Source organism: Leopardus geoffroyi, chromosome C1, assembly GCF_018350155.1.
Source record: "Leopardus geoffroyi isolate Oge1 chromosome C1, O.geoffroyi_Oge1_pat1.0, whole genome shotgun sequence".
Lineage (NCBI taxonomy): Eukaryota > Metazoa > Chordata > Mammalia > Carnivora > Felidae > Leopardus > Leopardus geoffroyi.
The window spans coordinates 80,222,501-80,350,352 of record NC_059328.1 but is presented as its reverse complement, the minus strand read 5'-3'; the positions used below and the strand labels follow the sequence as shown (position 1 = coordinate 80,350,352).

The following is a 127,852-nucleotide window of genomic DNA, read 5'->3' as shown; positions in this document are numbered from 1 at the left end:
ACATCCAGATGGCTAACAGACACATGAAAAGATGCTCAACGTCACTCATCATCAGGGAAATACAAATCAAAACCACACTGAGATACCACCTCACGCCAGTCCAAGTGACTAAAATGAACAAATCAGGAAACTATAGATGCTGGTGAGGATGTGGAGAAACAGGAACCCTCTTGCACTGTTGGTGGGAATGCAAACTGGTGCAGCCACTCTGGAAAACAGTGTGGAGGTTCCTCAAAAAATTAAAAACAGAACTACCCTATGACCCAGAGATAGCACTGCTAGGAATTTACCCAAGGGATACAGGAGTGCTGATGCATAGGGGTACGTGTACCCCAATGTTTATAGCAGCACTCTCAACAATAGCCAAATTTTGGAAAGAGCCTAAACGTCCATCAACTGACTAATGGATAAAAAAGATATGATTTATATACACAATGGAATACTACTTGGCAATGAGAAAGAATGAAATCTGGCCATTTGCAGCAATGTGGATGGAACTGGAGGGTATTATGCTGAGTGAAATAAGCCAGGCAGAGAAAGACAGATACCCTATGTTTTCACTCATATGTAGATCTTGAGAAACTTAACAGAAGACCGTGGGGGAAGAGAAGGGGGAAAAAAAGTTATAGAGAGGGAGGGAGGCAAACCTTAAGAGACTGTTGGATGCTGAGAACAAACTGAGGGTTGGTGGGGGTGGGGGAGAGGGGAAAGTGGGTGATGGGCATTGAGGAGGTCAGTTGGGATGAGCAGCGGGTATTGTATGGAAACTAATTTGAATAAATTATATTTTTAAAAAAGTTCAATTTGGACTCCATGGCCATGCACAGTTTCCCATGGCTGACCATCTTCAGAACCTCCCAAGATTATAGTCCTAGGGAGAGAATACAGTAAGGAGTCTGGAATAGTAAAGAGCATGTGGTAAGCACTAAAATAATGTATATTGAATGAATAAATATTGAATAAATCCAGTAATGCCCAGTAACCGGCCCACAGAGTCTTCAATGGTAGTGACTGAATAAATAAGTGATTAAATGGTAGAGTTATAAATAAATAAATAAATAAATAAATAAATAAATAAAACTCATTCATTCCCATCTCAGTCCTGATCACACATAAAACTCCTTTCCAGAGATTTCTTTTTCACAGGCTTTCTACAATTTTCTTTTTAAACTTCAGATTTTATTCTGAATTTTCCCTCTCCTATACAACCAGTCTCATTTTAGGACAAGTTACTTTCTTTCTCCTCAACAAAAATGAATTTCCATTCCTCATACCTTTCTTACCAAAAACACATATCTTACTTTCCTTGCATACAGAGTTATTTCCCATATTATTTCCAGTAGTCTTAGTTACAATTATTAGAATTCTAAATGCTTAGAGACTTTAATTTCTAGTAAAAACTAGTAAAGCAATTGTGAGCTGTTACACCAGAACCATTTAGGTCAGCAAATTTCTGGATATATTTCATCATTTCTAAAAACATTACTTTTCACAATACCATTTTTCATAAAGCATAAAATATGATTACTAACAGACCCAAGTTATTGTTAGTTTCTCTGTAATAGGACAAAAGTGAATAAGCTTATTTTTAGTGATCGTTTCCATATTTTATCCAACTTATATATCCAGTGAGTTCAACCCAGTTTATCATCTAATCCAGCAAAGATTTAAAGTTTTAGGTTACCACAGATTTTGGAAGCCACTCACAAGTTTACCTACAGGCCTTTTTATCTATTCAACCTACTTGTTATTAACAATTTCGCAGACAAAAATCAACCATCACTTTAAGCCATTTTTATTGACAAGGTGCTACAGATGCACCATAAATCCAGATAGAATAAAAGTTGATTACTGTAATAAGTTTGATGTTGATAACTCCAAAAGATATGCTGATGCTCAACAAACTTGGATTTTAATTTACAAGAGATTATCACAGATCATGTGAACTTGAAAAGCATTTGCATTAGTTTATATTTTGGAGTTCTAGAGTGCCCAATTTTTTTAAGTTTATTTGTTTATTTTTGAGAGAGAAGAACAATCAGGCGAGAGGGAGAGAATCCCAAGCAGGCTCCTCGCTGCCAGCACAGAGCCCAACACAAGGCTCGATCTCACAAACCGTGAGATCATGACCTGAACCAAAATAGACAGCAGGTCACTTAAACGACTGAGCCACCTAGGCACCCCAACAATGCCCAGTTCTTTCAAGCACTTGCCTTTAAATCAAATGGAGTTCTTTTACAAATTACTTTTAACAACCATCCGGAGGTCAAACATAGCACACTTAGACACAAAAACCTTATTAAGATTTGTACTTATCCTTGATGACAAGTAAGTCTATGGAAGCTGAGGGCCAGGTTTGAACAGTGGTGCTTTAGTAATTTGGGCCCTGTTTCATAGGTCAAAAGCTCCAGAAATCTTTTGGTCTCTTTTTCCCGAGACTCTTTTTATATTTTTACTGGAAAGGCTATCGTCCTGGGTGATCCGCAGAGAGAAGGCAGCCCCAGTATCAAGGAAAAAGCCAACTGGCTCTTCTACTAGGGGCACAGGTGCTCCTCGTGGGAGATGAGGATCTGATTTTCTATGAGGGGCACCTGGAATGATTTGGTTTTGCCCATCCCCTCTCCTTCCCCGGGGCAGTATGGGCAATCCCATTCCCAGCGCTCCTCATGCTTACAATACGCACACTGACTGTAACCCTATCTTGTCTTTGGTATCTTGGTCCCACGATTGGGACTAGGGACACTCACCCATGGGGCCTTCCTTTCTTCCCCTGAGTTACCTCATGCAGACTGGAGCCACTGCCACAACGGCAGTCTGTCTTCATTTTCTTGTCTTCTTCTTCACCCTCTGTCACATATCAGTTATTGAATACCCTAAAAGCTGTCTCTGTCCACTGAGTGGAGTTAGTGTTGGGACCTATGGCCAATTTTTGAAGTTTTCTGCAGATATCTGGAGCACTTTGAGATATGCAATAGGTATTAAGGGGCGCCTGGGTGGTTCGGTCGGTTAAGCGGCCAACTTCAGCTCAGGTCACGGTCTCATGGTCCTTGAGTTCAAGCCACAAGACGGGCTCTGGACTGACAGCTTGGAGCCTGAAGCCTGCTTAGGATTCTGTCTCCCTCTCTTTGTCCCTCCCCTGCTCGCACTCTGTCTCTCTCTCAAAAATAAACATTTAGGGGTGCCTGGGTGGCTCAGTCGGTTAAGTGTCTGACTTCAGCTCAGGTCATGATCTCACAGTTTGTGGGTTCAAGCCCCGTGTCGGACTCTGTGCTGACACCTCAGAGCCTAGAGCCTGCTTCAGATTCTGTCTCTCTCTCTAACCCCTCCTCCACTCACACTCTCTGTGTGTCTCTCTCTCAAAAATAAACATTAATTTAAAAAAAAATTTAAAAATTAAAAAAATATATTTAAAAAAAGGAAGAAACGGGTATTAAGGACCACTTGACTACTTTGGGCCTCAGGGTCCCAATTTGTATGCATTTTTACACAATCTCACAGCCTCTCTGGGAAGACTGATGGGTTTTTAAACAACACAACAATGTCAGGTATCTGAGACAAATAGACCAACCAGGTATCCAGGCCCTAAATGAGCCCTCAATAGATTGTTCCCGCTTTGCTGGGCCGGTGCTTCCTAGTCTCTAAACAGCCGGCTGCTGCAATCCCTCAAGCCAGGGATGATTAGGCTGGATTTAAAGGAGCATTCAATCCCCCAGCTTGACTTGAACAAAGTAGGCTTGACTAACGGGATTTTTTTTTTTTTTTTTTTTTTGCCGATTACCCACATTTTGTGAGACAACTCGAAGAGTAACTCTTCTAGCTGTGCTGTGGGATCAGCACCACTTACCTCCGTGGAAGGATCTTCTGAACAGAAGGCTCAGTGTAGCTGCTGGGTCTCCCAATGGGGCAGTGAGGCCGCTCCAGCAACACAGGTTGAGACAGTTAGGGACTATGGAACAGGCTCCAAGTGAAAAACCTTATGCACCTGGAGCTGTTATTGTTAAACTGCTTCTGTTACAGAGCAGGAGACTGTGACCACGACGTGGCCCCATATACAAGTCTGGCTTAACACAGAAGACTCTCGCTCCCAAAAGTGCCAACCTGAATTGCCTGCCAATATCGACCGGTAGGGACACGGCCCTTCCAACCAATCAGGATGAGGTGGCTTTTTTTTCTCTTATTAGCGGATTGGATTGGAGCGGGAACTTTATGTAAGCGTAGCCTCCCTCTATATAAGGTACCTCCCTTCAGCTAGACCTGTAACACCTGTTAAAACCTTGCAGGTGGCTTTGACTTTTGGGTCCAGCCTCGTCTCTATGCTGTAGGGTAACACAGGCACCAACAAGGGAGAGTCCCCCCAAGGAACCCTCGCTTGGCCCCAATAGCCTGGGCAGCTGCTGTTACCCACTGCTCTGCCCGTGGGAAACCAGGGAACTGAAATATAGAACCTCAGAAGGACGAGAGTGTCATCTGGGCCACCAAATCTGTTACGGGACCAAAGTTGGTCCTCTTCTTGGTGACCTATAGACAGACTGCACCAGATGGGAGCTGCCTCACAAGGTCCTCATGTGCACAAACAATGAGATCACAGGGTGTAATTTCCAAAGCAGTGACTCCCTGAACAAGAGAAGACAGGCTCCTGTTAGTAGGGCTTGGGATGAACATTCAGGGGATTTTACCATTATAATGAGGCTGAAGCATTTTTTGATTCATCTGCTAAGGTGTCTTCTTCAGATTTTTCTTTTTTCTGTTCCAGCATTTAAGTTAGTTTTCAAAAAGTATGACTGAGGCAAAAGCTTCTAGGAGTTTGAGTTCAGGAGGTCAGTCCTGAGTTCAGGGCCAGTGACAAAATGGGCAATAGGAAGTGTTTTAAAATTGATAAATCTCTGGGGCGCCTGGGTGGCGCAGTCGGTTAAGCGTCCGACTTCAGCCAGGTCACGATCTCACGGTCCGTGAGTTCGAGCCCCGCGTAGGGCTCTGGGCTGGTGGCTCAGAGCCTGGAGCCTGTTTCCGATTCTGTGTCTCCCTCTCTCTCTGCCCCTCCCCCGTTCATGCTCTGTCTCTCTCTATCCCAAAAATAAATAAACGTTGAAAAAAAAAAAAAATTGATAAATCTAGAAGTAGCCGTAGAGCATATTATTTTAAAAATAAGAATTACCACAAAACAATTAAAAATGGTTGCCTCTAGGGGTGAGGAGGGGACTGTTTTTCAGTATTTTTTGGTAGATTTTTTCCAAGTGACATGCATGTTTATAGGTCAGAACATTTCAATGACTTGCAAAGGAAAAATGACTGGTGTAGGTAAAAATGTAAACAGTTTCCTACAACTAACAATGCTCAAGTCCATCTGACAGAAGACAATTCACTCCGCCCTCAGGCAAACTACACTTTTAAACACCGATTTTAAAAGTGTGAAAATTACATAAAGAAATGATACAACCTATAGTATCACTACAGTTTTAAGTCAAATGCTAATCATTAGGAGAGGAGGAAAAAGGTGAAGGTGGCAAAATATGCCGCTCCAAGACATGCTTACTTCAGCATAACGACAGTTGCAATCTAAAGACACAGAAAAAAAAACAGGTACAAGAAGGGCACTTTGACTCTGCCCTTTTTCTTTCTGAAAACAAGCTAATACTTGTCCTCCCCATTCTGAAGATGTCCTCCCTCAACCAGAAGGAAAGTACCATCCTCATTCAAGGGCAGGATGTTGAGACTGAGAGAATTCTATACAAAACCTTTTTTCTTGGCTTCCTCACATAACTTATCTGCTTTTCCACAGCTGCCTCTCTTTGTTCAACCCAGTATCAAAGCCTTTAGGTTATGCCATGTCTTTGGGTCATCTCCTTATGAGGGCTTCTGTGCCACCGTAAACTTGTATTAAATAAATGTTTCTTTCCTGTTCATCCGTCTTGTGTCAACTTAATTCTCAGGCCCAGCCAAAAACCCAAAGAAGGGGAAGGTAACATTTTTCCTGCCCTGCAGAGGCAAACCCCAGATACATGTTTATTCCATTAATGCATAGCAAACAACCTTAGTTGTTTACATCCCTATTTTCTGTTGTATGAAAACTAGAAGCTTGGTGTTAGAACAGAGTGATACACTTGGTACGCAATAGTATGTTGCTCCTGGATAAAACTTATCCTTTGGCTTATTTTTCAGATTAAACTGCTATTTCCCAGTGCAGCCTATAGTCGATGTTACGAGGAACTATGATGAAAAAGATGTTCCCTGTTCAATCATGTTTTAGGAATGTTTCGTTTCTTTATTGTAGATCTTCTCAGAACCATCATTACGTTAATGTAATGGTGATTCTCCAGGAGAAGGATATTCCTCCATGCCTCAAATGGTGAGGCGCTTTAAAATGTTTGTTAAATTTTAAAAGGAAGACAAAATTAAAAAAAAAAAACAAAATGGTTTTTTGATGGTAAACATCCATTACAGAAGGGATTAGGAGGCGGCTATTAGTAGGTTTAGGGTAATCTTGAAATCTGAAAATCTAAAATTTCCTCCGTAACTTAAAATCTTTCCCAGGACTGATATCTTTTAAGGTCTCCTGGTTATTTGGCAGCATTTGTGAGGTACACTAAAGTTTGTAGTTTAACTTTTTTTTTTTTAAGTAATCTCTACATCCAATGTGGGGTTCAAACTCATGACCCCGAGGATCAAGAGTCACATGCTCTACTAACTGAGCCAGCCAGGTGCCCTGATACACTGAAGGTGTTATGGTGGTTTTTCTAAAAGAGAAATTCATTCTGTTAAAATCAAATTTAACAAAACTTTTTTAAAAGAGACATTGGGTGCTAAAAGAGATTTCTGAATGTCAATTTATTTTTGTGTTTTTCAAGTCAAGATTATATGAACTATGTATGAACTACCCAGTTTTTAGATAGCAGAATAAAAAGAACAAGCAAAGGTTGTACAGGATATCTGATTCTTTTTAATCTGAACAGAAAATAAGTAAGTATACAAGTTTGCCAAAGAGAGTGGTAAAAACTGAAAGTTATGTATTATGGAATCAGTACATCAAGTTTTACTTTGGTAGCCGGTGATTCTCATAGTTAATTCTGCAAAAAACCAAAATCGGTTATACAGAAATAAGAATATAAAACGCCCCTTTCTAAACCCTAGTTTGATAAAACTGATTTCATATCTAGCTTATTGATAATATTCATTTTCAGTTTTCCCTGTGCAAATAATACAAGTCATTAATGTGGTTTGGTGAGCTGAAATCAATTTCTCTTAGGATAGTTCAACATAATAACCCAAATATAAAAAAGCTATTCAAGATTCACAGAGATAAACCAGTGCCTAAGAAACATAATTCACCCATGTGCATAATCATTTATAACATATTTCTCCAACATAAAATCACGGTCAAAGACAGTGATAACATTGCATACTCAGTGCATTACTTCCTGTAGTGCATTCCTATGGCTCATCCGGAGTTTAATGCCGTGTAACCACCATACTTCTAATGAATGGGTTTCTACCATACACAAATCCATCCGATTCTTTTTAAAAATCTAACACTCTTAAAGACCTTGAGCTTGATATATAAGGACTTTGTGTTTTAATATCCCAAACATTGGGAAGATCAGGTGTGAAACATAGTAACCACCCCTTGTAAGCAAGACTGCACATAAATTTTTGTTATATCACCACAAAGAACCCTCAAAACGACTCAATACTGCAGATTGAGAGGGGCACATTTATGATTTAGCCAAAGAAAATTCAAATGGCTTTCCTGGAGTCAAATGTACCCCAAGACACATATACAAGGAATGAGTGTAGTGGTGGCAGCTAAAGAAATCTGCCACCGTGTAATAAATGCTATTATGCATTGATGTTGTACATTTTGATAATACACTGATTTGTTTCCCACTATCATGGAGCACAAGAAAATGAAACTCAAAACTATCTTGTTAGAACAGGATAAATGATGACCCCAGTTTTTAATAGGGTTCTTCACTGAAGGAAAAGATAGAGCCATCAAAGTCAAATTAGCTGACTTCAAATGGTTTACATCCCAGGATGAATCAGGTTACACTGATTTAAGCCCAATTTAATTTAGGCAGGTTTTTAACCACAAGAATAAGGACATTCTTAGTACATATTAATAATTAAACCAACATATACACAATTAGCAATCTCCTATATAATATTAATTGTAACAACTTGTTCTCAATCATTTCATAGCTAATTTGTTGCTTTGTTTAAAAACAAACAAGCTCAACTTTATTTTACAATGTACTGTATATTTCTAAGTGTGTTCTGTAATGAATTCATTGAAGCAGTACAGCTCTCTGGATTCTAAGAGCCAAACTCAACTGTATCTTCTGTTATCTGTTTGAATTCATAATTGCCTCTCCCATCCATATGCAGGTAGTACTGTAGGAAAGAAGCAGGGGAGAAAAATCAATGACTAAGAGAATTTCCTTTTTGTCAGCAATTTATGTAGAGGTTATTATGCAAGAGTACGATTGGGAATTACTTTAAGCTTTACTAAAACCGTCAAAAGTTTTATACACAGAAAGGTTATAAGACTAAATGAAAACGTCTTATCTTTTTTTAAAAATAGCAACAATATAATTCTGCTTGGAGTGGATATAGTACTTTCCTTTATGAGAACTAAAATACCAGAATTCCTTATTATCTTGAAGGAACCAAATGTATAAGCCTCCTACAAATCAGAATGCTTCTGTAACTCCACAAAAACAAGGATCTGATCTTGGTTGTGTAAAAACACACTGATCAACAGGGCAGTCTTGAATACTTCCTTTATCTGGTTTCCTGGATCAGTGTGGGACCTCTAACTTAAGGCTTTTGTTAGTTCTTGGTCTTAGCAGAGGAGGAAAAGAGCTATACAGAGTTCCTATATACCCTATTCACTGAAGACACTTAGGACGGCAGTTACAAAGGCTTCTGTTTTATTTAGTGGCTTTTTATTTACAGAAAGGACTTGTTTTTCCGTCTTCTATGTTGTTATTTCTTAGCTATTGTGGCCTCTGACATCGTAACGTGTCACCCCTCCTTCACATAATCACTTCTTGATGTTTTGCTTGTGTGCACCACCAGAAAAAGAGGGGAAATCAAGCCCAAGTCCTCTCACAGCTCTCTGGCTGTAATGTTTATGAACCCCTGAGAAAACACAAAGGCCTGGACATTTTTTAAACTGCTTTGTTATTCACTTTCTCACTTCATTCATGAAAAAATGGTCAAATTATGTCATAAGATCATAAAAGGAATCTTTAAAAGTCAAGCAGCTATACAGAATTCCATTATTTTTCACAAAACACTTTCATAGAGGCTATCTCTCTGATCCTCATGGTAATCTAGGAGACAGGAAGGCAAGGATAAGAAACTTTATTAATGAAGGAAGCAACTGATGCCAGAAACAGTGGTGCTTAAACCCAGGTTTTCTGACTTTAAATCCCATGCTCTTCATTTGATCATTTGTACACGATCACATAAACCATAAGGTTCTTGGGGGTAAAGACAGTACTCTGTATCCCTCAAGGACATTTATGTAGCCCAGTACTTGGTGAAAACGCTGCTCCATGAGGTATGTATTTTAAGGCACAAGATACCCTATACCATTGTTCTAATTTTTCTCAAACCCGTTCTTCTACCTAAAATGTATCATTTAGGAAGAAAAAGAAGGAAGAAAGAGAAAAAGAAAGTAGGGAGGGAGGGAAAATGAATCAACAGGGTTTAGTTTGGGGTGTGATCACCTTACATCAAGAGCTGAAAAGAACTGCCACACCGAGAATGGCTCTGCTTAAGCACCAGAATAAATAGGGTATTGTACCAGTGCAAACCTCACGCAATCTCTGTGTAAATTATAGCGACTACTTAATGATTCTATTTTGTTACAGTGCAATGGTAAACATAGCCGACATTATTCAGTTTCCCCTTTATAGCCATGATCTCACTAAAAATTTCCCTAAACCTTCTGCCATCTAATCCTCGAGACTCTTTCCCCTCCTGCCAATACTGGGTAGTGAGAAAAACTTTACTTAGCAATAGCTGTGATAAGGGTGTGTAAATTTTAGTCAGTTATTATACAACAGTCATTTATAAAAACAGAGAACCACAAGTGGTTTTCTAGTATCTCTCAAATACAACGAAGGCTTGTTTATATGTATTAGAACTTTTAAAACTGACAACTACAATAATATTTAAGAAAAACCGATTTTATTTTATATACCTGAAATAGAATCACCTTTTGTACTTCAAGGTATGTATTTAAAAGGGAACATACACCAAGAAATCTAAAAGCATATAACCACCTGAATGCACATATTTAAATAAGATAAAATTCCCCTATACCATTCAATGTTAAGAAATACAAACCTCATGGTGTTTCCAAAGAGACTTTCTATGTGACACAGTAAAGAGAGTGATGCCGACCTAATAGAAAGAAAATGATTTAGGCTTACATCAATAACAGAGAATCACAAATTAAAGTAGTATATATTTTTAAGCTATTAAAATGACTGTCTTCAGAAGCTATAGTTAAAAATCAATGTGAAAGAGAAAAAATTACAATGGACGCCAATGTTCAAGGTAACGCAAAGTACTGACCATTGACCACATAACAAAAACAAACAAGTATCAATAAAGTCTTTAAAAATAAAAAAACAACAGGTACTAGCATTAAGTATACTATTTTGTATGGAGCAGAAAATATACATCCCAACACATTTCCTATTTTACTGCGAAAAATATATGAAAAGGGTACAAGAACAGTTAAAATAGCAAAAGGTCAAAATCAGGAAAATTAAATCTATATAATAGAGTGTTGTCTACAGTACATCTGTTTTTCAAATACAGGATCATAATCCTTTATTGGAACCCCTGTTTTGGAATAGGTCTTGGAATTCAGATTTTGGAAAAGTAGTAGTATCATCACCGGAGGGTTCTGGGAAAGAATTCTGTAATTAAACACATGAATGTTTCTGTGGAAGCATGTAAGAACACTGACATTGAGACGTCTAAGAGTTTAAATATCTTTTGTTAGTTCAGGCAAGGTTTGGTTACCCAGTTGAGCTTGCTGCAAAATAATGAAAAATCTTGTGGTTTTAAAAGGTTATTGGTTTTCATTTTTTTATTTTGTTTTTAATTTTTTTTGAGAGAGAAGGAGCAAGAGAGCAGAGCAAGCGTGAGCATGAGTGGGGGAGAGGTAGAAGGGGAGGGAGAGAGGGAGGGAAGGAGAGAGGGAGAGGAGAGAGGGAGGGAAGGAGAGAGGGAGGGAAGGAGAGAGGGAGAGAGAGAGAGAGAACAAGAGCAAGAGAGAGAGAATATCTTAAGCAGGCTCCACATCCAGCTCAGAGACCAACATGGGAGTGGGGCGGGGGGAGGCTCAATCCCCCCACCCTGGGATCATGACCTGAGCTAAAATCAAGAGTCAGATGCTTAACCAACTGAGCCACCCAGGCGCCCCAAAAAGCTTATTGGTTTTTAAACTGTATATAAAGATTTAGACTGTAATAAAGATTAAAAACAAAACACTAATCAATATAACTACAGATGCTTTGGATCAGTAGTTCTCAACTGGGGACGGGAGGATTTTTATCCCTTAGAGGACACTTGGCAATGTCGTGGAGACATTCTTGATTGTCACAACTGAGAGAGCTACTGGCATCTAATGAATGGAGGTCAGAGATGCTGCCAAATATCCTATAACGCAAAGGAGAGCCCCCCACAACTAAGGATTATCCAGGCCAAAATGTCAGAAGAGTGGTGACTGAGAAACTCTGCTCTAGATCATGGTTTCCTAAAATGGATCTCTCAAGGCTGACAGAGATAAATGCCAGAATATCCAGAAAATTCCATCATGAGTTCTAATTTTATTTTCATTTTGATAATTTTTTAAAAATTAGCCTAAGTACATTCCGGATCATTTCAACATGAGATTTAAGTGCCCAAGTCTGGATTTATACTTCTGCTGGTACCAAGTGATTACTTAAAGTGACAGCACTTAAAACTTTTAATGTGCCATGACTTTGGGTGTCGTGTGGAAAGGTTCTCAAATTGGTCAGAAACTGCATGACAAAATAAGTTACTAATAAAATACATTTCAGTGGTACAACATTTATTTAATCTTGGAGAGCTCACTTCAGAAATTATTTATTCTTATGATTCCACAATAATTGGATCAGATCTCAACTTAATGAAAGCATTCTTTTCGTTAGAATTGCTGAAGATACATAAACAAAATTCAAAATATAAGATCTGGACCTCAGACTGTATCTTTCCATAATTAAATCCTAAACCAGTGGTTTGGTTTCAGCAAAACAGTATTTAGAGGTCTCTTTAATGTTACCAAATTGAAACTCTGTTTTGTCTGTACTTAATTTGTGAATTTACTAGTTTTGTGGCTGTAAATCAGCTCTAAGTTCAAGGGGCTCATACTTGATTTCATACTTATACATATTCAATTGCTGTTATAGTAGTATAAGTTAAATTATCAACTGGGAGTCCCATAAGAATTTTTTTCTTTTAAATGGAATCTATGCTTTATAGGAGAATCACATCTTATGTGGGGACTTACAGCCTACAACTAGATGTAAGGGGAAGTCGCATGGTCAAAACTACCAGCCTCTAAATCACTGATCAAATGGACTATACCTATAAATACCTCCAATACCTATAAATCTGAAAGTTTATATGAACAAATACATAGAGAAATTATAAATGACTGAAACGGATTCAAGAATAGAAAACAAACCATTACAGAAATAAAATCAGTAATGAAAATCTTCCTACAAAGATGAATGTAGCACATGCATTCCTTTGTCATCATGCCAATGCTTCTCAAACCTTAATGTGCATTTGAGAATTTTGTTAAAATGTGGACTCTGACTTGGTAGGGCCAGAGAGTCTGCATCCTAACAAGTTCCCGGGAGATGCTGCTGCTGCTAGTACCAACACTGATGGGTAGGAATTCACACTGTAAATATGCGATATGACCTTTTATATGTACTATAAACCCCCAAAGAACAGCTACAACTTGTTAAAAGACTCCTGTACTTCGTTTACTTACACAATGCTGCGAATGGTTAGGATATACTGCTAGTAACCACTCAATAGTTACTTAAAGAAAAGGCTACCAAAAGAAACTTTGGTAAGAAAGTTGGAAGTAAGTTTAAATATACTATTTGTTTCAAATCTAAGATACGGCTAAAGAATTATATACAGAAATCATTTACAATTCTTTTTCTTTTATTCATATCTACTAATTATCATTTGAAATCTTGATTACAGTGGATACATCCTTCTTTGATAGTAATTTCGTTACTTAATAACTTGAAATCTTCTCTTTGGACAGATATTTCGCTGGACACAGAGTACACAGAGAAGAATGACACAAACCCTAAAACTGAGAACCTAAAGTGCTTACCTTTCGACAATGACTGTAAATGTAGCCTTCCACATCCACACTCACAGCACTTGTGCATTCATCCAAAATGGCAAACTGGGGTTTATGATAAAATAACCTTGCCATCTGAAGCACAGAAAGAAATATTTTGTGTAATCACAACATGCAAAAACTAGTAAGCTCAACTAGATTTACACTTAGTCTTGTAAAAGAAGTACAAAAATTATTTTAACTCAAAAAATGTTTTCCCAAAACAGAAACAATATCAAAAAACCTGTTTTTACTGTCTTCCCAAACAAAGGGGAAAATGTAACACATGGGAAATACTGTTAAGAGTTCATCAAAACATTTAAGATGTGATGTGAAATGAAGTTGAGTTTTAAACCATCAGAGAAAGTTCTCTAAACAAGATTAGAGGGTATATATTGTAACCAAATCTTGGAATTCAGACTCTAGATGGCTCAAGTGCAAATATGTGTTTACTTCTAAATATTCTGTTACCTTAGTCATGGCAATTGATATTAAGCTGCCAATTACTATTTCCACCAATTATTTTTGAGTGCCCCCGTTTTATATCCCTGAGGTCAGTACTGGGTGTGCTCATTTTTTAAAGGCTCCGCAAATTTTTTAAGTAAAAATTAACATCAAGATCATTACAGCTTCCATTTCTTTGATTGGCAAAAATGCTGAACATTTGCTCATTTATTTTCCATACGTATTTTATTTTCTGGGAATTATTTACCCTGATCCTTTGTCTAACAGATATTCCAACTGGTCATCAGCCCCCAACAACGATCGCCATGTTGCAAGACCAATGGACACTTTTCCATCCTTACCCAATTTATCTTCTCTGCTACATGCAACTCAGATGACCACTTCCTCCTTCTTGAGAAAGTAACAGTGAAACCATAGTCTTAACGTTTCTTCTCACTTCTTAGGCTGCTTCCTCAGTTTCTTTTCCAGCATTTTCTTTTCTGCTGGACCACTAAATGTTGGGGTTCCTCAGGGCCAATTCCTAAGTCCTCTCCTCTTTTTCCTACATTGTCTGAGTGATCTCATTGAATCTCATTATCTCAAGTATTATTTACATTTGTAAACTCTCAATATGTATCTCTTGCCCATCCTTCTCTTCTAATTACGAGACTGATATATAAATATTCCTCTTTGATATTTCTACTTAGTTATCTGATTTTCCCCTTAAAATCCATTCATGTACTCCACCCCCATCTTAAACATTTCAGCAAATCACACTATCAAACAGCTGCTCAACCTAGAAGGCCATGAGTCCTCCTTGATCTTTCCCTTCTTCTCCTTCCTTCCACATTCCACATTGACTTATCCCTCCATCTTCTTTGAAGTCATGGTAACAAGAATTTAAATTTGCTCTACTGACTTGCAGTTATTTCTATAGTCATCTACTAAATTGACTCCAGAAACCCCAATCACTTCAAATTCTCACTCCTACCACCCAATTTCCATTTTGAGTGTGGCTGACATCTCTTTTCTTTTGTTTATGACTCATTCTTCACTCTATCAATTAATCTTATGCTATAGTACTAGCCAGACAAATCACTATTAAGTTCATATAGAATGGGTATGTTTTGGGAAAAATAATATGCAGTATCAGGGAATAGGAGGCAACAGAAAAGGGAGAATAGAATCTAAAGATAATGAGTAAGCAATTCAGCAATAAGCCATTTCTTTTACTGTTTTTCCTTAGCCACAGTTCTAATTTCCACAAGGTTAACACACTGGAAAAAAAATTCCTCTGGATCTGCGCAAACTATGGTATGCATGTTAGAAAATGACTCTTTAAAAGTTATCCCTCTTAACAGATACTCAAGGTATCACTCTTAATATGCAGTGTCCTGTAGTCAAGTTTGATCAGGAATAAATTTAGACAATCACAAAATTAAAACAGTTCCTTGCAAACCCTTCTTCATATTAGGAAAATGTAAGAAATCTAAATAATTTTGGGTAGCAGATACTGAGCCCTGAAACCAGGACACACATAATGGTAGAGGGAAGGGCAGGAACAGAATAAAGTGGGAACAAAGTTAGAGTGGATGATTTCTACTACCTTCTGATATTTCAGAAAGAACAGCTTCAGTGAGAGGTCAACAGGAAAAAGATATAAGACATCTTGGGCTACCATATAACCCAGGATCAATGTGATGGAAAGTTTCCCCAACTTTAATTAATCCCCAATGAATTAATAGTAATATAATTAGAAAATTTATGGATTTTTCAGACTTCTAAATGTACATGCAAGTTATATATTTTCAAGCATTTCTATTATCATTTAAACTAATCCATTCAACAATACTTGCTAAATAAAAGATTAAGATAAAACTATGCGCCTTGATTAATCAAAATATTGGACTGTAAGAGTGACCCTAAGCAATCAGTTGCCCTGTCATGCAATGTAGTCCAAGAATAACTTACCGCCATTCTTTGTTTCTCTCCACCACTGAGGACATCCATCCAATCCTGAACACTGTCCCAGCCTCCTTCACGTTCAAGGATATGACCCAACTGGACATTATCTAAGTATTCCTTTAGTACCTTTCAGCAAAATGATTAAAGATTAAATCACACTTAATGTAAACCAACATTCTCTAGCTTGCTTTATTTTTTAAACTAGAATTGCTGTAATTCTACTGCCAATATTACTTAAAGGGGCACATTTCACAAAAGAATGTGACACAAAGATAGCCCTAAATCCTTTACTTCCTATCTATGCTAACTTTGACATATGTGGTAGCTTAAAGAGAATAACACTATTGCATATAATTAAAAGATAAGGGCAATGAAAAAAAAAAAGTAATAGTTTAAAGACAAGGTTAAATTCACCAAACCATATTTAAGCAAAGTAGTTAACATCTTACCTCAACTTGGAAAGTTATAATTAATGACAAGGTTTTAGAAGGCTTTTCAGGCTAGGATAAACTACCTGGCAGTTAAAATGCTTTAACTGATTAAGATAAAGAATCTGATATGGGGGATTTCCAGTAGGTCTAGTCCATAAGCATTTCCTTACTAGGTCAGATATCCCCTTCCTTTTCTGATCTTCTCTTCCATCGGGATATATCACTTGGTCTCGAAGTGTTCCAAGGGTCATATAAGGTCTCTGATAGTGGCAGAGCAAAAATCATTATAAGTGAATTCTTTAAAAATAAATGAAAAGATCTTTAAATCAAAGATTACAAAATAAACAAGGTCTTACCTGAGGAACATAGAATAACTTTCCTCTCTCAGGTTTAGTTAGACGTCCTCCAAAAAGAGGCCATAACTATAAAAGGAAAAGGAAGGGGGAGAGGAGCAATTATAAATTTCACCATGTAGTAGATTGTATGGCAAAACAAGACTACAATATCTTGAGGCCAATTTGTACTTACTTCGCCAAGAACACGGAAAAGTGAGCTCTTCCCACAGCCATTTGGACCACAAATTAAAACATTGGCCCCAGATCGAACCTGAAAATCAGTCCATGAATTAATAGGGAATATATACTCAGTGAACATTTCTTTTGAGTCAATTTGTTCTTTGCTAACGATAAGCTTTCTAGTTTGTCTATAAATGTGATAATAGGCAGAAGCAGTGGAGGGTTTGGTTGACCTTTCATTTTTGTTTACTGTCAATATTTACTCACTTTTTTTCATTTAAAAGTCAATGACTGCAGCTTATAAATTTTGAGAATTCTTGAAAACAAGTATGTGTGTATATGTTTAAAAAAAAAGCAATCATACTATGTATGTTCTATATGTTATTATTTAATAATATATCACAAATTCTAAGTCAGTATACTCAGATTCCTCCCATTCTATTTTTTAAATGCCTACAGTGTATTCCATTCTAAGAATGCACCCTGATTTATTTAACTACCTCCTTTTTGTTAGGTCTTTTGCATTTTGCTTTGCTCTTTTAGATAATACTGCAATGAACTGGAATCAGTGAGTGAATTTATGCATTGGTGAGAAATGTTTCTATACAGATCAGATTCTTAGAAGTATATACGCATTATTAATATTTACAAGTGCCACCAAATCGCTCTGCAATGATGTAAAGTTAAATGAAAAAAAAGTAATCAAGAGTGGTTAAGTTCTGAGCTTATGGTCTCATATAAGTGTTAATCAACCCTGTGAAGAATCAGAAACCTGGGTTAGAATTTCAGCTCACATTACAGAGCAATGTATCACAGCAGGAAAGGAGACAACAAAGGTATGAGTTACTCTAGCTGTGGAACCTGCCTTTGACAAATTTTTTTAACTGTTGAGGCCTTATGTTCTTATTACTTAATTGAATGAATACTTATAGAATGCTCAGTGTCAGGTTCTGCTTTAGGTAATGGAGCTATACTAATGAATAAAAAACAAAACAAACAAAACCTGCCCGTACCAGTTTACATTCTAGTGGGAGAGACATGAGATAAAGAATACACACAATAAATGAATAAACTAAATAGTATCTTAGAAAATAAGTGCTATGGAAAAAAATATATACCAAGGTAAGGAAATTTGGAAGCGGTTAGGGGAGGTTACGTTTTTAAGGTGGCCAGACCAGGACTCATTGGAAATGACAACTGGGCAACTTTCAAAGGAGTAAATTAGGAGTTTATCTAGAGGAAGACTACTCTAGCCTAACCCTACCCACAAAAAGCTGGTTCAAAGGCACTGAAGCAGGAATGTACGTATCCTTGTCAAAAAACAGAAAAGAGGTTGAGAAAACTGAGAGGGAGGAAGGAGTAGTAGGAAAAGAGCTGAGAGAAGTAACAGGTTGGTGGAAAGCAGTGCAGGCAAATCCTACAGGGCACTGGGAGCCACTGAAAGGACTGCCTTTTACTCTGATGAAACACAGAGCCGTCAGCATTAGCCACAACAGCCAAAGGTGGCAGCAACCCAGAAGGATGAAGGGATAAACAAAATGTAGACTATACGTACAATGGAATAGGATTCAGCCTTGAAAAGGAAGGACATTCTGACATGTGCTACAACATGGATGAAACTTCAAGAAATAAGCTAGACACAAAAGGACAACTGCTGTATGATTCCACTTATACTAGGTCCCTAGAATAGTCATATCCGTAAAGTAGAATAGTAGTTACCAGGGGTTGGGGAGAGTGGGAAATGAGGAATTATTGTTTAATGGGTCCAGAGTTTCTGTTGGTTACGATAAAAATTTGTGGAGATGGTTAGTGGTGATGGCTGCACAACACTGTAAATGAACTTAATGGCATTGAACTGTTTACAAAAAAATGGTTAAAAGAGTCAATTTTACGTTATGTGCATTTTGCCACAATAAAAAAATTTAATGGTAGAAAGGGATAAATTGTACGTTATGTATATTTTACCACAGTAACAAAAGAATGAGCTTCTTTTTAAAAATGGTTGAGAGGGGCGCCTGGGTGGCGCAGTCGGTTAAGCGTCCGACTTCAGCCAGGTCACGATCTCGCGGTCCGGGAGTTCGAGCCCCACGTCAGGCTCTGGGCTGATGGCTCAGAGCCTGGAGCCTGTTTCCGATTCTGTGTCTCCCTCTCTCTCTGCCCCTCCCCCGTTCATGCTCTGTCTCTCTCTGTCCCAAAAATAAATAAAAACGTTGAAAAAAAAAAAAAATTAAAAATGGTTGAGAATGACTAGCCTACCACATAACTGATCTACAATAAAAGACCACATCTTATGTACTTCAGTGTTAGAGAATGAACTATACTGAATGATTTTTCCAGAAAAATGAACTATCCCATTTTCCGAGAAATTATTTTTAAAGAATCTTTTTGATGGACTTCCTAAGGAATTACCTATTACCTTTTCCTGTGAAACTGAATATAGTGAATATTTCTGATTATATATAATAATTTTACTTTACTATAATGGTGATTCCTTAGGAGCTCCTAAAGTTCAGGGCTGTTAATTAAATGGTTCCCCACTACTACGCTTTGAGTCATATCAATCATGTAGACCTTATTCTGTTCCTAACTGTTCATTGTGGTTTTCACTGATATCCAATATTTCTCCACTCTATTTGGTGCAATATGCCAGGAAATCCAAAAACCAAATTTATAATGACATGTAAAAATAATAATTAGACTTACAGACATCTGTAAGCACTCTCTTATGCCCAAATGTCTTGGATTCAGCCATAACTTTACCCCCATGGCTTTTGGTAATGGTGGGCAAACTTCCGATTATGACTCAGTCATGATAAGCCAGCGATAATTTTTCCATGGTAAAGATTTATAAAAATGTCCCCCCACCCCAGCTTAAATGAAGACTAAAACACAAGGGTAACTTTCACTTATGGCCTTTTATAGTTCGAAGTTCTTAATAACACTATAATTACTGAGGTTCCAGCATCAGTTTAAGGGGTCAACAAGTGCTCTGTACCACTATATTTTACCAATAAAATATTCCCCCAGATATAAGACTTCATCAAAAACAGTTATACACATAAATATGATTTAAGTAAAAAAGAGAATATACAAAAGTATGCTGCTTATGAAGATTCACAGGCTTCTTCAAACATTATAAATGTGCCTTACTAAAAAAGTAAAAATCTGAGTAACTTACAAAGTACTATTTTAATGCCTACATTATAATCCACAAGTCTTTAATCTCTGAGGGTCTCTTCAGTCTACATCTGAATGGATAAATACATCTGTGGTGGGGGAGTTTATAAAGGAATGAGGGATAAAATCTCCTATCCTAAAGAGATATATATTATCTTGTCATTAGGTGACCCAAAAGACAAAATAATCATAAAGCATTAAACATTTATTTTTTTGGTGGCCAAGTCTGTTTTATTATGCCTCTTTTCAGGAGAAAGGAATCCTTATTTTCAAGTAAGCCAAATGGGTAGAAAATAACTAAAGGTTACAAAGAAGTAAAGGATGTTTGTTAAATAAAGGAAGGCTACATTAAGGAAAATGACAGAAATAAAGGAGAAAAAGCCAAGTCTAACTTAAAACACCTAACTCAGAGAGAGAGAGAAGAGGAATATATTACACTAGGCCCAAAGAGCACAAGTCAAAGAAACAGTTTCCATTGGAAGAGAAAACAAAATAAGAATCAACAGGAGAGATCACAGGTCCTACGAAACATGGTCACAAAGTAAAACACAAGCAGGGGCATAACTAGGGACTCAAAAGACTTTCCAAGGGAAACCAAAATAAGAGCAAAAAGTAATGGTCTTTCTGAGACTATAAAAGTGAAGCTATAGGGACTAGCCAGAAGTTTATTAAATCCAAACATAGGGACTTTAAAAAGAAGGGCTTCAGGACTAAAAGGAGAGTGACACCTTTAGCATGATACCCATGTGACAAAGTAGGTAATACCTCAGACAATAATCGGGATCTTTTCTATTCCGTGTATCTGTACGTATAGATCCCAAATCCATTCTCACTATGCTTAATCAAGTATACATCTGTAATGTTGGTATAATCTATTTCTGCATCAAGACAAAGTGAGGGAAAGTAGGAGAAAGGGCCAAGAGGATTCTTCACTGGAGAAATCCCATGGCCCTCCTTCACCCTGGTGTAACAAAAATGGGGTTCTGAGCTCTTCTTTATCCCTGAAATCAAGCCAGGTAGGTGGCTACCTACTATGCCAAGGGAGCACACCACAATGACTGGCACACCAAGAATTAAATGAGACACTTCTGGGATACTTGGGAGTCATTCATTATCTACCAATTATATTTACACTTTCCCTATGTATTCTTGTGTTTCCTGGCTTGAAAATAAATATGGTAATATATAATACTCATTGTCAAATAAGTTCAAAGTACTTTGCATAGCTAACATTTTTCATTTTTATAGTTCCTTAAAAAGAAAGTGGGGATGTACTTAAAAAATATACATTACTAAGAGGAACAAAATCGAAGACTTGCTGAAGATTATAACAATTGCAAAACAAATCCAGTAATGATACTTATTTTATCAACTATCAGATATTTCTTTTTTATTATTATTTTAATGTTTATTTATTTTTGAGAGGGAGAGAGAGAGAAAGTGAGGGGCAGGGAGGGACAGAGAGAGGGAGACACAGAATCTGAAGCAGGTTCCAGGCTCTGAGCTGACAGCTCAGAGCCCAACGCAGGGCTTGAACTCACGAACCATGAGATCATGACCTGAGCCACAGTCAGACACTTAACCGACTGAGCCACCCAGGGGCCCCAACTATCAGACATTTCTAAAGTGAAAGTAGTTGAAAAGACGTTCCACATAAGACAAATTATAGAAGGCCACTCATGTAGGCATGTGGAGAAGAATTCTAGAGCTGTGCTGTCCAATATGGTAGCCACTAGGTCAGTCACGTGTAGCTATTTAAGATCTAACTTATTAAAATTAAATTTTAAGTGTGGCTACTATATTGGACAAAGCAAACATGGCACATTTCCATCACTGCAGACGGTTCAATGGGACAGTGTTGTTCTAGAGAAATGATATCTAGACCTCGGGAGACAGCCTCCATGATAGGAATTTGTTACTAATCAACAAGATTTTCAGATCTGAACTATTCATAAAGTCGTAACGGATATATAACCTAATAGTTATAGTTCCTCAGGTCTGGGAATGTCTTATAAATCACAAAACTACGCATCTTTGCTTCTTCTTTTTAATGGCATCTGCTATATTCCCATTTGATTAACAGACCACACTGACTCAGCAGCACTATTCACTTGGCATGAGATGTTACTGCAGTGCTACTGTGCTGCTCTTCCATGTTTCCAGTTATAACAAATTCTGTATTTTGTTTGTATAGATATAGACCCTCCTGCACGGTCAAAACAATACCAAACCATAGTTTTTTTTAACTTAGAATAAAATTATATTGCATGTTTAAATATTCATTCCTCACCAGAGATTACAAGTAACTATACCTTCTATCGCTTTCTTGAGACAGACTTCATTTGCAAAAGATATTTTCATAGTAATATAGGAAACTTTAAAGTTCTGACAATTAAGAAAAATAGATTTCTAAGTGTTTCAAAGACTTACTTTTTAAAACAATTTTGCGGATTCAGAGACTAAGACAAGCCTTACAGTTATTTTAAATATTCATTGGGGCGCCTGGGTGGCGCAGTCGGTTAAGCGTCCGACTTCAGCCAGGTCACGATCTCGCGGTCCGGGAGTTCGAGCCCCGCGTCAGGCTCTGGGCAGATGGCTCAGAGCCTGGAGCCTGTTTCCGATTCTGTGTCTCCCTCTCTCTCTGCCCCTCCCCCGTTCATGCTCTGTCTCTCTCTGTCCCAAAAATAAATAAACGTTGAAAAAAAAAAAAAAAAAATTTAAAAAAAAAAAAAAAAAAAATAAAAAAAAAAAAAAAAATAAATATTCAGAAAACAGTTTTCCATTTCACATTCTGAATCTGATCTAAGCTTTTATACAATCATTTAAAAACTTACTTCAAAATTAAGGTCTCGAATCAAGATATCTCCATTTGGCGTTGCTAAAGGAACATGATCAAATCTACAGAGGAAATTGATAAAAAAAATTAAAATTTTACATTAAATACTAAGCAAATGCAGCTGAAAGAGCAAGGCTATTATGCAGTTAGCAAATGTTTATGGTGCTAAAGAACTTTTCAATACATACTTTATAATGTTATCAGCATTGAAGATCTCTCCAGCACCAGGTATCAAGGGAATGACTTGTGTTCCTTCTTCAATACCTTAAGTGGAAAATAAGTATTAAAGCACCACATTATGTCAGCCAAAATTTAAACTACATGGCTTAGTGCATTCATATTTACCCCTTTCCTGTTGTGAGACCATGGTGCGTTCATATTTGCCTTGATTTAAATCCTTTAGTACTTGCATTAATTCTGTAATCCGAGCAGTAAAACTAAAAAAAAAACACACACAAAAAAGTCCTAATGAAAACTCCAAAGGCCATCATATCTCTATTATTTTTGTTATTTATTTGAGATGTAACGACATATGACATTGTGTAACTTCAAAACTTATTCAAACTGAACTCAAGTTTCCAAAATTATAATTTAGTTTAAATGAAATAACCTAAAAGAAGAAGTCTTATCATCAGAAAGTATGAGTGCTAATAGTGTATGCATGCTTTATTATGTTTCAGTAGGACAACAGGAACAGGATAAGGGAAGAGGTTTCATAGGATCCCCACCTCAACACATAGTTACTTCTTTTAACAGGTGAGACAAGAAAGTTGTATGCCACTAGAATTTTAAGGAAGTTTCTAGTAGATACTAGACTAGTAGACTAAGGACTAGTACTAGTGCATTCCTTAGACATAGGAAGCATGAACTGAGTTCCTGCTAGAATGAGCTACAATGCCAAGTATATAGTTAGCTTCTCCGTCTGAGGAAGGCATTTATTACAAGTATGCCAAAATGCCTGCTACCTTCCTATAAACATGGACAAATACGGAAGATTCCTCTCTTTCCTACTTCAAAAGGGAGAAAAAATGAAGTGTTAATATTAGCTGGAAATCACTGTGGCAATAGAGAGAAATCAAAGCTAACGCCAAGACATTGAGGAAATAAAAATAACATGATGGTCAAAGAGAAAGCAATCTGCATCAAAGAATCAAAAGAGTGAAAATCAAGCAGAAACCTTCCAAAGGAACAGAAGCATCCCATCTACCATGAACCATAAAGACATGAGAAAAGTTATTAATAAGCAGGAAGAGTGTCCGCATTCTCAAGAGAAACAGACTCCTCATAGCAGTAGACAATCTCCTCTATCTTGCAATGAAGCCCTAAACTGCCATAGAAGATAAGGAAGAATAAAGAAGAAACATGCGGATGGGTCACAGGTCTGGGAAGGATCCGATGTGATCCAATTTCTTCAGAAGTACTTTTTACATGATGGTGTTTTTTACACCATACCAAGCCCTTTATATTAGAGCTTAAAATACTGAAATATTTAATTCCATTTTATGGTCTAAGAACAATTTCACCTAACAGTATGACCATATTTACAACTGCAGCCACAGACACCACGAAGTGACTTTTTACTTTTTACCCATTAAAATCAACTTCATCTGTGTTTATCCTTTGCTAGGTTGCCAGTAACAAGACCTATAGGGAAAAAAAGTACAGAGGAGGACAAAAAAGTTCAAATGCGAAAATTCTCTTCATTAACTTAATTTTCTGTAAATTAAGAAAAGATTGCCATGACTTAACATTTTCCAACTTATCGAATACTAGTGTCCGTAGAGCAGACAGCTTGAGAACCACTAACCTGGTTGAAGGCTCAAAACAGCTGTCTTAAGCAAACATGAAAAGTTTACTATCAGAGAAAAATCTTCTTTAAAGGTCCTAAATCAGCTTCCAGGAGTAGTAAAACGGGACTTCGTTGCCCCTTATCTAAACCTCAACTGGGCACAATCATTAAGTATTACACAGTTTTAAAACTTCTCTGCAACTGTTTGTTCATCATTACTAATCTTACTTACCCGGCCAATCTCGTCATCTCACGGCCAGCCAAAACTATCCGACCCAGAGCTTGAGACATTCGCAAAAGCATTCTTCCACTTTGGTAGTAATCCTTAAAAAGAAATAAATATTGGTTTTCACTTATGTTTCTAAGACTAAAAAGCAGCTTTTATTTGTTTTTATATTGAAATTTTCCATTTATTATGACAACGGTTACTAATACTTTACCTCTAGAAGTTCTGAATGTGTACTCTTGACATGTCGAGGATGAGACAAATCTAGGAAAGGACGACTGACAACCAGGTAACCGACAACAGTGGCAAGATCTGACACAAAACAGTTAGGATTGAAACATTAATAACACTTCACTTTTTCCACAAATCTCATTCCACTATCCATTTTAAAGCATACTTACATTTGGCAATTATGCTATCAATGAAGCCCATAGAAAACCGAAACAAAATGAAATTATGTAGGTGCTCCACCTGGCAGAAGCAAAAACAAAAATATATATATTTTGTACGTATATAAAAATATGAATCTACCCTAAAAATAAAAAAATTATAAGATTTATTCCATGAATATTTAGAGTGCCTACGATCTCTGATTACACTGTACATCACAATTTCTTGAGCACAGTGCTGATCACAGAGTAGATGCCACACAAATACTCTATGAAACCATTTTTATGCAAACAGAATGGAAATCACATATAAATGATAATGTGGTATTATTTGCACATAATATTGTATTCAGAATATGGTCAGATACATATATGCTGAAAATGATCAATAACTAAAACAACAACAACAAAACAGAAGGATGAGCTAATTTAGGTAAAACACTAGCTGCTTAGATTGGCACTCAGTGCTTTGCTTTAGTTGGAGACATCTGGTCTATGCTTTCTCTAAGAATCATATTACACTCTATCTGAACCAAGTGCTAATGTAATCAATGCTGCACAGCCCTAGTCTGTAGCTTTAATCTCAGTTAAATGCAGTACCTTAAAATAACAAATCTAAAAATGTTTTGTATTCTGCCTTTTTATCAGATTATTCAAGGCCCTCCATGATCTGGCACTGGGCTCTATCCTAAATTTAATCTAAGCTGCTTCTCCTCTCTGAGTTCCAGAAATACTGGTTCCTCAAACATGTTCCTGTCTTAAGGCTTTCCTTCTGTTGTTCTCTTGGCCAGGAATACCACCTTCCTTGATATTTCTATTCTGTGACTAACTTACTCACTCCATGCATGTCAGGGTGGCTTACTACCTCTTGTGAAAGTACCATGACTGGAACATTTATTCACCAAGTGCCATGTGTTATATGCTATGCTCAATGCTGGAGATACAACAGTGAATAAAACAGACAAGGTCCCTGAGCTCATGGAGTTTACATCCTCATGAAAGAGACAAACTAGAAAACAAATAAGATAAATATAAATTGCAATATATGCTTTTAAAGAAACAGATCGTTAAATCAGGAAGGCCATTTCACATAGACTAACCAGAGAAGGCAAGGGCACAATAAGCTGTTAACTTTGGGGCTAAAATCTAAGGATAAGAATAAGCAAGCCATGTAAAGAGTGAGCTGGTGAACAGCAGCAGTTCCCTGGAAAATTACCCTAAATGCATTTTATCAGTAAGCACTATCAAAGTTCAGTCACGTTAAATATAAGTAAGGCAAAAATCCAATTTCTGAAATAAGGAATTTAAAAGGAGTTTCCTTAACCTTTTTAAATCACTTCAAATATACACTTAATTTCACAAACTTCCACTTAAATGTAAGCTCCTCACAGGCAGGATTTTGTATGTCACGTCCACAATATTACCAGCACCTGGAACAAGCATGGGCACCTAGATGGCACTCAGTATCTTTTAAATGAATGAATAAAATTCCTTGAATTCAAATTTTCCAAATGGCAAGAAAAGAACTGATGTATGTACAGTTTTCACAAGAAACAATGTTTGGAACCCTAAATCAAGTGTCAACCAACTATATGGCCCAAAGTACAAATGCAGCCTGCCACGTATTTTTGTAAATAAAGTATTACTGGAACACAGTCACACCCACTCATTTACATAGAGTGTAGAGTTACTTTTGAAGGGCAGAGCTGAATAGGTACAACACAGACCATACAGTCTAAGAAGCCTAAGCTACAGATCTACTATCTTGTCTTTTACAGAAACAGTTTGCCGACCCCTATTCTAACTAAATAATAATCATCATCATAATATCTTCAAGAATGCTACAGAAACCAAAGAATTTATCTCTAAATAAGACACCTGTGCATCTCTAAAAATACACTGACAATTATTTTAATAAATAAATAATGTTTGTAATGGGAGGCTTAATACACTAATAGGATAGTTTTTATTCTTATATTTTTTATGAAAACACAGCATAAAAATACTTCATAGCTGTTTAAAAATGAATAGCTTAAGGATTAAAGATATATACCTATAGATACAGATAATCACGGGCCAAAAATAATCTTTCCATAAATACACGAGCCTCAAGCATGTTATCTTACCAGTTTTCGGAAGACTGAGTGGATTGTCTGCTTTTCTCTCTTATTTCCATTGTAAAAGGCAATTTCTTCACTATTAAAGAAAATAATTTAGTAATTAATTTTAATATTATCTATGCCTGAAAAACAACTGAAATAGAGTATTTGATGACTGAATATTTTATTGATATGGACATTTAGGGGGTGCCTGGGTGGCTCAGCAGGTTAAGCATATGACTTCGGCTCAGGTCATGATCTCCTCACGATTTGTGGGTTCGAGACCCGCGTTGGGCTCTATGCTGATGGCTCAGAGCCTGGAGCCTGCTTCAGATTCTGTAGCTCCCTCTCTCTACCCCTTCCCCACTCATGCTCTGTCTCTGTCTCTCAAATATAAATAAACATTAAAAAAAAACTTCAGTGGACACTTAAGACTATAGGCTTAATGAGTGTGTCTTGCCACAGTTCTATGCTGGAGATCCTGCTCCAAGCTCAGCTGACCAGAGAGCACAGGAACACACACCTAACCGGATCACAGACTGAACTGCAGCCATATGTTGCATATGCCACCTGTAGCCTGGTTGGAAAAGATGTGCCGGGTGAATCCTCAGAAATTTAATTAATTTCTTTAATAAAAAATAAGAAGGAAGCTGCTATGATATATAGGAAAGCAGGGCTGGGACAGCCATTATAGATGACAAATGGAGTACAGACCCTACACACAGGAGGGAGAGGATAAATAACAGGTAGAAGAAGCTACTGAGCGATGCCATGACATGCAGCCTTTGAAAGACTGAAAAGCAAACCAACTCCAAATGATTTCACAGTGCCAGTTTCCAGGAGGCCCAGCTGAACAGTCATTCTTATTCTGGGAACCCCACCATTTCCTCACAACAACTCTCCTTTTCTTGAGCTGGACTGAATGGGTCCATAAGGGCCACAAGAATCTTGACTAGAAGAAGAAGGGCATTCTTACGGATGAAGAAAGGTTCAGTGCAGTTAAGGAAATCTGTTGTCATACAGCTAGCAAGTCAAGCAGATAAGACTGTAAACCATACCTGACCCTCAAGTCTAGTCTTCCCATACATCAGTATGATGTAAACATTCCCAGAAAAGTAGCTCTTACAGCAGAGAAAAGTAAAGATTTACACAGGAGCCTAGAGGGCAGAGTTGAAAAGCCTTCAATAAGCACCCAATATTTCCTTAAAGTCTCTTTTTCCCTTAAAAATTTATGTGAATTGCATATTCTACTCCAAAATGTACCTGCATTTTTCCCATTATAAAAACAAGGTAGCTCTTGCCTCAGCCCCTTCAAGTAAAATTAACTTCGTATAAAAATGAATCACGTTTGACCTGTGTTTCACCATTTCCTTGACACAATCATATAGAGCCCCAGGGTATCAGAGTTCCAGTTTAAAAACAATTCTATACCTATAATTCGTTTCTCGCTTCCTTCTACCTCCTCTGCACATTTAAGCCTATGGAGGAAGATAAAGTGAACATTCCACCGAGTCATTTTAGCCCCAGTCTAAAACCTGAAAGGGCAAAAACATCCTAGAATACTATGGCTGGGCATCTACCATTAATTCTCTTCCACATCCTTCTTCCTAAGAGAACTCCAATTTTCTTAGTTATCTATCTACAAGGAATGAGTTCCATTTGGTCTCAGGCAATCACTTTACTGTGACTGCTTCAGACATGGGTAAGTGATAATTCTGGTCAATGAGAGGTGAAACAAAGTCAGCCATGGGACTTCCGGGAAAGTTTTCCTGCTCTCGTGAAGAGATGGCCTGTTCTGATTTCTGGACTTTTTACAGGGGAGGAGTGCTGGTGACATCTGGAACTGCTTCGCCATCTTGTAATCACAAGAAAACTTAGGCTGAGGAAAAGAGGAACATACAAAGGAGGGCTGAGCCAAGAGAACATAAAAGAAGAGCCAGAGCCCTGATCATGCTGTGCCTGGAACAGGCATCTTATGAGTTCTTATGTCAAGTAGTAAATGTCCTTATTGTTACAGCCACCTGAATCAGGGTTTTCTGTTTCTTGTAAAAGAAAGCATTCTAGCTGATACCATCTTCCATTCACTTGGTAAATCACCTCTGTACTCAACCAATCATCTATTCCTCAGCCTCCCTACAGCACAAAATTCTATTTAACATTGGTACCATTTTAGCAATGCAAGGAAATAAAGGAAGAGGGAATTATTAAAAGAGTAATATTTTTAAAATATTTTTTAAGTTTATTTATTTATTTTGAGAGAGAGAGAGAGAGAGAGAGACAGAGAGAGAGAGAGAGAAAGCAGAGGAGGGGCAGAGAAAGAGAGGGACAAAGAGAGAATCCCAAGCAGGCTCCACACTGTCAGCACAGAGCCTGACCAGGGCTCAAGCCCACGAACCGTGAGATCATAACCTGAACTGAAGTCGAGTCAGACGCTTAACCAACTGAGCCACCCAGGTGCCCCTAAAAAAAGTATTCTGAATAAGTCTGTAAATGCTTATGGGGTACTAAATAAAGATCAGGATTCTCAAAATGAGGTAAGGTTGACAGATTAATACATACATACGTTAATACATGAGAAAATTTACTGAGTACAAACTACATATCAAAACCTGTGCTGGAAGCTTTGTATGTATTTCATATTTAATCCTCACAACAGCCCTATATTATCTATCATAAACAAGAAAAGTGAAGCTATAACTAACTTGCCGAAAGTTGTATAATATATAACTGGTAAATGGAGGAGGCAGATTTTGAAACTAGTCAGGCTGGCTCCAAAGCCTAATACTTTTTCTTCCTATTTTGGAAACTATCTGGAAAATAGGAAAATAGGAAAATAGAGACAGATGCAGGAAGACTGAATTACTAAGAATTCCAAACAGTCTCAAAAGTATTTGTGGATAAGCTGAGATAGAATTTTCCTTGAAGAAGTATTGTAAGTAAATCAGAATTTGAATTATATTTTGAGCATGTTTAAAGTGAAATGAACAGAAAATTAGTCAATAAAAGATATGAAGAGGTGAACCAAGGATACTACACAGTTAAGAAAAAGAGTTAGAAATGTGGAAGATTACTCTTGTATAAAACTGATTATCTTTCATAATGTATATTTTCAAAAGAGGGAAATTCACAAACACAATTTTAGTAACACTGTCTACCACACTTTTTGGAGTTAACTTATATGACATCAATATTCATAAAAACACATTTTTAATACTGCTAAATTCCTTCACTTTTTAATGATTATTATTATTTTTTTTTTTTTTAACATTTATTTATTTTTGGGACAGAGAGAGAGCATGAACGGGGGAGGGGCAGAGAGAGAGGGAAACACAGAATCGGAAACAGACTCCAGGCTCCGAGCCATCAGCCCAGAGCCCGACGCGGGGCTCGAACTCACGGACCGCGAGATCATGACCTGGCTGAAGTCGGACGCTTAACCGACTGCGCCACCCAGGCGCCCCTTAATGATTATTACTATTTTTTAATGTTTGTTTATTTTTGAGAGAGAGAGCGGGGGCAGAGGAAGGGCAGAAAGAGAGGGGGAGAGAGATCTAAAGCAGCCTCTGTGCTGACAGCACAGAGCCTGATGTGGGACTCGAACTCACGAACCACGAGATCATGACCTGAGCCAAAGTCGGACGCTTAACTGACTGGGTCACCCAGGTGCCCCACAGCTAAATTCCTTTAATACATTGCTCCTTACCTGTTGGTGATGAGCCGGGAATTAACGTATCTATACTCTCCCTCATACTTTTGCTCAGTTATTGTCATCTTACCAACGGGTCTTCTAAGTCGTGTTAGGAATAGCCCGGAAACAATCAAGTAGGCCATCATACTTGCTGGGCCCTATTATTATTGGAAGAGAGAATATACAAAGTTTAAGGATATCATAATACATTCACCGGATGCAACATGTACAATTTCTATAATTAGCTCCAGTGGCTTTGAGAAAAACTGCTCTTTTGGTTAATTTTTTCCCCTTAACTCTTTTTTGAGAAAGGACACACTGGGCATTTCATCCTTTTAACTACTCATCAACCCTTTTAACTACTCATCAACTCTTCCTCCAACACTGTACGCTCTCCTGAATTTGTTCACCCAAAAATTCCTAATTGCAGTCTACACTCTTCCTATAGCATCTAAAACTCTTCTGATGAAACTCTTCCTGATATTCCCTTAAGATTCCACAGAAAGTCTCAGACCTCTTTTTTTTGCCTTCTCCTGGAATGTTAATATTCCCTGAGGTTTCTTCCTTAGATCTCTTCTCCCAAATTTTTATCTCTACCCCCATCACTCTTAAGAATCCAAGACAATATCTCCAAGTAAGTACCATACACTTAACACCTCACTACTCTGTAGGGCCTCAAGCAAAGTCCCCCAAGCCAGCTCTAATTGCCCTTCCCTCTACATCTTGCCTGCAGCTGCCACAGCTTGTAACTTGGTGAGTCACCACATCACCCACTGACCAACCCAAGGGAGAAGCTTTAAGCTCACCTCTCCAAGTTCATCACAGGTACTCCCTCACTCCCACCTATATCGTATGTTCCGCCATGCTGAAAAAACAACTTCCTGAACACACCATTCAATGAAGTTGTTCTTATGCCTGGCAAACCTGACATATCTAATGGATGCCTACTCATCCTCCTCAGAGCAGCTCAAATATCACCTCCAATTCTTCCGGACACTAAAGATTTTATTCAAACTTCTGTTACTGAACTTAGCACTCGACCTTACAATAATCTGAATATCTATTCTTTTATTAGATTGTAAACCTTCTTCAGCAGGAACTGTGTCTTATTCATCTTTTTATCCTTACCACCTAACACAAGATGTGTGGACTATAATGTGTATTCAATATTTTTTTAATTAAATATGATTGATTCAATGCAGTTCAACAATTACTGCAAGAATGGGCAAAGGAAAGAACTAAAACATAGTTTCTACCTTTGAGAATCAGAACTGGATAACAGGGATACATGGAAAGATTATTTAAGTATAAAAATGTACTAAGTACCATAAAAATATTGGAGCACACAGATGAGAGGCATTAGGCCTATTCACTTGCTTATAGTAAAAACAAACTAGAAGAATGATTAAACTTGGATCACATGGTAGCAAAAAGTTAGTAAGGTAGATAAGAGAATTCAAATAAAAAACTACTTTCCCAGTATTCTGGAAAAAAAGCTAAATCCACTATAGAAATCATATATCCTCAACTACAAAATGTGTACACATACACATGCACATATATATACAATGGCCACATTATTACATGGTTGTGTGATAAATATGTAACAATAATGTATTAAATGCCTAAAGTAATACTTCAATGAGAATACTCAGAGAAAATCTAAAGGTCATTCTTACCAACACGAGTATCAGAAAGACAGGGTAATAAGGCTCATGAGATAGTCAACCATTTACATTTTTATAAAATTATATATGGGGGCGCCTGGGTGGCGCAGTCGGTTAAGCGTCCGACTTCAGCCAGGTCACGATCTCGCGGTCTGTGAGTTCGAGCCCCGCGTCGGGCTCTGGGCTGATGGCTCAGAGCCTGGAGCCTGTTTCCGATTCTGTGTCTCCCTCTCTCTCTGCTCCTCCCCCATTCATGCTCTGTCTCTCTCTGTCCCCCAAAAAAATAAACGTTGAAAAAAAAAAAAATTTAAAAAAAAAAAAATAAAATTATATATGATGTAATAAACAGCTATAGCCACTCTAAAGGTATTTCTGACATTTTAACATTCAAGTTTCATATTAAAATGGCTGCCTCCAAATCTCTTCTTATTTAGCCATTACTTTACAACAGTAAGTACATGTATGTCATTGTTAAAGCACTTCCGGTTATAAATGCCACAGAAACTTTCCAAGTATCTGCCTTAAGGAAAATTAAAACACCAAATTAGAATACTTTCTAAGTCTCTAGTACAGTATGAGTTTATAAACTAGACTTTATTAGGTACATGTCATAAAAGCACATTCTTTGAGATATATAAAAACTCCTACAAACACTCCAGCTATTTACAACACCATATTAGAGCAATTTAAAAGAGATTAAACTCACCTGAGCTCCTATTGCACTTGTTAACTTGAAGATATACAAAACTATGTCTAAAAATGGCTGTAACATAAATATTAGAAGGTAAGGAATTAAAAAGAACTGGAATGCCTAGATATATAGCTAACACAACAAATATAAAATACTATTCAACATTTAACACATACTTGTCAACACGCAGAGTTCCCACTATATATAATGTACTATAACAGTATATAGATCAACAAATACATAAAAGAAACAGTTCTTAAAAACTTAAAATAGAGACAACACGACCAATGTCTACTGACCATCAAGTGGGAAAAACATGTATCACCTTCCAACAACTAAGGAAGCTCTACTGTGATCATTAACCATTAGTAACTCAGTAGTTTCTCAATGTAGTGTAAAGACACTGAATACAAGGACCTAAGATGGAACCCCAAATCTAGTACCACCTTTTCTGGTTTCTATATATCTGCACCTATAAAACAAAAGGCTCTTTCTACTTGTAATATTGTTTAATTCTATTACTTTATCAAAACATCCATGTGTTGCAATAATTGAATGAACCTATAATTTTCTGATAGTTTAAAAAAAGAAAATAAAGAAACTTACCTTACTAAGATTTGAATACAGATCAACTACACTGTTACAAAACTTTTCTACATCTTGTGTAAGCAGCTGGTCTGGATTGGCTATTCTGTTGTCCAGATTTCCCATTTTATAATATGTGAAAGCTCTATAATAGCAGTAAAAAAATGACATTAAAACAAACAATCACATTTTAGCACATAGTGTAAATTCATAGAAACAGAAAAGTCCGGAGCTGGAAGAGTCCCTAAAGATTGTCCTAACTGATTTTAGAAACAAGGAAGAACATCCAGAGAAGGATGACTTGTCGATTAACGGAAAGGCCCGTAGGAGAGTCTAAATTACTGAGGGCTTTCCCTGTATGCTTCTGGGTCCAAGAGCAATTCCCTTGAAAAACATATTCAATACAAAGGAAAAACCTCTATATCTCAATATCAGAAGCATTTCTATTCAATTTAAGCATTTTTAATACAAAAATAGGTTATCACTTACTGGAGATACTCCTCATAGAGGTATTTAGTTAGTCTTATGCGGAAGCACAGTTTGAGCTCATTTAACCCAAACTTCAAGAAGTTGTTAACCAGAGAGATCTGAAACAAACAGATATTACTGGTTTCACTACATTTCTACTTATAAAATTACAATTTATTTCTCTTCCATTGGGTATGTCCCTAAATCCTATGATTTTTATTACCAACAGTCCAAACTGATGTACTTCAGTTCTGTTTTACTTAGAGTTTACAAAGATACAAAGACAATATGCTAAACCAAATGCAATTGGCTATACTATCGTGACATATTATTAAAACCTAACTTGACACTCAATTTTAGAATGTTAGTATCATCAATTATGAGAAGCACCTTGCTACTTTTTTTGTAAACAAACAAAAAGCCTAATCTGTCACCTTTGTATCCAATGTAAAGGAGTCCTAACATTTGCGTTTATATTTTGTTTCCTACTACAAGCACTGACAACCCTAGACAATGAAATTCTATTTTCATTTGCATTTGTTAAAAAAAAAAGTACTCTAAGTTTCACACCAACTAATACCATTTCCAGAGTATTTCTAGAGTCATCTTTATTTCTCTTTTCCATCATTATATTAAAATTAATAAATTAATTCTTCCACATTCCAAACTCATTTACATGAACATTTTCTCAAGAAAACACTGGCCGCCTACTGAATCTCAATCTTTTACTGATATCTATACTACTTATCTCAATTTTTTAAAGGTCTAAAAGCCATGTATGTATATTCCTCAAGCTTTATTAAATCTCTGACATATTTTCTGATTAACTGGATTTTACAATCAAGTTTTTTTCACTGATATATTTATATTAAAATTCTTATAGTGACAATAAAGAACCAAGCTAAGAAAATCACTTATGATTTAAACCAAACACTGACCTTTATTTTTAATAAATAGATAATAAATTCCCATTTTAAACAAACAAACAAATAAATAAATAAATAAATAAATCCAATTTAACTTAAACTACATCAGTGGTTCAAGTTACTATAAATGGCTTAAAGCAATGGTTCTCAACCAGGGTGATTTTGCCACCGTGCCTACCCCCACCCCAGCCTCCATGGAACATATGGCAATGTCCTAGAGACATACTTGGTCATCAAAACTGGGGGAGGGGCACTACTACCATCAAGTGCAATGCTACTAAACATCAGAGACACCCTGGCCTAAAGGTTAAAAAAAAAAAAAAAAAATACACATCAATCCAATTTATTTTTCTATCTAGGATAAAGGTTTACGTTGAAAGATTCTGCTGTAAGTTACAAAACTAAACTCGGAATAGGAACTTAGTACCATAAATCTTTAAAGTTAAGAAGTACAAACAAATCTTTGAAGATTTTAGTAAGATACAAATTTGTCCGTATGTAAAGATTTTTAAAGAATTACACTTACGAGAGGCATGGCAGCGATGAAGTTGAATAAGTATCTCTTGAAATCTTTCCTGCTACGACCAATGATACCACTGCAAACCACCACATGCAATGCATTAGTTGCAAAAGAAGCAATATTTCACACTAAAAACCCTGTAAAGCTCTAAAATTACTCTTGGCAATTTTTATTGACTCAAAAGAATCAATAAGAAAAAAAGGTGCTGAAAAACATTTTCTTGCAAAAACATGTTTCTAACTTTTGAAATTTAATCATTTTACATAGGCTGCCTGCAAATCCCTCTATAAATGGCAAAATCAAATACGAATAATTTCCTTAGTTCTTTCCTTAGTAAAAATGGCAATTTAAAAAAAGGCTTAAACTGCCACAAAAGGAGCTTAGATGGCACAACAATTAACTTTATAGAGTCAGGAATGGGTTATTATGGATGAAATTAGCTAGTATTTCTTTGTTTTTAAATATTTTAATACCATGATTCTCATTTGTATGAACTAACTGCAGAGACGACTAATGACAGATCAGCAAACTCACTGCAAAAGGTCAAGAGTAAATATTTTAAGCTTTCGTGGGCAGGAAGGTCTCTGTTCCAACTACTCAATTCTGCAGTTGCAGAAGCAAAAACAGCCAAGAATGAGACTGGCTGTGTCCTAATAAAATTTTCCAAAGCAGATGGCAGTGGGATTTGTCTTGTGGAGGCTTGTTTGCTGACCCCAGGACTAAATGATAAATCAGAAAGTAGATTAGTGGGGTTCCTCAGAGCCTCAGGATGGTTTTGCAGAGGCTTCAGAGGTGTTAACACACTTAAACTAAACCAACTCTTCTTTTATGTTCATTTGTTTTACATATTTATCTGTTCTAAAAATATCCATTAAGAACTTATTCAAAGTAAGGGTTCCACTACTTTTTTGAAAACTATCATATAAGTAAAGGATCTGTGAGTACCTTATGTCTGTGATCTACTAAAATGATAGAACTTCTTTGGTCACACACTCTTTTCTCAAATAGCATTTATTAATATTCAAATATAAGTAAAATATATTTTGAAAAACAATGCACTAAATGATTTAACCTAGCTCCACGGGGACCTGGGTGGCTCAGTCGGTTAAGCATCTGACTCTTGATTTTGGCTTAGGTCATGATCTCAGTTTGTGGAATCAAGCCCAGAGTTGGGTTCCATGCTGACAGCACAGGGTCTGCTTGGGATTCTCTCTCTCTCTGCCCCTCCTCTGCTCTTTCAAAATAACTGAAAAAACAAAACAAAACAAAACCTAGCTCCACACCACACAAAAATGATATGGTAATAATTTTATTTTTATGAGGGAATAGGTGAATAATGCCATGTAATGTTAACTGGTCTTTTAGAGCAAAAAAGTTGTATGGTCAAATAAATTTGGAAAATCTGGGCTAAACAAAGCTAGCAAATGTCTTTACAAAAGGTCTTCTCAAAGGTCTTACAGTATGACGTGTTGCACTGAAACTCTTTTGAGACAGTTCTATAACGTGTAGCATCTCCTCTGTCATACATAGGACATACTTAGGGAAATGCTCCTTTAGACTGATAAAAAATTAATAGCCCAAATTTGATAGAAGTGCTAAACAATTTGTTTTTTAATTTTATGTTGAACTAGAAAAAGCTAAAATAGAATCATATAAAAATGTTTGTAGAAACAAGAAAATTAAAGGGGCGTCTGGGTGGCTTAGTCAGCTAAGCGTCCGACTTCAGCTCAGGTCATGATCTGACCGTTCGTGAGTTCGAGCCCTGCGTGGGGCTCCGTGCTGACAGCTCTGAGCCTGGAGCCTGTTTTGTGTCTCCCTCTCTCTCTGCTCCTCCCCCACTCATGCTCTGTCTCTCTCTCTCTCAAAAATAAACATTAAAAAAATTTTTTTAAAAGCATATTAAAAACAAGAAGCAATTAAGACAGTACAAAAAGTTTAGAGGTTTAAATTAAAATGACTTGAACCAAACTTTACATAAAACCAAAGTGCTTTAGCTTTAGCCCAAGCTGTGAAACACACAAGATTATAAAACTTGGTAAAGCACATGCTATCATTCAGCAATGGTTTACCATTGGAGTAGCAGCTATAAATTTAAACAATGGTTTCTTGAATAAAGCCTTATTTCTGCTTATTATTCCGCTGCAAAGGAAAAATAATAATAAAGAATAATTTTACAGTTTATTTACCTCATTATTACTTCCAAAACATTTAAGCCTTTTATAAATGATGATTTGGTGATTTTAAAATGCTGCCTGTAGCCTGGGTGAAAATAAAATATATCTTTATGATTCCACTATAGCAGCAACAAGGTATGAAGGATTCTCCTTCAAATCATGGAATTACCAGTCTCTACCTTGAAGAAGGAGTCTGTCCTGTTAAAATGTGCCCATACTCCAAAGCTATTAGCCACTGCTAACAAATAAACAGGTAAGGGATATTAAAATGTACATTACGGACCATCATCCATCATGAGTCTTTTTGAGACTTTTTTTTTTTTTTTTTTGGAGAAATACATGAATCTAAACCTCCGTGGCAGAGGCAAAAAGGAAAAGACAGATAAACCAATTTACAATGTGGCATTAGTACCGAGTTAGAGGAATGTGTTATTTTTCAAATAAAACTTTCATATTATGAATTCACATTTAAAGATGTTAAATTTAACCAAAGATCAAAGATCTCATACATAGAAGCTCAAAAATATTTATCAAGGAGAAAATTAACAATTAACTTTAAAATGACCATTTCACAATTGATGAATATGGGTTAAGAGTGTAAGGAAGCTCCTTGCACTGTTCTTGCAACTCTTCTGTACGTTTAAATAGTATCAAAATAATATGTTATTTAGAAACCCTTAAGTAGTTTTGTTTTTCATTTTTTTTCTACATCTCAAAACTACATTTTAAAACTGAGTACCCAACAAATTGATTACTCTATCTAACAGAATTATAACCTGGCTTATGCCAGATAATAATCTTCCTCCTGTCTATCATCACCAAATAATGTACCACCTACTCTTGGCAATGCATTTTCTCCAGGGCATTAAGTCTGTGAGAAAACTGATATCAGTGTCTATTCAGTTAAAGTTGGAAATCCATAGTTTATAAGAGTAAATATTATTTTAGATTACAAAACGTGAAATCACAAAATGTAAATAAAAGGGGAAAAAAGTTTACGAAATAAACTACTTTTCCTATACTATACCAAGGTTGTGCAAGGTTATTTATAGATAATATATAACTTTCTACACAGATAGCTAATAAGTTCATAGTGTATATAACCTGCACATTTTTTGCTGTTAAGTATTTAACAATGCTGTAATTGGTGAGACTGTATTTTTATTAATAGATATGGCATTTAGATAATAAAGTCATCAAAGGAAAAACTATAAATTCTACAATCATGTAAAAGGGTATAAATGTCTTCTCTACGTTATACAAAAGACTCAAATTACTTAGGCACACAGCCCATATAAACAGAACTTAGCAATAAAATTGATCCTCCAAAGCTGATATGCTAGCAGCAATGAATAAACACTTATGTTTAATGACAAACTTCTTAGAATTTTTTAGTGAATTCCTCACTAGAGTACACCCACAAAAATGACCAGACTGTCTGTAAAACACTATTCAGGAAGACCAGACCGTCAATAAGCCCTCAACTTGGCATCCTTCAGCCCTCACTTTTAAATGTGAATAGAGAGGCAAGACTGACAGAGTTGCTAACATAAACAACAAAGATGAGAACAAAGGGCCAAGAAGGAAACAGAAACAATGCAGGGAGACAGGGAGAGAGTGAGAGTGACAGTGAGAGAGAAAAGACAGAGAGAGAGAGAGAAAGAGAAAGAAAAGGAAGGAAAGAAAGGAAGAAGGGAGGAAAGAAAAAAGGAAAGAAAGTCACACACTTGAAAGAATGACTGCTCTAAAAATGAACATCCATACAAAAAGATAACTCTTGGAAATAAAATTATGACAAATACAGATTCACTGGATGATACAGTAAAATGAAATTTCCTTGAAAATGTCAGAGATGAAAACAGTAGAGAAATTATAAGAATCAGATGATCAGTCTAGGGTTCCAACACTCAAGTAATAAGGATTCCAGAAAAAAGGGAGAGAAAAAAATTTTTCAAAAGCACAAGAAAATATCTCAGAATGCAGAATGAGTTCCTCAAATTGAAAAAAGCTCACCTATGGGGTGCGTGGGTGGCTCAGTCAATTAAGCATCTGGCTCTTGGTTTCAGCTCAGGTCATGATCTCACAGTTTGTGAGTTCGAACCCTGCATCAGGCTCTGTGCTGACAGCGCTTGGGACCTGCTTGGAATTCTCCCTCTCTCTCTGCCCCTTGCCTGCTCGCTCTGTCTCTTTCAAAAATAAATAAATACATTTTAAAGAAAGAAAGAAAAGAACCCACCTAGTGGGACACCTGGGTGGCTCAGTCACTTAAGCATCTGACTAGATCTCAGCTCAGGTCTTGATCTCAGGGTTGTGAGTTCAAGCCCCACCGTTAGACTCTGCGCTGGGCATGAAGCCTACCTGGGGAGGGGAGGGGAGAAAAAGGCCCACCTAGTGCGCAGAACAATGAAAAAAAAAAATTCACAGCAATATTCAGTAAAATTTCCAAATACCAGCAATACGTGAACAATAAAAAAATGATAATAAAAGCTTCCATAGGGACTTAAAATAGATGTACTGCCAAGGAAGGGCAATCTGCACAAGAATGGGCCTCCACACCCAACATGGCAGCTAGACCAGCAGTGTTTAACCATGGCTGCAAATTAGAATCACTGGGATGTTTCAAAAAGTAATGACTAATTGAATCAGAATATGTAGGGGTGAGCCCAGATATTATTCCTTCTCAAAATTCCCCAGATGATTCAAATCATCCTGCAACCAAGGTTGAGAACTGCCAAGCTCTACAGAAGACAACAAACAGGTGATGTTTTCAAAATTCTAACAAAAAATGAATTCCAAGTTGGAATGCATTAATAGCTAAATTATCAGTCAAGTTTAAGAGGAGAAGAAAGACTATCAGATCTACAAGGAAGGCCTCAAAAATTTACTTCCCTGGTATCCTTTCTCAGAAAAAGACTGCACCTGCCAAAATGAGAAAGCAAACTAAGGAAGAGGGAGACAAAGGATTCAGAAAACAGGTTATTTAATGCAAAAGAGAAAGATAAAGGAAATTCCCAAGATCATGATAAAAGCAAATTCAAAAAGGACTGCTATTTAGTGAGCCTAAAGTGCAATCAATACTGAGTAGAGCAGGAAGACAAGAAATTGACAAGAGGTATGAGGTGCAGTGGAAATAGAGATAAAAATCAAATCCTGGTGTGCAGGACCATATTACAACACTGTGAAGATTTTACAGTTTGTCAGAAGTCTGAGCCGAATTAGTAAGAAGTAGGCAAAGAACTAAGGCAAACAAACAAAAACTTGTGATTTTTAAATGCCAGGGAAAACAAAAAGTTGTACATAAAAGAAACTACCAAAGTGCAGCATGTAGCTCAGCGGTAAACAGTCAAAATCACGTAAACAATAAATTCTGACTTAACAGTAAATGAGGTAGAACATGAGAGGGTGAGCACGGGTAGGAGTATAAAAGAGCAAATTCTCATCTTCCAAAGTAGGAAATAAATGCATGTTCTCTAACACTGAAAAATCTAGGACAGTAACGTAAGTTACACTGAAACGCAGAGACAGAGATGAAATGGTAAAAACAAAAGAAACGAACTGACTCTGGGAGCGACAGTTAAAGTGGAAGAATGGGGCACAGGACTGGTGTCTTTATGACTAAGTCCAGTTCATGTACTCCTTTTTAAGCTGTTCACGTACTACTCTGATTAAAAGAAAAAGACAGGGGACTGACCACAGGTTTCAGGGAGACCTGTGTCAACTACAAGAGCCCACACAATTACGCCTGTTCTAAGACGTGTAGTTGGGGCTTTAGTCCTTTGCAAATGACTTTCTGTATTCTCCTAGAGAGATGAGTCAGAGCAAGGGCACAAAGCATTCTTTCTCATCCTATAAATCCTGAGAAGCAAATCGAGAAAGACAAAAAAAAAAAAAAAAAAAAAAAAAAAAAAATCAACCCTTATTTCAAAATTTGGGAACATTAAAAAATTTTAAGTACTGTCATTCAAAATGAACGAATTAATTTAGATTAAGTACTTTAAGAAATTCTCTGATAAAATATTGCACACTAGGAAATAGAATTCCAAGAAAAACATTTTACTCTGATGTTCAAATTGGTATCATAAGGAGTAAAATCTTTAAGATAAATGTTAATATCCCAGCTGTTACTGTTTTTAAATTCAAAACGATCAAATGTAGTGATAATATGCAGAAAGACTATATTGAAAAAAACATAATAAAGCACTAACTTCAAAAATTGAAGAAAATGTCTAAGAATTGTTTTCTTCTTTCCAGTAAACATTCTCAATGTGATTCCCTGAAATGCTCTGATCTTTTCCTCCAAATTATCTGATTAATTTCAAATATCCAAGTTGGTGACTTTTTTAAACCCCTATTACAGCATTTAATACACTGCCTTTTAATTTGTTTATTTGTCCCGAGCCCTGTATAAACTGTCAGCTCTGCAGGGCTTGGTACAGGGTCTCTCCTGCTCACCAATATATCCCTATCACAGAGTAGCATGGTGCCTGGCACATGGGAAACACTCATTTAAGTAAATGAACAAATACATCACCTGAGTTAAATATTTATATGTAATTTAGAATCTATTTCTTGCTTAAGATAATGTTATATAGGAGACAAATTAGTATTTTATACATATAGGAGGAAGGTGAATAGAAAAGTACCTTTCAATGAGTGTCCCATTTTGAATCATCCAAACATCACAGTATGTTCGAGACACCAGCATAACAGCAATAAGTATCAAGTAACCTGTCTAAAATAAACCAGGCACAGTAAATTAAATAAATGCATTTTTAAAGGTTAAAAGAAACATTACTTTGGTGAAGATTTTTGATTTCTAAATTCAAATCTTTATTCTAGCTTTAATACAGTAGCTGACATTTTACCTACAGGTAATTTTTAAATATAATTTTAAAAGAATTTAAAAATACAAATGAAAAAAGCCTTATAAATCATTTAATCTGTCATCCAGAATTCAAAAGTGAATCCCAGGCAGGTCAAACGACTTCCCTTCATACAATTAGCCAATAACAGAAGGTAGCAGTAGAACTTAAATTACCTGAGGCACAGTGTATTATGATTGTCCTGTACTGTGAATATACAAGTGTAATAAAGAAAAAGGACAGTAACTGTTAATGTACAGTTAATTAACTAACAAATATTAAAGGCTAAAAGTTTGCCTAATGGAATAAATTTGGTTCAATTTGTTAGAAAAATCTCTAATACTGCCCCTGCCCTCAATTTAGTTATTTACACATAAAATAAGAAATAAAATAAGATTTACATATAAAATAAGAAATAAAAAATAAGAAAACAGAGCATAAGAGACAAGTATATTTCCATCGCTTCATGTGATAAGTGGCAGGACAGGAAGGCCTGGGGTGGCAAAAGAGGGTTATGACATTAGGAACAAATCAAACAGACCAAGGAAAACAAAGGAGAGAATGAGGATTATGAGTAAAGAAAGATGAAGGATTTAATGGGAAACAGAAAATAGATTAAAACCGTATGAATAATGGTATTGCATATCCAGCAGAATTTACCAGTATTAAGCTACTGTAAGCCTCTAAGTAGAACAAAATGTGAAAAAGTGTCATTTAGGGGACATTACTTAAACAATCCTGTGGAAAACAGATCACCGAGGGGAAAAGATGAGAGACTGAGTGAGGAGTCAACTCTCTCTGCGAGATGAGAGCCTACCCTCCAACCTCCAACACACACACCATTCAAAGCTGACCCCACTTAAATCTTCTAAACTGGAAGAATAATGACAGTAACATAGAAGCTCAAGTCAGGGAAGAGGACATGTGGCAGCAGGGACATTTGTCGGATAATGTATTTAAAGTCAAAGATATGGAGTTGAGTGGCAACTGCAACTATTATTTATGTAAATTTTACAAAACAAATAGTTTTTTAAAAAGGTGAAGGTACTCAAAATACAGCACTTTACGTGAAGACGAGGCAGGGAGTCATAAACACAGAATAACGAAACCACAAGAAAAGACAATGTCAAAGAAAGTCTGTGTAACTGAGCAGTGAAAGCTGCTACCCCAACATCTGCCAAAAAGCAAAGATACCATCTTCCTACGCTCTCCACCATCTGAAAGTTAGGTATGCAACTGGCAACAGAAGAATCTCTTCATTTCAATAAACACTATGGGCAGATGTCACTTTAACTGTAATGCTAACCTTCAATTCAGATCTTAAACACAATTTCAATCCTAAATTAATCACTGACATATAAAGGAAACACTAGACAAAGATAGTTTCTTTTTTCCTTCATTTTATGCTCTTGGCTTAATTTTTCCCTGAAATAAGTACCAACCTGACTTGGCTCACTTTAGCAAAATCTGGCAAACTTTGATTACTGACACTCCTGAAGCACCTTTCTACAAAGAAGTCCTTAGAATCACTACTATTCCCATAGTTAATGGGTCTGTGAACATGTCATAAACTAAAGATCTGCACTGATTTAGGCAGTCCTTTACCTCATGATATAGATCAACTTCCATATATTCATATGCAGTATTATCATTTCTCTATTTCCTAAATCAGTTAGTCTCTCTATCCCTACTTCCAATCTCCTGTGATTTCTATGGGAGTTTACTTCACTTTGGTGAACTGGGGTTAAACTTGGATTTTTATATTTCTCAAAGATAGTGTGTAAAATGACTCTGCAACATGGCTAGGCCTAGACAAAGCTGCGAGGTTGGCCAATTTAGGCCCTTCTTATCTTCCTTACTAATTCCCGGAGACCCATCCAATGTCTCACATTCATTTTACGCTCAGCAAACCCTTGCTAAAAGGTCAAATAAGTACTGAACTGCTAACTCATAAGAGGGGAATATACAAATCTTTCCAGAGAAGTTTGTATTTTAAATAAGAATTCTTCAGTCAGGTGGTTGGAGAATGAGAAAACTTCACAAGAAGATACTGAGCATTAAGCTACTTTTTATCAATATCTGTTTTTGCTGGGGTAGAGGGCAGGATGTCATAGACATGAGGTCATGAAAGCACAAGAGCACAGAGCCTGACTACAAAATAGCAAAGAATATTCTAAGCAGATGATACTGAAAGACAGGTCAAAGTCAGGTTGTGAGTTACCCTACAAAACATTTAAAAATAAAGAAAGGAGCAGATTTAAAAAGTGTCAGGGTGATCTCATTTTTATTAAAATATGTACTATACACCAAAATAACAACAGAAGTTCTGAGAGGCTAATAGGTACCAAGAAGAAAAAAATCTACCTGCATTTTCCAATTTTTCTTCAAGGAACATGTATTATCTCTATCTTATTTGGGGGAAAAATGCTACTAAATTATTTTTTACAGTTGCATAACGGTGGAATCCACAAGCCACCGTGCCAAAGTGAAGTAGAAAGCGAGCAAGTCCAGTGTGACGAAGGAATGTGCATTCTCTTTGGGGATTACAGTGCACTGGGAACTTCCTATCTTTTTCTTGCTATTCACAGATTATAAGGCTAATGGTTTTTAAAATGTGAACAATGGAAAACACGTTTCAAGAAAATAAATTTGGCAGAGAAGATAAAAAGGGGAGCTTCTTTGAAGTGAAACTAACTAAAGAACACTACAATATCCAGGTTAAGAAGATTCAGAATGAAAAATGATCCAATCCCAGTGACTGAAAAGATGAATTATGGGAAAGAGAGTGAAAGGTAATGATATTTCTAGTGGTACAGACGGTGACTAAAGATGGAGAACACAGCATTATCTTATTTTTTAATCATTAAAAATACTCCTCAAATAATGATAAAGGTAATACTGATTAAAAAGGCAAAGGAAAAGATAATAAAAATTTATTCCTAGAACCAGCTCACTTCCTGAAACTACTGGGAGAATTCATATATCATTTTGGGCATCTCAAAAACATACTTAATCAAATACAAAAGCATAACCCTCAAACATATTCCATCCATAAATCAATGTGACTTGTTAATATCTCAATGATATAAAAATGTTTGTCTTTCTAAATGTAATCTTGTTTTTATTAACAGAATTTAGCTATAAGAAAACAATACAGGGGCACTTGGGTGGCTCAGTTGGTTAAGCATCTGACTCAACTTCAGCACAGCTCATGGTCTCACGGTCATGGGATTAAGCCCCGTACCAGGCTCCTCCAAGATTGTTTAGGATATTCTTTCTCTTTCTCTTTCTCTTTCTCTTTCTCTCTCTCTCTCTCTCTCTCTCTCTCTCTCTCTCTCTCTCTCCCCCCTCCCCTCTCCCTGCCCCTCCCCAGCTCAAGTGCACACGCACCCTCTCTTTCTCCCTCAAATTAATTAAAAATACAACAACACCATTTAAGGTAGCTGCAGTGAAGTACTCTATCTAGCATGTCACACAAAATATAATGAATATTTCATAAACAAGAGAAAACTATTTAAAAACAGGCACCAAACAACAAGAGTACTTACATGACAGGAGATGATTTAAAAAAAATTAAAATTTAGTAGTAGTCTTCATTACCTACACAGAAAACATCTGACCTGTAGAATAACAAAAGCTATTGGTCTGATCTCATGTAACCTCAAAAGTTAAACAATATAATTTCATAAGACTTACCTCTTTACAAAATGTTCTAGGGACCATGATTTTCAGAATCCGTGTGAGTCTTAAAAGAAACACCTTGTCCACCACAGCTCGCTCTTTTTTCCCCTCTTTCTACATTAAAACAAAAAAAGTTAAGATATTTATAACAAATAAGATTAAAGAACCACATTTCATCGAAGTCAGTAATAACAATTATCAAAATGGATATTGCATTCAGAGAGTGCAAACTTGCACTGCTCTTCAAACATGCTTTCAAGAAAATAAAATGTTATCAGAAACTGAATAAAGAAGTGAGAAGTTCTGGGCCACGGGAATATCCGGGAGAACACTGCAAGCAGAAGAAACAGCAAGTGTAAAATGCCAAGGTGAAAGCTCATTTAGTTGCTTGAGGAACAACGAAATGGCAATCTGGCTGGAACTAGAAGCAAAGGATAGAAGCAGAAGATGAGATCAGAGAGACAGCTAAGAAATGGTCAAGTACTTACTATTATCCACTTCCTGATTAACAGTACAATGTTTTTAAAATCCTGAACAGGAATTTTCCTGGTATTAATTACCGGGAACTTTTAGTTTCCTATATTTATCATTTAGCATTTCCAACATGCAATCTACCAACTCACTCTCTCTTCCTCATAAACTCTAAGACAAGGTACCTTTACTCCTACAGCTCACATTCTAACAGGAGAAATACAGATAAAAATAAACCAATAAATTGTTACAGGTACACTAGGCAGGACCAGAAGAAAAAGACGGATTCAGGTAGGATGAAAGCAAGAGCTGTTTGGGGAGGTGACATTTAAGCTGCGACATAAAGTGAAGCCATGTGATAACTTTGGGACAGGAGGGTAGTCAAGCACAGGGAACACCAAACACAAAAACCCAGCGTTGAGAATTAAAATTAGTGCGTACACCAAAGAGCAAGAGTGTAGAAATGCTAAAGCAAAGAGAATAAAAATGAGAAAAGCTGAAGAGGTTGACATGGCCTGCAAAAGACCCCTGAGGCCACAGTAAGGACTTAGAGTTTATTGCCAGTGTAGTGGGAAACCACTGAAGAAACTTAAGAGCAGTGATTAATCTTACCATCCTCAGACATTTCTTCTTTTAAGTGTTCACAAGGATAAAGAAAATGTAAGATGAACTGGGTATGGTAGAGGCTATTTACTTTATTACCCCTGGACTGTTTGGAAGAATATACAGGAGAAACTTCCTGCAGTAGGCAACACACACCAGAAGGATCCCATCCCCTCCCTAGACCCTTCCCCACTTCCCATAATCAAAGTTACTTATTTGTTAACTACTAGGCTCTTGATAAACAATACCCATGGAATAGTAAATTCTATAGTTAAACTTTAGTGTAAATATGTTTCATCTAAGCTGATGAACCTGAAATGAATAGTTTGTATACTGAATTAGAATAATAATAATCTTCCATCTGTATGTCAGACACTGTGCTAAGTGCCTTATATTTATATAATCTTAACAGGCACTGACTGCATTACAGAACTGTAAACCAAGAAAGGAAGTCTGAAGGCGCTGTATTTGTACAGTTACATCAGGAAGACTAAGATGGGTAACAATCAGCCTACCATGTTACTGCTAGAACAGAGCTTAGGTCTTTCAAACCTTATGAAGGTTGCAAAACTCGTTCTACTGAATTAGAGGCCCAGTCTACTTCATTCACACATGCATGCATTCATTCAATAAATACTCACTCAGTCCCAGGCACTGTTCTGAATGATGTGGATACATCAGTAAGTAAAATAGACCAAACGTGCTACTTACAGTCTATTTGTTTTTTTTAATATATTTTTTAATGTTTTTATTTATTTTTGAGAGAGAGCGAGCGGGAATGGGTTAGGGGCGGGAGACTGAGAGAGAATCTGAAGCAGGCTCTGCACGGACAGCAGCAAGCCCAACGTGGGACTCAAATTCATGAACCGTGAGATCATGACCTGAGCCAAAGTGGGATGCTTAACCAACTGAGCCACTCAGGCGCCCCCAGTCTATTTACTTTAGCTAGCTTATTCTTCTCAAGCTAAACCCTACAACTTAACTGAAATCTCCCCTTTTACTTCCCCCAACTGACAAAATATAGGAAGAAAAAAATAAAGACAAGGCAATAGATATCAACTGCCTTTAAAAAAAAAAGTTAAAACTTATACTGTCACTGCCTCCCTACCACATCTCACTGCACATGTAGTCAATACCTTGAATAAACAGAGTAGTAATAAATTAAATGGCCATCTTCTGACTTAAACAGAGGATTACCTATTTCTAGTTGCTTTCAAAAAACGATCTAGGGAAAACAATGAGGACAGTTTTAGAGAAGTTATAAGAAAGTCACATTGAAGCACTTTAAAATCTTAACAGCTACTTGGTATATAATTCTTCCTCCTCTTTTATTACTGCTCCTATTGTCACCACTCCTAACCCATAAGCTTTCTGAAAGCCTGACTTGATTTGCATTTCATTTCAAGCCATGAAGGAACTGCATATATACTTCCTAAAGTCATCACCGCATGTTTTGCAAAGAAACCCCTGGACTAGAAGGCTGGCTCAGAAAGGCTGAAGACATACCAAAATGCTCTACCAGTCTTGACACGTAATAAAACTCATACCTGAAACCAATCTAAAGGAGAGCATCTACAGAGACAGTACATTTCATAAACACTACTAGCCCATCCTATGAATTCACTTCAATTTCACAATTGAATTTCCCCACCTGGAACTTCCCACTATTTCTTTAAAAATACAAAAAAACACTTTGATGTTACAAATTTAAAACTTAAATTATAGAAAAAGCAAACCATTAGATAAAGACCATTTAAATAATGAAAGAAAAATGCAACCAGAAAATAATGTACCTAACACTCAGGAGGCAACTAGGTCAAAGGGCAAAAAGAAGTTCCAACTGATGTGCCAATCAACTTAGAAAGGTGAGATGAACTAGAATGAACTAAAATAGATGTTTGAAACAGCAAATAAAATAAAGGTCATATGGCGCTGACAAGAGTGTAAGCATTCCGGTATATTGTTGGGAAAGTGCAAATTGATACGACTATCATGTAATACCTATAATAGCAACTAACAAAATGTAAAACGTACACGGGCTGTAAAATGTAAAATAATTCAGCATATTTACTTTTAGGAACTTATCCTATTGGTGTTCCTGCACATATGCTTAAACATATAAATGAAAAACATCTGCACACCGTATATTATCATAAAATCAAAACCTAAATATGCATCAATGATATAGTATATAAATTATAGAAAATTTATGCAATGAAAATTCTACACACCTGTAAAAAAGGAAGCAGCTCCTATTTATACAACAAAATACTACAGAGCAGTTACATTAACTAGATCTTCAGCTATCAACACAGACATTAACATTGAAACTAAAAAACATTAAGCTGAAAAAAAGTAGAATGATACATCCATGATTCAATTTATAGAATTTTTAATATGCAAAATAGTTCTACTTACACTAACGTTTATGAAGATACACATACATACAAACACCCCATCAGTATAAAACATGCATGGGAATGCTAAATTCCCCATTTGAATTTATGGTTCCCCATAAACACAGTACTGTTTACCTTTATATATTTTGAGTTTTATGTCATGTATACTGCCATCAAAATTAAATAAGTATTTTTAAATCAACTCAACTCTGTCTTTATACTACTGTGTAACTCTATTAAATCTTCTTCTTAAATCCCATGTCTTGTGAAAATTGTACCATCCCACCAAACATTATAAAAAAATTTCAATGAAAAAAACATTCCCTTTTTAACTGCTTTCCCTTCTAAGTAACACATTAACTACAGAAAAATTAAAAAGTCTGAAGAGCAAAAATAAGGAGCCTATACCTATCATTTAGAGACATCAACTACCAGGCAAATATCCCACCAGATTTCATTTCAGCATATATGTGTATATGTGTATATGTGTATATGTGTACACATGTGTATATGTGTATATGTGTATTCAGTGTATATGTGCTCACTTCCTATAAATTTTACAAATGTGGTATAAGTGTGCATACTGTATTATATCCCTTTGTCAACTATTTAATCTAACATAAAGTTATCTTGCTCACACTATACAATGAGCAAATAAGTATATGCTAAAAAAAGTTATACAAAAATAGAAATTAAAGAATCAGTGAATGAATTTAGCTGTACTGACAAGTTTTAATGATGTCCTAGAACTTGATATGATACGATGCAGATGGTAGATATAACTAAGATAATTAAGGTTTGATTACTCAGATGTAATTTAGATATGAGATTATGAAGATAGAAATATGCCAGACATTGAGATAAACAAACCTTGTCCCATTCTTCACAGTCAGAGAAAAAGATCACAGAAACCAAAGAACAGCAATTTTGACAACAATCTCTGGAAAATTCAGAGAATAGACATTATATGGAAGATCTGGGTACATTAAGAGACACTAATTACTAGAAGCCAGCATGAGTTTACTAGGAATAAGTCATGTCTAACTCTTCCCATTTTCTTCTTTGTTAAGAACATTTTACTAGTATATTAACTGACATGTATAATGTAAGCTCCACAAGGGTAAGGACTTACATTCATATCTGCTGTACACCCAGAGACAAGACCAATAACTAGGCATATATGAAGGGATCAATCAATATTTGTTGAGAGATCGACTTTATAAATGAATCAATAAACTTATCAAGAATTGATGTTCTTAAAAAATTACTGTGGCCCTTAATAAAGAAATATGAACCTGATTTTGCTATAGTTGGATATGGTCATAGCCAAATAAACCATAACCGAAAACAAGCAAACAAATAAAGATTAAGAGATGCTGGAGTAACCTCCTTGGTCCTAATTACATAGTCAATAATATCAGCAATTCTGAAGGACAAAGAGAAGGCCAATTTAAATTACTGAAAATGGGGCACCTGGGTGGTCCAGGTCATGATCTCATGAGTCATGGGTTTGAGCCCCACATCAGGCTCTGTGCTGACAGCTCAGAGCCTGGGGCCTGCTTTGGATTCTGTGTCTCCCTGTCTCTCTGCCCCTCCCCCACTTGAGCTCTCTGTATCTCTCTCAAAAATAAACAAGCATGAAAAAAAAATTTTAGGGCGCCTGGGTGGCTCAGTCAGTGAAGTATCTGACTTCGGCTCAGGTCATGATCTCACAGTTTATGAGTTTGAGTCCCACGTCAGGCTCTTTGCTGACAGCTTAGCGCCTAGAGCCTGCTTCAGATTCTGTGTCTCCCTCTCTCTCTGCCCCTCCCCCACTCATGCTCTGTCTCTCTCTCTCAAAAATAAATAAATAAATAAGTAACTAAAATTTTAATTATGGAGAATGCCTTCTACTGGACTTATTGGACGTCAGAATTACATTCAAAATTACACTAACAGTACAGACATACTATAGTATAGACTAATAGCACATATCCAATAAGCTGCCATGTATAGAAATAAATATTTATTTAAAATAAATCAACTAAGTTACCATATGATCCAGCAATTCCACTCCTAGGTATTTACTCAAAAGAAATGAAAACACAGGTTCACACAAAAATTTGCACATGAATGTTCATAGCAGCATTATTCCTTATAACCTAAAAATGAAAACAACCTAAATTTCCCTCAACTGATAAATGGATAAATAAAATATGGTAAATCTATGCAACAGAATATTATCTGGCAATAAAAAGGAATGAAATACTGATACATGCAACAACACAAATGAACCTTGAAAATGTCATGCTAAATAAAAGAAGCAGTCATAACATACCACATATTATATGATTCTTTTTACATAAAATTTCTGAAATAGGCAAATCACAGAAATAGAAAATAGATTAGTGATTACTGGGGTCTAAAAGAAGAGGTTAATGAGGAGTGATTGTTAATGGGTATGGAATTTCTTTTTGGGGAGATGACAATTTCCTAAAATTAGTCCACACAACTCTGCGAATATACTGAACTGTATCCTTGAATGGATAAATCTTGTAGTCTATAAATTACATCTCAATAAAGCTGTTATTAAAGAAGAAATTCAACTGATGAATACAGATGTAGGGAATCTGCCAACAGAGTTGTTCAACAAAAAGTAACTGAAGGAAGGACGCCTGGGTGGCTCAATCAGTTAAGTGTCCAACTTGGGCTCAGGTCATGATCTTGCAGTTCATGAGTTTGAGCCCTGCATTGGGCTCTGTGCTGACAGCTCAAAGCCTGAAACCTGTTTCAGACTGTGTTTCCTTCTCTCTCTCTGCTCCTCCCCCGCTCGCACTCTGTCTCTCTCTCAAAAATAAACAAACATTAAAATAATTTTTTTAAAGGATAAATGAAGGTTACAATCTACCAAAAACTCAATTCAATGTAAACAGCAGTTAGGAGCAAAGACATAAATGTAATTCTAGGCTGAATTTCAGCAATATGGCTTTCATATTAAGAGAGGTAATAATGCTGATATATTCCATGCTAGTCAAGTGTTCTAGACTAAGAATAATGTCTAGAGAAACTAATCAGTGTAGGTCCAGAAGAATGTATATGGAATTGAAAAAGATTGGAAACCATGACAGATAGATAGAAGATAGATAAACTATCTTCAAACAATATGAAAGTCTATTAGAGAAAACAGAGCAGGCTTGTCCTGTATGGCTACAAAAGACAAAATAGAATCAATCACCAAGAGGGTAGAGGGGAAGATTAATCTCATTATGGGCTGGAACTAATACAGTAATGGCTGCCTCCTAGGTGTTACTACTCCTCATCATATGAACAGATTCAAGTAAATACTGGAAGTCACCTATCAAGGAATCCTATTTCAAAAAGAATTCCTATAATAAACAGTGGATTGAATAATAAGTTCCCTTCTAATTCTAATATCATATTATTTTATCCTAATTCAAATTTATGTAACAAAATAAATGAAATACATGAAATTCCAAAGAGTAGGTTATTTAAAATTTTACCTCATTGTTCTGTAATGGTGGTTTTCCATTTTTCTTACTGCAGAGGAAAAAAGAAAAGAGAAAGAGCTTTATTTGCAAACTGTTCCCATCATAAAAATTATTTTAAGACATCAGAAGAATATACCAAATTCTCCAAGTGAGTTCCTTCTCTTTCATATCACACAAAGATAGAACATATTAAATATAATACTCCAGCTGCCCCTTACTAAGTATTATTTAGAGAAAATGCTCAATATGTTAACTACTACTATATCAAGCATTAGATTATTAATTTTTAATACACATACACTCATTTTCCCATGGAGAGGCAGAGTCTATTTCTCCATCTTTGAATCAAGGTTTGGCCATGCAAACTGCTTCCACCAATGGGGTATTAGCAAATTAACACAAGCGAGGGCTTGCAAACTATTTGTGCACTGGGCTCTCTTGCTGCTAGGAATCTTCTCCCAGCCACGTGAGCAATCCCAGGTTAGTGGCCTAAAGGAGGAAGGACCATGTGCCATTCCATATTACAAATAGAAAACTGACTTGGTACATAAGTGGCATGGTTCATGCTACTCAAAAGCGATTAATCTGGTAATTACATCTAGGTCTGACCACTAATTTAGGTTACCTCCCTTAACAACATAATAATCAGGCTTAGGTTCTTTTTGTAACACACTATCATAGAACCCTATAATTCTGTACAACACTGATCACATTTTAAATCTCATTTGATGGATAATTCCTCCCTATAAATCAGTTCCATGAGATCAGGAGCTACTGCAGGTTGGTCGCTCCAAAGTAGACATGAGGTGCTGTTTGGGGTACAAAATGTTTACTGGGGATCAATACCTATGAAAGGAAAGCAGGGAAAGCAAGTCTGGACAAAACTCAAACTGTGATGCAGGCCCAATAAAATTTCAACCAAGCAGGCAGGAAACCCTGTAGCAAGTACTGTCCATAAGAGTGCTCTGTGAAAGGTTGAAAAGACCAGGTCTTTTTACCTTTTCCTTGTTCAGTCTACAAATGCATGCTGGTCCAGAAAGGTCAATCACTTGGGGAAGGTGACTCTGTAACAAAGGCAGACTCTAAGATGCAGGTAGAAGGGGTCACTTGGTTATCCAACTCCTTATAGCTGGACAGTAAGCCCTTATTTGAGGGGAATGTGGGTAGCATACCTCCGTGTCTACAGGGGGCATATATTGTTCAATCCTCTATGTTCAACACTTAGTGGGGCTCCAACAATCTAAAATGAACACTTTCAGTTATAAGATACCAGATCACTGAACAAGGCTAGCAAGCCAAACTTAACTACAGTTTAGTAAATGCTCTTATTGTAAGAGTGCTTGGGTTTACTATTTTTTCTATTTTCAATTGTATTACAGGATTGCTTTTCTGTTTTAAATTTTTTATGAGATTGTAAAACTGTTTTAGAAAATGCCTTTATATGTATGTTCAGGCAGGTGCAATTAATTATGAGCTCTCTTTTACAGGCTTTCTAAATTCCACTTTTTAAAACAATTCTTTAAGGGGTGTCTGGGTGGCTCAGTCAGTTGAGCATCCCACACTTGATTTCGACTCAGGTCACGATCTCAGTTGTGTGAGTTCTAGCCTGGCATCAGGCGCTGACAGCATGAAGCCTGCTTGAGATTCTCCCCCTTTCTCTGCCCCTCCCCCACTCGCACTCTCTGTCTCCAAATAAATAAACTTAAAAAAAAAGAATTAATGTTTTCCATGAAAGTTCTCAATATTGAAGACACTAGCTACATAAATATATGTAGATCATTTAGGATAAATTAGAATTTTATGATAAATTTTATGATAAATTAGAATTTATTAGAATTAGTATGCCAGAATCCTAATTATCGAGTTACATGTTTTCACTTGAAATGTCATGCTACAGCCTGGAGAGAAGTTAATTTACTTCCAAAACATGATCTACTTACCAGTAGACAGATTCAATTCTAACAAATATTCAGTATTTACCTTTTCTTGATTTTTATCTTATGAAACTAAAAAAGGCTCTACGACAGTCATGTCTTCTACTCTTGTGTATTCTTTGGCTACCAAAAAGATCAACTAACCAGCTAAATGCATTAAAATAAAGGTCAACGTGTTCAAAATATATTGCTGATTTTTACACTAATGGTAAGGTATCTGTAATAACTACAACAGTCATTAGTCAATAGTTGTCTTGTTACATCTCAGAGTACAACAAAATTCATTTAAAGATAATGTTACATAATTTTTTTATAAAAATAGCTATATTTTCCCAAACAAAAAAGTTAGTTAGGAAAGTGGCACTGTCTTATATTTCGGAAAATCTTATTCATGTCTGACTTAATAGAAGAAAACTGGGTTCTCATATCAGAGTCATTCTTACTATTGTGATACAGTTGTCAAATGGGAGTACTTCATAATTTTCATAACTATAATGTTACAGTGCAGTATGAAATCAATGAACCTCTTTGTACCCTATATAATAAAATCCATTGGTCTATAGTACATTACTTTTAGTGGGTATTTTATTCATGCAAAATTTTGTAATATGCATTTGAGTTTTGGAAAATACTGATTCACTGAGTTGTGTAGCAGACCTTCCAAATGTAATATATTTTATTATGCAATATTTAAAAAATTATATTTGTTAATACTGCCACCAATCTCATCAGAAAAGTTTTGTTGTTTTTTTTTTTTTTAATTTTAGAGACAGAGGGTAAGTGCAAGTGGCAGAGGGGCAGAGGCAGAGAGAGAGAGAGAGAGAGAGAGAAAGAGAGAGAGAGAAAATCTTAACCAGGCTCCATGCTCAGCACAGAGCCAGACACAGGGGCTCAATCCCTTGACCCTGGGATCATGACCTAAGCCAAAATCAAGAGTCAGATGCTCACATGACTGAGCCACCCAGGCACCCTTGGCATCTGACTCTTCATTTTGGCTCAGGTCATGATCCCAGGGTTGCAGGATCAAGTGCAGCATCCAGCTCCACCTATGGCCAATTGATTTAAGACAAAGGTGCTAAGATAATTGAATGGGGAAAGAATAATCATTTTTTATGTAAATTTTTTAATGTTTATTTATTTTTGAGAGAAAAAGAAAGAGAGATAGAACACAAGCAGAGGAGGGAAAAAGAGGGAGACAAAGGCTCCAGGTTCTGAACTGTCAGCACAGAGCCCAACACAGGACTCAAACTCACAAACCACCAGATCATGACCTGAGCCAAAGTCAGACGCTTAACCAACTGAGCCACCCAGGTGCCCCAAGAACAATCTTTTTAACAAATGTACCAGATCAACTGGACAGCCATATGTAAAATAAATTAATCCTACCACTTATTGCACACCATATACAAAAAAGAATTGGAAGTGGAACACAGACCTAAATGTAAGAGCTAAAACTATGAAACTTCTAGAAGAAAACAGAAAAAAAACCTTAGTAACCCTGAGTTAAAACAAAGACTTCTTAAATAGGACACACAAAATACAAGCTGTACCAGAAAAAAAAAAAAAAAATCAATAACTTGGATTTCATCAAAATTTTAAATGTTCATTCTTCAAAAGATAAAGAAAACATTTATAAAGCATATTTCCAGAAGCACCTGGATGGCTCAGTTAACCATGCAACTCTTGATTTCGGCTCATGTGGTGATCTCAGGCTACTAGTGCAGAGCCTGCTTGGGATTCTCTCTCTGCTCCTCCCCACCTCATGTGCTCTCTCTCAGAATAAATAAACTTAAAAACAAAACAAAACAAAACATATATCCCAGAAAAAGGCATATTCAGAACACATAATAATCTTAAGTCAAATAAGAAGACAATTCCTTTAAAGATTTAAACAGACACTGTGCCAAGGAAAATGTATGGATGGAAAATAAACACATGAATAATGCTCAAACGTTCCCTTAGTTCTTAGAGAAATGCAAATTAAGATCACAGTGAGACACCACTACACTCATCCACTAGAATGGCTCAGATTAAAAAGACTGATCATACCAAGAATTATCAAGGATGTGGAACAACTGGAATCTTCCTATATACTGTTGATGGGAATATATAAAATGATACAATCACTTTGGAAAACAGTTTCTTAAAAAGTTAAACAGGGGCGCCTGGGTGGCTCAGCTGGTTGAGGGTCCGACTTTGGCTCAGGTCATGATCTCACGTTCTGTGAGTTCGAGGCCTGCGTTGGGCTCTGTGCTGACAGCTCAGAGCTTGGAGCCTGCTTCAGATTCTGTGTCTCCCTCTCTCTCTGCCCCCTCCCCCCCGCTCATGCTCTGTCTCAAAAAAAAATTTTTTTTTAAATTAAAAAAAAAAAATGTTAAACATACACCTACCATACAACCTAGCCATTCCTATTTGCTCAAGAGAAATGAAAGCATACATCCATACATATACTCTACATAAATGTTCACAGCAGCTTTATTTTTAATGGTCAAAAACTGGAAACAATCCAAATGTCCATCAACAAGCAAGTGCTATATCCATAAAATGTACTCAACAATTAAAAAAACAAACTATTGATACACACAACATGGATGAATCTCAAAAGCAATATGCTGACAGAAAGTAATTAGACAAAAAAGTATATAACATATGATTCCACTTAGGAAATTCTAGAGCAACTAAAACCAATCTGTAGTTACAGAAGGCAGATTAGTGGTTGCTTCAAGCTAAGGGCAAGGAGGAGACTGACTACAAAGGGTCACAAGGAACTTTGGGATGATGGAAATGTTCGTTACCTTGATTACAATAATTATTTCAGAGGTGTTACATGCCAAAACTCATCAAGTTGTATACTTTAAATATCAGCAGTTTACTGTCTATCAATAATGTTTCAATAAAGCCATAAAAAAAAAATACTAACAGATACCTAGGAAAGATTCTTTCCTAAGAACATAAGAGAATAGTGCATTTTGTTTGTTCTTTATTTTTGGAGAGGTGAGGGAGGGGGAGATGGAGTTAATTGTTCCTTAATACTGCCGGCAAAACATATAAAATTAACAGGCAGGAAGTTCCCTAAAGATGGGAGGAGACAACTAAAGACTAGGAAAAAGAAATTGTCAAGAATTAAAACAAAGAAGTTTTTAGATAAGAACTTTCAAACTAAAAAAGGAAGAAAACAATTCTGAAAACCTTAATCAGAATTTATTTAACCAGAACAGTAATTTTGTCCCTAAAGCTTTTCTCACCTAGCTCATTCTTCCAGGCCAGTATTTCTCAGACTTGGGATAATGTATGAACCTCTTTTGAAGGAAAAAAACCAAATTCTTACAGATCCCACCATTGGCCTTAAATGAAACTGGTGCTTCGTATAAGCATGAAATTAAGCATATACTACTTTTTTTTCTTACAGTTCTTCTACAAATTTACCATTTAAATACAGGCAAAAATTTTAAGGTCAATAAAAATGGAATCAACATTCATTTAAAGTGATAGGTGAAATAATATTGCTACAATTCATTACCAGTGCTGGGGGTAAAAGAGTATAAAGAATTATTTATTCCAGTTAATGTCCAAGATTATTTTATATTATTTTTCTTTTGTAAACAATGAATTGGTTTTATATCACTGCTTCATTAGTGTTGATGGAATAATCAATTTATTAGTATATTCCAAAATAAAATTCTAAAAATTAAATAATATTTAATGAATACTTCTAAACTTACTTTTCTACCCCAAATCTAGTCTTTCATCTTCTCATACTGAACCTGGGCCCTAACTCAGTGAATGTACCTTCATCTAAGCTACCACCCAAACCACAAACTTGGGAATTATTCTTAAGTATTCTCCCTTTCTCATACTCTTCATATCCAATCGCTCTCTTATGCTCTTCATTTCATCTGTACTTCCAGGACTTCAATTCAGGCCATCAAAATTTCTCACATGAAGTACTATACTCTTCCTACCTACTTTCTAAATAGTTTCCTTATCATCTCTAAGCTCTTTCAATTCATTTCCATAGCCACATCAAATTGTGCGTGTGTGTGTGTGCATGTGTGTGCGTGTGGGTGCGCGTACATGGCATACACCCAAATGAGGTTAATTAGGGCCCGAAGGTGAAGACCTGAACATAGGCGGTGGCTATCAGAATGGAAAGAAAGATAGGGAAACTGCTAGAAATGACAGAGTGAGGGAATAGATCAGAGCTGGGACTACAGCCAACCCTTAACAATACAGGTTTGAACTGTGCGGGACCACTAATACACAGATTTTTTACAGTACGAGACTGTAAATGCACTTTTCTCTTCCTTGTGATTTTCTGAGTAATAGTTTCTTTTCTCTAGCTTACTTCACTATAAGAATACAGTACATAATGCATATAATATACTAAATATGTGTTCATCAATATTTATGTTATCAGTAAGGCTTCTTCTGGTCAGTTAATAATAGGCTATTAGTAGTTAAATTTGGGGAAAGTCCAAAATTATACACAGATTGTCAAATGCGTGGGAGTTCAGTACTCCTAATCCCTACATTGTTCAAGGTTCGAATGAATATGGAAAAAAGTGGAGAAGAACATAGACTTTAAAAACTGTGTAAAGATAGAGGAGATAGTAGAAACCATCAGCTCCAAACTGATGCCATGAAAGGCAAAGATCATTTTCCTCAGGTTTCATGAACAATTACACCGTGAGTGACTGGAGGACAGTGATTCTGTTAGCCATAAAAAAATAACGGTATAAAAAGCATTCAGAGGGGCGCCTGGGTGGCTCAGTCGGTCAAGCATCCAACTTCAGCTGAGGTCATGATCTCTCAGTTCCTGAGTTCATGTCTTGCGTCAGGCTGTGTGTTGACAGCTTAGAGCCTGGAGCCTGCTTCGGATTCTGTATCTCCCTCTCTCTCTCTGCTCCTCCCACGCTCATGCCCCAGAGTCTGTCTCCACCCCCCCCTTCTCTCTCTCTCTGTCAAAAATAAATAAACATTAAAAAAAAAAAAAAAAAAGAAAAAGCAGTTAGGGAAATAACTGGACTCACTGTAAACATGTTCAATTTCAAGTCCCCGTAAGATAACTATATGGAATTGACCAAAAGACAATTTTTAAAAATTTTACATTTGAAGTTCTAGAGTTATTGATTTGAAAGGCATTATTAACATGACAATAATGTGGACACATAATGATATGACTCCTCTGGGAAACAAAAATATGGACTCTGAAATGTCAGTTTTGCGTTTATTAAAATGCTGTACTAAAAATTTTAGACTGGGGGCGCCTGGGTGGCTCAGTTGGTTGAGCATCCGACTTCGGCTCAGGTCATGATCTCACGGTTTGTGAGTTCAGGCCCTGCATCGGGCTTTGTGCTGACAGCTCAGAGCCTGGAATCTGCTTCAGATTCTGTGCCTCCCTCTCTCTCAGCCCCTCCCCTGCTCATGCTCTGTCTCTCCCTGTGTCTCAATAATAAATAAACAATAAAAAAAAAAAATTTTTAGACTGTGCTCTTAAGGAATTTGGTTTAAGTTGAACCTGAATGATACCTGAATGATAATGCCTCCAGGTACTGTAAAAAGCAAACTTTCCTCTTAAAAGAAAAGTATGTTTACTATAAGCCTCAAAACTATTCCTACAAGTAATTTTAGGTTTTTTAAAGTTTATTTATTTATTTATTTATTTTGAGAGAGTGAGAGAGACAGAGCACATGAGTAGGGGGAGAGGCAGAGAGAGAGAATCCCAAGCAGGTTCCAAACTGTCAGCACCAGAGCCCAACACAGGGCTTGAACCCACAAACTGTGAGATCATGACCTAAGCCAAAGTCAAGAGCTGGATTGTTTAACCAACTGAGCCACCTAGGCACAACCCTGTAAGTAATTTGAAATAAAATGTCCAGACCATAATCAAAGTAACCAAAAACACAGCAAACGGACTCCATAAACAGGAACCAGAAGAAATTAAAGAAAACAGGAGACCCAAAAAGATTTCAGACGTTGGAACTGCCAAACACATCCTAAAAGACAATGCAGACTGTCTTTAAAAAATTTTTTTAACGTTTTTTATTTTATTTTTGAGAGAGACAGAGACAGAGTGAGCTGGAGAGGGGCAAAGAGAGAGGGAGACAGAGAATCTGAAACAGGCTCCAGACTCTGAGCTGTCAGCACAGAGCCTGGAGCCTACTTCAGGTTCTGTGTCTCCCTCTCTCTCTGCCCCTCCCCTGCTCATGCTCTGTCTCTCTGTCTCAAAAATAAATAAAAACATTAAAAAAAAAAAAATACACAAAATAAAAACAAAGATATCTACCAAACCAAGTAAATTATAAAAAGCAACACAAACCTAAGAGAACCAAATGACATTTAAAAAAAAACACAGAAACAAATGAAATTAAATATTTAATAGTTTTAGCAGATTTCACACAGCTGAAGAGACTAGTTAATAATCTCGAGGCTAAATCAGAATTTACTATCCAGAGTGTAATAAAAAGTAAACAAAAAAAAATGGAAAACAAGAGAGTGCTCACGTGAGCAGCACATGTACTAAAATTGGAATAACACTGAGAAGGAAGATCAGCATGGTCCCCACACTAGGATGAAACACAAATTTATGAAGTGTTTTAAAAGAAAAAAAAAAAAAAAAAGTAAGAGACTGTGGTTATAACAAGACTATCTTAGTTGGTGTCCGGGAAGAATAAAGAAAGAGAACAAGGTATATGGCTGAGAATATTCCAAAATGGAAGATGAACCAATCCACAAAGTCAAAAAGGCCCTGGGAATCCTAAGCAGGGTAGATAAAAACATCCACACCTAACCAAATCATTTGAGCTCCGGAAAAGTCAAAGATAAAGATAAATCCCTAAAAGTTAGAGCTAGAGGAGAAAAAGACCCATTACCATCAAAGGGGCAACAGTTATAAACTGATAGCTGACTTCTCAATATTAATAATGGAAATCAGAAGATGGTGGAATCAAATCTTCAGTGGAAAGACAATCACTGCCAATCAAGAATTAAATGTTCTAGGGGCACCGGGGTGGCTCAGTCGGTTAAGCATTTGACTCTTGGTGTAGGCTCAGGTCATGATCTCACAGTTTGTGGGATCAAGCCCTACATCAGGCTCTTGGCTGACAATGCAGAGCCTGCTTGGGATTCTCCCTCTCTGCCCCTCCCCTACTTGTGCTGTCTTTCTCTCTCCCAAAATAAATAAAGAATTAAATATTCAGGGGAAAAACACTTCCATGAATGAAAGCAAATAAAGATATTATCTGACAAAATGCATAAAGTTCATTATCAGTAGATTTGTACTAAAGATCATATTGCTGGTGGCGGGGAGAATGATTCTAGTTGGAAGGTGCAGATTGCAAAAATGAATGAAGACTAAAGAGTAGTAAATATAACTCTAAATGAAAATTACATAAAACAATAATAATGTCTTTTAGTACTTTAAAAAAAAGAAAAACACCACCACACCAAACGCATATAAATCAGGAGGAAACTAAGAGGAGCCACTGCTCTAAAGTCATTTTACTGCTTACAAGGATGATAAAGTATTATTAATGTTTAACCTTGAAAATTTTAATATATGTTAAAATTTCTAGGGTCACCAGTAAAAGAAAAAATTAAAATAAAGAATAATTTCCAAACTACTATCAGGAATAAAAATAAAATAATGAAAAAAGAAATACTAATTACAAAGCAATTATGCTGTTAATCAATAACACAAAGAAAAAATAGAAGAAAAATTTCCAAATGTCCTGAAATTCTGGTAAATTATTATTTTTTTTTCTTTTCTTTTTTTTTTTTTTTTTTATTATATGAAATTTATTGTCAAATTGGTTTCCATACAACACCCAGTGCTCATCCCAAAAGGTGCCCTCCTCAATACCCATCACCCACCCTCTCCTCCCTCCCACCCCCCATCAACCCTCAGTTTGTTCTCAGTTTTTAACAGTCTCTTATGCTTTGGCTCTCTCCCACTCTAACCTCTTTTTTTTTTTCTTTTTTTTTTTTTTTTTTTTTATTTTTTCCTCCCCTTCCCCCATGGGTTCCTGTTAAGTCTCTCAGGATCCACATAAGAGTGAAACCATATGGTATCTGTCTTTCTCTGTATGGCTTATTTCACTTAGTATCACACTCTCCAGTTCCATCCACGTTGCTACAAAAGGCCATATTTCATTTTTTCTCATTGCCACATAGTATTCCATTGTGTATATAAACCACAATTTCTTTATCCATTCATCAGTTGATGGACATTTAGGCTCTTTCCATAATTTGACTATTGTTGAGAGTGCTGCTATGAACATTGGGGTACAAGTGCCCCTATGCATCAGTACTCCTGTATCCCTTGGATAAATTCCTAGCAGTGCTATTGCTGGGTCATAGGGTAGGTCTATTTTTAATTTTCTGAGGAACCTCCACACTGTTTTCCAGAATGGCTGCACCAATTTGCATTCCCACCAACAGTGCAAGAGGGTTCCCGTTTCTCCACATCCTCTCCAGCATCTACAGTCTCCTGATTTGTTCATTTTGGCCACTCTGACTGGTGTGAGGTGATATCTGAGTGTGGTTTTGATTTGTATTTCCCTGATAAGGAGCGACGCTGAACATCTTTTCATGTGCCTGTTGGCCATCCGGATGTCTTCTTTAGAGAAGTGTCTATTCATGTTTTCTGCCCATGTCTTCACTGGGTTATTTGTTTTTCGGGTGTGGAGTTTGGTGAGCTCTTTATAGATTTTGGATACTAGCCCTCTGTCCGATATGTCATTTGCAAATATCTTTTCCCATTCCGTTGGTTGCCTTTTAGTTTTGTTGGTTGTTTCCTTTGCTGTGCAGAAGCTTTTTATCTTCATAAGGTCCCAGTAATTCACTTTTGCTTTTAATTCCCTTGCCTTTGGGGATGTGTCGAGTAAGAGATTGCTACGGCTGAGGTCACAGAGGTCTTTTCCTGCTTTCTCCTCTAAGGTTTTGATGGTTTCCTGTCTCACATTCAGGTCCTTTATCCATTTTGAGTTTATTTTTGTGAATGGTGTCAGAAAGTGGTCTAGTTTCAACCTTCTGCATGTTGCTGTACAGTTCTCCCAGCACCATTTGTTAAAGAGGCTGTCTTTTTTCCATTGGATGTTCTTTCCTGCTTTGTCAAAGATGAGTTGGCCATACGTTTGTGGGTCTAGTTCTGGGGTTTCTATTCTATTCCATTGGTCTATGTGTCTGTTTTTGTGCCAATACCATGCTGTCTTGATGATGACAGCTTTGTAGTAGAGTCTAAAGTCTGGGATTGTGATGCCTCCTGCTTTGGTCTTCTTCTTCAAAATTCCTTTGGCTATTCGGGGCCTTTTGTGGTTCCATATGAATTTTAGGATTGCTTGTTCTAGTTTCGAGAAGAATGCTGGTGCAATTTTGATTGGGATTGCATTGAATGTGTGGATAGCTTTGGGTAGTATTGACATTTTGACAATATTTACTTTTCCAATCCATGAGCAGGGAATGTCTTTCCATTTCTTTAAATCTTCTTCAATTACCTTCATAAGCTTTCTATAGTTTTCAGCATACAGATCCTTTACATCTTTGGTTAGATTTATTCCTAGGTATTTTATGCTTCTTGGTGCAATTGTAAATGGGATCAGTTTCTTTATTTGTCTTTCTGTTGCTTCATTGTTAGTGTATAAGAATGCAACTGATTTCTGTACATTGATTTTGTATCCTGCAACTTTGCTGAATTCATGTATCAATTCTAGCAGACTTTTGGTGGAGTCTATCGGATTTTCCATGTATAATATCATGTCATCTGCAAAAAGCGAAAGCTTGATTTCATCTTTGCCAATTTTGATGCCTTTGATTTCCTTTTGTTGTCTGATTGCTGATGCTAGAACTTCCAGCACTATGTTAAACAACAGCGGTGAGAGTGGGCATCCCTGTCGTATTCCTGATCTCAGGGAAAAAGCTCTCAGTTTATCCCCGTTGAGGATGATGTTAGCTGTGGGCTTTTCATAAATGGCTTTTATGATCTTTAAGTATGTTCCTTCTATCCCGACTTTCTCAAGGGTTTTTATTAAGAAAGGGTGCTGGATTTTGTCAAAGGCCTTTTCTGCATTGATTGACAGGATCATTTGGTTCTTCTCTCTTTTTTTTTTGTTAATGTGATGTATCACGTTGATTGATTTGCGAATGTTGAACCAGCCCTGCATCCCAGGAATGAATCCCACTTGATCATGGTGAATAATTCTTTTTATATGCCGTTGAATTCGATTTGCTAGTATCTTATTGAGAATTTTTGCATCCATATTCATCAGGGATATTGGCCTGTAGTTCTCTTTTTTTACTGGGTCTCTGTCTGGTTTAGGAATCAAAGTAATACTGGCTTCATAGAATGAGTCTGGAAGTTTTCCTTCCCTTTCTATTTCTTGGAATAGCTTGAGAAGGATAGGTATTATCTCTGCTTTAAACGTCTGGTAGAACTCCCCTGGGAAGCCATCTGGTCCTGGACTCTTATTTGTTGGGAGATTTTTGATAACCGATTCAATTTCTTCGCTGGTTATGGGTCTGTTCAAGCTTTCTATTTCCTCCTGATTGAGTTTGGGAAGAGTGTGGGTGTTCAGCAATTTGTCCATTTCTTCCAGGTTGTCCAATTTGTTGGCATATAATTTTTCATAGTATTCCCTGATAATTGTTTGTATCTCTGAGGGATTGGTTGTAATAATTCCATTTTCATTCATGATTTTATCTATTTGGGTCATCTCCCTTTTCTTTTTGAGAAGCCTGGCTAGAGGTTTGTCAATTTTGTTTATTTTTTCAAAAAACCAACTCTTGGTTTCGTTGATCTGCTCTACAGTTTTTTTAGACTCTATATTGTTTATTTCTGCTCTGATCTTTATTATTTCTCTTCTTCTGCTGGGTTTGGGGTGTCTTTGCTGTTCTGCTTCTATTTCCTTTAGGTGTGCTGTTAGATTTTGTATTGGGGATTTTTCTTGTTTCTTGAGATAGGCCTGGATTGCAATGTATTTTCCTCTCAGGACTGCCTTCGCTGCGTCCCAAAGCGTTTGGATTGTTGTATTTTCATTTTCGTTTGTTTCCATATATTTTTTAATTTCTTCTCTAATTGCCTGGTTGACCCACTCATTCGTTAGTAGGGTGTTCTTTAACCTCCATGCTTTTGGAGGTTTTCCAGACTTTTTTCTGTGGTTGATTTCAAGCTTCATAGCATTGTGGTCTGAAAGTATGCATGGTATAATTTCAATTCTTGTGAACTTATGAAGGGCTGTTTTGTGACCCAGTATATGATCTATCTTGGAGAATGTTCCATGCGCACTCGAGAAGAAAGTATATTCTGTTGCTTTGGGATGCAGAGTTCTAAATATATCTGTCAAGTCCATCTGATCCAATGTCTCATTCAGGGCCCTTGTTTCTTTATTGACTGTGTGTCTAGATGATCTATCCATTTCTGTAAGTGGGGTGTTAAAGTCCCCTGCAATTACCACATTCTGATCAATAAGGTTGCTTATGTTTATGAGTAGTTGTTTTATATATTTGGGGGCTCCAGTATTCAGCGCATAGACATTTATAATTGTTAGCTCTTCCTGATGGATAGACCCTGTAACTATTATATAATGTCCTTCTTCATCTCTTGTTACAGCCTTTAATTTAAAGTCTAGTTTGTCTGATATAAGTATGGCTACTCCAGCTTTCTTTTGGCTTCCAGTAGCATGATAAATAGTTCTCCATCCCCTCACTCTCAATCTAAAGGTGTCCTCAGGTCTAAAATGAGTCTCTTGTAGACAGCAAATAGATGGGTCTTGTTTTTTTATCCATTCTGATACCCTATGTCTTTTGGTTGGCGCATTTAATCCATTTACATTCAGTGTTATTATAGAAAGATACGGGTTTAGAGTCATTGTGATGTCTGTATGTTTTATACTTGTAGTGTTGTCTCTGGTACTTTGTCTCACAGGGTCCCCCTTAGGATCTCTTGTAGGGCTGGTTTAGTGGTGACAAATTCCTTCAGTTTTTGTTTGTTTGGGAAGACCTTTATCTCTCCTTCTATTCTAAATGACAGACTTGCTGGATAAAGGATTCTCGCCTGCATATTTTTTCTGTCTAGCACACTGAAAATCTCGTGCCAATTCTTTCTGGCCTGCCAAGTTTCAAAAGAGAGATCAGTCACGAGTCTTATAGGACTCCCTTTATATGTGAGGGCACGTTTACCCCTTGCTGCTTTCAGAATTTTCTCTTTATCCTTGTATTTTGCCAGTTTCACTATGATATGTCGTGCAGAAGATCGGTTCAAGTTACATCTGAAGGGGGTTCTCCGTGCCTCTTGGATTTCAATGCTTTTTTCCTTCCCCAGTTCAGGGAAGTTCTCAGCTATAATTTCTTCAAGTACCCCTTCAGCACCTTTCCCTCTCTCTTCCTCCTCTGGGATACCAATTATGCGTATATTATTTCTTTTTAGCGTATCACTTAGTTCTCTAATTTTCCCCTCATACTCCTGGATTTTTTTATCTCTCTTTTTCTCAGCTTCCTCTTTTTCCATAACTTTATCTTCTAGTTCACCTATTCTCTCCTCTGCCTCTTCAATCCGAGCCGTGGTGGTTTCCATTTTGTTTTGCATTTCATTTAAAGCGTTTTTCAGCTCCTCGTGACTGTTCCTTAGTCCCTTGATCTCTGTAGCAAGAGATTCTCTGCTGTCCTCTATACTGTTTTCAAGCCCAGCGATTAATTTTATGACTATTATTCTAAATTCACTTTCTGTTATATTATTTAAATCCTTTTTGATCAGCTCATTAGCTGTTGTTATTTCCTGGAGATTCTTCTGTGAGGAATTCTTCCGCTTGGTCATTTTGGATAGTCCTTGGCGTGGTGAGGACCTGCAGGGCACTTCCCCTGTGCTGTGGTGTATAACTGGAGTTGGTGGGCGGGGCCGCAGTCCGACCTGATGTCTGCCCCCAGCCCACCGCTGGGGCCACAGTCAGACTGGTGTGTGCCTTCTCTTCCCCTCTCCTAGGGGCGGGATTCACTGTGGGGTGGCGTGGCCCGTCTGGGCTACTTGCACACTGCCAGGCTTGTGATGCTGGGGATCTGGCGTATTAGCTGGGGTGGGTAGGCAAGGTGCACAGGGGCAGGAGGGGCAGGCTTAGCTCGCTTCTCCTTAGGTGATCCACTTCAGGAGGGGCCCTGTGGCAGCGGGAAGGAGTCAGATCCGCTGCCGGAGGTTTGGATCCTCTGCAGAAGCACAGAGTTGGGTGTTTGCGAGAGGGAGGAAGTTCCCTGGTAGGAACTGGTTCTCTTTGGGATTTTGGCTGGGGGATGGGCGGGGGAGATGGCGCTGGCGAGCGCCTTTGTTCCCCACCAAACTGAGCTCTGTCGTCCGGGGGCTCAGCAGCTCTCCCTCCCTTTGTCCTCCAGCCTTCCCGCTTTCTGAGCAGAGCTGTTAACTTATGACCTCCCAGACGCTAAATCGCGCTTGCTGTCGGAACACAGTCCGTCAGGCCCCTCCGCTTTTGCCCGCCAGACTCGGGGGCTCTGCTTGGCCGGCGAGCCGCCCCTCCGCCCCGGCTCCCTCCCGCCAGACCGTGGAGCGCACACCGCCTTGTCGCCCTTCCTACCCTCTTCCGTGGGCCTCTCGTCTGCGCTTGGCTCCGGCGACTCCGTTCTGCTAATCCTCTGGCGGTTTTCTGGGTTATTTACGCAGGTGTAGGTGGAATCTAAGTGATCAGCAGGACGCGCGGTGAGCCCAGCGTCCTCCTACGCCGCCATCTTCCTGATCTTGAGGTTTCTGTGGAAATTCTGGTAAATTAAATATAAGACATATTCTTTGTGTTCCTCCTAAAAAGGAGGAATCTGTTTTCTCATCCTTGAATCTGGGCCGAGCTTATGACTTGCTCTAACCAAAAGAATGTGGCAAAAACCTTTCTTTTACTTTTGCCTCTTGGAATATTGACCTGAGACTACCACATGAGGAAACTGGTCAAGCCTACTGGATAATAAAAAGTTACTTAGATGAGAACCAAGGCACCTACTACCCAAGCCACCAGCCGGCACCATCAGCCAGAAAGAAGTAAAGCCATCTTGAATCTTCCTGTGCAGCCAATCCTCTAGTTGAATGCAGCCTCATAAGCAAACCCAGACAAAACGAGCCACCCACAGAATTGTGGCAAAAAGCCATTAAATTGTGGGGTGGTTTTTTATGCAACAATAGATAACTGACATAAATAAAGAGATACACTTGGGAAAAGTCATGGGTCAACAAAATAAAAATATTTTTGAAATGTATAATAGACATATCAAATACGTTTACAAAATGGTAAAGTTTACACATCAAAAAACCTGTGTGCTGCAACAAAAGCAGTGCTTAGAGAAGACTTTATAACCTTAACTGCACACTCTAGGGAAAACAAAGTCTGGAAATTCGTATCTCTCAGAACATTAGAAAAATAAAATTAACTGAAGAAAGTGTAAAGAATGAAAGAATACAGAAAGGAAAACAATAATGAAGTAAGAAACAGACACTAAATAGAGGTAAAGCAAAACTGAAAGCTGGATTTTTTTTTTAAACTTCACACATTTTACAAACTTATGGCAAGAAGACTAATCAAAAAAAAAAAAAAAAAAAAGGCAATCATACACTGATCCAGATTAGAAGCAATCTTCATCAAAATCCCAACATGCTGCTCTTAAACTTTATATAGAAGTAATACATAGTGGAAAGAGTTGATAACTGAGGCACATTTTATATTTCATTTATAAGATCCACTACATTCATAAAATAGAGTTCTACCAAAGCATCTATAAAATAGCATTAAATATTCACTTGTGGTAAATCAATAGGTTCATAATGACACTTAAGAACAACTCATTGGTCACCTTCAGAGAACAAGGGAACTGACGGATTATTTTGAAAACTGGTAAATTAAGAATCATGTATCTATCCTACCTTTCCTAATTGAATTGTACCACTGGGTAACCAAATAGTAAAGAAAAGTTTCTTATTATGGAAGCATTCCACCTTACAAATAAAGAATGACAATTCAAATATCACCATATTACAAGCCATAATAAATGCACTGATCAAGGCATCAGGCAACAATGGCTGCTAAAAATCACAAAAAGAGAAACAACCAGACACTACATACATCTTGATGGAGAGTATCTCTCAACACCTAGAAGTATTCTTGTCCAAAAAAATAAAAAATAAACAAAATCTAAACTTTGATGAAGCTTTTAGATCCAACTACTAATTTACAGGAAATACAGAGAATGAAGAAAAATGTATGCAATCAGTGCAATCTACAAACTGTAAGAAAGGGGCAAGACAAAAAGCAAGCAGGACATATAGATTAAGAGAGACAAGAAAACACACAACAATGCTTAGGAATGCACCTCTGGACAATAAAATTAAAAAAGAGATGTACAGACGCAATTACTATAGAAGTCAGGATAGCAATTATATAGCAAGGGAGAGGAATGGGCTGTGATTGGAAGGGGCACATGGAAGGCTTCTGGAGTGGCTGGCAAAGATTTATTTCTAGACCTGTGTGTATTTACAAGGGTGTTTATCTTAAAAGCAAAAAGTCATTAAGTTATGTATGTGTTTTTATGCAGTTTTCTTTATCTGTAGGGTAATATAAAATAAAAAGGCATTAGAAATCTTAGACTATTTCGTGATGATTCCAGTATTTTAGTATCAACATTTGCCATAAAATTTTAACAATTAATTTTGCATTTAACCTCAGACTTTTTTTTTTTTTTAACTCCTGAGTGATTACTGACTATTCTTTTGAATCTAAGCCCACCTGAAGGATTTGATAAAAATGCTTTATTCTTTTACCTTCCACATGGCTAATTCAAACTGAAACACTCTCATAATCAGGTACCATTTTTACCTGACTCATCACTGGTAAAACGAAGATAGTAAAACAACTATCCCAAAAGACCATTTGTAAGGAATAAATGTAAAATACTTAGAACAATGCTGAAAATATGGTAAGTGCTCAATAAATAGTTAATAGTCATACCTCCAGCTTCATGTCTTCACAGTCTGTTCTCAAATCATAACTCCATTAACTCCATGCCCTTGCTCATGCTGTTTTCCCCACACAGAAGACATTCTACCCCTACCGCCCCCCCCCCCCCCACCCATTAGCAAAACACTAAAATCTCTTTAAGTCAGACTCAAATGTGAAGTCTCCCAGGGTAACAACAGATACCAAGTTAGCTGAATATGCTTTGATGAGCTTTATTTTCAATTTTATACTAATTTAATTGCATTCATTCAGGGCTGTTAATCTAGCAAAAGGATTATTAATGCATGTTTCTAAACAAACAAAAAAAACACTTAAGGGCCCCTTGGTGGCTCAGTCGGTTCAGCCTCAGACTTTGGCTCAGGTCATGATCTCATGATTCATGAGTTCAAGCCCCGTGTCGGGCTCTGTCCTGACAGCTCAGCCAGAGCCTAGAGCCTGCTTCAGATTCTGTGTCTCCCTCTCTCTGCCTATACCCCACTTGCATGCTCTCTCTCTCTCAAAAATAAACATTTTATAAACTTTAATAAATAAAAATAAACCATTTTTAAACACACTCACTATGGTTTTACTTAAGAAGACTTCAAATGCTCTTACTACGTACATTAGCTCCCACTGAAGAGTACAACCATCACTTAGTAAAAGAATTTTATCCTTGCATTTATGCAAGGCTGGATCATTGACAGAAATGCCTAAAACAAAAGTGATTTCTTCATAAAAAGACTGTCATAATGAGAGCAATGTTCTTAAGCAAGGGCCTGATGTGAAATTTTTTGTAGAAATGACTAGAAATGCCATTTTTAAACAACTCTAACATTCCATGCAAATCATTGCAAAAGAAATAACAGAGAAATACAGTACCCATTTTTATAAAATTCAATTTGGCATATATAATTGCAAAGAAAACTGTAAAGAGCCTATCTTTCTTCTTCATAATTCCACCTTGTATTTTATTGTAATAGATTAGAAGGTAATGATATTCTTCAGGTCATGGATGAGAGTGACAATGATGTGGGGGGGGGGGGGTGGAATTACAATTTATCCAAATGGACAACATGGTATCAGTTATCAGAAATGGTAAATTCTAAGAACAAGCACAAGTTCACCAAAAAGTCATGGGAACCAAATTCATTCCCTTCTCTGAAGGGATCACGAAAATTCTGTAACCTTGTTTACTATGCTACAAAGCATTTGACGATGGCCCAAATCAGGAGTTCTCCACCTTTTCCACGCAAAAGAAACCAATGCCACATACAGCTCTAAGGTCTCATTTTCACAGCTCCATGACCAGAAAAGAAAGACCCTCCAGCAGTAACAACTTAAAGGACTTTAACTGGCCCAGTATGGATTAGATTCCTTGCCCTACCGTCAGAGTGCCAGGTCATTACTGGAAGGAAAGGTGTGAAAAGTGCTCGGTAAGTTGAAGATGAGAACCAATCCAACACCCAAAGAGTATCAATTAAAGAAAGGTTACAGAGGTATAAATCCACTGTTCTATACTTGGTCCTATCCAATAACTTAAATTTATTGAGAAAATATACAGAAGGAATATTAATTAAATGAGCAGGATCAAAAAGAAAAAATTTAGAGTAAGTGGTATGTCCAAAGATAAGCATAAATACCTGCACCCAGTTTTAATTAAAAAAAAAAAAAAATCAAATACAACAACAGGTTAAGGAAGGCAAATGGAGGGAAAACAACTGTGTAAAGCTAAATATGAGTGAAGAGTATTGACGACTGTCACAAATATAAATGTAATTCCCCTGATTTTAACAAAGCTTAGGATCACTAAGCAGATAACAAGCCATTCCACTCTGTGTCAGTCAGACTACACTTAAAATAATAAACTGAGTTTTAGACTTCTTTAAGAGGTGGAGAAATGAGTATCATATTCAGAAAGCAGCAACGGAAAAAATACAGAGGCCTAGTAACTTAAATACCTTCCAAACTCTGAGAGTAAATGATTCTATCAATTCAAAAAGGCTTCTTGAGGAGATTTTCAGGGGCACCTTTGAGGAAATTTTTAGGAAGGCTCGACAGTTTTTGAGAACCCAACAGTGGCATGTTTTGCTATCCTTTTAGTTTTCCTTTAGCAAGCATAGGGAACTAAAGCCATCTTTTATTTATTCAGTTGGGTTCCAGAGACTACTAAGTTAAAGACATTTTCCGATTTAATCCTCACAACCACTGATTTAAGTACTATTATTATCCTATTATTAATACTATAGTATTAAGTACTATTATTATCCTGCAGGTGAGAATACTGACGCTCAGAGGCTGAGTAAAACGTACAAGGTTATAGATGTAGTGAACAGATGCATAAAAACGTGAACCCGTGTCTAACTCCAAAGACCACGTTTTATACTAAGCCAAAATGACTCCATAATAAAGATCAAGTTGCTGCATGTACAAATGTGCATTCTTGCAAATTAAAATAATCTTGTGACATTATTTTACACCTCTGAAGTACTAAAACAAATTCAAACACCCTTTAATGATGATTAGAGAATTAAATTTGGACTCATTCCATGGTATTCTATGGCACAACTCTTGAAAAGTAACACGTGTAATTTGTGTAGCACCAGAATGTTCACACTCTTTCCGTAAACACTAAGAAAAGTTCATAAGCTTTAATTGTATAATCGCATTTCTGGCAATTTATTCCAAGGAAATAATTCTGCAGAGACAGAAATGTTTACCTGCAAATATATTTAGTATTGTCTAGAAAAATTACAGAAGCAAACTAGATGCCCAAAATAAATTATGATACAGTCACAGGGAGGAGTATTTACGTACTTCTTTAAAATTATAGTTATTATGGGGCGCCTGGGTGGCGCAGTCGGTTAAGCGTCCGACTTCAGCCAGGTCGCGATCTCGCGGTCCGTGAGTTCGAGCCCCACATCAGGCTCTGGGCTGATGGCTCAGAGCCTGGAGCCTGCTTCCGACTCTGTGTCTCCCTCTCTCTCTGACCCTCCCCCGTTCATGCTCTGTCTCTCTCTCTGTCTCAAAAATAAATAAAAACGTTAAAAAAAAATAAAATAAAAAAAATAAAATTATAGTTATGAAGTTAATGATGAAACATAGGGAAGATGTCTACATGTTAAATGAAAACAGCAAAACACATACATTATAATTATGTAAAACTATATGCATATAAATGAGAAATAAGAGGTAATAAAAACAATATGTATGTTATAGTGATAACATTATGGATAATTTATTTTTTTAATTGTCTTTAATGTTTCCACTGTATTGTTCCACTGTATTGTAACTGTGAAAAACAGATTATAAAATAATACCATTTTTATAAATTTCTAAGACTTGTTTTACCAATGCATATAAAAGGGGTCAGCTCCTAAATGGCTCATAATATACTTAAAAAAAAAACATTCATAGCAAGAAAAATTTGTTAAAGATAAAAGTAACCACAGCCCTAAGAAATGAGCATCTCAGAAACAGAGTCATTCAACAATTTTTATCTGAGAGCCTACTATATGCCAGACATAGTTCTAGCCACTGAGGTTGTATCAATAAACAAAACAGACAAAAATTGCTGCCCTCATGGAGCTTACATCCTAAAGGCAGAGACATATAATAAACAAGATAAATATGTAAAATAAATATCACATTTGACTGATAAGGAAAAGCTGGGAAAGTGGACAGTATGTGTATCGAGAATGCTTTTGTAAACTGAATGACATTGAAAGGTCTCCCTGAGAAGTTATCTGAAGAAAGACTGAAAAAGGGGAAGGAGTTAGCAGTGTGGTACCTGGGGAAAGAGCATATCAGGCAAGGCAACAGCAAGTACAAAAAGCCTTGAAAACGAATGCCTGGCCAGTGATGCTAATGTGCCAGAAACTGAGAAGTGTAATTAATTAAAGAGTTTGTACTCAGTCCCTGCCCAATAGACCCCAGACAGCTCTACTGTTCTGAGAACACTGCTTCTGGACTTGACCTGCATTAGTTGGTTTCAGTACACAGATGCTTTTCTTGGCAAATTCCTTCAGGTCTTTCGCTTAACCACCATCTATCTTTTTATTCTGAGGTTCTAAATGGGGCCTAAAAACTCCATTCATAGTTCATCCCAAGAGTCTTATGCAGCTCCAGCCCCTCACCCGACTCATACTTGAACTTTGCAAAACATTTAGTGGGCCTGTCAAACTGAGCAAAGGGAAGCCAGCCCCTTCTAGAGCTTGATTTGAAAGGAACAGATCTCAGGAAGGAAAGAAAGCTGAATTTGAAGTATGCAGGAAAGCTGTAAAGTTAGTGGGGAGGGAGTACAGGGAGTAGAAGCTAGAGATATGAGAATATCCAAAAGGTACAGAGAAGATCTAGCAACAGGCCACATAGCTGAGGCTCAGGGAAAAATAGTCAACAAACTTAAAACAGTGGAAATATCAAAGGAATTTATAAATAAAAGAATGTCTCCATTTTAAGCTGTTCGCTATGCTGAGATATAATTCCTGCCACCACTCCCAAATTTTCAATAAAACTCTATCACAATTACCTGCTTTGTGGCTGATACTTTATAGGAATCAAGGCAGATACTAAAAAGACAGGTTCAAGAGACAAGATGAAAAAATAAAAAAGAGAGACCATGTAAATGGGATCTAAAACAGCTTTTGCAAAGTGAAGGAAACTATCAACAAAACAAAAAGGCAGCCTGCTGAATGGGAGAAGATACTTGCAAATGATATATCTGATAATATCCTAAATATATATATAAAAAAAAAAAAAAACTACAACTCAACAACCAAAAAAAAAAAATTAAAAAAAAAAACAAAAAAAGACAAAAAACAAATAATCCAATTAAAAATGGGCAGAGGATCTGAATAGACATTTTTCCAAAGAAGACATACAAATGGCCAACAGACACATGAAAAGATGATCAACATCACTAATCAGGCAAATGCAAATCAAAACCACAAGAGGGGCGCCTGGGTGGCTCAGTCAGTTCAGTGTCCAACTCTTGATTTCGGCTCAGGTCATGGTCTCACAATTTATGTGTTCCGTTCCACATCTGGCTCTGTGCTGGGGGTGTGGAGCCTGCTTGGGGTTCCTTCTCTCTCAAAATAGATGGATAAACATTTAAAACAAACAAAAAACAACAACAAACCACAATGAAATACCACCTTATACCTGTCACTATGGCTAAAATCAAAACAACAAAAAATAACAAGTGTTGTCAAGGATGCGGAGAAAAGGGAACCCTCATGCATTGTTGGTAGAATGTAAATTGGTATAACCACTGTGGAAAACAGTATGGAGGTTCCTCAAAATATTAGAAATAGAAATACCATATGATCCATTAATTCCACTACTGAGTATTTACCCATGGAAAACAAAAACACTAACTCAAAAATATACATGCAGGACGCCGGGGTGGCTCAGTTGGGTAAGCGTCCAACTCAGCTCAGGTCATGATCTTGTGGTTTGTGGGTTCAAGCCCCACGTCCAGTTCAGAGCTTGGAGCCTGCTTCAGATTCTGTCTCCCTCTCTCTCTGCCCCTCCCCTACTTGCGCTCTCTCTCAAAAATAAACATTAAAAAAAAAGATACATGCACCCCTATGTTTATTGCAGCATTATTTACAACAGCCAGATATGAACACAACCTAAGCACCCACTGATAGATGAATGGATAAAGTTGTGGTACACACACACACACACACACACACACACACACACACACACACACGAGTATTACTCAGCCATAAAAAAGGAGATTTTGCCATTTGAGACAACATGGATGCACTCAGACAACAGTGTGCTAAGTGAAATAAATCAGGGAAAGACAAAAACCATATGATTTTACTTATATGCGGGCTCCAAAAAAAAAAAAAAACCACACAAATAAACAAAAAGCAGAAACAGACTCATACACAGAGAGATCTGAATGTAGCCAGAGGGATAGGAGTGGAGTGCGGGGGATGGGTAAAATGGGTGAAGGGGAGTGGAAAGTACAGGCTTCCAGTTATGGGATAAATAAGTCACAGGGATAAAAGGTACAGCACAGGGAATATAGTCAATGGTATTGTAACAGCATTGTACGGTGACAGTAGCTACACTTGTGATGCAAAGCATAACTAATAAACTTGTAAAATCACTATGTTGTAAAACAGTAACTAATGTAACACTGTATGTCAACTATACTTAGAGTTAAAATATATATATGTATATGTGTATATGTATATGTGTGTATACACATATACATATTAGAGGTGCCTGGCTGGTTCAGTTGGAAGAGCATGTGACTCTTGATCTCAGAGTCATGGGTTTGAGCCCCTCATTGGGCATAGAGTAATTACAAATAAGACCTTTAAAAAAAATAAATTAAAAAAAAATGAAAATATATATTTTAAAATTAAAAAAATAAGTAATAAAATAAAACAGAGCAGAGACAAAAAAGTGAAATAAGGTGTAATTAAGAAAAACACAATCTCCCTGAAACTCCTCAAAAATATTTGGGGGAGGAAACAGTGTTCCCACCATCTATATAGACTGGGCTCTGAAAAGGATAAAGGATCACTCTATAAGCTGGTTTACTTAGCTATACCCTGATAGCTGACAACTAGTTCACACCCAGTCAAGCAATTAAAAATGCCTCACCTTTTGCACATATGAAGCTGGAGAGATTCCCAGCCAGGCTTGCAGATGTCAGATCTCACTGTGCTCCCAGCCTAATGACCTTTTGCAGAAGCCCCTCAATAAAATGGTTTGATCCAAAGGAAAAGGTATGCTAAATTCATGCTTCAGAAAGTTAAAAGAATCATTATTTAGATCATCCAGAGTTGCTGAATGATATTTCACGAAAAGGGTGACTCTAACCTAAACCCTAAAGGATAAGAGCTGAAAAACAGAAAATATAGAGATATTCCAAGGATGGTTAATACGAATAAAGCTTCAAAACCTAGAATGAGTGTGGCCTGTTCAGAGAACGGTGCAAAACTGCCTATTTGGAACACGGAGTACTCATTGGCAGGCAATGGCAGATAAGATTAGCCAGGTAAGGTGAGACCAGGTGAGGGAAGGCTCTGAAATTCAGGATGAGAAATCTGAACTTGACAAGCATTCATGGGAAGGGAAAGAAACTGCTTTGTTCTGTTTTTGTTTTTCGTGTTTTTTTTTTAAAGATCATAAAATACTACAGCAGTGCAGACTGGTGTCTTTGTCTGCCCTCTAAAATTGGCTCATAATTTCCCACTCATGTAATTTCTACCCATGTTTTTACTGATCCTACATCTCCAACTGTCTATCAGACAATTACACTTAAAAATTCTTCAACTACCCTATGTAATTTGTGTACCCCATAAAACACTTAATTGTCTATCCTGTAACATATGCAAACTAGGAATTTAAGAATGACACAGTACATGCCCTCAAGAGACTCAATATGATGCAGGCAGAAGCCAAGAAAACAAACTAGTACAATACAGAGTGCAGAGTGCTAACTACTAAAGTCATGAAATGCTTAGAGTATCATTAGAGCAAAGGACAACATCAATTTGGAAATCAGGAAAAGACAGAAAACACCTAAGAGAAAGTGTTAACTGGATTGAGTTTTGAAAGAAAATAAACACCAAAGGGTAGGGGAGAAGTAGTGGGGATGACAGTTATTGCAATCAAACTGCAAAGGCTGAGCAAACTCTCCTACTCAGAACTGCTATTCATTTGGCTGGATGAGGATAAGAAGCAGTATGAAAGAACCAGATCATGAACACGATTTTCTCATGATAAGAATTTTGCATTTTAGAGGGGCACCTAGGTGGCTCAGTTGGTTAAGCATCCAACTTCAGCTCAGGCCATGATCTCACAGTTCGTGGTTCGAGCCCCAAGTCTGGCTCTGCACTGACCACATGGAGCCTGCTTGGGATTCTCTCTCTCCCTCTGCCTCTCACCCACTCGTTTTCTTTCTCTCTCTCTCTTTCTCTTTCTCTCTCTCTGTCTCTCAAAATAAACATCAAAAAAAATTTTTTTTAATTTTAAAAAAGAATTTTGTATTTTAGAAGAGCCAAAAGACTTTAATGAAGGAATAACATGATCATATTTGTGTTTCTTAAAAAGAGTTCTGGTGGCAGTGGAAGTTGGATTAAAAAGGAACCACAAAGCATCTTCATATCACAAAATGCAACAAAAATCTGATAAAGGCTGCTATTAACGTTCAATTTATCTGCAGTTATCCATTCCTACCCCCTTTCTGGGCTTAGCTCATATTCTTCATAAAACCTTCCCTAACTTTTCTCAAACACATTAGTCTCCCCTTTCTCAGAACTTCTAAGGCATATCTGTCTGTACAATGCATTCTGTAACCACCTTACATTTTTAACTAACTTGCATTTAAATTTCTTCTCCCTAACAAAAATGTATCCTTTCTAAGATGTCATATTTTTTTGAAGTTTATTTATTTAGTTTGAGAGAGAAAGAGAGAGTGCAAGCAGGGGAGGGGCAGAGAGAAAGGGAGAGATAGAATCCCAAGCAGGCTCCACACTGTCAGCACAGAGTCTGACACCGGACTTGAACTCACAAACCATGGGATCATGACCTGCATCAAAATCAAGACTGAGCCACCCAGGCATCCCTGTCATACATTTTTTTAATGTGTATGTAATACATACACATACACACACACACACACACACACACACACACACACTCCATCCCACAACATTCTGAAACCCATTAATTTCCTTTCAACTGAATATGCGTTCTCCTTTATCCATAAATAAAGATTCCACTATTCCCCATAAATAATAAATAAAATAAAATGTATGACTAAGCAAAATTAAGGTGAAAAAAGTTAGTATACTGTAGTGAGGGATGAACACAAGGCAACTTTCTAGGAAGATGAAAATGTTCTCATTTATGATAGGGGTATGTTACATTGTTGTACTGCATTTACGTAAAAAATGTATAAGCAAGATTTATACTGTTCAATATATAAATTTACCTAAAAATCTGTAAAAATAAGGAGTGGGAGGCAAGGGGCTATAGATGAAACATGAATGGCAGAATGTTGATGGTACTTCTTCAGTGAAGTGTATATATAGGTAGTTATTCTGCTTACTTTGAAAAAACTGCATTAACAAAACTAAAAAATAACTCAGGAAGTTAAATTACTTGTTCTCCTAATGTTTGGAATAATGTGACATTATAACTTTTAAAGTGGCTTTTCTAGCTCTATTACCTATTTGATTCTAAGGGATATCTTCTAAGACAAACTTATTATTAAGCACAGATGAGGAGCGCCTGGGTGGCTCAGTCGGTTGGGCGTCCGACTTCCGCTCAGGTCATGACCTCGTGGTCCCTGAGTTCGAGCCCCGCATCGGGCTCTGGGCTGACAGTTCGGAGCCTGGAACCTGTTTCGGATTCTGTGTCTCCCTCTCTCTCTGACCCTCCTCTGCTCATGCTCTGTCTCTCTCTGTCTCAAAAATAAATAAATGTTAAAAAAAAAATTTTTTTTTTTAATTTTAAAAAATAATAAAAGCACAGGTGAAAAAAGGTCAAGCAGCCACAGGTTCCTTAATTAGCACCAGATAGGAAAATTAATTAGCCCTGTTACAAACGATGCCCAAAAAGCCAGTAAAATATAAAGTCAGAATTTTCTAATCTTCTAATCTTCAAACTGTGCAGCCAAAGATAGCATCTGAAAGATCTCCAAAAGTTTCTGGAAATATAACATCTACAAAAATAGACTCAATGCCATTCTTAATGGTTTTAAAGTAATTCACTTACTTTATCTCAGTAATTTAAACATCATGCTTATCTGCTCTTAATTTGCATTCTCCTCTCACAAAATATTTAATGTGGAAAATAAAGATTTTCCTTACTCATGCCAATACACAAGGTTAACAATCTTCTGTTCAGTAAATTAACTGTTGCATAATTTAATCCCCCAAAAAGTTTACTAAGTTTCTCAAAAAAGATAGTTTTAACGCATTTTACAATAAAATGTAAATAATAAAAACACCTAAAATTCAGTAAAACCATTTCTATTGTATTGTTTTGCTACTATTTCCCAGGAGATTATATTTAAAACTTTCCTTACTCGGGGCCCCTGGGTGGCTCAGTCGGTTAATCGTCCGACTTCGGCTCAGGTCATGATCTCACTGCACTTGGGCTCAAGCCCCGCCTCAGGCTCTGTGCTGACAGCTCAGAGCCTGGAGCCTGTTTCTGATTCTGTGTCTCCCTCTGTCTCTCTCTCTCAAAAAATAAGTAAATGTAAAATAAAATAACATAACATAAAATAAAATAAAACTTTCCTTACTCAATGATCTATGGTCTTATAAATCAGGAGCCACCTAAACTGTAACTGTAAAGGACATGAAGAGATGCTGAGATGCTGATAATATTCTTATCTGGGTACAGATCTGAAGGCTAATTACATGGGTGAGTTCTATCTGTAAAAATCTTGAAGCTCTCCACTTATGTGTACTTTTCTATATTACAGACAAACACATTACACATGTAATACTCTGATAAAACAAAGTAAGCCAGATCTGTTAGAGCTGTCCTCAAATCCCCTACCTGACACTAAAATACCTGTTCTATGCACTGAAACATTTCTCTAATAAAATTCAACGCTATTTTATAGCATTTAACATTTTTACATATTCCAGATAACAACTTCCATTTCCACCTGGGAGCTCAGAAAGCATACAATCCAATAGAAAAAAAACTGTTTATATTTTCCAGAATAAATCATTTTAAAAGCAAATTGAATAGAAGAAAAGTAAATTGGGGCTGTATTGTCTGGACAAAGATGCAGATCATTTTCAACTTTGTTAATCAAATTTAGAAAGGAAAAGAAAGACCATCACTTCAAACCTTAGTAAGATAGGGAAGACTTCTAGGAGAACGTTAGTAAACGCTTCATGAAAGGAAGGTCACTTCTTAGTGATTTAGTCCTAAGTCTACTACTAGTCAGACATTTTAAGCAAAACAAAAACAAGAGGCAACAGTACCTGCCCAGGGAGATGAATGAAATAAAATACATGAAAGCGGTATGCCAAGATTTAACATGGAATATCCAATGAATGGCAAGAAAGCTTGGGAAGTAACCTTTCCTCATTCATTTGCTGAAGCCAAGTGTCTCCCAGTTAATAAAAAATTATGTCTGTAACCCCACAACAGTAACTCAATACTCTTTTCCTTCCTCTTATCTTACAATCGCCCAAAGTTAAAGCTAAACCTTAAGATTCTCTCGAGGAGAAAGCAGCGGAATATAATCAAAAAGGATCTTGATCCTCAGCTAAATCACACTTTGACCGGGGCGCCTGGGTGGCGCAGTCGGTTAAGCGTCCGACTTCAGCCAGGTCACGATCTCGCGGTCCGTGAGTTCGAGCCCCGCGTCAGGCTCTGGGTTGATGGCTCAGAGCCTGGAGCCTGTTTCCGATTCTGTGTCTCCCTCTCTCTCTGACCCTCCCCTGTTCATGCTCTGTCTCTCTGTGTCCCAAAAATAAATAAACATTGAAAAAAAAAATTTTTTTAAAAATAAATCACACTTTGACCTTCCACCTCAAGAGCCAGGGGAGGGAAACTTGCTTTCCAAATACTACGGAACCACTTGAGACTTTCCGGATGAAATGCCAGGGAGTTTCACTGACCCACCTCCATGGGGAAACCACTTTACAAAAGCAATCTTGCCAAATGGACCCAGGATAGTTGGCAGGAACCATCATCACGACTTTCAACAGCAACTACTAGGGAATCCTGTCAAGCCCCAGCCAAGTGACTGAGACAATAGCCTCCAGCCTGGCGAGTACAGTCCTTAGTCTCAAATCATACATACACGTCCACAAGGCAAACCCACGGTCTCTCAGGAAATGAGATGACAAAACTAGAACATACCCAGAAAGTTGGCACAGCAGGTGGGCTGGGGGCAACAGCCTCGCAGCCGGGGCACAAGAATGCCAGCGGGCGCTGGAGAAAGATTCACACTCCTGGAGGCAGTGAAAAGGCACAGAGAGCACTGGAAACGAGGCCCCGGGGCAGAGGCACAGGTTTGCTAGAGGGTGTGGGGAGTCACATCCCGGGGGCAGAGTGCGGGGCGCAGGGAACACTGGGGACAACAGCGCCGCAGGGAAACCCAGACACCCTGACATTGGAACCTGGCAGCAGCCGTGGCCGGCCTCTACGCTTGACCCCGCCGGGCAAAGGTACCCGCCACTCGGCGCCAGGAGAGAAGGGAGAGCGCGCGGGGCGCGCCCGCTCGGGCCCGGGAAGGCGGCGCGGCCAGGGGCCTTCTTACCCGTGCAGGCCGAGGGCGCGGCGCCTCTTGTGAAGCAGGCAGAGCAACAGGAGCGCGGCCCCGGCCAGCGTGGAGTTTCGCGCCGTCAAGTACTTGCTGAAGGCCGCCATAGCACCGCCAGTGCAAGCGAGCCGGGAACGGGAACGCGGCGGCAGCGACTGCGGCGGCAGCGGACACCCTAGTGCAGGAAGCGCGGGGCAGACTGGGAGGAGAGGGGCGCGCGGAGGGAGGGCGGTGCCGGCCGCGCAGGACCGCCCCCTAGCGCGCGCCGCCGCGTCGTCCGCGCGCTGGAGCCCACCACTGACTTCAGCTCGGCGGGAGCGCGCGCGGGCGCCACGGAGGCCGGAACAGTCCTGGGATGCTTTCTGCGCACGCGCGGACCCCCGCAGAGTCGCCCGGATTGCCGGCGCGGAGACGCTGTGGCTGTTTGGTCTGGTGCTCGTTAGTTCTCCCCGGCCTGGTTGCTTCCCTTGTTTCACCTCTACTCCCACCTCCGCACACACCGACCTTTCCCAAGAACTGGAAAAGCGAGCCTGTCCTGCACCGGACCTGGTGGGACCTGCCACTCCACCTCCCCGTTTCCCCCCCTGCAGGGTGAAGGGCCGTTACCACCCTCTTAAAGGAGCGCAGGAAGAAGGGGAATGGCCCCATCACAGAACATTTACACAAAACCGAAGGCACCGTAATTATTCAGACGAAAATAACCGTCGGAAACTCCTAAGAGATATAGGAAAATGTGGGAAGAAGGACTACAAATCGAGAACCTTTTTACAAGCCAGTTTTTCTACGCCAAGGGTTATAATCTCTAGCGGACTGTGGAATCAGTTTGGTAGATTGAGACCATCTGTGTGTCTATGTGTGTTGGAGAGAGATCGGTAAGGATAGACGACAGAAAAATCTCATAGTGCATCACATGTAAACGAGTTGTTTTGAGAAGTTTTTATTCCAGTCTTGTATCCATGTGTCCCAAGCAGTGATAAAGTGTATTTCTTTAATGTGGGTCTGATCAAACAAAAAGTTTGAGAAACACTGTTCTTTGCAAAGGGACATTCAGAAATAACAATCGTGCGTTGTGGGAGCGTTGGCCTTACTCCCAGAATCAGAAGGGCATTACAGATTACAGCATTCTTCTGGCTGGCACTATGCTGCAGAAATCATTATCCCTAGCATTTAGACTGGCATATGTACAGTAACTTAGTGAATCCTTGTCTTCGGTTGAAGAAGCTGGAGTCAGAAAATAAATGCATAAAACCTTGCATAATAAAAACACATTGAAATAGCCTACGTGTTAAAGTAGCCCATATTAAAGTAGCCCACAAAACTTTTCCTAGGTGTTTTCCCAGTATAAACTGGGAGATAACCTAATACAGATTACAAGAATCACAAAGCGGGGGGGGGGGGGGGGGGGGGGGGGGGGTTAACTGTTTACATTTTTCGAAGGTGGAGCTTTCTACTAAATTCTCCATTTGGCATGTAGACATTTTCATTACCTCATTCAACAATTAGGCAATTTGGTACGCACAGAGGATACAAAGATAAACAGATCACAATCCCTGTTCTCCAAAGGCTGGTAGAGGAGGAAAAAATATGAAAAAAAAAAATATTTTTTTAAATCTTTTTTAATGTTTATTTATTTTTGAGAGAGAGAGAGAGTGTGAACAGGAGAGGACAGACAGAGTTGGAGACAGAATCAGAAGCAGGCTCTAGACCCTCAGCTATCAGCACAGAGCCTGACGTGGGGTTTGAACCCACAAACGGTGAGATCATGACCTGAGCTGATATTGGATGCTTAACCGACTGAGACACCAGGTGCCCCTGAAAAAAATTATAAATATGTAAGTATCACATTAAAGGTATGGACAAAGCACTATGACAGCATGAAAAAAGAAAATGTTTAGTTTTGACTAGGATTTTCAATTAGGGCTTGACAGAAAATGATTTTGTAGCTGAATCCTAAAGGACCAGAGAAAGAGCCATGCAAGAGGACAAGAGGGAATATTACTAATTCACCAATAAATTGCACAGTAATATGAAAGTGTTAGGAACCATGAGAGAAAGTGACATATTATCTTGAAGTTTGTAGCAATGAAGGAAGGGCATGCAAGTTTAGAGGAAAGATATATTTAGGAAATAGACTACAGATCAGAGGAAAGATAAAAATGACTCATTGGGCAAGATATTCTAAAAGGTACCCTTGTTCAAAAAGCATAAGCGATTCTAAAAAAATGAAGTTAGTTAATGTGTGTTCAAATAATTTTAGCTGTTCATAAAGCCCATCTGGTAAAACCACAAAGGATAAACCTGTAACCCAACAAAGTTAAGTTTATTAACTTGCTACAGAGAGGATGCCACACAGCAGAGGAATTACGGGTGTGTCTCCAAAAAAAAAAAAAAAAAGGAAGAAATGGGGGTCATTATACTATTAGAAGAAAGGAGTTTAGATAAAATCTAAATGAAACAGTATTTAATAGACTCAGAGCAAATCAGATCTGTATATAAAGAGTTAATAATCAGACCTGAGTTGAGAAGTCTACTCTGGGTTCTATTCCCTTAGTAACTTAAATTTAAGAGCAATGTAGAATGTTGTGTCCAAAAACCCCTTTTCTGAAACTCAGAGGCAGCTTCTCCAAGTCAAAGTGACTTACTTCGATGGTTTACATCTCCCTCTCTCTCACTAATATGAGTTTGAAACAACAGAGTTTCTGACAACTTAAGATTTTACAGAACAAATTTCCTCAGTACATGCCCTCTGATAATTAACCAAAGCAATTTTTCAGGTCCACACTTTATAATAGTTAATAATTAATAAAAATGTGATTTTATTGGAAGCTATCCAAGAGCTCTGATTTTTACATCTCCGTTAACAATCAGGCAATTTGGTATGCACAGGATAGCGGACAGAGAAACGAAAGGGCACAGGGAGTTAGAGAATCTGGAAAGCCTCTTGAAGAGTTATGTTAGCCATCCTCCATTATCCTCCCCAATGATCCTTGCTTTCCAGTATTCATGCCCTTGTGTAATCTCCCTCACATCAGGATTAGTCTTTGTGACAGAATGAATGTGGTGAAGGTGACAGCATGTGACTCCTGAGACCAGATCATAAAAGGCATTGTGGCTTCCACCTTGGTCTCTTGGATTGCTTGCTCTCAGGGAAACTACGAAGCACACTCAAACAGCTCTAGAGAAGAATTATGGATTCCCACCAAGAGCCAGTACCTGCTTACCAGCCTTGGAAGCAGAATCTTCCACCCCCACGGGTGAATGCAGCCTTATGAATGATCCAGAGCCAGAACGCTACACCAAGATGCTCCAAAATAACCCATAAAAACTGTGAGAGACAATAAATGTTTACCATTGTTTTATGCCACTAAGTTTGGGGGTAATTTGTTATGCAGCTGATGTGATTGGGGCCAAGCCTTGAAAAACAGATGGAAGGAAGGGGCTTTAGGAGAAGAACTGCCTGGGTGGCTCAGTGGATTAAGCGTCCGACTCTTGGTTTCAGCTCAGGTCATGACTTCACAGTTTGTAAGTTTGAGCCAAGCCTCAAGCTCTTGCGTTGATGGCACAGTGCCTGCTTGGGATTCTCTCTCTCTCCTTCTCTGTCTGCCCCTCTTACGTCTCTCTCTCTCAAAATAAATAAACTTTTTTAAAAAGGAGAAGATATAACAGAAGCAAAGATACAAAGACAAGAAGGCACAAAGCAAGATGATTAAGTCTGGTGTTGGGTGGAGGTTCATGAAAGGGTGTGAAATAAGAAAAAAGCTTGAAATGTTTAATGGAGGTCAAGGTGGAAGATCTAAAACACCCATTCAACCAGGTAGAATTTTATTCTGCATGTAAGAGGGAGGAGTCCAGGTTTGGGGGAAGAGTTATGATCTCAGCTTTTATTTAAAAAGACCATGCCAGTGGCAGCGTGTAGGATGGATTGCAGGAAGAAATACCAAGCAGAGAATCCAGTCTGAACACTCTTGAAATAATCTAGGTAAAAGGTTGTAAGCACCTGAGTCAGGCAGCACAGAGCAAACAGGAAGGAAAACACTTTGTGGGTTCAAATTGGATGGGGATGGTGAGATTGTTATTTAATGGAAAGGAAAGTTTTAAATTTACTTCGATATTTCCTGGTTGAGTGCCTGAGAGGATGACATTAGTTACCTGAAGTCAGGAGCACAGAAGGGGAACATTCTTGCCAGGGAAGATAATTAGATGCAGATGACTGATTCCTCACTAGTTCCTAATCACCAGGGTAAATTCCAAATCCGCCGTGAAGCACCTGACACAAAGCTAGTTATGACATAAGCCCTGCCTACCTCTCTGAATTCCTACCCTGGCACTCCTCTCCTGGAAAAGACATATTCCACCTCTGCCCTAGGAGATAAATACACACTGATATTCCCCCTCTGTGGTCTTCCCTAGAATATTCTATTCCTTCTACCTGAAATACCAACCCCTTTCTCCCCTAATATCCTCACTCCCCACTCAGTTCATCCTTTAAAATAAAGCTTTGATGGCCTCCTCCTGCAAACTGTCTTTTCTGACCACATTCCCCAACTCCCCACCTCCTGCCAAGTTAATCATTCCCTTTGTGCTACCTCTGTCTCATAACTCTATTACTGAATAGTTGCATGTTTTTTAAGAGAAACTAGCATTCATTTCTCTAACAAGGTAAACACCTCAAGTCACCAGGAAAAATTCATCATTTTCATCTTTGCTTAAAAAAGAATCACTTGTTGGTAAGTTGCATTGTTTGTAGGAATGCAAACTGGTGCAGCCACTGTGGAAAACAGTGTGGAGTTTCAACAAAAAGTTAAAAATAGAACTTAACTTACGGCAGAGTGCTGCCCTAAGTCACACGGATTAAAACCATATGCACTTACTATTGTGTTTTCTGTTATTTAGAGTAAATATATCCTCAGGTCCTATACAGTGTTAGCCAGAATCTCAGTGTTTGTTAAACTGAGCAAATTGATTTTGAGGAGCTAAAAGGAATACCTGGTGGAAATGCTCAGCAAGTAATCAAAAAATTAAGAACTAGTTTTTAGGAAAAAAGATCAGTACTAAACATTTATTTATATGAAAATATTTATTAACGACTTACTATATGCCAGGAACTGGGACCAGTGGTGATAAAAACAAAACAGTCTTTATGCAGAACAGTCTAGTAGGGGAACACATACTAATCAAATACTCATAAATATAAAATCCCAGATATAATAAACAGTTTTAGTTATACACTCAGAAAAAAATGTATATGGACGTAGAGGTCTTCATATACAAAAAAGAGAATATTTGGAACTGAAAAAGAATTAGAAAGAAGAATGGGCAGTTGGGAAGTGAAATATAATCCTGTAGAACACATATATTTGATCAATGGAGGAAAGAAAACAATCCAGGACAGTGAGAATAATTAAAGAGGCAATATGGGAATCTGGAGTCATGAGGATCACGGAAGTCACGATGGAAGAGTTTCCAGAAGAGTATAGGAATGGTCATTGAGATTGTCAGTAAGTATTGGATATCTATTTCTTTATGAAGCCTTTTCTGGACTCTGTTTTCCTTCCCTTGATGTCCCCAAAGCACTCTGTTCAGATTTCTGTCACAGCTTCTATAATGCTTATTTATTTAAATGGAAGGAACCGTCACAAGGGAAGAAACCAAGTCTTATTTTTCTCTAATCCCGAATCATCTGAAAAATGACTATGATCCATACATACTTCATTCTCCAAACAGAATAATTTCCAAATTGCTCAAAGAATGAACAAAAAGAAAAAAAATTAAAGAAACCATAAAACTATGAGAAAAAAAGAGAGGGAAGAATTCTTCATGAAATAATTATCTTATAATCTTGGTATGGGGAAGACCTTCACAAATATTAAAATCCAGAAGCTATCGAAGAAAAAAATTAATAAATTGGCCTCTTAAAAATAATTTCTTGGGGTACCTGAGTGTCTCAGTTGGTTAGGTGTCCATCTCTTGATCTCAGGGTCATGAGTTCAGCCCCACATTGGGCTCCATGCTTGGCATGAAGCCTACTTTAAAAATTTTTTTTTCGTGACAAAAAACACTGCAAACAGAGCAGAAAGAAAACTGTAGGAAAAAAAATTGTACTTCATTTCATAGACCAGTGGTTATTTTCCTAAAAGTACCTTCAAATCTGTAAGAAAAAGGCCATAATCTGAATTTAAAAAATGGGTAAATAATATGAGAAATATAGTTCATATAATAAAAAATTAAAATTAATAGGAAAAGAGGTTTTTCTCATACATAGAGAAAATAAAGCCTCACTTAGATACTACTCTCACCTATCAAAATGGCAAAGATCCAAAGTTTGATAACACATTATGTAATTTTTTATTAACATTTCTGGGAGGCATGTAAATTAGTACAAATTGTAGAACAATTGATCAATAGCTTAAAAATAGTTAGAAATGCACACATCCTATGACTCAGTAAATTACTTCAGGGAATTGACTCTTTAAATGTACTCTCAGGCAGTGAAATATCATAGATATAAGGTACCTTTGTAAAAGCAAAGAATTAGGAACATTCTTTAAGTCCCACAAGTGGAGGACAGGTTAGATGAATGTGATGGAATATTGATTATATGTACTAATATGAAATGATCTCAAAATATAACATTAAGCAGAAGAAAGAGCCAGGAGCAGAATAGTATGTTAAATATGTTACCATTCATAAAAAGAGTAGAAAGGAAATAACATATACTTATTTGCTTATGGGCAAATATAGTATCTTTAGAAGGATATTCATGAGATTGATAATATTGACTGTAGGAAAGGTAACTGAGTGGGGGTAAGATGCAGAAAGAAATATTTACACTGAATAAATTTGTATCTTTAAGTTTTTAACCATGTAAATACATCATATATTACATTTAAGAAAAATTCTAATGAGGTGAAGTTCACATAACAAAATTAAATATTTTAATCTTTTTAAAAACTTTTTTAATGTTTATTTTTGAGAAAGAGAGAGAACAAGAGAGAGAGAGCTCAAGCAGGGAGGGGCCAGAGAAAGAGGGAGACACAGAATCCAAAAACAGGCTCCAGGCTCTGAGCTGTCAGCATAGATTCCAACACCGGGCTTGAACATCATGACCTGAGCCAAAGGCGGATACTTAACCAACTGAGCCACCCAAGCACCCCTAAAATTAAGTCTTTTAAAGTCAACAATTCAGCAGCATTTAGAACACTCACAAGATTATGCAACTACCACCTCTGCCTAGATATAAAATATTTTCATCGTTCCAAAAGAAAACCCCATACCTATTAAGCAGTTGCTCCCCACTCTCCCTTGATCCCAGTCCCAGCAACTACCAATCTGCTCTCCATCTCTATGGATTTATCTATTCCAGATATTTCAAATAAGCGAAATCATCCATTGTGTGACATTTTGTGTCTGGATTATTTTACATAACATAACGTTTTCAAGGTTTATCCACATTGTAGCATTTATTACTACTTCAATCTTTTTATGGCTGGATAATAGTCTATGTTATGAATCAGCCACTTTTTTTATTTACCCACTCATCAGCTAATGGACATTTGGACATTGTTAACAGTGCTGCTATGAACAGATATGTTGAAGTATTTGCTTGAACACCTGTTTTCAATTCTTTGGGATATATACCTAGAAATATAATTACTTGGACATATGGTAATTCTATGACAATTTTTTTTTTTACATAAGCTTTTCATGTAACGTGAGTCTTGAACTCACAACCCTGCGATCAAGACTCACATACTCTACTGACTGAGCCAGCTAGATGTCCTATCTATGTTAAATTTTTTGAGGAGGCACCAAACTCCTTTTCACATCAACTGAATTATTTTACATTCCCACCAACAGTGAATGAGGATTTCAACTTCTCCCTGTTCTCATCAACACCTATTATTTGTTTGTTTGTTTTTATTACAGCAATCTTAGTGAATGTGAATTGTGGTAATAATTTGCATCTCCCTAATGACCAATGATGCTGAGTATCTTTTCATGTGCTTGCTGGTCATTTGTGCACCTTCTCTGGAGAAATGTCTTTTCAAGTCAAGTAAAGTTCTTTATGTATTCTGGTCATTAGATCCTTATCAGATACATGATTTGCATATAGTTTTTTTCCATTCTTTAGGCTTCTTTTCACTTTCTTGACAATGTCCCTTAATGCACCAAAGTTTTTAATTTTGTTCAAGTCAAATTTATTTTTTCCTTTGTTGCTTGTGCTTTTAATGACATATCAAAGGATCCACTGCCAAATCTAAGGTTATGAAAATGTATCCCCTGTGTTTCTTCCTAAGTGTTTTATAGTTTTAGCTCTTACATTTGGATCTTTGATCCATTTGGAGTTAATGTTTTTTAATTTTTTTAATTAAAAAATTTTTTTTAATGTTTATTTTTAAGAGAGAGAGAGACAGACTAAGCGCGAGGGAGGGACAGAGAGAGAGGGAGACACAGAATCCAAAATGGGATCCAGGCTCTGAGCTGTCAGCACAGAGTCCGATGCAGGGCTCGAACCCATGAACCACAAGATCATGACATGAGCCAAAGCCAGAAGTCAACCGACTGAGCCACCCAGTCACCCCTTTGTTTATTTTTGAGAGACAGACAGAACACAGAACACAAGCAGGAGCGTGGAGCATAGAGAGAGGGAGACACCGTATCCGAAGCAGGCTCTAGGCTCTGAGCTGTCAGCACAGAGCCTGATGAGGGGCTCAAACTCACAAACCTTGAGATCATGACCTGAGCCAAAGGCAGACGCTTAACTGAATGAGCCACCCAGGCACCCCTACAGTTAATTTTTGCATATGATATGAAGTATTTGTCTAATTTCATTCTCATTTCATTTGTCTCATTTGCATGTGGATCTCCAGTTATCCCAGAACTATTTTGAAACTGTTATATCTTTAAAATGAAATTGAAATATAAAACAAATAGATAAACTTAGTCTTTTTTCCTTTTGGGATGGAGGGTGTCAAAGCTCTGGAGTCTAACACTTCACAAAGGCTTTGTAGAGGCCCCTCCATTTATCAGTCCTCTGTCTGCACTCACTGTGACTGGAGTGTCATTGTCTCAGCCTGCACAGTTCCCTTCAAGTCAGGAGATCTTGGATGAGGCTAGGTGTTCTGACCTAGCCTCCAGCTGGAGCTGGTACACTATACAGTTAAAGAACCCCTGTCTCCTGCAGTCTCTGGCAGGACCTTTTCATTCTCCTCAAACCCCAGGCTCCCTTTAAGCTTTGATGATCAAAAGTCATGCAGCCCTTGTACAGAGCCCAGCTGAGGCAATGATGCATAGAAATTGCTCCCTGAGTAGGAGAAGGGAAAGGGAAAACTGATGAGAGAAAACAAAAACTGATATCTTAAGAAATTATCCTGCTACACGTGTATGGGGAATCTATAGGAAAAAGTGGGTGAATTCTTCTATAACCTATGTATCAGAAAAGGTGTTCTAACTATGACTAACAAATCCTGATGCAGTAAAAGAAAAAAAATAAAAAATATAAGTAATGAAAATTTTTAAGCTTTGATATTTCAAAAAACAGTGTAAGCAATGTCAAAAGATAAATGACAAACTAGAAGAACATATTTGCAAACTGTTTTGCAGATAACGGGCTAATCTCCCTAATTTATAAAGAATTTATAAAACTTAGGGAAAAAAAACAAAGAAAAATGGACAAATGACAAAAAAAAAGACAATTCACAAAAAGAGATATAAAAAATGGCCTTTAGATATATTGAAAGATGTTCAACTTCACTCATAAGAGAAATGAAAAATAAACTCTACTGATATACATTTCTTACCTGTGACATCGGCAAAAATTGAAAAGCTTGACAATGTTACTCTGTGAGAAGACTATGGGGGAAAACAGACACCCTCATACATCACTGTGAGAATGAAAAAAGTATGGGGAATTTGGCAATATGGAAACAAATACAAAACCATACATGCATATATGCCTCAACCCAGCAATCTTACTTCTAGGAATTTAGATACACAAGGAAGTAGGTACACTCCAGAAATTTAAACAAAACAAAACAAAACAAAACAAAACAAAAAAACATATAGGCACAGGATTACTTCTCCTTGAAGCATGATTTGAAGTTATGAAATAATGGAAACTAATCAAAGACTTAAATATAGGATATGGATTGAAAAACCTTTGGCACAGACACACAATGAATTCTATGCAGCTGTAAAAAATAACAGAGCAGATCTCTAAAAACTGCAAGGAAGTTATTTCAGGAGGTACCCTTAAGATTTTAAAAAAGCATAAGAGAGGAGCCTAGGTGGCTCAGTCAATTAAGCATCCAGCCCTTGGTTTTGTATTGGGTTATGATTGCAGCCCTTGGTTTTGTTTTGGGTTATGATTGCATGGCTCATGGGTTTGAGCCCCACATTGGGCTCCATGAGGACAGTGCAGAGTCTGCTTGGAATTCTCTCTCTCTCTCCCTCCCTCTGCCCCTCCCACCCCAAAATAAATAAATAAGCTTTAAAAAAAATAAAGCATAAGAGCTTAAACAGATCCTACCTTTTACATACAAAAGAAGGGAAAATGGGAAATATACATATATTTGCTTATCTTTACAAAAAGAAACGCTAACCAGAAAACCAGATAACAATGAAATTGGTGGCATACAAAGGGTGAGAAGAAAGAGGATGGGAAGGGATGTGAAGGGAGTATCACTTTTCTGAGAATATCTTTTTGTAAAATTTTGGATCTTGAAAGTATATTTATGTTCTACACATTCAAAAATTAAATTCAAACGCTAAGAATGGGAGGAAAATAAAAAACTCCAAGCAAAAGAAAAGACACGAACCTAACTGTATTTCAAATGAATACCATAACCATACTGGAAGGAAAAAGATTAAGGAAGAAAAGAACCAAGGAAGGAAAGATGGAAGGAAGCCAAGTAACTTACAAATAAATGTTTGACTGTACACCCTTAGTCTTGGGCAAGGTGGGGAGTAGAAAAGAATTACAAGTGAATCTTGGACTCATTTTAGAGATTCGTTCATTATAGTAGTGTTAGCAAAGTGATTCTAAGTTATGTTAGAGTGTATTACAGGACTGAGCAACATACAGATGTTGTTGGGAGCTAGATATCTTGTGGAGAGAGGGAGCATACAAATAAGGAATGGAAGAAAATGAGAAAAGGATGCTGAGGGGATGGATTGGAATTGGAGATCTCAGGCATGAATTTATGACTTCTAAAATATGTATATGGTGTGTGTGTATAAGTATGTATGTGTGGGAGGCCGGACCCCGGTGCCAGGCTGAGACCGGGTCAAGCAATGGCTCCCTGTTGACTCAGCCAACCCGGTGGTTCCCCCTCCCATTCCCCCACTTGCAAAGGCATACGAAAGCCTTGTCAAGGCTGAGAAAGCTAATTCCTGAAGCCTGTGGTCTGTGAGTGTTGGCAGTAATGTTACCCCCCTTTTTCTACCCCAGGTCAAAGAGAAACAAACATGGGAACTGTGTTTTGCTAGCAATCTATCAACAAGGTCTTGTTGTGACCCGTTTAGGAAGTTCACAAGGTACACAGAACTAAATGTTTTGGCTGGCAGCGATCATGTGAAATCTGTTTATTCTTAGAATGACCTGATCCATAAGAGTCTTGATATAAAAGATTGTGTACAGCAACAACAAAGCCGTCACTTGGGCCATCAGCCCAGGGGACCCTCCTGTTCCCAAACTGGCTTCTCTTCTTTTCTTTCTTACATTCCCCTACCCTCAGGACCCTGATCTCGGTGTTTGTTGCGCTGGTCGAGACATGTATGTGTATGTTTTTGCAGGTGTACATTCGTATATATGTGTATACATTTGTGTATTTCTTAATTCTGTCCACCGAAAGGACCAAGAAGCAAAGATGCTGGTAGCAACGATCATGCCTAGTACCTATTAAAGATCTTGGTCTTTAATATCATTCTTCACTAAAATGAACGAGGGCTCCTCAAAGACATGGCTAATTCTAGGCACGGAACAAAGTGAGTACAAGTCTGAAAGTGCTCCTTATGCCAGAAAATAAGAAGTGGTTAAAAAAAAAGATGAAGCATGTCACAAAAACACAAGAGCCCTCTTGAAGAGACTCCTCTTGGCCAAATCCGGGATAATTTGGGCACCAAAATAAGCACAGTAACGAATTATAAGCCAATGAAGAAACAGAAATTAATGAGTTCATATCTATAATAAATAACTAAGGAAGCAGAGGAGAGAGCTCTTAATTATAGTTCAATGCTGAGGACAAACTGGTAAATGTGGAGGAGTACACAAGTTGAAAGATTACCATTTTGCAATAACCATAGTAAAGATCGAATCAGGCAAAAACCACCAATGGATGCTAAATCCAGGAGGAAATTTTGATAAGGAACAGGATATTTTCATAATCCTAAAGTATCTTCCCATAGACCACCTATTAATTACAACAGTAAAAAATGGTGATTTTAGGGAATAAATTGGACAACATCTTGACTAGGAAATTCAAATCAACATCACCAGGGTGGGACAGATGGATATCTTATGCCTCTAAATGTGCTATTCTGAGGATACAACATCCCCTATGCAGTATTTTGGTCTAGAATGCATAATGTGAATCTAACCAGGAAGATACATCAGAACAACCCAAAATGAAGAACATTTTTTAAACAAGAGAGGGGTACTGTTGTTGTGAAAAATGTCAGTGTCATAAAAAGAAAGGCTTTAAGAACATTCCAGATTAAAGGAGGCTAAAAAGAGGTGACAATTAAAGCAGTAGCTAACCCTAAACTGGATTTTGTTGTTTGTGGGATGAGGGACAGCAGAGGATTTCCTTAAAGATGTTATTGGGTCAATAATTGGGTCAGTAACTGATAAAATTGGAATATGATTGATGGCTTAGAGTATTATATCAATGTAAAATTCACTGAAATTGCTAACTATGTAAATGGTCCCTGACTTGTGATGGTTTGACTTACAATTCTTCAACTTTATGATGTAAAAACAGTACACATTCAGTAGAAACTGCTCTTTGAGTTTTGAATCTTGATCTTCTCCTGGGCTAGTGATATGCGGTACAATCCTCTCTTGGGAGGCTGGGCAGTGGCCACCAAGGTTTCATCAGCCATGCGATCACAAGGGCAACGACAGATACACTGACAACCATTCTGTAACCATACAACCATTCTGGTTTTCACTTTCAGTACAGTACTCGATAAATTACATAAGATTTTCAACACTTTATTATAAAATAGGCTTTGTGTGTGAGATGATGTTGCTCAGCTGTGGGCTAACGTGAGCGTTCTCAGCATGATCAAGGTAGGCTAGGCTAAGCTATAGTGTTCAGTAGGTCATGGGGTATTAAGTGCATTTTCAATTTACAATATTTTCAGCTTCTTTTTTGTTTTTTAATTTTTTTGATTTATTTATTTTTGAGAGAGAGAGCGAGCAGGAGTGGGGGAGGGGCAGAGAGAGAGGGAGACACAGAATCTGAAGCAGGCTCCAGGCTCTGAGCTGTCAGCACAGACCCCGACGTGGGGCTCCAACTCACGAACCATGAGATCATGACCTGAGGTGAAGTCAGACGCTTAACCGACTGAGCCACCCAGATGCCCCTACAATATTTTCAACTTCTGATGGGCTTATCAGAATGTAACCCCATTATAAGTCAAGGAAGATCTGTACTGTGATTATATTAGAGAATATCCATATTTTAAGGAAACCTACACTGAACTTTGTAGGAGTAAAGGGCCATCGTTTTGGGGTAAAGGGCCTTCACATGATTCAAGAACACACACACACACACACACACACACACACACACACACACACACAAAATAGCACACACACAAATGACAAAACAAAAGTTAGATATTTACAATCAATAAATCTGGATAAAAGGGTATATGTGTGATTTTGTGTCATTTTAATTTTTGTAACTTTGGTAGTTGCAAAAATAATTTTTGAAATTATTTCAATTATGAAATTATTTGAATAATTTTGAAATTATTTCAAAATAAGACTTTTAAAAAAAAATTTTTTTTTCAATGTTTATTTATTTTGGGACAGAGAGAGACAGAGCATGAACGGGGGAGGGGCAGAGAGAGAGGGAGACACAGAATCGGAAACAGGCTCCAGGCTCTGAGCCATCAGCCCCGAGCCTGACGCGGGGCTCGAACTCACGGACCGCGAGATCGTGACCTGGCTGAAGTCGGACGCTTAACCGACTGCGCCACCCAGGCGCCCCAAAATAAGACTTTTTAAAAAAAGAAAAATATAGGGGCTCCTGGGTGGCTCAGTTGGCTAAGCTTCTGACTTCAACTCAGGTCATGATCTCACAGTTCATGAGTTTGAGCCCCACATCAGTCTCTGTGCTGACAGCTCAGAGCCTGCTTGGGATTCTCTCTCCCTCTCTCTGTGCCCCTCCCCCCCCCCTCTCTCTCTCTCTCTCTCTCTCACACACACACACACACACACACACACACACACACTTCCTCTCTCTTTCTCTCTCTCTCTCTCAAAGTAAATAAATAAACTTTAAAAAATAAACTCTTAAAAAAGAAAAAGGAAAAAAGAAAGACTAATTCAAGAATATCCATAGCAGCCTTTCCCATAACAGCCTTAAACTGGAAAACTCCAGTGTCAACAACAGAATGTGTAAACAGATTATGGCATAGCCACTATTCAGCAGTAAAAAGGAAGAACTTCTGGTAAGTACAGCAACATGGATGAATCTCAAAAACACTGAATGAAAGAATACACACACACACACACACACACACACACACACAACACACTACTTGATTGAATGAATATGAAATGTAAGAACAGGCAAAATAAATTTATGATGGAAGTCAGAAAGTGGTTGGATTTAGAAGTGGGGTAAAACTGACTGGAAGATAGCATAAGGGAAATTTCTGATGATGAAAATGTTCCATATTTTGTTTGGGGTGGTGGTTTCATGGATATTTACAAATACCAAAACTCATCAAACTGAACATTTTAGATCTGTGCCTTAAATTGTAACTCCAATTAAATGATGAATAAACAAACAAGCTATTTTTTTAAAGGAGATATCTAAAGGTAAATTCAGGTTGAAAGAGAAGTTGCATCCACTTAAATGTCCTTGGAATTTGTTCCAGTGTTAAGGCTGTCGTGTCCTGAGAAAGACGTGGAATATCTAAAAATATGAATGGGACATAATTTATTTTATGAAGACCTAGGGTATTTAAAAGCATTCAAGGGAAATAATTTATCTTGCCATTCACTCAGATAACCTTTAGAATATTTAAGAATGCCCTGTGAGATGTACAGTTAATTTCACACATAAAATAGTAAGTTTGTAATCCTGAAAAATGTATATATTTCTACACTTGGAAGGATTTCTGGATTTTGCTGCCTGGAGCTTTTGTTTCATATATGTAAGAAGTGGCAGATCTCCATGGAACTGGGGCCTGTTTGGGCATCATCCTCTCCTGGGGATGTTGTCCTGGTCTGGCGACGCTGGGCAACAATCAGGGCTGTAAGCACACGTTAGTGAGTTCCACCCAGTTCAGTCATCTATCTTTAACAGAATAAAGGAGTTCTCTCTCTTTTTTTTTAAAGAGTTCTCTTTACTCAAGCAATAGAAGGATTAGTTCAAGGCAACTAAATTACACAATGGAAATAATGTTAAGTTGAGATAGCTGTGCCATATTTCAAGTACACGTATTATAATCACAGTGTAATTTTAGTGTTGCAGAGCTCCCGTGCTCTAGATGCTGGTGGAGCCTTCAGCCAGGTAGCACTAGGGTGACTGACGTCCTGTGCCGGTCCTGTGGCAAGCAGCTCTATGTTTTTGGTCAGGTTGGTTCTGCTCATTCACTCCTTGACTCCTTTCGCTCCAGAGTGCCACATTGGTCCTTTGGTGGGGTGGGTGGGGGAGAGGCGTGCTTCCGTTTTCACAGTTATACATATTCCAGAGTTTCTCATTCTCTTCAGTTCCTCCAAGTCCAGTTTCAAGGGCACAGATTTTATCAATGATTCTTTTATTGTTCTAGAATCTGTGCTTCTAATTGCTACTGCTTAAATTTTTGCAAAACAGGGACTTCCATAAGAGAATCTTTGCTGATGCCTTCTGTCTATGAGCTTCTCTACAAATCCCTATCACATACCTGCTGTGGCCAGAGTGGAAAGATTTTTTTTATAGTCCTCCATGGCATAACTTAGAAAATAAAAATCATCTGGATTTAGACACACACACAAGTGTCCCTTTGTCTACAGCAGCAGCAACCGACGTCAAAGCCGCCTACTTACTACTTCATGGGTGTTTTCAAGTTATCCGGTTCACATTCATCTGCATTTGAGTGGCAGGTTGATCCGAGCTCGTGCCTTTGAAAAAACACCAGGATGTGGAAAGAACAATGGACTGGGAGCCTTGAGTGTGAGTTCCACCTCATGTGTTTTCATAAATAACCGCATGACCTTAATTTCTGGTTCTCAACTTTCTCATATGGGAAATAAAGGGCTTCACACTGGTTACTTCTGAGATTGGGGCTTGGAACTATTACTACCATGAAAGACTTCAGATTTAAAAGTCCAAGACTGTGCCAAAAACATACCGATAGACAAGCTCTTACATCTTCACACATGCTAACTACTGAAGGAGGATTGTTTTTTATATTGTGGCTTTCTCTACCTGTAAACAGAAATGTGTATACAGTACTTTCATAACTTTTTTAAATACCAAAAATTATAAAATGGAAAAGTTTAGGACAAGTTGCTTCCTAACATTCTTTATCACTTAAAAATGCTTATTTTTGAAAACACTATCATAGGGTGTTAGGGCAGGGGAAAGGAGTTCAGTACAAGGAGCAGCACGAGGGAATTTTATGACAAGACTATTCTATGTGGTACTGTGGTGGTGAATACATGACCCTCTGTGTTTGGTAAAACCCATTGAACTATACACCACAAAGAGTAAACTTTTTTACTCTTTTACTGCATGCAATTTGAAAAGCTAACTCAGGATTGTTGGGGAATCCCAAGATAGAATGAAGACCAACCACAACAAATGAATCTAACTATATGAGAAAGTATGACATAACTGCATGGGAGTGGGGAGGAAGAGTTGACCCAAGTAATTTTTATTGGAAACTATAAGACTAAAGACAAAAAGAATGGACAAAAAACACTGTAGTCTACTTAGTAACCATGTTTCACACGAGAGGACAGGTTAGCAATTCTGATAACTGCTTTACAAGGATACCAGGGTTGAACAAATACGTAAATAAATTACAGATGATGGAAGTCATATGTCTTGCTGTCAGGGAGAGTAAATTACAAACAAGTAAAGACAGGAAGGCTAGAAAGAACCCTGTGGAGTTGAATGAGTCAAAGATATCAGTATGAACCCATGTAGATAGATGGATGGTACAGAAATAATAAGGAGTTTTCATTGGCCAAACTCGGACCAATTTGAACAACAAAAAGTAATGACAATAGTATTTGATTATGACCCAAGAATAGAATAAGTATCTATTAGTCCTTAACTGATATAAACAAATGATGAAACAAATAAATGGGGGAGAAGCAAAATCCTTCCTTAAGGAAAAATTCCAAAGTTCTGGATAATAAATATAGAAGGAACGAGGGCAATAGAAAAGTTACCAGTTGAGCACCACGGCAATAATTATTGTGGGCAAGATTTGGGATGAATGCTAAAATTAGTGGGTGAGACTTTAAGGAGGAACCAAATAGTTGCATAGCCTCAACGCATCTCCCCCCAAAAATTTATTAAATGTTTTGGTGTTTTTAATGTATGTTCACAAATGTTTTGATAGGAGGAGTCTATTTTTTTTAGGAGGAGTCATTTATTTTCCTGGCTCTTGAGTGTTAACTGGATTTAGTAAGTGACTTCTAATAGACAGAGTATTAAAAGGGGGAGGGAGGAACCCAGTAATATCACAGTAGAGAAAACTGACAGACACATACCATCTTAACCAAGTGGTCAAGGTTTACAGCACTGTAATAAGTTGATTAGCACATGTTGATATCATATATCCCTCATATGATGAAATGAGAAAGGCATTTCATCTCTGTGACATTCTAAAACACCCATAACTCCAGTCTGGTCATTACAATACATCAGACAAACCCAAATTGAGGGACGTTCTACAAAATACCTGGCTAGTGCTCCTCAAATGTGTCAAGTTCATGAAAAACAAGGAAAGACTGAGAAACTGTCCCAGTTTGGAGGAGACAAGAGAGATATGGTAATCAAATGCAATGTGGTAACCTACTGAACCCTGGAGCAGAAAAAAAAAGTAAGTGAAAGACTGGTGAAAGTTCAATGAACTCTGAAGTTTAGTTAATAGTGCTGTACCAATGTTGATTCCTTAGGTTTGATAAAGGTACCTACTTACATGCAATGTAATAACATTAAAAGAAGCTGCATGAAAACTATCTAGGTATATCTAACTTTCTTATACTTCACAGATCTTGCGTTTTTGCTTTTGTTTTTGTTTTTACAAATTGGAGGCTTGTGGCAACCCTGTTTTAAACAAATCTGCTGGCACCATTTTTCAAACTGCATTTGTTCACTTCATGTCTCTGTGTCACATTTTGGTAATTCTTACAATATTTCAAACTTTTCATTATTATTCCATTTGTTATGGTGATCTGTGATCAATGATCTCTGAAGAACAAAGCAATGATCTGTTACTATTGTAATTGTTCCGGGCTGCCACAAACCGCACCCATATAAGATAGTAGACTTAAGTGATAAATTTTGTGTGTGTTCTCACTGCTCCACCGATGGAGCATTTCCCCATCTTTCTTCCCCTCCTCAGGCCTCCCTATTCCCTAAGACACAACAATATTGAAATTAGGCCAATTAATAACCCTACAGTGGCCTCCAAGTGTTCAAGTGAAGGAAAGAGTTACACATCTCTCACTTTAAATCAAAAGCTAATGATGACTAAGCTTAGTGAGGAAGGCACGTCAAAAGCTGAGACAGGCCAACAGCTAGGCCTCTTGCACCAAACTGGTAGCCAAAGTTTGAATGCAAAAGAAAAGTTCTTGAAGGAAATTGAAAGTGCTACTCCAGCGAACACACGAATATAAGAAAACAAAACAGCCTTATTACTGATTTGGAGACAGTTTTAGTGGTCTGGATGGAAGAGCAAACCAGCCACATTTCGCTTAAGCCAAAGCCTAATCTAGAGCAAGACCCTAACTCCTCAATTGTATGAAGTCTGAGAGAGGTGAGGAAGGTGCAGAAGAAGAATTTGAAGCTAGTAGAGGTTGTGTCATGAGGCTTAAGGAAAGAAGCCATTTCCATAACATAGAAGTGCAAGGTGAAGCAGCAAGTGCTGATATAGAAGCTGAAGCAAGTTATCCAGAAGATCCAGCTAAGAGAATTCGTAAAGGTGGCTACACTACACAACATATTTTCAATGTACATGAAACGGCTGTCTATTGGAAGAAGCTGCCATGTAGGACTTTCATCACCAGAGAGGAGATGTCAACGCCTGGCCTCAAAGCTTCAAAAGATAGGCTGACTCTCTTGTCAGGGGCTGACGCAGCTGCTAACTTTAAGTTGAAGCCATTGCTCACTTACCATTCTGAAAGTCCTAGGGCCTCAAGAATTTTGCTAAATTTGGTCTTCCTGTGCTCTGTAAATGGAACAATAAAGCCTGAATGACATACATCTGTTTACAACATGGTTTACTGAATATTTTAAACCCACTGTTGAGAACCACTTCTCACAAAAAATATTCTTTGTTAAATATTGCTGCACATTGACAATGAACCTGTCACCCAAGAGGTCTGATGGAAATGCACAACAAGATTAATGTCACTAATGTCTGCTAACACAACATCCATTCTGCAGCCTATGGTTCAAGGAGCAACTTTGACTTTCAAGTCTTACTATGTAAGAAATACATTTCATAAGGCTATAGCTGCCTTATAGATAGAGGAATCATAGATAGTGATTCCTCTAATGGATCTGGGCAAAGTTCATTGAAAACCCTCTGGGAAGGATTTCACCATTCTAGATGCGATTAAGAACACTCATATTCATGGGAAGAGGTCATGATATCAACATGTGCAGGAATTTGGAAGAAGCTGATTCCCACCCTCGTGGATGACTTGGAGGGGCTCAGGACTGCAGTGGAGGAAGTAACTGCAGGTGTGGTGGAAATAGCAAGAGAACTAGAAGTGAAGCCTGAATATGTGACTGAATGGCTGCAATCTCATGATAAAACTTTCACGGATGAGGAGTTGTTTCTTATGGATGAGCAAACATAGTAGTTTCCTGTGATGGCATCTACTCCTGGCAAAGATGCTGTGAAGACCTTTTTGAAGTTGAAACGATAACAAAGGATTTAGAATGTTATATCAACTTAGCTGATTAAGCAAAGGCAAGGTTTGAGATGATTGATTCCAATTTTGAAAGAAGTTCTACTTTCAGTAAAGTGTTATCAAACAGCACTGCATGCTACAGAGAAATTGTGAAAGGAGGAGTTGACTGGTGCAATAAACTTCATTGTTGTCTCTTTTTTGGGGGGGGGATTATGTGTGTGTGCTAATGAGTGGAGGAGGGGCAGAAGGAGTTGGGGAGACAGAATCTTAAGCAGGCTCCACTCCCAGCATGAAGCCCAATGCTCAAGGTGGGGCTCAATCTCAAGACTTTGATGCTTAACTGACTGAGCCACCCAGTTGCCCCACTGTTGTATTTTAAGAGATTACCACTGCCACCTACCATTCAGCAACCACCGCCCTGATCAGTCAGCAGCCATCAACATCGAGGCAAGACCCTCCACCAGCAAGAAGATTACAACTCACTGGTAGCTCTGATGATTGGTTAGCATTTTTTAGCAATATTTTTTAATCAAGGTATATACATTCTTTTTTTTTTTTTTTAGATGTAATGCTATTATACACTTAATAGACTGCAGTACAGTATAAACATAGCTTTTACATGCACTGGGAAACCAAAACATTCATTTGACTTGCTTTACTGTGATATTCACTTTATTTTGGTAGATCCAGAACCAAACCCTCAGGATCTCCAAGAAATGTACATATAAGAATTAATTCTCTAAACTATCTTTGTAACCCATCTCTGTGCTATCTTTCTAACTTATCTTTGTACTATCTTTTTTTTAATGTTTATTTTGAGAGAGAGAATAAAAGCATGTGCACAGACGTGAGGGAGGGAGAGGCAGAGAGAGAATCCCAGGCAGTCTCCACTCCATCAGTGCAGAGCCCAGCATGGGCTTGATCCTGGGAACCACGAGATCATAACCTAAGCCAAAGTCAAGATTTGGATACTCAACCGACTGAGCCACCCAGGTGCCCAAATAGTACACAGTGTAGTATTTTTGAAACATCTGTAAATCTAAATTGTTTAAAAAAAAAAAAAAGTTTAGAAAAATGTTAGGATAAAATGCATTCAGTGTTGGGGCACCTGGGTGGCTCAGTCAGTTAAATGTCTGACTTCGCCTCGGGTCATGATCTTGGAGTTCGTGAGTTCAAGCCCCGCATCAGGCTCTGTGCTGACAGAACAGAGCCCCAGCACAGAGCCTGGGGCCTGCTTTGGATTCTGTGTCCCCCTTTCTCTCTGCCCCTCCCCACTCTCTCCCTGTCTCTCTCTCTCTCAAAAATAAATAAACATTAAAAATGTATTTTTTTAAATACATTTAGTGTTGCAGTTAAAAATATATTTGCCCAGTCAGGAGCCTTATTGTTGCATCCAGAGATCAGGTAAGAAACTAGTATAAATAAATAACTCTTTTTTAAAAATGTAAATAGAGAATTATAGACCACAACACTCTTTTTTTCTTGAAATACCGGCCAACAACATCTTGAACCTATCAACAAAGCCCGGGCATACACCTTGCACATCATGTAAGACTAGAACTCATTATTTCGTCATTAGTTTCCTGTTCATATCTCTAAAAGAACCTCAAGAGATCATCTAGTCCTGGGCTGGGGAACCATTTCATCCCCATCCAGGCTCACAGACACATAGAAAACATTAGCATTAGTACAAAGCAACTTCATGCCATTTCAGTTGTTGGGAGTTTTTTTCATATAGCGAAACGTGTATCATTATATTTGTGTGACTTTAAAATTAAGAATTTACGTAAAATTGTTCCATAAATATGGGAAAAATCCACAGAAATTTGTTTCCTCATTAGGAACAGTTTAAGGAATGAGAGAGGTTGAAGTTGAGAAGTGAGATGAGGAGGAGCTGCCTGATACCCCTGCGGGGCCATTGACTTCATGGCTAAACCTGTCATGGCGTCCTAGAGCACGAGGCTGGATGAGGGGTTCATGGGAAGCGGCCCAGCATGAGAAGCACCTGAGAGTAACTGCAGTCAGCGTCCCAGTGGAGGATGAGTGTCAAAGTTCGGTATCGAGACTTTGCTGTCAGGTCCAAGTGGTGAAAAAGGAAAAACTGAATTAACAACTAGAGCTTCCACCTACAGTGGCATATCCCGTTCTATTCTCAAACGAGCTCTGTGAGGGAGGTGCTGTTACTAGCCTCCGATTCTAACTGGGGAAATTGAAGTTAAGGGACACTAAGGAACTTGTCCCAGGTCTCACAGCTGGTGACTGGCGAAGCCAGCATTGGGACCCAGGTTTATAGGACTTCAGAGTTCTTAGCCACAACACAGAAAGAGTAAAATCTGAGCAGACGCAGGAACCACGGAGAGAAAGAAAGGCAGGAATAATGTGAGAAAGTTGAGCATTTACCTCAAGTACCTGAGAGTCACTTTTAATGGTTGCTGGGGTCGGTTTCCAGGTTTAAAGACCCAACAATGGAGCAAACAAGGAAATAGCAATGGAGACAAAGACATGAAAGTGTGGTCGCTCCCTCTCTCTGTCCCTCTCTCTCTCTCTCACATACACCCACACAAACACAAACAGAGAAATATTAGACTCACGGAGGAAATGGAATTGGAGCCACTACATGTGACCACTCACAGCTATGTCTCTTCTGGACTCTTCTGGGGCCAGTTTTCCATCTAGCTCTATCCTGTATGGGCCTAGAACTCGGCAGAGTCAAGGCTGGTGGGCTAGTGATTAGGTGCCCTTTCACAGGTGTGGTATCTGAAGTGGTCTGCTGCCCTCACACGTGCCCACTAATGATCGTGAGATACATTTGTTTCCCTGAGAAGTCTTCCCCGACTCTCCAGATTAGGTAGGGCCTGGTATGTGCCCTGATATGGCCAAAGAGTTCTCCATGGCACATTTTACTGTATTAATTAATTAACCGTTTGGTTTTTCTTTTTTTAAGTTTATTTATTTATTCTTTTAATGTTTATTTATTTTTGAGAGAGAGAGAAGAGCGTGAGCTGGGGAGGGGCAGAGACAGAGAGGGAGACACAGAATCTGATATAGGCTCCAGGCTCTGAACTGTTAGCACAGAGCCTGACGCAGGGCTTAAACTCGGGAACCATGAGATCATGACCTGAGCCGAATTCGGATGCCTGACCAACTGAGTCACCCAGGCACCCCTTTTTATTTATTTATTTTGAGAGAGAGCATGCATGCGAGTGGGGCAGGGGCAGAGAGCGAGGGAGAGAGAATCCCAAGCAGGCTCCACACTGTCAGCCCAGAGCCCCACCTGGGGCTCTATCTCACTAACCATAAGATCATGACCTGAGCAGAGATCAAGAGTTGGATGCTTAGCCTACCGAGCCACCCAGGCGCCCCTAACTAATTAACCATTTGAATGAATGTATCTGACCTCTGCCTTCCCGCTTCTACCCAAGCTCTGTAAAGACAGGGATTTTTTTTTTCTTTTTTTCAAACATCATACCTCCAGTTTTCAAGACAATACTTGACACATGGTAACGCTCAGTATTTGTGGATTGACAGTGTGCTACATGAGCATTGGGCTGCTTTCTGTCTATCTAACCATTGGCTGGAAGAGGCTCATCTCCTTCACCTTCTGTACTGTTACCAGATAGAAGTAGTACCCAGTCCTGAACACCGGCCTAACAGGTTGAAGTTCTTACCACCACCTCACTACTTTTCTACTAAGTCCCTTCTCTGAACCTGGATCCTGCTTTCCTCTAAAAATGGTGATCAAAGCATGCTGATCAAGACTGATTATTGGACCCTGATGATGAAAACAACTCAGCTCAGAAGCTCTTGATTTGTCCTTCTGCCCTTGCTACCCTGGTATCAAATTGTCTCTTACCTGAGAACCATTTTCCTCCAAGGAGCTCCAACTGCCTCTTAGAGCACACATGTTATGAGTCACATAGATGCTAATAGGCCAGAGGACCATACTGTGCTGGATATTGTCCATGTTAGATGGTAGCAACAATGTTCTATGCTAATTGATTGTTTCTCTTCTTTTTAAAAGATCTACAGGGTTTTTTTATTAAATATTTTAATTTTGGGGGCGCCTGGGTGGCTCAGTTGGTTGAGTGTCCAACTTCGGCTCAGGTCATGATCTCACGGTTTGTGAGTTCGAGCCCTGCGTCGGGCTCTGTGCTGACAGCTCAGAGCCTGGAGCCTGCTTGGGATTCTGTGTCTCCTTCCCTCTCTGCCCCTCCCCCTCTCATGCTCTGTTTCTTTCTGTCTCAGAAGTAAATAAAAACATTTTTAAAAATTTACAAAAAAAATAAATATTTTAATTTTTTTTATGTTTATTTATTTTTGAGAGAGACAGAATGTAAGCGGGGGTGGGGGGGGGGCAGAGAGAGATGAAGACCGAATCTGAAGCAGGCTTCAGACTCCAAACTGTCAGCACAGAGCCCAACGCGCAGGGCTCAAACTCACCAACCTTGAGATCGTGACCCAAGCCAAAGTCAGACACTCAACCGACTGAGCCACCCAAGTGCCCTAAAAGATCAGTTTTATATGAAGAGCACCGATGGCTGGTGGTGGCCAATGTCTTAGGTTTCGGGTGAGAATATGACTGCATTGTTAACACCCAGGAATGCTATATTAGCTGATGGGACTCTGGGTATGCACCCTGTTTGGGGAAAATGAATTTTTCACCTAGGGGAGAAAAAAAAGAAGACTAATGGTGGATGCTGATGGGGAAAAGGGAAGAGGGTTGACTGAGGGCAGAGTCTTTATTTGCTCTTTCATATCCATTCACCATCTTTTCACACTCTGCTCTGTGCCCCTGACTTTTATCAACAGCATTAACCAGATTTCCAACTGGGATGGGCCGGAGACCAGAAAATGAGAGGGCAGCGAAAGTGTGATGGGTCGATTCCCTTGACTGCCCTGTTTGTGAAGTGACAGGTTATGCATTCCTACACCTAAGGCCACAGCTCCCTCGCTCCCTGCTACTACTGCATTCTCACTGGTTTCACACATCCCTCCCTCTTCTTGCTTTCTCCAGTTTAGAGACTGTAGGCTTCCTGCTGTTGCCAGCCCTGTAGAACTCCTCCAGCCTGTATAGTTTCCCTATATCTTGTCACACATTGTAAGTAGTAATGTCATTAAATTTTCTTTAGTCATCTTTTTGAGGGTTCCATCTCTTTCCTGCCAGGCCCCTGACTGATCAAGCAATTAAAGGGGAGTGGGATGGCTCCAGGAGATGGAACACATAAATAACCTTCCTGCTAGGGAGAAATGGGGACACAGATCACTCATAGCATGGGACAGAAAGGTTAAAAGCGAGGCACTAGAAGACCAAGTGGGAACGGCATTTAATGGCAATGGTAGGTACAAAGATTGTGTGGATTGGGATGGCCATGTCTTACAACCCTGGAGAGCATATATAGAAAAAAAGGGTAAAATTTAAGGCATTTAAAGCCCAATGCAGGGCATGAGTGGATAATCAGAAAACATCACATTTTTAAAGTAATCCCTTGGATCCTATAGGCACGGGGCAGATGCAGCTGAGAATTAAACACAGAACCTAACTGTAAAAGTTGCAGAGTTTCAGTGTCCGTTAAATGCACAATACCAGTAAGGCTCTTATGCTCAGTTAAGACACTAATAGGAAAGGAGTAGGAACCTAAGACTTTTAAGCAGAAGAGATGGGGCTGAGAACTTCAAATCCCCATAGCCTCTGAGTTTTCACTGCCAGCAGCAACATCACCTCCCCTTGCTCCAAGGGAACCAGACTCCCCCTGCATAAAAACCTACCAATGGCTTCAGTTTCCCACTCATTGTCCATCTAGTTGGTGGCAAAACCCAAGGAAGTCTCGGAGGATAACAGTGGAATTTTGCAAGCCTTAATTAGGTAATGATGTCATTTGCAGTCTGGCTCTACCATGCAGATACTGACCTAGAAAATGCTTTTATTCATTTGCTATCAGTAAAATTTCAATCTTAATATCTCACACATTATCACATCGGTCCATTACATTGGTTACATTGTGCTAATTGTGCCTGGTGAGTGGGAAAAAGAAAGCATTAGAAAAATAAAGCATCACAGATAGATGCTTTAATGAAAAACATGGGTGCTAAAGATGGAGCTAAATTCTGAGAGTTCAGGGCTCTGGCACACCAGTGAGTGTCTGTGGGTCCAATGTTAAGATATCACCTCCAATGTTATAGATATCACTTGTCTATCACCTCAAAATGTTATAGACAAGTTGTACCTGGAATGTCCCACCACAAGGACAAGACCTTTTTGGACATACCATATTTAAGCATGGTTTTCTGACTCTTCTAGTAGTAGCACATGAGGCATCCAGTCCTGAGTGGCATCCAGATCAAGAAAAGGCTCCGCATTAGGTTCAGGCTACTTGGACCTTATGATCTCATAGGCCCAACGGTGTTGGAAATGTCTCTATCAGATGGATGTTGTAAGGAGCCTCCTGGTTAAGATAGATACACTTTCGGGGGCGCCTGGGTGGCGCAGTCGGTTAAGCGTCCGACTTCAGCCAGGTCACGATCTCGCGGCCCGTGAGTTCGAGCCCCGCATCAGGCTCTGGGCTGATGGCTCAGAGCCTGGAGCCTGTTTCCGATTCTGTGTCTCCCTCTCTCTCTGCCCCTCCCCCGTTCATGCTCTGTCTCTCTCTGTCCCAAAAATAAATAAACATTGAAAAAAAAATTAAAAAAAAAAAGATAGATACACTTTCTTTCTGCAAATTAAACTATTCTGATTTTATATATATATATATATATATATATATATATAGTCAATACACTTTATGAATTTTAAAACTCCACATACTCTTCCTTCTCCCTCTTTCACTTGACTGTCTTTCCAAATAACTATATATGGAACATCTATCCGATTGTGCTAGGCATTCTAGTCTTTAAGTTCTTTTTTAAAAAAAAGTTTATTTATTTATTTTGAGAAAGAGCAAGCAGAGGAGGGGCAGAAAGAGAGAGAGAGAGAATCCTACACAGGCTCTGAGCTGTCAGTGCGAGCCCAGAGGTGGGGCTTGATGCCACGAACCCTAAGATCATGACCTGAGCCAAAATCAAGAGTTGGTTGCCCAGCCAACTGAGCGACCCAGGTGCTCCTAGTCTTCAAGTTCTTTAGTCAAAGAATTATGACAACCATCTGGACTCTTAGAGACAGATTCTTTTCTCAAAGCAGTACAATTCTCTTTATAAAAACCAAATTTGCTTTGTTTTCAGGTTTTAGGCCAGAGTGCAACTATTCTTATCACAATTAAAAAGTGGTCCTCTTCTATCTGAGATTATCTTGTCTTTGGGAAAGATATATATGGAACAGGAACAGAGGGAAGGTACAATCACATGAGGTGATCAGGGGAGTTGCAGATGTCAAAGTCCAATCACACGACAAACCAGCAGTCTTTTCAATGTGAGATGCATAGAATGCTTCTGAGATTAAAGTAAAACATTAAACTGGATAGACTGCAGTAATAAGATCTCACTGTCTCAAAATAACAAATATAATTTCTTGCTGAGGTCCTTTTTTTTTTTTTTTTTTTTTTGCCTGCTGTGGGCACTGTTCTCCTTACACAAAGACTCAGGCTGATGTAGCTTCCACCATCTGGTACTTTGCATGTCACTGCGGCAGGAGGAAAGAGGCATAGCCAACCGTGCACTGGCTTTTAAAGGCTTCCACTTGCAACAAACACAAGTCATTTCCACTCCTGTCCCATTGGTTAAAGCTATGGTTGACTTCAAGAGGGTGGAGAAATAGAATTCTGCCATATGCTTTCAAGGAGAAATATTGTACAACAGCACTACACAACATCACAAACCAACTCAACAACCCATTCAGCCCCTACTTCCCTCCGGGATTCTGAACGCAATCACCTAAATATAATAAAAAATTTCTGTCAAGATAAAACATTACTCGCGTTGCCGTGTTAGGACAAGGGGGAGGAAGGAGAAGCACTTAAAGCGGCGGGGGCCGTGCGGGAGTGAGGTTGGACCCAGACCTGTGGCGTCCCCACCTCCCTCTCTCCTGGGAGCTGGGGGATCCTGAGTTGGGCGGCGGCGGCGGCTGCGGGCGGCGCGGTGGGAGGTGGTGCGGGGCGGGGCAAGGTGAGGGGCGGGGTGGGGCGGAGAAGTGACCGGGCGCTTCGGCCGCTGGACCGCGTGCTGCTTCCAGGTAAAACCTCAGGAATCACAGCAAACACAGGGACCACAGAGGCGCCGTGACATCACCTCTTAGCAGCCCCCAAAGAGACTGACTGCCAACTTACTCAGAAATTAATTGAGACTGTGAAGCCCTTTGGGGTTTTTGAAGAGGGAAAGGAACTGCAGCGCAGGATTTTAATTTGTGAAAATTAAATAATCTGGTAAAAGGGTGGATCCGAGGGGCGCCTGGGTGGCTCAGTCGGTTGAGCGTCCGACTTCAGCTCAGGTCTCGATCTCGCGGTCCGTGAGTTCGAGCCCCGCGTCGGGCTCTGGGCTGATGGCTCAGAGCCTGGAGCCTGCTTCCATTCTGTGTCTCCCCCTCTCTCTGCCCCTCCCCCGTTCATGCTCTGTGTCTCTCTGTCTCAAAAATAAATAAAACGTTAAAAAAATTTTAAAAAAAATAAAAGGGTGGATCCGAGGAATCAGTGAAAGCAAGAATCTTCCACAATTTTTAATTGAAAATGTTGGAGGAAAAATTGTTACATTGGGATCTCACAAGTTGAGTACATACAAAAGGCTGTTGAAGAAGCATCAAACTGTTTTGATGGAATAGAGATTTGTATTTGGTTTGCAGGTTTAGCACTGCAGGCTATTCCAGAAGACTTGGATTTATGAGACGACAATCTGCTTAAGAATTTAGATATAAGATGCATAAGAAGCCTTAACAGTTGCAGGGTAACCAATAAAATTTTACAGCTAGTACCAAACATTGACAACTTCAGTTGTCTCTGAGAGCTATCAAACTGGGGGCCACAGCATCTATTCCAATATTTTAGGTTTCCTCGGAGATGTTTCCTGGACTATACTCATAGCAAGAATTTGTCAGCTTTATCCAAATGAAATAGCGTCAACTCTTGTACATAAATTTTTCTTGGTATTTCCTAAATGGTATGTGTTTAGATTATATTAGAATAAAATTGATTGTAGATGTTGGAAAAAAATATTAAAAATTATTCAGTCATTAAATATTATAATGATGGTTCCAAAATACACATAGGGGGTGAATTTATACACAGTGAAACTATAGGTGCTTTTTTCTTTTCTTCTAATTTTTTACTTTTCTGACTTGTGAATTTCCTAGAGTGACCAAGTAGCATCTTTTATAATGGAAACCACCGATAAACTTAATTGTGTAAAGTATGTTTATGAGACTATAATAACTTAGAAAAAATGCTTATGATTTTTTAGTGAAAAAATTAATACATACAATTGCATCTATGTTGATACATATATCTGTGGTCAGGGACAAAAGAAATAGATAAAATGTTAGACTATCTGGGGGCACCTGGGTGGCTCAGTTGGTTGGGCATCTGACTTAAGCTCAGGTCATGATCTCACGGTTTGTGAGTTCAAGCCCCACATCGGGCTCTGTGCTGACAGCTCGGAGCCTGGAGCCTGCTTTGGGTTCTGTGTCTCCCTCTCTCTCTGCCCCTCCCCCACTTGTGCTCTGTCTCTTTCTCTCTCAAGGATGAATAAACATTAAAAAAAAATTTTTTTTAATGTTAGACTGGCTGTATTTTGATGAATTTTAAAACTCCACAGCTTTTAGGGGCGCCTGGGTGGCGCAGTCGGTTAAGCGTCCGACTTCGGCCAGGTCACGATCTCGCGGTCCGTGAGTTCGAGCCCCGCGTCGGGCTCTGGGCTGATGGCTCAGAGCCTGGAGCCTGTTTCCGATTCTGTGTCTCCCTCTCTCTCTGCCCCTCCCCCGTTCATGCTCTGTCTCTCTCTGTCCCAAAAATAAATAAACGTTGAAAAAAAAAATTTTTAAAAAGTTTCACATGCTCCTCTGACTGAGCCAGCCAGGTGCCCCTTTTTTATTTTTAAATGTAAAATAAATAAGGGGTGCATGGGTCGCTCAGTCAGTTAAGCATCTGACTCTTGATCTCGGCTCAGGTCATGATCTCAGTTTGTGGGTTTTGAGCCCCGTGTTGGGTTCTGTGCTGGCTGTGCAGAGCCTGCTTAAGATTCTCTCTGCTCTTCCCTCACTTGTGTGCTCTGTCTCTCTCTCTCTCTCTCTCTCTCTCTCTCCTTCTCTCTCTCAAAATAAATAAATAAACTTAAAAAAAGAAAAGAATAGGGCAGAGAGTATGGAGGAAATGCTATTTTCAAGCTCTGCCTTTATTTCTGGAAAAGCATCCATCTATTATCCCCAGGGAGAGGACATCCTCTGTCAGGTATAGCAGGACAAACAGAGGGCCAAGAACAAGGAGACCTAGTTTGTAATTCTGACTCTACAGCTAACTGGTTTGGGATTTTGTTTTATTCATTTAACCTCCCTTGGCCTTGTGTAGTCATCTGAGAAGTGAAGATATTGATCAAGATGATCTTTTTCATTTCCTCTGAGTTCCAAAATTCTTTAGGCCACATGAGGTACAAGGGTCCTAAATCCCTGTACTGTGGAACATGAATTGCCTTATAAAATATTTGCTTCATTCTAGCCCCAGTGGCCAGCATGATAATATTAGTACATAATAGGCATTTAATAAGTGCTTGATAATCAAAATTCAACTCACTGAATAGTCATGATCATCCTCCAGAGTAAGATGATCTTATAGAGGTTGAATTTACATGCCTAACAAGAGTACCAGGATCTGTCTGCTCCAAAGTTAAGGCGCACTTTCTAATACATAAAGCAAACTAATTTCAACATAGAGTATCTGTTAAAATTCTTAGAGACGGGATCAACTTTAAAAACAAAACTAGAACATTGTTATGGTATTCTGAATTATGGAAAACATTTAGTCATTGACTGTTTTGTAAGATATAGTAATTGGCATTGTGTTATTTATTGAATAATTAGTACTTCGGCCTCCCGTTGGAAGGACTTACCTTTTAGCTGAGAAAAACGTTGTGCGTATGTTGCCTAATTTAAACTTGTCCAGGCACTCAATGTGCAGTAAGCCAATGGCTGAGACACTGGTTTTGAAGCCAAAGGAAGCTTTATTATCAGAAAGGCAGCCCAACAAGAAGACAGGGGATCATTGCCAAAGCTGCTTTGCTTTGTTGTGCTTAAGGACAGCTTATCCACATGAGAGGACTTCTTGAAACCTTAGAAGGAGGGCCTCAAACAATCTGGAAGTATGCATTCTTCTGGACAATGAGGCAATTTGGGGCCTGATAAGATCAGATACTAGATAAGTTGGGAACAAAATGGTGTGTGGAGCTAAGTTAATAATGCAACTAATACAACTATAGTTCTGCTTATGTTTTCAAAGCAGGTCAAGAAAGCAGGTGTCTGGCCTCACATTTGTGAACCATGAAAAATGCATATAAAACATATTACAAAAATACGCAAGATTATAAGGCAAATGCTGATTATCTTTGAACTCCTCACCCTTTGCAGATGCCAGTGATTAGATCCATGATTGATCGCCTATTAAACTGCTTTCACTAAAAGAAAAAACAATATTTACTTTGTACTATATATTACCCTGTAATTACACTTACGTCTTTCCTTTGAATCTTAGGCCCACCTTTGTTCCAGATACTGTGTCAGTCCCCTCTTTGTTCCAAATTTCTTAAGGTAAGGGTTATTTCACCCTATCCCTATTCCAAGCAAAGAATTTAACTACCTGGGTAAGTTCTCGCCCAGGGTCAAGCCTTAGGGATCTGATTCCCTCTCATCAGGAAAATGCTTAAGATGGTGTCACAATTACTGGATTCTTTCTGGAGAGGGCCTAACTGTTCTCAAAACAGTAAATCCAAATAGCTTTGCTTAAACTGCTTGCAGTTTAACAACTAAATTATTGAAAAGAATATTTTGGGGCAAATTCCGCAAATTCCTCAGTCCTGAATATTTTCAATTAAAATACAAATGATGGTTTTCTTCCCTAAGCTAGATTTTAAATAAGAAGATTTCAAAAAAATCATCGCACACACAGAATTCTAAATTCACTAAATTTTTTTCGTAGCCGCTCACCTGTTCACATACACATACCAATCACAGCGTCTGCACATGGTTGGGAATTACCACAGGTTGGAGGACTTTTTCAGTGCTACAGTGGAGGCAAGGCAACTGTGACTATCATTTCAATGAAAAGCACTGAAGATCCATTTCTAAGTTTTCTTTTTTCCTTAGCCAAAAATCTAAAACAATGCATCTAAGCTCCTCTGCTTACTCAAGGCCTTCTCCTTATCTCCCTGTATTGTGTCCTGACTTCAGGCTACATGTTCTGAATAAAATGTGGCCAGTATGAACTCTGCTTCAGGGTGTACTTAGTCCTTTAAGTTTGGTATCCTCTTTTTTGGGGGGAGTATTTAATAAACTTGAATATAAATATTTCCTTTGTTCTTATGTTAGAATTTTATATTCTCTTTTTCCCCTAAGATTTTATTTTTTAAAGTAATCTCTACACCCACATGAGTTGTGGGCTTGAACTCACAACTACTCCAAGATTGAGTCACACACTTCACCAACAGAGCCAGCCATGTGCCCCAGGATTTTATATCCTTTTATGAACTTCCCACATGGCACAAACCTGGCCAGAAGGTATATAGACCATCCCTGCCAATGTCAGTCCATTGGAGGAGAGCTAGCTTCTCACAGATCTACAATAAATGAAATGGACTACCTTTTTCCATAGTGGCAACTGAGACCAGCTCTCTATTCAGTAGCTCTTGACCTTTGTAGAAGAGAGCAACTTCTCCCGGTCTGGAGACATTTGAAAGATCACACCTGAGGCAGGTTTTTCTCTAGATAATACTTTTCTTCCTCAGGCTGACTACTACAGTAAGACTTCATAGCCCCCTGAGCAGAAATACCGTTCTTGTGCCAAAAAGAAGGGCTTATGAGCCCCAAAATTGCAGGACCTAGTTAATAGGAATATTTTAGGAATCTGGGGGACACATGTGCAGGGATCTTGAGCATACTGGATTGAGGATGGTGGTGGGAGGCAGGAATAGAAAGCTGGGTGGAGTATAGCTTATTGATATTGGGAGTACTTCTCCATGACTTGGAGCTTGGTGTTCTGTCAAGGACACCAGTAATGTGTCCAACATGGTGCTGAGAAGGCTCTTTGAAGCTTGCACACTCTGATAGCCTAGGATAAATGAGATGGAGGTGCTGAAACTGACTTGGCATAGTGCTGAGGAAGGGGTCTGAAGATTGGGGGATATAAGAATATTAGAATGAGGTTATTATCTGTGATCAGAGAAACCGATACTTGACAGCGTTCCCCAGGAGGAACCAGAGGACCCTTCTCTCACTAACGCGGTGAGGAACGCATTGCCAAGGGATACCAGTTAATTTGAGAAGCTATACAAGAAGCTGTCTTGTATAAGCTGGGGTTGACAGAAGATGTTGCCATGAAACTGAGATTCCTACTATCAAAGAAATGGTAGGATTCTGGAATGGCAGACACCAATGGCAGTGTTTACCTGTTAGAATAAAGGGGGCATACGTCCTAATGGGCAGCAAGGCTATAGTAAGTAGTACTCAGTATGCTTTGACCCTCAGGAATTAGCCAACAAACCATGGTGTTCCTAGGGGTGAGCCAGATGGAGAGCCAACCAGAATGTTACTTGACTTGTATAATAAAACAGAAAAATCGAGAGCTGGAGAACAGAAATCTTCACCAGCTCTTACTTCAGAGAAAAAGAGCTCTTTACCCAGTTTCTAAGTATGTCACTTCCCAGACCCAAAGCCCATTCATTGAGGGAGAGGTAGATCCCTTTGAGGAAAGACAATGCAATGCTACTGCAAGTATATATGATAAACACTACCATGATCCTTTCCCAGAGGGATCTAAGACTGTTCATTGGGTAAATATGCACTGGCAAAAAGGAATTGTCAGACTTTTTAAGAACTGTTGAATATAGGGACCAGGGCTATGTGTTCGTACTGAATCAAGAGACCTGAAGTACCTTTGTTATTCTCCGCTTAAAATGGGGTCATAGGGAGGCCAAGTGATAAATGGAGTCCTAGCTCAAATATGTCTCACTATGGGTTCAGCAGATCTGTTGGATCCACCCTGTGGTTATTTCTCTCATTTATGAGCGTATAGTTGGGACACATATACTTAGTAGCTGACAGTGCCTTCACATTGGTCCCCCAACCTGTGAAGTAAGAATCTCTAGGCTTCTTCCTTCAGCCAAGTTAACAAATCAAAGTAATAATACATGCTGGCAGAATTGAGTACCAGTTACCCACAGTGATCGCCAAATCAATAATGCGTCATGGAATTTTAGGGTTATTTTTTTTCCCTTCCCTGTCTTGTTCCTCCAGACTCTCACTCCTACTCCTTAGGATCCCTTCTTAAACAAACAACCTATTTGCAAGACTGCTTTTTCGGAAACTCAGGCCAAGATGATTCTTCAGTGGCCATATCTGTGTTACTCCACTTATTTAGAGGAACTGTACCTCTATCTTCTATGGCCACTTGATCCAAATGGAGCTGCATATTCTTAGGGAGCTTTGTTTCCTTGGCCACAGTGGTCGGTTATGGGATAAACAAAGTAGTTAGTTAAGACACACAAAATGAGCCAAGTAGAGTGCTTCTCCAAATTTTCTTTATGTGGAGCTATTGGAAAAAATAGCCTCCAAGGCTGGGCACTACTGGTAGAACAGAGAGTCTGACCAGATCTGCAAAAACTCACATTTGCCCGAGCCATCGTATCTGCCTCTCTTTTGGGTGAATTCCCTCAACCTTCTCTACTGTTTCCAAATCATCTTGAGTGTATCTTATTGGCAGAATTTAAATTGCATCCAGAAATGTAGTTCCTAACCTCCAGTCCCTTTAATGCCAGGGAAAGCACAGAAGAGGGTGGAAATAGATGCTGTTTTGCTAATAAGCAATATCAAACACAGGGGATAATGCATACTTCATAGGATTGGCGATAATTAAATGAGATTCCATACAATGACTGGGTCAGAGTAAGGATTAAATATATGATAACAATATTCAACTCAAAAAACAGGTAAAGTGATACTGCCATGGTGAAAAACTGTGATCTATCTGGACTGTTTATTATTAACACCTCTACGGGGATAGGATAACCATTCATTTCTACACATGTATAACATAAAAGATAGATGGAGACCATCTTTTCTGCCATTATATTACTTTATCTGTATTACTTAATCTATAGAACAACCATGTGAGATAGATACTGTTGCCTTCATTTTACAGATGCAGAAACAGGCTTTGCAGAACTATGTCATCTGCTCCAGTTTACATGGTCAATAAGTAGCAGAAACAGAACCTACTGTTTTTTGGCTACAAGGTTTGTAGTTTTTACTCTGTACCATAATGAATAAACAGAAGAGGAAATCCGGGAAGCATTTTGGAAGAAGCAAGATTTAGGTCTTTGAAGAATTCAACAGGTGACTATGGGGAAGGAAAAGACATTCCAGGTGGAGGACAAGCCTATAGAGAGGAAAGCCTAAAGCATACCTGGCTAGCGATGAGTGATTTGGGGCTACTGAATTCAGAGATGCAGGGGAACATATTCCCGAGGAAGCCCAGTGAGGCCAGCAATTATGTCTGGTGTTGCTCACCATTAGGGCCCAGCAGAGCACCTTGCACATAGTGGACTTAATATTTTTGAATAAATTGAAGATGAGTCTGAAAACATGGCTGAGGTCAAGATTTAAAGGGCTTTGAATACAAGGTTTGAACTTCATTCTATATGGGATAGGAAGTCATATGAGGATTGCAAAGAGAACAACCATACTGTGGAATCTATGGAAACACTTTCCTAGGCACCATGTGTAGGAGAGGACCAAAGGTGAAAGGAGATCTATGCATGAGGCCTGCATGAGGGTAGTTGCTATAATGGTTAAGAGTAGAAAGAAGGGAAAAAATTCAAAAGGCATTTTGGAGATGGAATCAACAAGTTGACGAGAAATTTTAGAGAAACCTGGAGATTACACAGATTTCAAGTTTGATTGACTGAGAGGATGGTAATTACTCAAGGTGGTGGCCACAGGAGGCAGAGTAGAATAGGAACGCTAGGTGGGGGTGTCTGGGGTCAAAAGATGACTTCTGCTCTGGATGGTTTGGTTTGGAGATGCATGTACACCAAGGGAAGATGTTCAGCAGGAAGCCAGCAGATGCTGCTCTTAGGGGATAAATCAGAAATACCTACTTGTGCATGATTCAGGTGGAAGATATAATCGAAACTGTGGGACTAGAATAAATAACCCCAGATCATCAAATGAGGAAATGTAGGTTGTGTAAACACCTGAGATCAAATTCTTGCTCTGTACATGGACTGTACTTTCAAATAAACGTGGTGATGAGGTGCCTAAGTGGCTCAGTTGGTTAAGCATCTGCCTCTTGATTTTGGCTCAGGTCATGACCTCACAGTTCATGAGATCAAGTCCCATGTGAGCTGATAGCACGGAGCCTGCTGGGGATTCTCTCTGCCTCTCTCTGCCCCTCCCCCGTTAATGCTCCCACTCTCTCTGTCTCAAAATAAATAAATAAATCTTAAAAAAAAAAAAGTATGACGAGCTGTAAGAGGGAAAGTTAAAGTCATTCCACACATTCTTTTTTCATAAACATCTGAGGAAGATCTTGTAAAAAATATAATATGCCAACATATACTTCACAAATCAGTATTTTACTAATGAGTTCTTCCCTAAAAATTATTTTAAAATGCAAAACATCTTTAGAAAAACTTAGCATACACCCAGAATAAATTGCTTACAAATTATTTTGCAGCTACCTTTGTATGAACATGGATTATCTACAAAAAGTGAATATCACATACCTTTGACAATGTCCAGCTGACACCTTCATCCATGCAAAATACAAGTTGCTATTTTCTCCTGTAACGTTTGATGAATACCTGATCCTATATTTGCATTGTGAATTGAGTATCTTAATTGGTAAGGCTTTGCAAAAGTAAACCAAAAACTAAGTTTGTGAAAAGGGTTCAAGAAATGGAATTGTTCTTCATAATAGTAAAGTTTGGAAATCTTCAGGGAACCCTGAAGGGAAGGGGTGGAGTGAAAGGGAGAGCTGGGAGGAGCAAGAATGCAAGAGAGACAAGATAAGAGCCTGGTGTCATGCTTGGTGGAACAGAGGCTCCAAGAACTTATAAGAACAGAAATGACTAACTTTCAGTGTCTTTTTTTTTTTTTTTTTTTTTTTTTCAGACCACCTCTTCTAGTCTCTGGCAAACCAACAGTGAGTAGTAGATGACATACACTATCGCAACCACTCAAGGCCTATTGTTAAATAAAGGCTCAGAAAAATGAAGTAAGTGACCCATCCAAGGTGACAGTGGTAAGCGGTCGCATCAGTAACATGCCCACACTGTCTTACCCAAGGGCTTGACAGACACATTTGGGAGGGCATCAGACTTTCCTTAAATTGTGAAATGGAGATTTAATCTTATCTTAACAGAATAAGTTTCACATAGAAAAAGGTTTTGGAATATAGAAGCAAAGGCAAATAATTTATCTGAGCACATCTACTGAGAAGAAAATGTTAGAGAATCAAAGAATGAGTTACACTTCTATAGCAGCTCAGAATAATCATTACAGACTGAGATGCTTAACTCTGAAAATTAAATCAAATGGAAATGTTACTCACTGAAAACCTTACTTGTTCCAGTGAATTTCTTTAATGGTTAAAGATTTGATTGGCTACTTAGAAAACCCAAATAGTTATATTTATAATCTTTATCATGACTCCAAAGTATTAAATGTATAAAATATTATTATGGACATCCTACAGCATTTGACTGCCTTTGCTGAGTTGACCATATTCCAAACCGTGATATTATTATTTGTGTACTTACATTTTCTCTTCCACTGGTTTGAAGTTCAGCTTTGCATTTCTTCAAACTGCCTCGTCTATAGTAAGTGATGAGTATGCGCTGAATTGAATCGACAGTCTTCCCAGGGCTAGTTACATATAATAGAAGAGAATAAAATCTAAGATATCTTAGTAATTTAACATTTGCTTTGAAAAGGATAAACCTGTGTTTATGAAACTTTTAGGCTTTTATTGTTTCTATTATCAAATTAAAATATAGTTTAGGATCTCTTGAATTGATATCGCACCTTTGTCCTGAGGAACTCATTGCTCACCATGGACTTCAAGGCCATCATTTAAGTCATAGATGGCCATCGCCAATCCCACAAAGATTTCTACCCAGGCTCTGGCCCACAGGGAGGTATTCTGCTTGGAAAGGGGAAGGACCTCCTGCAGAGAGAGGCAGGGGGAGGCCTGGGTGAGGGGAGAGAGCTTGATTGTAAAAGTAACTTCTGCACTTCTAAAAATTCCTCACTTTCTTAAAATTTGAAAACTACAGATATATATTAAATGTGAAGAGAAAATGAATATAGCTTCTGTCATTTTGGTGAATATCCTTCCAGTCCTTTTTTCCCTGAAATTTTTTTCTTTTTTTCTTTCTTCATTTTTTCTTTTTCTTCTTCTTTTTTTAAGTAGTCTCCACACCCATCATGGAGCCCAACATGGGGTTTGAGTGCACAACCTGGACATCAAGACCTGAGCTGACATCAGGAGTTGGATGCTTAAACGACTGAGCCACCCAGGTGCCCCAGAACTTTTTTCTTAATTGTGATTATGCACTATAAATGCTATTGGAATCTGTGTGTGTGTGTGTGTGTGTGTGTGTGTGTGTGTGTGTATTTCCCCACTGTTTATGAAAATTTCCAGATAAATGCTTAGCAACATAGGTAAATGTCTCCTGAAGTTGGATTAGGGTGACATTTCTCAACTTGTGGGTAATGATTGCTCCAAGATTCATAACTTACACATAGGGGTGCTGAAATATAATGGTTTTGGAAGATTATTATAAATATTTTCCACGGCCAGGAAAATAGAATCCAGAATGCCTTTGTGCCATCAGGCACTTTTTTTGTTAAAACTTGCCATTTTAGTCATTTTTAAGTGCACGGTTCAGTGGCATTAAGTACATTCACATTGCTATGCAGTCATCACCACTATCCATCTCCAGAACTTTCTCCTCATCCCACACTGAAACTCTGTACCCCACAAAAAATAACCCCCTTTCTCTCCTTCCTCCAGCTCCTGGTAGCTACTATTCTACTTTCTGTCTCCATGTATTGGACTATTCTAGTTACCTCGTTTAAGTGGAATCACACAGTATTTGTCCTTTTGTGTCTGGTTTCTTTCATTTAGCATAATGTCTCGAGGTTCATCCACATTGCAGCATGTGACAGAATTTTGTTCTTTTGAAGGGCTGAATAATATTCCTTTGTATGTATCTATGACATTCTGTTTGTCTATTCAGCTTTTGACGGGCGTTTGGTTGCTCAAGCACTTTCCTAGGAGTTAATTTAACCTGTGGGGTCTATCTCCATTTTCAGATGAAGAAACTGAGGCTGAGATAACTTACCCAGTAAGTGATGAACTTGAATCCAGAAGCCTAAGCAACAGCCTGAAGTCTTAACCATTATGCTGTGCTCTTCCTATGTTTTTGAGTGAGGGTACAGGAAGTTCCATTCTGTACTATGGGGGAGGAAACCCCCACAGGCTGGAAACCCCCACAGGCTGGATTGGGATAGGAGGGCTTCGCGGCAGCTGTGGCTCTGTCTCTGACCCTCAAAGGAAATGAAAGATTTAAATAAACTGTGGGCTGCGAGAACCGAGGCGTAAAAGGGCAGGGACAGGATTTGCTTTGAGGGGAATGGTTATGTGAGGGCCTGTTGGACCAGACGTTTTCCAGGGAGGTCGTGTGCCAAGCAAAACACCTGTCGAGAAAGTTAAGGCGAACAGCGACCCAATCAGTTCCCCATAGCCTGTGCCACAGGACACAGTCTTGTCAGGACTGGGCTTCCTTCAACTCGGCCATCGGATTAAAGGTTAAAACCGAATGTATGTTTCCCCCCAAAACCTGTAGCACGTTAAACTTGTTAAATCAAATGATACCTTAAGTGACCGAGAAGGATCGGCTATTTAAAGAAACACGTCATTTCTTGTTAAAGCAATGTGGAGTACAGACTGTTTTCTCACTTTATACCCCACCAAGTCATTCATCAACACCGTGGAAAGACAATCCATCTCTTCACGGCTTTACCTCCTCTGCTGAGGGTGAATAGGTGAAGACAACAAGAAACGTAAGCAGTTAAGAATTAAACTACTGTTTAAATGGTAGCACTTGAGGCTTTAAGATCGTGAGGTGCTTGAGAGCAAAAACCCCTGTCTTGTTTTCCTCTATCCCCCTCGGAGCCTAGCACAAAGTAGCCACCCAGACTTTGCAAATACAGTCTCCTGAACAGCAGGGAACCAAACGGCAGGGACCACTTGGAGTGAAGAGGAAACAGGCTCCTGGACTGGACCCAGTCACCTTGGTGGGGTGACCACTGGCAAATTATTAAATGTTCTGGGCATCAGTATCCTTATTTGAAAAATGGAAATCATAATGCCTAGTTGAGTTAAATAAATCAGTTCACGTTTAAAAACTCATTTTTAAGAGCCCTTATTAAGAACCGTGGGGTTGACTCCATTTCAAGATAATCATAAGTGGCATTGGAGAATTTGGAGACTTCTATCCTGAGATTCATTTCAGAGATTTCAGTCAAAAAATAGCAATATCGAGAGGCATCTGGTAAGTGATGGTTTGTCCAGTGAAGTAAGAACTTGCCCTTTGTACCTTAAATGCTTGTCCTTTTCAGGTGCCTGGCATAGTCATATCAGCCTGTCACTCCATGGGACAAAGTTCATGTCCTTGTTTTAGCTAAGTCTTTCCTCACAGTCTGTGTATTAAAACAAACATATGCACCAATGTCAGTGCTCCAGAATATGTAAGAAAAAAATTGATAGAACTGCAAGGAGAAATAGACAGGTTTACAGTTACAGATGGAAATTTCAAGGTTCCTTTCTTTTTTTTAATGTTTATTTTTGAGAGAGAGAGAGAGACAGAATGTGAGTGGGGGAGGGGTAGAGAGAGAGAAGGAGACACAGAATCCGAAGCAGGCTCCAGGCTCTAAACTGTCAGCACAGAGCCCAACGTGGGGCTCGAACTCATGAACCATGAGATCATGACCTAAGCCAAAGTCGGATGCTCAACCGACTGAGCCACCCAGGTGTCCCAAGGCCCCCTTCTTAACAATTGATAGAACAACTAGACAGAAAATTAGTAAGGATACAGAAGAACTCAACAAGAGCATCAGCCAATAAGATCTAAGAGACATTGATACGACACTCCGCTCAACAAGAGTAGAACACATATTTTTGACAAGTACTTGTGAAACATATGCCAAGATAGACTGTATCCTAGGCTATAAGACAAATCTAAACTGAAATCACACAGAGTGTCTCTCCAAAAACAATGGAGTCAAACTAGAAATCAATAAAGATGACAAGAAAATTTCCAAACACTTGAAAACCAAACAACACACTTAGGTAAGACACAAGTCAAAGAAGAAGTCGCGAGAGAAACAAACAAAAATACATTGATTGAACTGAATGAAAATGGAAATACAGCATATCAGAATTTGGGTACATGGCTCAAACAGTGCTGAGAAGGAAATATATAGCACCAAAAACATACATTAGAAAAAAGGAAAAGTCTTATATTAATAATCTAAGCTTCCACCTCAAGAACCTAGAGATGAAAGAGCAAAATAAACCCAAAGCAAGTAGAATAAAATAAATAATAAGGGTAAAAGCAGAAATCAATGAAATTTAAAACAGAAAAACAATAGAAAAAATAAATAAAACAAAGAGCTGGTTCTTTGAAAAGATCAGTAAAATTGACATACCTCAAGCAACACTGACAAGAAAGAAAGAAAGAAAGAAAGAAAGAAAGAAAGACAGACATAAATTACCAATATCAAGAATGAAACAGGAGATATCATTAGAGACCCTACAGACATCAAAGGGATAATAAGAAAATATCATGAACAACTCTACATACATAAATTTGACAACTTAGATGAAATGGACCAATTCCTCAAAAAGCTCAAACAACCATAAATTAGTCAATATGAAATAGACCATTTGAATAGCTCATAACTATTAAGGAAATTGGCTTTGTAATCTTGAAACCTCCCCAAATGAAATCTCTAAGTCTATATGGTTTCACTAGATAACTCTACCCAGCATTTAAAGAACAATTAACACTCATTCTATATAATCACTTTCAGAAAATAGAAGAGGAGAGAGTATTTTCTAATTCATTTTATAAAGACAACATTGTCCTGATACCAAAACCAAATTAAAATGGTACAAAAAAGGAGAACCAAAGACTAACATCTCTCTTAAATATGGATACAAAAAGTTTAATAAAGTATCAGCGAATTGAATTCAGCAAAGAATTACACAGCATGACCAATTGCAATAAGTGGGGTTTCTTCCAGGGATGCAAAGCTGATCCAACATTCAAAACTCAGTTAACATAACCCATTACATCAAGGACTAAAGAAGAAAAAAAATCACATTATTTTGTCAATAGACACAAAGAAAGCATTTGACAAAACCCAACATCTATTCGTGATAAAAACTCTCACACACCAGGAAAAGAGAACTTTTTCAAATTGATTTTTTTTTTAATCTACAAAAAACCTACAAGTAAAAACTAGAAACTTTCTTACTAAGATAAGGAATAAGGTAAAGATGTCCCCTCTCACCATTTCTTTTCAATATCACACTTTAAGTCCTGGGTAATGCAATAGGACAAGAAGATAAAATAAAGGGTATACATATCGGAAAGGAAAAAATAAAACTGTTTTTTTTTTCATTTATGACATGATTATCCATGCAGAAAATCTGAAAGGATCAATAAAAATCTGGAACTAATAAATAATTACAGCAAGGTTACAGGATGCAAAGTTAATATATAAAAGTCAGTTGCTTTCCTATACACCAACAACAAACAAATGGAATTTACAATTAAAAGCACAAAGATCATTTACATTAGAATAAAAAAAATTGTTAGGAGATATTTATATATTTCTTAAAAAAATTTTTTTTTAATTTTAGAGACAGAGAATGCAAGTGGGGGAGAGAGGCAGAGGGAGAGACAGAGAATCCTAAGCAGGCTCCACATTCAGCATGGAGCCCAATGCAGAGCTCAATCCCAAGACTCTGGGATCATGACCTGAGCTGAAATCAAGAGTCTGATGCTCAACTCACTGAGCCTCCCAGGCTCCCCAGAACCAATTTCTTAAATATCTAGGTATAAATATAACAAAATATGTACATGATCTATATGAAGTAAACTAAAAAACTCTCATGAAAGAAATTTAAAAAAAACTAAATAAACGGAGAGATATTCCATACCCATGGGTAAGAAGACTCGATATTGTCAAGATGTCAATTCTTCTCTACTTCATCTATAGATTTAATGAAATCCTAATGAAATTTCCAGCAAGTTATTTTGTGGATCTCAACAAACTGATTCTGAAATTTATATAAAGAGGTGAATGACCTAGAAGAGTCAATACAATATTAAAGGATAATAACAAAATTATCCAACTTCTAGACTTACTATAAAGTAACAGTAATCAAGACAGGGTAGTGCTGGAGAAAAAAAAAAGTAAGGTAAATGAAACAAAATAGAGAGTTCAGAAATAGACCCACATAAACATAGCCAATCAACTCTTGGAAAATGAGGCATGGCAATACAATGGGGATAAGATAGTTTTTCAGAATTAACACTGGAAAAACTGGACATCCACATACAAAGCAACAAATGTATCTACACACAGACCTTATACCCAACAAAAAGT

At 38.1% G+C, this 127,852-nt stretch overlaps 1 protein-coding gene, 1 long non-coding RNA gene, 1 other non-coding gene and 1 pseudogene across 4 annotated transcripts; 2 read left to right on the top strand and 2 right to left on the bottom strand.

Annotated features, from left to right (window-relative positions):
- Nucleotides 1-6,917: 6,917 nt before the first annotated feature.
- Nucleotides 6,918-83,799, bottom strand: ABCD3 (ATP binding cassette subfamily D member 3). Of its 2 annotated transcripts, XM_045478354.1 has the most exons (23): nucleotides 83,673-83,799; nucleotides 53,518-53,554; nucleotides 46,560-46,658; nucleotides 42,645-42,733; nucleotides 35,834-35,903; nucleotides 34,403-34,500; nucleotides 33,935-34,058; nucleotides 33,344-33,400; nucleotides 30,986-31,128; nucleotides 27,310-27,379; nucleotides 25,196-25,265; nucleotides 25,009-25,106; nucleotides 24,801-24,892; nucleotides 23,125-23,216; nucleotides 22,968-23,043; nucleotides 22,778-22,841; nucleotides 16,780-16,857; nucleotides 16,608-16,673; nucleotides 16,422-16,511; nucleotides 15,827-15,946; nucleotides 13,403-13,507; nucleotides 10,354-10,410; nucleotides 6,918-8,388 (listed from the first exon to the last, which is right to left on the bottom strand). In XM_045478354.1, exons 1-23 carry the CDS (start codon nucleotides 83,780-83,782, stop codon nucleotides 8,311-8,313), a joined length of 1,983 nt encoding a protein of 660 aa, XP_045334310.1. In that variant the 5' UTR covers nucleotides 83,783-83,799; the 3' UTR covers nucleotides 6,918-8,310. The 2 variants fall into 2 exon arrangements, with proteins under 2 accessions (XP_045334310.1, XP_045334311.1); XM_045478355.1 differs by lacking the exons at nucleotides 42,645-42,733; nucleotides 53,518-53,554; nucleotides 83,673-83,799.
- LOC123600191 lies at nucleotides 61,935-62,045 on the top strand. Its single transcript, XR_006713563.1, has one exon. It is a non-coding gene; the product is annotated as a U6 spliceosomal RNA (small nuclear RNA).
- A 27,552-nt stretch (nucleotides 83,800-111,351) lies between the features above and the next one.
- On the top strand, nucleotides 111,352-113,110 carry LOC123596825 (annotated as a pseudogene).
- Nucleotides 113,111-116,158: 3,048 nt separating this feature from the next.
- On the bottom strand, nucleotides 116,159-124,881 carry LOC123598268. Its single transcript, XR_006712471.1, has 5 exons — nucleotides 124,774-124,881; nucleotides 123,517-123,721; nucleotides 121,930-122,035; nucleotides 120,091-120,240; nucleotides 116,159-116,177 (listed from the first exon to the last, which is right to left on the bottom strand). It is a non-coding gene; the product is annotated as an uncharacterized LOC123598268 (long non-coding RNA).
- Between the last annotated feature and the right edge of the window lie 2,971 nt (nucleotides 124,882-127,852).

What these genes read in the sequence shown, in the direction of transcription:
- ABCD3 (XM_045478354.1), bottom strand. Translation starts at nt 83,782, where the DNA reads ATGGCGGCCTTCAGCAAGTACTTGACGGCGCGAAACTCCACGCTGGCC. An exon ending in CAAGTGCAATAGGAGCTCAG is followed by an intron (nt 31,129 to 33,343) that starts GTGAGTTTAATC and finishes CAATAATAATAG; the next exon opens with GGCCCAGCAAGTATGATGGC. An exon ending in TTTACAGTCATTGTCGAAAG is followed by an intron (nt 10,411 to 13,402) that starts GTAAGCACTTTA and finishes TCTTTCTATTAG; the next exon opens with GTCGGCATCACTCTCTTTAC.